The sequence below is a fragment of the Anguilla rostrata genome, chromosome 2 (assembly GCF_018555375.3).
Source record: "Anguilla rostrata isolate EN2019 chromosome 2, ASM1855537v3, whole genome shotgun sequence".
Lineage (NCBI taxonomy): Eukaryota > Metazoa > Chordata > Actinopteri > Anguilliformes > Anguillidae > Anguilla > Anguilla rostrata.
In genome coordinates this window covers 45206056-45310287 of record NC_057934.1, presented here as the reverse complement: position 1 = coordinate 45310287, position 104232 = coordinate 45206056, and the positions used below count along the sequence as shown (strand labels likewise).

The window sequence follows — 104232 nt, the reverse complement described above, 5'->3', positions numbered from 1 at the left end:
TTTAGATGCTTTTCTCATGCAATATGATACCAAGCTGATGCTACCAATACTGAAAATTCACTACAACAGTTTACAGTAAATAAACCTCCCAAATGAATTTTCACTTCATACAATGAGCTCAGCGAACAAGGCACTGAGCTGAATTTAGGAGCCGTTGAAGTGGACACTGGGTCGCAGTTAGAAATACTGCTCACACGTGGGAGTGGAAGCTCATTTTTTGAGTTTCTATCATGGAAAACTATGACCCGACTCTGAGAAAACTGGAACAGTGAGGACAGCAGTATGAAAGTGCGCAGGAACAGAAGAGACTGGGATGGAGAGAGATGGGAACTTGACCAGGGCCTGTCGTTGAATCCTGCACTCCGCGTGTCCTCTGATTATTGTTAACATATTTAAAAACAATCGTCCTCAGGGCCTGAGAGTGGCTTGCATTCCTGCGAGCCCCTTGCATGGGCTCAGTACTCGCAAACCACTTTAAATAAGCACGCAGCACACAGCCCAACCAGTAGACGCCTAGGCATGATGGCTATTTGAAAAGCAGGCTAAAAGCATTCAAATTATTTGCAGAACTTTTGGAATGAGCGTATTAAGTTGTATTTATGCTTTCAAAAAAGATGCAGTTTCATAAACAAGCTGTGTTCAGTTGTTAAGTGTCAATCAAAACTATTAGTGATTGTGATACGTTTGCCTTTATGTTAAGCTTTATGCTGTAATTCAAAGGGATGTTTTCTTCATTTGCCGTGTGTGTGTGTGTGTGTGTGTGTGTGTGAGTGTTAGTGTGTATGTGTATGTGTGCATGCGTGCATGTATGTGTGTGTACAGTACACATAAATGTGTGCTTGAGAGGGTTTTGAGTCCATGTGAGCCAAAACTGTTGACTTGGAGATTCTTTTCCAAACCCACAGCAATTTTTTGAATCAGTAGCAAGATCACATCTTCAAAAGCAAAATCCTCTTTCCAGCCTTCTGGAGGAAAGGAAGGAAAATGAGTGATAAAGAATAAACAGAAAAAGGATGGACAGGATTTACCCAAAGCAATTCATGTCCTTTTTGCCTTGAGTGTAAAATGAATCCAGACTCCATTCGCTCTGGCCTCATAGATAAAATCTCATAGATAAAATTTAAAGTCTTTTTTTCACCTGATGGGAATGACAAGTTCCATCTTTCTGTGAATGACAGCATGTGGAATGAGACATCATACGGAATGAAGATCAGTCAGCCTAAAACAATGAGTGCAGGTGGCCATATTCACAATGGCGAAAAACAAATTAAAAAAAAAAACTCAGTTTGATAACTGAGTTGTTTGCAATTTCATATTACAATGACATTAGAAATTACATTTCACAGACCAGATCAACACCCTCTAGGCCACTTAATGGCTTTGAGATGCCGACAAGAGGTAGATGAAATAAAGTGTTGCTAAATTTATTAGGGATTTCTGGTGACATTCTTCCTGGGAAATGGATTGCTGTCTGTCAGGCAGTCAGGAGTTCATGGGGATGGGGGTGGTGGGTGTGGGGGGGGGGGGGGGGAGGCGTTCATTTCAGAGGAATTCAGCAGTAATTTCAGAGGAGAACAATCCAAGAAGGGATTAAAAGAGGGCGGGCAGAGATTCCTTTTCTTTTTGTTTTTCTTGTCAGGGGGAGGAGGGAGGAGGGGAGGAGGAGGTGGGCAAAAAATTTGGAACACAAATGAAACTTCCAGCACATTATACATTTTATCCCGCCATTTTAACAAGGTCCATTGTCCCGGAGCTTTAAGGAACTGTCAGGCCCACGGCTTTGAGAAGACGGAGGAGCCTTGTGAATTGGAGGGAGAAGACCCCAGAAAAGGGCCAGATGATCCCACAAGAATATGGGCCAGGGGGACAGCCCATCGGGCCTGGTTTCTCATGCTTGTTTTTCTGCCTTTTTTGTGAACTGCTTCAAAAGCCAAACAAAGACCCCGACTTGTCTGCCCACAGCTATATATACAGCTCACTGTCACTCCTTCACTTATGTTCGGTAGTGAGTCTGATCATTTGCTTGCCTTTTTTACATGTTCAACCCAGAATGCAGCCCTTGTTTGACACATCAAACAAAAAACATAACATTAAATCATATCTATTTTTATTGAATGACCCGAGTCGCATTAATTCTTCTTCCGGCACTAAGTATATATTTTGCAGTTCACATACAGTACTTTCTCAAATGAACACAAATTGCTCTTCTGTAATGCATACATACTATATCGTGATTGTGTTTAGAGTATATATTTTTTTCTGTCTGACCGACATCAATTAAATTCAGTTATATGCTCATAGTTCAAAAGTGTGCGACTCCCTGTCCTTTGTCTTAATAATCCATTGGGCATTTTGTTCTTCTGTGGGATTTCTAACGCTGCTTGGTCAGCAGATGAACCAGCAGGCAACAAAACAGGCCTTTTTAAATTGGGAAATGAGACCATCATATTTCTTTTGTTTCTCCTGGCTTAGAATGCTCAGACTTAGGGTGACCACTGGTTGATTCTTAGATATGTATCCTGCCTGAGATCATTGGCTGGGGCAGAGGGGGGTCTGTGGGGGTTTCCAGACTGGCCACCGCCAGCTGTGCGACTGTCTGCAATGGGGCAGTGGAGTGCTGGCACGGGCGCCTGGGGGTCAGGTACCCTCCACCAGAGGAGCCTCAATCATCAAAAGCTGGAATTTCAATAACAACAAGTGTGGGAATTAGGAGGGAAACTGTTTAACCTTTGTGTTGTGCTTGGGTCAAAAATGACCCTTTTCTGAGTTTAACAGCAGCGAATACCCCCTAAAAAAAAAAAAAAATTCAAAATGAAATTTAATGCCTGTATGTCCTTTTTATATTTTTATAAAAGCAGTAAATCAGCAGGGTACGAAGTTTGCCTTATGAGTAATTTCTTGTCCCTTTTTAAAACCCTGCAGTAATTAAATCAGAAGACATAATCAAAGTGAAACACATCTATTTGAGAGAGAAAAAAAATAAATTATGTGTGTTTTGTAGCCTGAAAAAATGCCTTCTCTGTGGACTGTAAACAAGGAACAGTTATTCACCTATTTATTGATGAGTGACGGGTTGTTTGTACATGAGAAATGTTAATTTAGGATTTCAAATTCAATAAAGAAGCTTTATCACAGGGGGTCCAGTGAGAGTGGGTCATTTTTGATCCAGTGGACACGGGATGTATACAGTATATGAAGACAACACAAGGGTTAAAGGCTTTTGTTAGTGAGGAACGAATAGTGAGAAGGAAAAAAGATTGAAAATCTCTGAAAGTATTAAACATTCAAGGAGAACTCTGAACTGAATGGCCATGTTAAATAAAAGTTAAATTAAAAAAGGGTATGCATAAACAATGAAATTCCATTAGGTCAAGGAATCAAGTATAAAAACATATAATTTGCAGGTATGTTTTGGAAATATTAAATAGCATAATGATTTCACGAACCTTTGGGTTTGTGCAACAAATGTAAGCGACATCCAAAGGTTTTTGAACTTCTGAACAGCGCACCACAGATTAACTGACAACGCCGTTTTACCCTGAACGCTTTCGTCTGGTTTATCGGAATCCACTCCCCCTCTGCACTTTTAGACTATCTGTAGTAAAGACACCTGCTCCACAGAGCAACGAGAAAGAGGCACTCTTAAATGAGTAAGGCCGTTAGCTGTCATACATATTTGCCACCTGTCAGGGACAGACACTGCTGGTGTTTATCATCCAACTGTCAGCTCGAAACAAGACTGGATGAACCAACAACATGTTCACCTGTTGCATTGTTGGAAATGTTTCCCAAATTGTAGTCCCTGATCTTGATCTCTGGCATCCTAGCCACTTACATAGCGTGTGTGTGCGTGGGTGTGTGCCTGTGTTTGTGTGTGTGTGCGCGCGCGCGCGTGTGCGAGAGAGAGAGAGAGAGAGAGAGAGAGAGCGTTTCCAATATATGTCAATTAACATCACAGCGATTATGGTGTGGTTTCCATGGCGGAGATTTAGTAACTACGATCTTGAGAAGGTCTGTGACTACTCTTGATACGTACTAGTGGAATGTAGCACCACTGTGGCACTATTCAATCAGTGCTGCAGGGAGTTGAGCGATGTTACGGTTTACAGGTGCGTGCTGTAGGCTATAAAACAGACCCGAGTTCTTCCTTAGATAAATAGACCATCTTCTATTATTTGTCGGAAAATTAAAGACAATTTTTGCGCAGAATAATTTTGTTCAGCAATATTTATATCACGGCAAACGTTTGCGAATATTACTAATAATTTGTTTAGAGATAGCCTATGTCATCTTTCTCCACGAGCGTAATTATTTTATCAAAGTTGTTTTTTTTAATAGGCTATCCCGTCACTGTGTGGACCAAAGGATCAGGAAGCCCTAAGGAATTCAAAAGACGGGAATTTCTGGCATTCTTTGACAATCCTCTTGTCACTGTGATGTGGTCTTTTGAAAGATCCTTTTCTGAAAGCCCGAAAACAAGAGTTTTATTGTTGGTAAATCTGCATTCCCCAAACAGCTCGATTTGGCACCAAGAAATTGGCAGAGCTACACACGAACTGTCCAGACTCTTCAAACATCTGTCTGCAAGGATGGCTTAATCCAACATTCTTTAACTGACATCCAAGACACAAATGTTATCTCTCTCTAATGTAGCCCATCTACGGATGGCATATAGCGAGACCACATCCTTGGAAATTGAAAGGAGTTTTCTTTGAGATGTAATTAATGTTTCGATCTCACATTACAAAATGTAAAACAATAATATAAATCCTTACAATAATTATTTTTGAATTATGTGAGTCATCTTAAATGTGTAGCCTACTTATACATGTGTGTCTTTTTTCATTACGAAAGCGTAGCAGTTAGTTACAGCAAGCTAATTTTATTCACGAGCCAAATCAACCAGCAAGCAGTTATTTTCTTTTGAGTTTATCCGTAACGACTTTTGAGGTTATAAAACTAAAATGTTGACCAGAAACTCTATCAGTTGTGTTCCGTAAGTCTTCTCAACCAATGTTTCAACTAATTTTACTCTGATATAAATTAAGAAACACTTGTTTCGTCTCCAATATATCATCTCCTTTATACCATTGGTTGTAGTTTCACTTTTCTTTATACCCTCCCCTTTTGGGCGTTTCTTTGGTTTAGACCACGCCTGGCGGGGGTAGCCTTCAGAAGTTCAGCTTCGGTCTTTGAGCTGGAGTGACCGCCCATCTGGCGTGTCCTTTGTTGAGGGGCAGTTTATAAAAGTGTCCCAGTCCTAAGTAAGGGTTATTCTAACCTTCGTGTTATATAGGGACAGTGACCTGAAAAGCGAGAGCATCATCGATCCAAATTCAAACATCGTAAGAAACAAAATTGAAACATATATCTATGCAATTTTGAATCCGACCATTTTGTTTGTTATAAATATTAACGAAAATGTTAAAAAGCTGCGGTAAGAAATGTGCAGTCTCCACAGTAGCGGCAACTATATTCACCTGCCTTGTGGTGCTCCTGATAGCGGCACCGCACCAAAGAGTCCAGGTAGAAGAGAAGCAGATTGGAAGAGATGGGATGCGGTCACTGCAAAGCCTGGATAACTTTGGGGCAAATAATGGCGCGCAGGCGGACCAAAGCCAGCCTCGGGACAATTCAAAGACGGGGCAAGTGAACGGATTTTCGGCATATTTCACTAAGTTGACTCGAGGCAGGAGGGAAGTGGAGACACCATCGCAAGCCAAGGCAGCAGTGGAAGCGCCCCCCGCAGAAGACATCAACCCGAATGATATCTTCATCGCAGTCAAGACAACCAAGAAGTTCCATCAATCCCGACTGGATCTTCTTCTTGATACCTGGATCTCCAGAAACATGCAACAGGTAAGCAAATGGAGAGCTCGTTATTCACATATTTACTACTGGCTACTTAATTACACTCCCATGCTCATTCGTTATCTATGATAAGAGCAACCATGTTCTCCAGCGAACGGCATATAGGACACAATCATTTTCCTAATCAACAATGGTCCAATAAACGTCCGTTTTTTTTTTGTTGCGAGATACAAGATAAATAGTCATAGTGAGTTGTTATATTTTCTGCATCTGTAGCATAGCTGTCCTGATATGACTCCATTCCAAGTAACTCCAGGTACTTTTTCATCTTTTAAAATTGTTTTAATACTGATTCTTTGTAAATAGAGCACTGAACTACAGTATCCAGGGAACATTTGCTTGTTTTAATTGATCAACTACTTGGTAAGAATAAGGTTAGTTGATAGTTCTTTCTTTTATATAATTTGTCACTTTTTCCCAGGGGTGCCTCTCCATAAAACCATGCCACCCCCTCTCCTTAGTCTCCCAGCCCCCTGAGAGTTTGGGGGTATAGTCCATGAAACACGATTAGTGATGCTGATTCATTTTTTGTGACTTGACCAAGCTTGTCAGATGTAAAACAGAGCCAAGAGACCAGAGCTGTTTAGCATAGAGATCGGTCTCAGACACATAAAGGGGAATGGAGTGGCACATTATAAGGGGAGAGGGCTTTTCTCTTCAGCTCTCACAAGCTGGTGGGAAAGAAACTGTGAAACCAGGGGAAAATGGCATCATTTAGAGACAAGGCATAATTCATTCTGAGAGCCTCTCTCACATCACTATAGAAATTTCTCCCCGGACTTCAACTGGGCTTAAAACTCCTTTCAGCTCTTTCTCTGTTTAAGAATGCTGGAAGAAATAAATTCTGTGATTGGTTCCCAGAACCAGAGACGTGATAATGGCAGGAAGTCCTCTGCCACGCCGTGTTATCGTCAACACCGTGAGCGGGTACTATTTTGGCTTTTGTTTGGTCCGATTTTTTGGTCTGCGATGATTTTTGTGTTGGTCCAGGTCCATAAAGGCTATTCAGACGCGTAGCTCTGGTTATAGACGTGAGCCCTGTTTTGGGTTCCAGCACTGTGTCACGCCACTCCAGGAGAACACACTGTGACACCTACAGTTCCCTGCCTGGGGCCTCTCCCGCTCTCCCTGTCAGACCTTCTTCCCCACGGAGTGACACTTCTTAAGAGCGCACAGTGCGGTTCTCAGAGATCCCTCCACTTCCCCCTTTTCTCTCCTCTCCCCATTCTCCTTTTTGTGTAGGGTGTTTATGTGAATACCTTGGTGCTTGGGGATCTATGGCGGTGGCTTCAGTGCTGTCCCCTCTCCAGGGCTAACAAAGCGTCTTTCTGAAGAGGGAAGAAAGGCTTTCCCAGCCTCCCGCTTCACCCTCTCCATGGGAACGCCGAAGCTGAAGCCGGGGATTTTTTTTTTGTTGTTTGTGGAGAAGAGGGGGTCGGCCGTGTCTGGGTCAAGCTCCTGAGCGATGGGAAAATTGGGGGGCTTTGCCTTCATTAGGGGGGAACACCGGCGACAAAAAGTGTCCTCTGGACAGTTTGTGCTTTGAGGAGCGTGCTGGGCTCGGCGCAGTGTGAGAACGCAGCATTATGAAACGGCCGCTTTTTAGGCAAGCTCTGCCGTTCACAAAGGGATTCCCGGCCCTGTTCAGGGGGAAAGAAACAGCCCTGTCTCTTTAATGAGGCACATTCTCGCATTCCCAAGACTCTAATCTTGTCACGCATCATTTTCAGGGGTCACTTTAATTTGCTTCACAGTATCTGAGCCATGCTCATACATCAGCAGAGGGAAAAAATATTTTCTTCCAAGAGAGCTTTGCACCAATATGACAAAATATAGTAAAGAAATGTGCTTATCAATATGCTGATCTAAAGTATCGTGTGTAGGATGTAGTGTGCAGGGATAACTTGATTGCTGTGAAGGTCACGCAGTGACTGCCAGGCACTGATCCTCATCTTGCTACAATGGAGATGGAAAGGGGAGCAGATCAGCATCAGAGACACTGGCTAATAAGTTAATCTGTCAACACACTTTCCAGGTCTTGGGTTTATCTTTTCCCCATTGTTGAAATGATGTTAGTATTCCAGGCTAGATTTAGGCCACAGTTGGTAAACAAGGCAGTCTGTGCACATCTGCCAATCAGACAATGGTTGCCTTTTCCTTATCTCTGAAAGAAGACCCATTTCCTAAAATTTTAATAATCCTCTATCCACACCCACTAGTCAGGCATGATGGGCCTGACCAGGTTTATGGAGTGCTGTTTAAATTAGCATTGAATTTACTTACTAGTGGATAAAGTTAGTTAAACCATCACACAGGGGAGTTATCGGGGGGCTTAGCAGGCAGCTGGTGGGGCAGACTAGACATAAAAGAGACACCGGGCTTATAATGCAAGTGGGAGTTACAGGAAGAAGGGTGCCAGGTGGTAACTACAAAACAAAGGACACTTAATGCCTTCCATATGAATCACTGGGCCTGCATTCTCAGCTATGGACTGCAGAGATCCAGGGATAAATTATATGTGCGTTTGTGTCTGATGGGCATCCTCTCTGGTTTCTATTGCAGAAGCAGTCTGTCTGTTTGCGCTTTACTTATGGACTTTGCCTACCACAGAGTGCTTTATGACTATGGCCACTTGCCAAAATTGGACCCATTGAGGGGAGGCGGCGAATACTGAGAGTGTGCCGAATATCTTTATCTTTATCATAATCTTTACTCTATCATAACTATCCTGTGGCCACTAAAAGGTCACAGTGGAATAGAAAACTCTGAGCAGTGTCCCAAAGGCTGTTGGTTTCAGCATAGTGCCAGACCTCTGTAAATAGCTCCATTCATGACCCCTCTCTAGTGTCACCCAGACCGTTAAATTCATACCGGTCTCTCTGGTACTCCACATGTACACTCCCTAGGGTGCCACTCACTATCAGTCCCTGTTTACATGTAAACAGTGAGTGCTGAGCAGAGCTGTGTTTACTGTTGACACAACTGAGCCGGGCGCTTCGTGAATTTGGGGAAGTGAGCGGGGCCAGGTTTTACTCCCGTGCTGTTTTCAAGTGCCCTGCTCAGTCTAAATCAAGGTCCACGTTCACCTTACTTAAGGAGGAATGTGCAGCATATTGATGACTGTTACAAATTCCTCGGCATGTTCTCACGTGAAGGTTTATCGGAAGAGCTTTTCTGTTCGTTCCCATTGCGTAAGAAAGTGCTGCGTAAGGGAATACCAGCATTAGGCTTCACACTTTCTCACACTGCGAGGCTTTTCAAAGCATACCTGGAATTTTGCTTTGCTGCCTTTTTTTTTGTTTAGCATTTGCTAAAAGGGGCACTTTTGCGAGTGAAAGTATAAACAGAAACGAGTAGTTCTTCAACTTTGTGACCTTCAGAAAATTTCCTTAAGAAATCACTTAAATATAATCAAGACAAACTGTTAAGCACTGCAGCAGGACAGTTACAATGAGATTCTTTGTGTGGATGAATAAATGCTGGGAAAAAACTGACTGTTTGGGGATCACTTAGAATTACACTGTTTTTGCAGTAACTTGTACTACTACTTGTAGCAACAAAATAGATGCTCTTTCTAAAGCAGCAGTGTTTTATAATGATATATTTTCTGGTGGGTGTTACTGTTTTCCAGATTGTAGCTTCCTGTGTTTCTTATCCACCCCCTCCCCCTTCAAAACAATGTGGCTTCCCCAGTCAGGTCATAACAATAGGGGTGCAAGCCTCTCTCTAATCAGCCTGTGGTGGGCCACAGAGGAGGTCTTCAGCACTGCCACTCAGCCACTGTACTGAGTGAGCAGTACACGCTTGTTTGGCTTTTCCAGGAGTGCCTGACCACAACTTTTTCTGAACATTTTAAACAAACAACTGGAAATTAAACAACCAGGCTAATTACAGGAAATGTTAGATGTTACATATTAGACATAAGAATACAGGGATGGAAGAAACAAAGCCTGCACTCACATTTGGAAAAAAATTGCACTGTCAAAGTCTACGAAACATTCTATCAATATAGGAAGTGAATTATATGTTTCCAGAGATTGAGGGTGACATCATTGGAGCAGGGTCATTCCCAATTAAATGGGTCTTACTCTGTGCCCCCACGGTGCGATTCTGTATCACGCACAGCACCAGGTGACTGGTGCCCCTTGTGGGTTAATTGAATCAAAACTGCTTGATGGTGTGAGTCACAGGAATCCAGACAAGTGAGCACAGCTGGGGCAGCAGACGCCAAACTGGCAACATGTCCGTGCGCCGAGGGTAGCTGCACACAGAGGAAAGCCTCGCCGGTAACCTTACACGGCTCTGAAACAGGAACTTCATTCTCTAGGTGGCATTAAGCTGTGAAAATAGCTGTCTGTTAAACCCCGGCTACACGGAGTATAATTTATTTCACTGTAGAAAGAAAGCCGTCGGAGAGCGAGCTAGTTTAGAAGAAATCTTATGTTTTCGACAAAAGAGTGTGATTGAATTTCCTGGTGGGGATGGGGGACAGGAAGCTGGACCAGGCGTGTGTGGCTGAGGCAGAGATAGGCCCTGACAGAGAGGCCCTCTGCAGGCCGGGCCCTTCCTGCCCGGGGAGACGGAGGCAGCCAGCCAGGCTGCGGCCTTCCTGAGCGGCTCCCGGCTCCTGGGGGGGGGTGGAGGTGAGAGGGAGGGGGCCATGTGCCAGGACTTCCTGTGGGAGCAGAAGGCGAGGGCGAGCCATGGCATTATTACCCTGGACTATGTTGGAAAGCAACCAGCTCAAACAAGAAGTAGGAGCCATTCAAACTTATATCCTGGAGTCATAAGTTACTTTTTAGTCTTTACATAATGATGGCGTGTTTAATATCAATTTATGGTCCGTCAATATCAAATTAATATGTTTATATAGTAAGGAAAAACACATTTCATGTTCGCTTAATATTCCCTCAAAAACTAAATAATTCAGAAGTGCATTTCCCCTCTGGGAATGCTGGCTCACGAGACCTAGCATAAAGAGAGAGAGAGAGAGAGAGAGAGAGAGAGAGAGAGTGAACAAAGAATTTCCCTCTAGAGCGTTCTTTATCTTAACCACTGCAGCTGTATGCAAATGCAAGCAAACGTATTTAAACTTTACCCATCAGAGATTTAACCCAGCTTTAAAACACACTCCATTGTTGTATGGGAGGGAGGGGGGGTTGGAGTGTGTACGTGTGGGGGTGTGATTCACTACACATGCTGGAAATGGAAGAAACGGGCAGTATAGGCAACATGGGCTCCCCTCTCTTTCACAGTGATACGCTGGGTGAGCAGCTGCCTCGCTTATTAGGCTCTTATGTCTGTGAAAATTAAAGCAAACGTTGCCGTTGCTCTGGTCTTTACACCACTGCCACCCTCCCTTAAACAAACAGTGGCCCTGGGCCCGCTGCACGGTGCAACATCTGCTCAGAGTTTGTTCTGCAAACATATGCGCCGGGGGCTTGGCAGCTGGCTCAGGTACAGAGTGGGGGGGAGGGGGGAGGGGGGTGTGGGGCTCAGACAGTTACCTTTGGCTTAAAGTCAACCTGTCGACGTCGCTTGAGTCGACAATGGCGGCATCAGTTAGTACAAGTGCACGGCTGGTCCGCTGGTCGTCACAAAAGAGTACTTTACCTCACAGAAGGGGGGGGGGGGGGGACTGGGTTAGCGAGTTAGTGGCGGGTACAGTTACCTGGCTTGTTCTGAAATACTCCTAACAGACTGGTGGGGCCAAGCCAGGACACGTGCCAGAGATAAGGAAGAGTGTGGCAGGTGCTGTTTTACCTCAGGTGGAAAATAAACAAATGAACAACGGCAGACAGAAAGCCGGGTCAAGGTGCCTTTTTAACGATTCGCCTGTGCGCTGTGGCGTGTGTACCTGTATCCGCCATGGATGAATTCCTTTCTGCACCTGCTCAGACACATAAACGTGTTCGTTGCAACGTGCTCAGAGACTGCATTCCCTCTCTGCACAGTTCCTGCTAACAAAAGCACCAGAACTGTTAGCCTTCATGTGTGTTATCATATAGAAAATGCCATCTGCTGCTACTTTGTAAGTTTTGAGATATGAAACATGAGATATGAAGAGGAAGTCATTTTACTTGTAAAAAAAATAATAAAGCTCAGCATTAGCATCAAGTGTCCTCTCTCATCATGTTCGACTTGTGTGAAATGGGGAGGGGGGCTGTCCACTCCCCTCTTTGTCATGCTGCAGGCATGCTGTCTGGGATGCTGTGGGGCCCTGGGACAGTTGCCATGGAGAAAGCACAGCCTAGCATAAGAGGCTTTTATTCTTGAAGGAATTCTTTTGGGGGCATTGTACGCCTGTTTGACTTGCTTAACTCACTGAGTTCTTCAGCGAGTAATAGGAAGACAAAAGCCCCAAATGAGAAAACATTTCAAAGAGAGACCGGCAACACGGGACAGCCACTTCTGAGAAATGTTTCATACCGAGGGCTCATTGTGTGATTCCTTACGAGGCTGAATTTTGTTCACAACACTATCCCTCCTTTTCTTCAGGAAATTATAGAGAAGGGAACCAAGCAGTTCTTAACCTGATTTTTCCATTTGTGTCTTGCAGACATACATCTTCACTGACGGGGAGGATGAAGAGCTTAAGAAAAAGATTGGTGAGTACGGCATCCAATAGAAACACTCAATATTGCTCTGTTAGGATACTTGCCAAGTGAATAGTATAGATATAGTATAGATAACTTATTAACTCAGCTCATTTTCCATGTGGGTAACTCGGCATCTTTCCACATGTTTTTTAAGCCTGATGCACTGTAGTCTATTAAGATTTGGAGCTATTTATGGACTTGCTGCTTTTGGTCATTTTTGACAGGAAATTACAGCTGTGTGCTTTTTAGAGGAAGCTTTTTCTATTATTACCATAGCTTGCCAAGCAACTTTTTCAAACTGAAGAGAAAAAATAGCTTTTTATTGATACTCGGATCTGTCGCTTAAAATGGATGAATTCAGACTTCCCTTCTAAGAAAGGGGTGGACTTGCCATTCAACGCCCCTCCTGGCCTCAGGAGGACCCTCCACCCCCCAGACAGGGCTCCTTAGTCCCCATGCAAATCACTCCATTGAGTCCCCCTAGGCAGGCGTGCTAAGGGGACAACCTCCAAACAGGTGGCAGATGGTAAAAAGGCAGGCCGAGCAAGGCTGCAGAAAGGCCGAATAAAGGGGCTATTGATCAGCCCCATCCTTCAAAATCAATAACCATATTTCCCTCTTTGTCTCCCTAATGCAGGAAGTCACGCCATCAACACCAACTGCTCCGCTGCCCACAGCCGACAGGCGCTCTCCTGCAAGATGGCGGTGGAGTACGACAAATTCATAGAGTCCGGCAAAAAGTAAGAGGCTCTGCTCCTGCTGTAATTGAAGCCAGAATTGCAGCCCCGCTTGAAGTCATTACTCTGTTTAACTTGAGAGCCGGTGGACACGTTTACTTTGGGTTAAAAGCTTCTCTCACTTTGATTGTGTAATTCATGTGTAAATGCATGTTTCCCTTGTCATGTCAGTGTCAGAAATGTTGATCTTTCCTCTCGATTGCAGGCAGCCGCTTGCACAGGGCTGTTAACATGTCGGTAATGTGTTTTCCTAAGGTGGCTTGGATTTAACTGTGCTAATGGCTTTCAGGTGGTTTTGCCATGTGGATGATGATAACTACGTGAACATGCGGACTCTGGTGAAGCTGCTGTCCCACTACCCTCACACTCAGGACGTCTACATTGGCAAGCCCAGCCTAGACCGGCCCATCGAGGCCACTGAGAGACTCGGGGACAACAAGATGGTGCGTGGACAAACTTGTGCATTACAGGAACACTGACACTTACTTATAGAACAATCACAGAATGACTAAAAGCAATTTGGAAATGAATGGTCAAGTCATATTTTCCTGTGTGTTTCCAGAGACCCGTCAATTTCTGGTTTGCTACGGGAGGAGCAGGTTTCTGCGTGAGCCGTGGCTTGGCTCTGAAGATGAGTCCATGGGCAAGGTAAGAGGCTAAACTTGGATTTCTAAATGTGGAATTCAGTAACGATATTCTGGAACAAAGTTTCTCTCCTACATGGATTACGATCTCTAACCGGTCTCCGCACGTCTCCCTTTTCTTTGCAGTGGCGGCCATTTCATGAACACCGCTGAGAAGATCCGCCTGCCGGACGACTGCACCATCGGCTACATCATCGAGTCGGTGCTGGGGGTCAGGCTGATCCGCAGCAACCTGTTCCACTCTCACCTGGAGAACCTGCAGCAGGTGCCCAGGTCTGAGCTGCACAAACAGGTAAACACCTGCGCAACCGCACGCCCTCCGGCCGGGCTCAACGCGAGCCCGTCGTAAATCTGGCACTGCCTGAGCGCCGTTTAGCACGCCGTCGCGTAATGACGGGTTTCATTCAAGTTTAATTATGTGTCTGTGCTTCTGTGCGGTTTCATTTCAGGTTACACTGAGTTACGGAATGTTTGAGAACAAAAGGAATATCATACACATGAAGGGGGCTTTCACGGTGGAGGAGGACCCGTCCAGGTAAGAATGAGGCTGATATGTAGAGCAGGCCATCGCACACACTACTGATGCTATGGCTTTTGATGCTATCTTGAACAAAGGAAATCCTCTGGTCATTTCGAAACTCAAACCAGAGCCTAGAAGGCAATAAGGCCGAAGGTGCTCTTCCTGCCTTTGCTAATCTGCAGTTTCTGGCCTCTTCAGCTCTGTCCCCTCCCTGTAATCATTCTGTTTTAAGTCTGAGCTTTTTTTGGTCCCTGATGTAGAAAGAACATCATGTTCTTAAGCCAAAATCATCTGTTCTCAGCCAAGCTAAAGGACATCCGATAGATATGTTTCACAATCAACAATGCATTGTACAGAGGCCATGTGTGTGTGTGTGTTTGAGTGTGTGTATGTGTGTGTTTTCTTTTTTGATTGTTGGCTGATTTAACTCATTATGAGACTCACTTCCCCTTGTTTCCTGCTGTCTTTCTGCAGGTTCAGGTCTGTGCACTGTCTGCTGTACCCGGACACTCCCTGGTGCCCCTCCCACGTTGTCTATTAACGGCGACGGCCTCCTTCGTTGGTATCCTCGTCCCTGACGGCCTCGGTATCTGAAAGGCCTGCGGGACCCATGTGGTATTGGGCCGCTTGGTCGCTGTGTTTTTGCCACAGCGACGCACGGTCTCCATTCGTTTTATTGGGCTGCTGTGCGGTCCGCAGTTTCGGTTATGGACTCTCCCTTCCCGGTCAGCACGTGACCACCCCCCACCCCTCACCCCAACGCGCGGGGAGGCAGGGGCTGCATGCCTCTTGGGAAGGGGCTCCCAGCATTGCGCTGTACAGGCAATCTACCATGCTTCATACGTTGTAAATTTTGCTTGTGTTATTTGCAATTCTCATAGAATGTACTTTTATATTCGCATGCCCCTTTTGTGCCAGCTTTTACCCACTACTGTTCTTTCCATTTTCTTTATTGCCGGTATTATTCTTCTTATAATTACTATTGCTGATTTTATACATTCCATCACCAGAGTCATGGAAGCTGTTTAGTATTTTATCAGAGGACTCTGTAGCAATTATCAAAGATGATGTAGACAGAAATGGGGACTCAATGTATTTTAAAGTCTTTTATTGTAATGTTTTATTTTATTTTGTAGACTCCGGACAAAATTAATGAGGTGAAGTTTTTCTTTATTTGGTGCTATCTCAGTATTATGATTTGTGAGTTGCGCTGGTGAGAGGGAGTTTCCTGGATGTACTCTCAGGTGTTTTTCTCTGAGGTATGCCATGGTAGAGCACTTTTCCCCCCAAATGAATGTTTTGGCCTGTTATGAGGCAATTCTCTGCTAATTTCGAAAGAAAAGTTATCCCAGATATGAACCATTTCTGTAGACTTTATTATATTTAATGCCATTTATTGCAATATGAAACAATCTTGGGAAAAATGAGTAATATATTAGCAATGATCAAAATGAATCCTACAATCATCTTGTGTACTTCATAAAGATGTGGTAAAAATGATAATTGCACAGCTTCCTTTAAATAAATTGTTGCTTGCTCTTGTAAAGCCTCAAGTGCACAGAGGGATGTGACAATGTTGTGTTTTCCATTAAGTTGGACCTGTTTACACCTCCACCAACTAATGTGAGACATTGTCACATCCCTTTATAAACAATGCATGCCTTATGTGTAACACTGTGTATAGCAGATCAACATTTTGAATCAATGGCAGTTAAGAATATTGTTTGCCATTTTACAGGAACTCACTGGTAAATTTTTTTTTTAATTAAGCCATTGAAATTTTCTTGAAAGCACAATTTCCTCTTGAGGGTTTAGCCATTTTTTTAAACTGTTACTGTGAAACTCTGGGCCTGTTGTGCTACATGACAGCTTTACAAGAGCATTGCCAGTTTTCCAAATACACAGAGATTCTCTGTGAGAATGACCCATACTGGGTGTGTTTGTAAATCTATTTGAAGCAGTAGTTCTGTACTGTGACTTTTGTTTATAAATGTTTATATATGTATTTTTTCTGTGGATCAGAAATGCTTCTGATGTACTTCAAAGGATTGTTTCTGCTTTCTATTTGTTATTATTGTGTTCTTCTGTAATTTATACTCCAGTATCTGGATTGTTTAATTCTGTGTTGTAAATATATATACATAAAGAATGCTTCTCAGGGATCCTAAACCTGATATTGTTACCCTGGAGATTCTTGTGGTAACCATTCTTTGCTTTTAATAAAGCAGCATATTTCCTGCCTGACATGTCTTACTCTGATGTTTTTCTTCTTCTGTATTTTTATATGAGAGCATTTGGAAAGTGAAAGTCCAAACCAACCTTTTTCTTACTTCCAACATCGGTCCTGATATGTGGCACCTGAACAGCTGTATTCAGTAACTGTAACTGCAAACCACTCCATAAAGATCACATTTACCAATAACTACCCCAGGGGTCCTCAGTGTTATCCAGAAAGGGCTGGTGTGGGTACAGGCTTTTGTCTCCACCAAGCAGTAGCACACCTGATTCTAATAATCAAGGTCCTTAGCAAAGACTGTAGCAGTTGATTAGTAGAATCAGGTGTGTAACTGCCTGGTTGGAATGAAAGCCTGCACCCACACCGGCCCTTTCTGAATAAGATGGACCCCTGAACTACCCAGTGCCTACACCTCTGTCAGGGTTTACTTAAGGACACTATAGCATTTGGTGGATCTAAACCTTATCATTTCTACTTGTATCTGCTTAGAGGAGACATTTTAGGTGTCTCTGACCAGTCATAAAAGTATAACCGGCTGTGGGGGTGAAAGGATAACTGAAGAGCACAAGCCAGTAATCACCATGATCAGGGCCCTGTGCTGTGGCGTCCGTGACCTTTATGGATGTGTGTGTTCCGTGTGGCCAGGCCTGAGGCATGAGGAAAGAGAGCTACAGGGCTCCAGAGCCTCGGGCCTGCTGGTTACACTCATCTTCCTGATCTCTGATCCCACAGAAGCCCACCCTCTTAACTCCAGTACTGTTCATTCCCCATTGGCTGCAGAGGCTTTTTATATGCACAGCTGCTGGAGATGAGAACACTGAGCTCTGTGTGATTATCATTAGTGACACGAACATAGAAAATCTTCATTTTTGAGTGCACTGGTAACTGGCCTCTTTTGTACTGGATATACCTTCTATATTTGGCCCTTTATGATTTTGTATTGGACTGCTGGATTCAGTCATCATAAAACATATATGTTGATGCTAGCTACCAAAGATTGTCGAAATACAGGTGTATATTTTTGGTTGGTCAGCTATTAATGGCATATTGAATTCAGTCTGTATTATCCGGAGGCATGCAATTCAAAATTGTCTGGTCCAGCAAGTTAGCCCAAACAGGAAAGAGCTTGATTGGTCATGGCAAAGATATGGACACATCCCAACCAGAGTCAGCAGTGCAGTTTCCTGGTATGAATTCCCATAAGTGGGGCTGCATAACCTGGTGTGACAGCAATAGCTGAACCAATTTTTAATAGTGCTAAAACTTCCATTGGCTCCAATGTGCAGTGTTGGAGTGGAATAGTTTCATAAGAAGAAAGCTTCTTTTGAATCCAGTCACAGTGGTGCTTTTGTCCTTAACCTCAAGGTCGAATTAATTCAAGTGAATGAACTGAAGTAAGAGAAATGTTTGCAGTTCATTTGTTCCTTGTCACTAAAGAAAAATGTTTTGGAAGAAAATGAGAAATATAGCATTTGAAAAAGGTTAAAGACAAGGTTAAATTATGTTGCTGTGAGGAGCCCCAAGCATCACTGAGCACTTGAGCATGACTAGCATATGACTGCTGACCCACTGCAATACCTCAGCCATTCCAATGGAGTCCCTCCTAGGTCTCAAACACATGCAACTGACGCGTAATTTCATAAACATCATTTTACTTGCTTTTTTAATTTAGTCATTAACATTTTATTATTTTAAGTTTTTCCATTACTCCAAATTTTGACTATCCAATCACATTTAAAACCCTGTGTCACTGCTACAACATCTCAATCAATTTTGAGAGTCAGTTCCAGAACATGGGGCATGTCACTTCCTAAGGTGCTAGTGCTGTAGCTGGTGGCACCATCTGACAGTGCCACAGACATCCGTTTACAGGACAACGATGCCTCCCTCAGTCGCACACTCAGTCGATTCACCATTCAAAGACTCAGCTGTGAAGGCTCAGAGCCTTTGATATAAGCCGGTGTGACAGGAACTATTCTATTTTTACTGTAGTGCTGTGGATGTGAAGCTTGCTTATGAAAGCTCAAAGAGCAATGCCAGCTGGCTACAGAGATATATACAGCCTACCCAAATGGTATGGCCTGAGGACTAACATCTTCTCTGTCAAAGATGAATTGCTATGCGCTCTGTTGGAAAAAGCATGGAGGAAAAACAAATAGTCGGCATACGATTACCATATGTTGGTGATGGCCTGGGGTGGAAATGATTCCGTCATGGTGACCCTTTCAAAACTTAACTGAATATAAACTTGGTCACTGTAAAAGGGGTATGTTTATTATTTTATAATGAGGGTGTGGAGACTTGGGTATGGGAAAGGGCAACGCTGAAACAGAAGGAACGTCTGGAAAATAAATGGAAGGGCAGTGAAATTATATGACCACCAGGTTATATGCAAAAAGATGAGAGCACACAAAAACCAAGAGGGTTAAACAAACTGCATGTAAAACTAGGCTATAAAGTAGTCCCTTTGGGCAGTTGTTTAGGGCCACAACCGCTAGAGGGGCCACACGACGATGAGGGGGGGGCCATACGATCCAATGTGCATCTAAGGAAAATAATGTTATTTACGTCATTCACCCCCTATCGCGGAACTAGCGGTATAAGTTGAAAATGGAACGGCAACAGGACAGCTCTACAGACTTGATTAGGGCCACCAAAACCCTAGGGTAAACAGGATTCTAACTGAAGCAGGAAAGAGAATGGTTTTGGATTTGGTAATTGACATGATGTACAGTTTGTGTTGTATCCGAATCTTTTCCTTAGCACCGCGGAGTAAATTACATTGGAGCTGTTTTCCTTTGATAGACAGCTGTGTGGCAGTTTCTCTAGTCCACATTGATCTCTGAACTAAGATACACTTGCCAGTAGTCTTCAGACCCTCCATCCAAGCTGGTTATTACAGGCTATATCTCCATTCTGAACTCTTGTGTTTGGAGAAGCAGCAGGTGTAAGAAAGATGTTGGGGGAGGCAGAGAGCAGGCTCTCTGTGGGCTTCCTGCCATAAAAGGGTCTGACACTCCAGAGACAGGAAGTGGCCCCAGTGTCTGGCTTCATTCATCCTAATACAACAGGTTTGTTTTCAAACTCTCCTGGTCACCCAACTGTGACTCAGGAAGAGCAAACAAACGTCATTTCACCATTCTGAAGTAGCCATTCTTGGAAGGAATGTTTGTTTTTACAATGACTTTGGAGTTGACAAAGCAAGAGACGCACAAGAAACCACGGTTGCATAGCCTTGACCTAAGTAAGTATGCAGCTTATTTTTTTTGTAAGAAAGTTATTCACAGCTCTTATTTAAGTTACTTTCAATGGATGTTTAATTAATTCTAGTTGCCATAAAAATAATTTAAAAAAAAACTATTTTGGGACTATTTGTGGAAGGAGAAAACAAAAGGCAATGGAAAACATAAAGGCGATCAGAAGGCAAACGACAATTGAAAAAGAAACAGGAGCATCCTTAGAAGCAACTGCTTATTGAATTTTTAGGATTTATTGTTTTATTGAATGATTAACAGATATTAATACTGCTAAAAAAAGCACACAAAAAATCTAAGCAAAAACAAAGTGGAGCTACTTATATGTGGACTTGCATGGATATACTGTTCTGTTTGTCAAAATAAATAAACATTCACTTGTTGGAATTCCAAGGTTTCTCTTTCTTCTTTTTGAATTTATGAAAGCCACAAGCTAATCCAGCATTTAGTTCTGTCAACACAAGCCTGTGGTCAAGTTATTTTTGCCTGTAATCCTATGGTTACATAGCACAGTGGACACATCATTAATGTGACCATGTTCTATTACAAAACATCCCCTGCTTAGCCATTCATTAAAGTGAGGTTTTTATTGTCAGCTCTTTCCTCTTTCCCATGAGCGCAATATCAGTTAACCGATGTCTACATTCCCCAGGTTTACAGTCTGTGAAGGCTACTGACCAAGATCTCCTCTGACATTACTCACCAGCTAAGAGAGGAAAGGCTAGCTAGCAAATGGGTTTTGTTAAAGTGCCTCACACTTCAAACACATTTTAATCCTGTTTATGTTTTCAAGGATGTCTTTTGTTTATGACTGGAGATGACGTAAAGAAAGGAGCTCAAAACACACAATTTGGAACAGGACTTCAGAAACATGTAGTCATGTTCATAGTTAGGGTGCCCCTCCACTTTGGCTTCACCACAGAAGAAAATTCGTCCTGAGCCATATTATTGACACTACATTGTTGATTAAAGTTCAGCAATACTTCCCTGCCACCAAATCCTACTTCCATAGGCACTCATTCTGTTAAGAGGACTGGATCATTTTATGGGTGGAAGTACATAAACAAACAATGTAAGTTTGATACTCAGGTTTTATCTATTTTGAAAACAAAAATTTCTGACACATAGGAGGCATGTTTTACAGCAAATAATGCTAAAAAGATTAGATCAATTAGTGTCTAATGGACAGAGAATATGTCATGCGCTCATATCAGACTAAAGTGCATTGATGTGGATAGCAATTTATTAATCCATGAACAAATATTTGTTTTCCTCATATGCCAGAACTGATACAATACAGATCCTGCTATTTCTTAGATTCCAACATTATAGAGCACTAACATGATTATGTCCAATATTTTCTCAATGAATATTAGTTATGCACAAAAGAATGATCACAATCCAGAACTCAAAAGAAAATTATTTTAACGACTTGACTTGGTCTAAGTATTATATGAAGTTGCGCTATACTTCATTTGCTGTCAGTGTGGTTTTATGATATATAAAATGTCAGCTGTAATTCACCAATGAAACAGGAAACAGTTAACTTGCAAATACTGCGAAATTTCTGATTATCAGAAATAGGTTCTGAAAAATACAAGTGAAATATAACACATTTACAAATGCCCTGTTTATATAGTGCCGTTAAGATATAACAGTGAGGCCAGAGAAAACAAACAACTTGTCCTGTGCTGCGGTTGTGTCAGTTACTGCAGCCAACACATTAAGGCTGCCTATCAGCAACAATTCTGTAATAGCTGCACACGACAGCCCTGGGAAGTCCACTGAGAAAAATATCTGTTCCCATCCATAAATGGAAACTCAGATGTATAATTATGGCCTATTTGCATTTATTTTGACTGGTGTGCTGCAAACCTCAGAACGACCACACTGAAGTTTTACCCAGCGTGGGGGAGCACAGAACAGCTCAGCGTCAGTTCCCTGGGAAACCTGTGCTGCCGTTAGTCCTTATCTAGAATGAACCAAGGCTCCAGGCTGCTCATAATGATGGGATGCGAAGGAGTGACTCACAGCCCCTGAAGCCGAAAGACTCAAAAACTGGACTTTTGAAAAAAATTCCTGCGAACATGCCATTTATTCGTTTTGCATAATTGTGATGTGTCCCATAAATATGCAAATGATCAAGCAGCGTGCCAAGCTGCAAGTTCCTCATCTCCCCGTTGTGCTCCCCCTCATACTTGAAGAAGCATTAACAGCCTTTGGTGCTGTTTGCTTTAAAGAGCTCCCTCTCTTATACCTAATACCCTCCTGTGAAGAATCTTTGCCCTGTCTTTGTTTATGTAAGCACTCAAAGAGCACTTCTGGAAGACTAAATCTTATTCTAACGTCGGATCAGATCTATCCGTTTATTCCAGAGTGAGCTTTGGCGGATTCTCATACTGATGCGGGTGTTTTGGGTGTGGCATTCAAACGGTTTACAGGAGCATGCCATCTCTCACCTGTCCTACCGCATGTTTGTTTTACTGTAAACAGTACTTTGTAAGATAGCAGCTAGGCCTGCCCTTTATGATTAGTTAGAGAATATGTGGCTAACTGCTACACGTAGCACATTGGGAAGTCCAGAGCAGACCATTGTCAACAAATCAATGTTTTTAACTTCAAATGAACTCTCTTCAAATAATTAAGTGTGCTACTGATATGGGAACAAGTATGAAAAATGGACAGGTACCCAAGTTGAAAAAAAAGATTAATCCTCTAAGAAAAACACAGAACTCAGGTTGTGCTGTTATTGTGCAACAAATGTGATCACTATCCACATAATATTAATGACTGATTCAGTAAAGTATTGATACAAATCAAGTATCTGCACAATCACACCCAAATATTTAATGACCACAGATCAAAAATTTATCCAACTTGACATTTCTTTAAGCATTATAGGTTAGGCAGCATGTTCAAGGGTAAGCCAGTATTATAAATAGTTTCAATGCAATGTAATATTGTATTAATATACATTATCTCAACTAGTTGAAATAATTTTTTTGAAACATTGTTTCAAATGGTGCTTATTCAAAAAATAAAAAAATGCTGAAAATAATCTTCCCCTTCCTACTCCTTATTTTGGGTAAAATGTTATGCTTTAAAATGCATGCTTATATGAGCTGGAACTTTTTCAAACAAAAAAGACAACAGAAAGCACGAGAGCCTTATTAGAGTAGGGTGGCTGCCCTTTGATTGAAGTTGAGAAATTATACTTTTTTAAGCAGTTGCGCAGTACTTTGGTCCTGAAATAAACTATTTAAGATCAGATGCAGCACAGTGCTGTATTTAAAGCAAGCACAAGGAAGAACAAAGAGGCCATTTAGTGATCTTGCAGAGGGCCCAAACGTAGCAGAGAGAGTGCAGAACCCCTGGGGCTTGGATGGGTGCCCTTGGCAGGGAGATGAAAGGGGATTTGAAAAGGTAGCAGTTTGTCGATAAAGATTTCCAAAGACTTGATCCTAGTGCCGAACTCCCAGACACTATTCCCCTGCTGCTGTACAGGCAGTGGATTTGCATGAACTCTTCACTAAAATTGTTGATGATCAAAAGTCCTCTCAGACAGTTTGTGTGTGTGTGTGTGTGTGTGTCTGTGTGAAAGTGGGAGTGAGAGAGAGAGAGAGAGAGAGAGAGAGAGGGCTATTTACTAATACACTCTGCTCCTGAACTTTAGCTGTTTATATGATTCACTGTAAATTAAAATGAACTAACTTTAACTGCGCTTAACTCATTTTACAAATTATCTGCAATGTTATTGCTATATGGATTTTGAATTTGAATAATTATTTCAGTTGTATTTTGGTAGGTGTAATAAGCACTAATATGGCAATTATTCATGATAGCAGAATTCATTAATAAAACATATAGGGCATTTCTATTAGTCATAATGCAGGATTCAGTAGTAACCTCTAGCATGTAGACAAGGCTAATTAGTCCATGGCTCGTGTTATGATTTACAATCAAATAAGACTGCTTATCACACCTGCCATAGTGCTGAATAAACTGTTCTTAGTTATGAGGAGTCACAGGAAGATGATTGTTTCAGTGTCACAGAGATTGAAGCCAAGCTTCTGCAACATTTCGAAGCAGAGCCATCCAGACACGGGCATTTTGGGCTGTGGTCTTGATCGTGACAGCACTGGGGACAGCTGAACCAGAGTACAGCGCCCCACATTCCACAGCAGAGAGGAATTATGGGTACTCAGTTGTCTCACGCTCTGTCACCAGGGCTTTTCACACTACTCCAAGCAATCCCCAATTAACGGCAGAGAGAGTCTGGAGCAACATTCCAGATTAGAGAGGGCAGGCAGCACCGACAGCCTCACGCCAGATACAGTGACTTAGAGCAACTGGGCTGCTGCCCTAATCCCTGTGAACCATCCGCTGGCAGCCGCTCAAAGACCAAGATCAAGTGTTCACTGAGAACACCGCAGAGGCTCGTCACAGTGGCCATACCAAATGGATTTGCGGTGAGGCAGCTATCGGGTGCCATCGGAATGAGTTTGTGGTAAAGTACCTGAACTGAAAGAGGGAGGCAGAACTCCAGAGACAAACAGTGCTGTGATATATGAAAATCAATTTTCCCTTGGAGGACATTAATAGGAAGCAGATGAAGTAGATAAGTCTTCGTTTTTATTCAAGCTTTTAGCTGACCTTTGAAGTCTCTAAGAGAAGTCTCCACTGCAAAGATGTAGACCGATTAAGAGAGCATTTGCACCACAAAATATGCCTGAGATCTGATCTGTGCTAGCTGTCCTATAAGGCTGTGTGACATGCACAGGGTCACCTGTACAATAAGTGTATAAGAGGTAGGCAGTATAGTGATGACAATATGCCCAATACAATCGTCAATTACAAAAGGTTAAAAAATGGTCATAATTTTAAGGTTTAAGCTATTTATACTGCATATATCATACACAATGTTCTAATGTGCAAGTCTATTTTAATCATTGTTGGTTGTCATATATTCATTTAGTAATTTTACTATGTACTAGGAGCGACATAGCTCAGGAGGTAAGACCGATTGTCTGGCAGTCGGAGGGTTGCCGGTTCAAACCCCGCCCTGGGCATATCGAAGTGTCCTTGAGCAAGACACCTAACCCCTAACTGCTCTGGCGAATGAGAGGCATCAATTGTAAAGCGCTTTGGATAAAAGCGCTATATAAATGCAGTCCATTTACTATGTGTTATATTGTTTAATTATTTTCCTTTTTAGTGATTAATGAAAGACCCATACATAAATCTATTACATTTATACCAATCTATAAATTTATTGCATTTAATATTTTCTTGCTTTAACCAGTTAGCCATAGGGCTGAGACTCTATTCAGGAAAACCAGGCATTCCTCACAGTGGTTGTTTGATGGTGAACAGGCTACAAATGGGACATGAGTGACAGAAAGGCAACAGATCATCTGCTGTTATCTGATGTGATACAGTCCTTAAGCCATGTGGACAGAGGGCAGGAACTAGGAAACACAGACACGTATGGACCAGACGTCCTTCCTGCTGCCAAACTTACTATTTAAACTTGGTGCCCGATGACGAGCAGACCACAAACAAATGATGAAAACTATGCAAGTAGGAAGTCTAATTGTAATCAAAGTGAATTAGCCACCCCGTAAACCTGTAAATAAACATTTGTAAAAGAAACATGCGCAGGTACTCATGACGTGCTTTAGTACATTTAATAACACTTTTAAGGAAATGTATCTATAGCAAGCTAGCTGCGTAAAGTTCTTTTCAAATACATGGATCTCATTGGACATTGCTCAACGTCCTGCATGTAGTTGTGGGCAGTGATTGGTTATTTGTCATCTGAAAGTGATGGAACCAGAAATACCCAGGAAAAATAATATACTGGGAAGAATTATGCACTACACCGCCCACGGCCAAGGGGCTCCCTTGGATGTCACTTCTAATTTTCTCATGTCAATCAATTTTTCAGTTGGTTAATGACCTTACAGAATCTAGTCCACCAGCAACCCTTGATCATCAATTAAATAAATTCACAAAATTATGCAATTGGAGCTACGTTACTACAACAATGGTTCAAAATAAGTTTTCAGTAGTAAAGGGGGCTTCAGCTCTGGGGAAGTTGGACTTTGAAAGGACTATCATCAAGATCATACTTCAATCATCTTACATATTGTGCAGGGCACACTGTGCAGCATTTTCTGTTAACCTCCCTGGATAAGGGAATTTGGCAGGCAAATCAAAAATTGTCATTATTTGAAGGGCCAGTGATAAAACAGTGAAATGCAGTTGGATTTAATGTTTTTCACCAAAATAGAATTTAGGTATCTGCTAGATCTACAGGAAGCATTTAGAGTAAAAAAAGGAGGGCCTCAAAGATGGTTTGAGAACTAGACTTGCTTTTCAAAGGTTGTGGGTCTGATTCCCAGCTGCGGTACTGCTGTTGTACCTTTGGAAAAGGAACTTAACCAGAGCTGCTTCACTAAAAATATCCAGCTGTATTAATGGACAGTATATACAAAATGCAAGCTGTACACGTTCATGTACAAGAGCATCAGTAAAATGTAATGTGGAATGTATAACAGCATTTCATTTGGATGCAGATGATTCATTGCCAAGGAAAACCTGATGGCTGTAATTTTCTCCATCAGGAAGCTCTTTATCTACACCTGACTGGGTGTTGTTTGGTTGGAGGAAAATAATGAGTAAAGATCGTTTTCTACTTCATTAAACACATGCGCTTATCTCATGATAATGATCTTATTCAGCACCACACCCAGAAAATAACTTCTGCTTTCTCACAACAGCACCTATTATTTCCAGTCTTTTTCTGCTGCTCTGCTCTAGGGTGTGTCATGTGACTCACATCTTCCAGTATATTTTAGTTCTTCATAGGCCTCTGGGACATCTGAATAGAAATACAGTGTGCTAGACTATGAGATTTTTGGCTACATTTCATGATATTGTTGATTTTAGAGAAAGAAGCTCCTCTGATATCCATTTAAAAGCTCTTGTACACCAAGAAAGTTCTTTCTTTGGGGTCATCAGAGATAAATGGTGGAAGGCAGGATCCACCTTCCCAAGATTCTGAAAACAGAATTTAAAAATAATTTTGGGCATTCCTGAGCCAAAGCAAGATGCAAGCGATAAGCGGGGTACAATTTAACATTCACATTTGAGGGTGGGGCTCACCTCCACCGTGGGAAACATATTTAAACAGAATAATAACATTGCAATTATCACTTCACCCTGTCTTTAGTTTGACTCGTTTTTTTTTTTTTTAAATAAACGGTTAAAACAGAAGGAAGAGTAGTTTCAGTTGTAGTTGCAGGCCTGACTGAAACTCTGTGCGGAACACATATGGTTCACATACAGTATATGTGTAAAAGCATAAACAATAATAATATTAACAATACATTATTGTAATACTAAGAAATTAAACAGGACCAAAATTCCAATGATTGACTAAAATGAAGAACATCTTATAGTAATTGTGTTTCTTTGTCTACAGTTCAAAATAAAAGAAAACTGCTGAAACAGTCTAACAAAATCAATCCTATTGATAGTGTTCACTGAAAAGCCCACACAATTACATATGGTGAGGGCTTTTGCTTTTGATTCTAGCTTCAAATCTACATTGTCTGAACTGGGTACCTTCCCTTTCAATATAACTTGCAATTTTCTCTATCTGTCATTCTAAGGCTCCGATTGCCTCATTCTCACAGCTTGGGTTCCTCTGTGCTATTGTGTTGTCATGGAATTGACTGAGCTCACTTTAGCTGCACAGTATGCTGAGCTGAATCAAACACTGGAGACAGGCAGTATGGCAGTGCATGATGAAACTCCATGTGAGACACCGCATAGCCTCTGATTCAGCACTGTTATACATCCAGCTGAAGATTCTCCAGACACAGGTGCATAGAAACAAAGGGGCCAATATACATGGGTTCTTTAATAAATCAATAAACCAATTATAACGCGCTTGTCATACTATGATTTTACAAGGAAATGGACCTGAAACACTAAAGAAATTGTGTGGTCTAAAAGGAATAAGAACAAAGCCTAGAGCCAAAAGGGTAAAAATATTCTCTGACCCTGAGACAGGGCAGGTCAGAAATATTCCTTTAATACTCCTTTCCTGCTGTGGAGCTTGGGCCAGGCTGGCATGCTTAGCTTGGACGGATAAAAAAAAAATACTAAGCTGTGTCAGTGCAGCCCACTGGAGATGCTGATGTTGGCCTACTCACAAAAGCGGCTAATATAATAATAATAATATCTAGCAGAGTGGAGCACACTGTCATTGTTGACCATAGTAAACAGCCAGAAATACAGAATAAATATTGAGGCTTGGACTTCAAACAATGAGCAGTAAATCATTTAAACCTGAATGAGTTGCAGAAGTCAGTCTGAGATGTTGTGCCTAGGCTCTGGTTGAATTCAATACAAAGGGTAAGTAATCATGCTCTTAGCCAGCATGTTAGCTTCAGCTCATAGTACCCTTGTTTCAGCTCTACAGAGGACTGGGAGATGAGTAGGAGTTGAAAATATATGCATTCAGGATGTTTTTTCTTCCTAAATGGGCCTTCCCGATTGACAAGACTCACAGATGGGTTTTGCAGCTTTGTCTGCTTCTAGGGGCCTCAGTTCTGCTTTCTCCCCAGAGAGACACATCCATAGAGCTGTCCAGACTGAAGAAAGACTCCAAGCTCAGCTGGATGAGCATCACACAGTCAGCAGAATGGTGCTGGGTCCCCAAGCATCAGAGCACAGGTGTCAGAATGTGACCATCAGATAAAGGGTCAGAAGACTGCCATACAAACAAGCAGACCCCCAATAAATTATTAAATGAGAGGTCTGGTTTTGTTTTGTATAAATCTTTGCTTATAAACCAGTATGGCATGGTGTAGAAAACAACCAGATTGCCAGACAAAAACTAAACTGATGTGAAAACAAGAATTTACTACAAAATTCTACATAGCAAAATGCTACATCCTGTCCTTTAGCTAACAATAAAAGTGTCAGTCATTGCACAATTCAAAAATAGTTCCAACTTCTAAGATGGAAAATCAAGTGTTATTCACAAAATGATAGTAAAACTCTGGAGTTATCTGGAGTCAACCCTCAGAGAGAATCAGCTTTATTTATTTATTTATTTATTTTCACTTCTTTCTTGTGACAGTCTGGCACAAATAATGTTGCTGTTTCTGATTCTGAGGGAAGCACAGAATTCCAGCTGCCTACTATATAAAACTTCACACACTCCAAAAGATGCCTTTGTATCTTTTCAAGTGAATGCAAAAAGAGAGGGGGGTGGTTTCACTTTTAACCAGGCTGGGAATTTTTTGTTCTTTCTTTCCAGAATTTTGAATAAGAATAGGCAGACCAAGGGTCTTGGAGGAGGAGGGAGGGCTGTAGGGAAGTTAACCGATTTAGACCCCAAATCCACCATTCAACAAGCAAAAAAAATGACTGGTTTTCTACACAGCGTTGGAATAAAAGGTGGGGGAAGGGGGCGGGACCTGGTTTGTTAATGGGAGCTGAACATTAACAAAACCAAACCAAAGCCCCACAAAGCTTTTTCCCTGAGCCCCTGCTCGCCCCTATTGAATGTACGCTAGGTGCGTTAAAGAAGTCACTGGGGTGTGCTTAACAGGGACATGCACACTGAGCATACAGCTGCCTCCCTTTAGGGTCCCGCCTCCCGGGGGTCCGGGACCAGCGCCGTCTCCTTGACTCCCGTCCCCAGAGACCACCTCCAGCACAATCAGTCTGGCAGCTGCTAACTGTGGCACCGGAGGAACAAAGATGACCATATCTGCCATTAACCCCTCCTTCCTCACACTGAGACGCAGCATCTGTGATGGACTCACATCTGCTGGGAATGCACAGAGCCGGATCAGACACGGGGGAAATCCCCTCCCCGTATAACGTACCCTCAGAACCTTACGTGCAAAAAGAAGTCCATTCCTACTTAAATATAGTGTGTGGTCTAACGAATGGACAACATTTCTGTTTATTTAATACTTCATAGATGATTTATTTGCTGTTTGTTAGTCCCTGGTCCCTACAGGGAAGAAAATATCCCTATAAAAGTGTGGTTTCATAAATTTTGTTCCCAAACTCTGATTCCGCTGCCATCAAACTTTTCATATGCACAAACAATAAAACCAGACCGTGACTTGGTGGCCGCATCCGAAGACTGCAGACTGTTAAGCGGAGGGCTCAGTACATGCTCTAGTAAGAGTGAGCTACAGCCAAGTGGACAACAGGGAGCGATTTCCCAGTAACAGCTCCCGTTAGATACGTCTGGGGGAACATTCCCAGGATGCTTAAGGAGTCAATCATTTATGTCTTTATTTTGTTTGTTTAACACAGATTATGCAGGGATAATGGCTGACAAGTAAACAACTATTAACGGGAAAGGGGAAAAAACTTGCATAATGGGGAGTCTGAGATCATTAGTTTATCAAGTAAAAATGTATTTACTATTCGCTACAGACATTCTAGAAAAGGTATAAGAGTCACAAAGCGGACTGTTGATGTTTTATTATGAGACGGGCGAATCACATGGACGTGAACTCTGAACTCAGTGAATGGGCCAACGGCGTACGCACACACGCGCGCGCACACAAACACACACCAGGGGAAAGAAAGCAAAGGAAATCCCTGCCACAGGCCGGCCTGCCCAGCGGCTGGCAGCGCGCCCGGCCCACTACGCAGCGTTTCGGCAGGAGGTCCACGAGGCCTGGGCACCATCTCGCCCCGCCATTCAGCATTCCACTTCAGCGCATTAGCGATGCATTCCTACAGTCTCACCATCGGGCGTCCTTCCACTTCCTGCAGAATTAGGCTGTCTGAAATTTCATTAACACCCCCCCCCCACCACCACCCTTTTCTCTCAGAATAAATGGCGGCATTTGCAACATCCCACTCAGTGTGCAACCCAAATGATTCATAAATAAGCAAAAATCTCACTGTTCCTTTATGTCCCAGCCAGACTGTTATTTTAATAAATATTTGTAAATATCTTCTTTTCATTTGGTCCCAAAATCCCCCCCTAATGCAATAGAACAACAAACTGCTGTCTTAAGTGTCAGACTGCAGAGTGAGGGAGGAAGAGTTGGGGGTTGCCATTCCCAGTAAAGATGCTACTGCACTCTGTGGTACAAACTCCCCTGGCTGAATAGAAAACAAGAGCAGTCGTGCTCATACTAAAATAGATGACAGAGAAGGCACCCAACTACACCCCTTTGTTTCTGTGGGAGGGGCTCAATGTACCCCCCCCCCCAGACCACAGCACCCGTGCACAATGGTTCCCGGGGCAGCCCTGGAGCCCCTGCGAGGCTGTAAGAGAGGGGCATTGTTCTCTTGAGTTCTGCGGGGGAGTGACGTGCCTGCACACTGGACATAAGCCCCCTCCCTCCAGCCCACAGCTGCCGGGACAGAGCCCCGAAGACGATGGCCCAACTCCAGGAAGCGAGGCCCAGCGGTTCCGAGCCGTCCGCGGTCGATGGCTGCGCCCTGACCTCCCGCGGTCGCTCCGGCACGGTGACGTGCAGAACTCCACGCAGTCGCATCACGGGGACAGAGCACCGCACATCCCACTCAAACGCACAGTATGAATAGTCAGTCTACTGACCTATACACAATCTCACGTGGCAATATGATTCAATATAATTCTGACCAATTTCAAACAACTGATACAAACAATAAGCACAAGGGTATTGTTGGACTAAGTCACACAGCTCACAGGAATCAAGAGACTTATAATCCACCATGCTCCAGTTACAAGGGATCTCAACAACTGTGTGGTAGAGTTGGACTTGCCATGACAATGTGACAAAGTAGATCCAAAAGGCAAAAGTCTGAATTACTATTTTAATGTAAATTACTGCAATGCTGTGTATAGATTCAATAGGATCTCCAACAGTACTCATGGTACCTTATATTACAAAAAAGTGAACTTACGGACAAGGGGACACGTAGTCACACCCCCTAAATAGTGCCCGTTCTTGCCATCAATAAAAATCTCCTTGGGGGAGAAATTTCCCCACATTTTTCATCTGGGAAACACACAAGCCTTTGTTGATTAGATGGAAGGAGCTGGCTGCACATGAAATGAAAACCCAAAGGCAAATATTCAAACTGTGACTATTCAGAGACAGCAATGAGCTACTACCCCGCCCAACATAAATATTGACTGCTCGATGCATTTCCGGCTATCATACTTCCTGCAGATTCCCAAAACCATTCCAACTATGTAACCCCTATTGTGAAAATCAACATCACACAACAGTTAAGCCATTGACCTGGGAGGCATCTATGAAGTGTTTTTTAAATTTATTTATTTACATTTAATAATGTACCTTCATCTGGTCACACTTTACTTAATAGAGCATGCTATGAACAAATATTTAATCCACTGTGGTTAATCAAGCAAATACACCAATTTTGTAGGTGATAAGCCAATTAAAAAGTGACCTTACTTACAATAGAAATTGATAGGTGAACTTTAAAAATAAAAATTCAAGGACTGTACAGTCAGGTGATTGACCTTTGAATGACTCATGAACAGAAGGAGCATAGAAAATTTTCTGCTATCGTATTGGAATATAAATTGACTTTTTATTGTACTGTATGCTCTTGTAAATTATTAACACGCTTCAGTCATAATTTGTCAATTATGAGACGAAGTGTTAAAAGGATTTTCACATGAATTATATATGCATTTTATAGTGTGTTATAACTGTTCTATACACATTTCAATCACTTGATTGGTTTGGGTATATTTGTTATTACCTGAATAATAAAAACCGGCCAATAAAATATTAACCATCCTTTCAAATGGAGCATTTACAAGAATAGACAGAGATGCTTGAGGCTTTTCAAAGCTGTGTTTCCAGAGCAACAATATATGACAAGCCCTACACAGCTCACTCCTTCCAGATACTCACAACGGCATAATATACACAGCATAAATTCAGAAAAGGCCTTCAAAGGGCCTTGTAATCGGTTTTCTGAAGTGACAGCACCATCTGCTGTTCAACTGCTGTATTGTCGAGAGAAGGCCCTTGAGCATTGTGTATGTATTTTGTATTTCTGTGTTGGTTTGTATTTCTGTAAACTATACTGTTTATTTAACACATGCACATACATAAATAAAATGTTTGTGCATGTGTATCGGTTTCTTAACAGGTCATAACAAACCAACATACTGCAAAAGCCAGGAACTACCCCAAAGACTCAAACAACTCGATTAATCACAGTCAGAAAGGACACACATAACTGGTCATTAATATTCAAAATTCACTGTTGGTCTGTTAAAGTTACTTTAATTCCATTTTAGAACATTGACTTCAAGCTCAATGATTCCATATTTACATTTACAATATCTTAGTATTCACAAAATAATAAAAACAAAATCTACAGTAAGTTTTTTTTTATTTTTAAAAAATCAAAACAGAGCAATGCAAAGGTATTTATTCACAACTAATAGAGAAATAAATTGGCGGTGTTAATACTCCTAAAATATGCTATGGAAGGAAAAATAAGAAGGAAAAAAAATGTGTATGATATGAAAATGTAAGTTTAAAAATGTTTACAAAGGCATTTTGTATTTTACCAGATTTTTCTTCGTGCAAACATATTACATTGTAGATAAACTGTTCTAGCAATGATTAATAAAGAAATGACTACTTAAAACAGCAAGATTGTCTCACTATAACAAGAAATGGTCTCTCACAGGAAATAAAAATGAGTTTCTCTCTATTGAGAAAAGTTGGGCTCAGTTTTCACATTGGTCTTTTGGTTGTCTAAGCCTCCTAGTAATTAACATTTTCAAAACGCTAAAGTGAAGGAACTACATAAGATAACTTGCAGGTTCAAACTGAAAACCAAGGGAAAGGAAGGGCTTATATTTTTGGCGATTGGCACAGTTTGTTGAAAAAGCCTTCATGCCATGAAAAAAGACTTTTCCTAAAGGTACCAAAAGATGTTTCAGTCTTTAAAATCCACAAAACAAAAAAAAACATCCACAGCCAAAGCCTTGGTGGAATTTCCCTTTATTTTGTATCTCAAAGGCTGTTTGGCTTCTACTTTTCATTCTTAAATACCATCTCATTAAAGCAAGAGGTCCCACAGTGCACTCAGCATTTAGGTAAAATGACCACAGTTCTGTCTATTTGAGACCTGCATGGAGACCTTTGCCTAAATGTCCTGTATACGTAACAGCAGCAGTACTCCTTGTACTTTTCTAACAAAATGCAGGCCCATTCTCTGCCCGTGAAAAGGTGTTGTGAGAGACAATGTTTTGATGCAGAAGGACGTACATCTTTGTACAACTGTTGTGTGGATAAAGCCCCACAGTGGCATCTCTGCACAAGGCATTATTATACAGAGCAGAAGACATGTGGGCGAGAAGTGAACAGCCGAGCTGTGTGTGTGTGTGTGGGTGCGTGTGCATGAGGGCAAGGGGGTATTGGAGTGTGCGCGTGTGTGTGCCTGCAGTGTGTGTGTGAGAGTACTGGTGTACGTGTGTGTGTGTGTGTGTGTGTGTGTGTGTGTGTAAGGACAGCATAGTACAGCAGAAGCTGTGCTGGGATGAGGCTCTGAGGGCCTGCAGTAACCCGGAAAACTGAGCCCGTTTCCATTGGCAAGTAAACACACTGACAACTGCACACACAGGAAGACAACCACTAGCACTAGAAAACGGGCAGATTGGAATTCACAGCAAAATATCTTACAGTTTGATCTTAGTCTCATGAGAAAACTGTCCTTCCAGGTGTGCTTGTTTCTGTTGGGCCTCCATGACCAGGGTCCAAATCGAGAACCAGTCCAGGGCTGTCAGAACACCAATGCTTGTGCTTTCCAGTAGAGAAAAAAAATCCCAACTCCTGTGTGTCACAGTAGCAGCATGCCAATGTATTACTACTTCCTGGCTTGCTTAGTTCTTTATAAGACATTTCAAAAAATGTTGAGGACAAAAACCCAAAAGAAAACCAACAGCTACTGTAGTTAGTTCTGCCAGTCACATTATCACAATTAAACAGCACCAAAACTTTGATTCCATGTGAATTTTAAAATATATCTTTTCCCCCTGGTCTAAATTCCATTTGAGCCACTTGCATTTCTCAGGTTGAAAACGAGGGAGAAGTTGGAGGACACTTCCCCGTTTTGTGTATTTGGCACCAGTATCTGTGCCGTCCTGGACCGCCATTATGAGGTGACCGAAATCCTGGCCCGAGGTGTAGGCTTCACAGCATTCTGTGTCCAGTTCACATTTAACGTACACACAAGTGCTCACAATTCAATAGCAGTGAAGTCGATAGCACATTACCACAAAATTATCTCTGGCACAGTGGCAGTACACTCAGATGGCAAAACCCTACGGAGAGACACAGCCAGACGCATAAGACCAACACAATACACCACTGGTCCCAGGCGTTAAAGAGTTACCCTGCTGTAGCAAATTTGAATTATGGTAATTAGAACATCATCACATCAGTGTAATATTACACATATGACCAAGAGGAACAGAAATTCAAACAAAAAAACATGATGTCACACACACACACACACAAAAAAAAGTTCATTGGTTGTTGCCTGAGTGGCAATCTGGCCAGTTTCCTTACGTCTGTTACTCTACATCATAAACAGAACCCGTTAATCCATGCTGCACTCTACGCTGACGTCTTCCAGAAAAGAACTGTGCGATATATTTATTCTCTACCAGTGAGTTCAGTCAAGAAAAATCATTCAAAATTGACGTGGTTTCCTTCATCGTGTCAGAATATTAGGACATAATTTAAGAGAACTACAAGAACACTTCATATCTGAAAACAACAGTGGGTATTAACGGCACTGTCATTACCAGCCAAAGCAGTTCTTGGTTCCAGGCCACTGCAACCAAAGTGTCACTTTGTGTCAGCGTCTGCCTCATAGTTGCTTTTAGAATAAAACAAATGCAGAAATGTAAAAGGAATGGATGACAAATTTAAAAAAAAAAAAAAAATCTACAAGAATGACAACATGGTAAACTGTTGTTTTGGAGGGAAATGAAGTGCAAATTGAAATCCCAGCTTATTTTAAAGCTAGACACAGAAGAGTTAATTAAATTAATTAGATGTCATTTTTACCTTTAATGCTAACTGGCTTAATACCATTGTTATGCAAGGTTTACAGAAGAAAATGTATTGTTTTTAGCAGAGACTTCATCTTGCAGTCTGTACCCTGAACAGAAGATAAATACAAGGATCTTTCCGGTCTGCACTGAAGTCATACATTTTTAGGTCAGATGAAACCCAACTGAAAATCGCTGCAAAATCTGTCATTAGTAAACATAGTGGTCTGTTTCTTTAAAAATAAAATACTAAACACACTCTTATACACAATTTCACACTTTTAAAGAAGTGGTTGTCTCGAGTAAACATGAAGGTGCGTGAAACTTACAAAAATCTAATTCCATCAAAGGTCACTGGCCCGTTCCTCTCCATGTTCGGCCAGTAGCATCTTCGTAGTACATAAAACCTCTAGGGCCAGAATGCAAGAAGAAAGACATCCAGGAAGCCACAAACATTTAGGATAACTGTACAGTAAAATGAGGTTGCCCCCTGGTGGAGAGAACTGGCCATCCAATGCCTCAAATCCTCTTCTTCAAGATTCCCTTTCTGATTTAATATAGACCTGCCGTAACGAGGGGATTTAGGAACAGGGCACTGAATTATTTACAGTACATAAGCGTGTTCATTTTCACTCTTCCATTTCTGAAGTGATTTGTGCATCCACAATAAGATGGAAATGGCTCAAAGACTGGGTGTTTGAGTTAAAAACAGTCCAGAGGACGGCAGAAGCCTTACGAGGGCTTCGACAATACGACTGATGGATTGGGGAAGGGGTAGGGGTGGGGATATCCAGGAAGCTGGAGATGTCCAAACCGGTCTTTGAGGATGGGCACAAGTCAACGGCCTTTAGTGTACTTCTGAGTTGTTGGGTTCAGGCCGGTTGGTGGCAAGGTATTTCGCCCTCATGCTCGAGGTGTACTGCAGACGGGTAGAGAAAGAGACAAAACAAACAAAACACAAATGGGTGTACACCATCAAAACACCCTATATCAAAGGAGCTCCACCGTTACGTTTGACATTTGACCTTAAGCAATTTGATCAAGCTAAACTAGCCTAAGGAGGGCTAGATAATACTGGAAAATAGAGAATTTTGTTCCTGTGATTGTAATATTTAAATTCCAAGTTCAGAAAATTAACCACTCGGATCTTTGCAAAATAACTCCTTTTAATTGCCCAATTTGAATCCCTCTGCAGCACACCTGCCACTCCTACCTTCCGAACAGTGCTTATGGTGTGATTAACGGGCGCGGTGCCAACCAACTGGAGTCACTGGGCCGGAACCGTCTACATTTATCATTGGGCAGCTGGTGGACTGGTTATCACACGCTGACCACCGAAAAAGGACTAGTGCTTTAGTTGGACTTCCCATTCAGAAGACAGTAAACCCCTTATCAAAAGAAAATTGCATATAATACCATAAATTTACTACCTTTTAACTGTCAAGGTTCAGGCTAGGTCTTAACAGAAAAAACCGATATCAACATAAAAGGTCAGCCTGTGTCCAGTTCATTGCAGTGCCGGCACAACACCATATACTAAGTGCAGCAAAATAGGCAAACAGCAGTGGTGTGATATGTGCAAACCTTTGTCATCATGCAGGGTTCTTGTGCTTTAAATAATAAAGGTTAGTTTGTCATACATTATTCAAGCATTAACACAAAGCAGAATGCCCTCCAGTGACCGGCCATTAATAACAACATCAAAAAGAGGAGATTTGGCCTGGCGAAGGATGCACAAACTCCACAGGTTACAGATGGACACAAACACAGATAAAACACTCAGAGTCATTTGGACAGCCTGATATGAAAAACAGAGAAATCCACCAGAGAGATCAACTTTGATGTTTTTTTAACATGTTTGGTCTCACAACAGGAACAAAATCTCCAACGTTGTGATGGTGGCAAGATTCCTTTGACAGTGATTTGAAAGGTCTGCTCAATTCTGGTGTGGCATGCTGTTATTTAACGCGCTGTATTGGTAGACGTGAAGCACACCTTTTGTTTCCACACATTAAGGACCCACAGGAGTGACAGAGGTAGAGGGGTGAATGTACATACTCTGTGAAAGCAAAGGGCTGTTCAGCACAGCTAAAAGACAGTATGCCATCAGTATGCACTTCTTTCACACCCAACCCATAGTGTGCCACAGAAGCATCTGGCTTCCACAACCACCATTTTGCACTGGGAGGCCAACAGTGAAGACAGGTCAGTACATCATCCATTAGATGAAACAAAACACTTACATTGATGAGATAAGAGAAGGCTGTGCCCTTAAAGAAAGCAGTCTAGTGAAAAATCACAATATCATATTTCAATATATTGTTCTTGATTCTTTCACGCGTCAGACTAATTCCAACGACTGATTTATTTCCAAGTGTCCATCAGACACTGAGCTCTTTGTAGAGCTTCTTCCAAAATGATGCCAATGTTGGAGGTTTCTCTTGTAAAATTGGTCCAACTGGTTTTGCAGAGGAAACACCTCGTAACAGAAACACAAACCAAGTAGTAGTTACTCAAGGGGGAATCTCCATTACGAAAGCATTTGCACTTTAAATGAATCCAGACTTGACATAATATTCTCCCCCATATAATCAAATACATTTTAAAGGGTAATAGAATAGATTAAAAGACATAAAAAAGGAGGAATGCAGAAATATGTATCCCTGATATTTGTGGGGGACTGCCATTTATGTGGTTGTGTGGACTAGTGTGATTCAGAATTCATTCTGAGATATCCAGTCACACTCCCCTTGTCCCAGAATAAAGAACGGATTAAAGCTCACTCCCCAGTGTCCTTGGACACTGCTCAAGAGAACAAGGGCAAAAGAGAATAAGGACTGATGACCGTGTGAGCCAAGCAGAGGGGACCTAGTAGATCTGCACTGTAACTTCAGATATAAATATATCATCGTTTACGGCTGGGAATTATACTAGGCAAATTATGCGTCTGACGATTAAAGACTTCACTTTAAAGCACCGTGAAAATGTCCTTTCTGAAGGGGAATCTTTGAGAAGTCAGAAAATCGGTGCCATCTCCAGACTAAACGGTGTGAATGTTATTGTGCCTCAGGCCTTAAAGTTTAAAATATTTGCTGTTGCAAGCACCTTTGCGATTCAATACGGTTCACTTTCAGGTCAGTTAGAGAATTCCTGCCAGCATAACTGCAGGTTTATGAGTTCAGAGTTCACGAGGAGGACATCGAACAGAGTACGAAAAATGACCAATCAACAATATAATCTGCCGGCAGCCGGTATCTGTTTCCTGTCGAGTAGAACCACAAAAAAACCAGCAAAAGCCAAAGATGAAGAAAAACACAATGGGAGCAAGACAGGAACAACAAGGGAAAAAACACGCATGAAGAAAGCGGAAGCTGCTGACCCACAGTGAGAAAGGGTATTTACGTTAACCATCCACAGCTGTTGTCCGTTTACTCATTGTTTGTTTGTACTCATTGTTTGCAGTACAGGTCACACATTCAGCCATAACTTGCACCTGCATTACTGTAAGCACACAGTATTCTAACTGAACCAAAGAGAGGCTGCTTGCTTTTATGGCATTTTTCAAGAAGCCTATGCCTCCACCAGTTTGAGAACAATTATCCATCCACAGAGATCTACCACACAAAATAAAAGAATGCACAATATGTCGTAAGAAGAATCTTTCCAGAAAAAATACTTTCATATCTTTTTAAATTGCCCTTATGAGCAAGAATGTCAAAAGTATAGAGAGACTCAGAAATAGTTGCATCCACAGTTTAACTAAGCTGTGGGGTGTGTCAGCTGCAGAGAAACGGTGCACTTGAAGAACAATATTCATTAAAAACAAAAACAAAAAATAAAAATTAATTTGGAATGCCATGCCAATGGTTAGCGGGCTTTGAAAGAGCCTGTGGTCTCAGTTAATACAAATTAGGAAGTTAATACAATTACCTAAAGGTAATGAAACAAATCAACCACTAACATAAAGAATGGTACAAAATTGTTTTCTCTACTGTAGACCATTAAAAGATAAAAATAATAAGTAAAAATTATCATAATAAAACATGGAAATCATCAGTTATTTTTGATAAGTGTCAGCTGGATTTGCTTGCCTCAGCATCATGTTTGGCCAACAACAGAGAGAGAAAGACAGAGACAGAAAGACAGAGAGAAAGATACAAAGACAGAGAGAGAGAGAGAGAGAGGAACAGAAGGACACACCCTACAGCTGAAGAAGTGACTAGAGGAGAGCACATGCTGATGCTGCCCAAAGGTGAGAACGTAGCAGTGCTGGGGTGAGAGTAGGTGAGACATCAGCCAGAGACTGGGGTTAGGGCAGGACACTACCATTTAGTGAGGGGAGGGGTGCAGACTCTGACAGAGGAACAGTGGAAGAGAGGACGCAGTGGTGGTGGTGGTGGGGGGTGGGGTGTTTTCAGTACCTGTTAGAATAGCAGACGCTGTTACCAATACGCTCTTGGACTAGCCGAGGGCTTTGACTGCCAGCTGTGGTGGCTGTTACCGTCCATGGCAGTCAAAGACAACTGTGTGGGTTTGCAGAAAAGAAAACGACAGAAGTATAGAGAAGAAACACAGTGTAGCCTCCACGTGCAACATGGTACATAAACAAAGCGCAAGGAAGACTCTTTCTAGTTAAGTGTCTTCAAAAAAAAAGACAAGAGTGGAAAGGAGTCAGAGGAAAGAAGTCAACAGAAGAAAGGTGTACAGCTTTCAGAAAAGGTAAAGAGTGAAGCTGTTGGGCTTCAGAAAAAAAATGTACAACTAGCTTGGACCCAGTCACTTAGCTGCAGTATATAACACAATAAGTGGAGTAAAGAAAAATGCAGGCCTGTATCCCAGGCTGCCACCTGGCACGTTCATTACAAAAAATACTGAGAACATAAACAGTCTCCCAGACATACAGCCTGGTGCAGAGCATGCCTGTGTCTTCACTGATAAACTTTTAACACTGCAATAAGAAATAACACTTGCAATCTGCAAAGGCACGGATTGCTGCATTGAAACATCACTACAAAAATCAAAAATATTTTTCAAAAGAGAAGAGCAAACGGCATGGTAATGATTCCCTGCAGGGCTTATATGGCAGAATGAGGGTACACGTAGAGCAAAGCCCACAGCAGGATGGGTAAGGCTAGACATGACGAGACGTCGTCTCTAAATGGTGCCTCAACCAACCACTGTGCAGAGAGAAACGCATTTGCTTCATCAGAATTCAAAAGGGGAAATACTAAAGAGACCATTTCCTTTCAGCAAAAAACAGGCTTCTCGACATCCCTCTTTGTCACTCTTTGTGTGTGTCTGTGTGCTCGCATGTGTGTGTGTGTGTGTGTGTGTACTTGCGTACACATGCATTTGCTCAGAACCCTGGTAAAACGGGAAATAAAAAAAGAATACAGGGGGAAAAAATTGAGGATTTCTTTTGTTTCTTAAACCAAGGCTGCCAAAATGACCCTGGGGAGAGTGTAAATCAAAGAGCGAGCAAAGAGTGGAGACTTACAGAGGGCGGAGGGGACTCCCTGCCAATCAGAGGGGTGTTCTCACACCGGGGGTTCTGAAAGTTTGCATTCTGGCTCCTGCGTCACAATATAGAAACGAGAGACTCCGTTACGCCGGCCTGACCAGGGCCAGCCGTGGCAACAGGCCTTCCCGCCACGCCACGCCACGCCACGCTGCGACTGGGCACGCGAAGAGGCCCCGCCCAGCGGGCAGAGCCCGGCGTGCCCTTCAGCCCCCTGAGACACAGCTGTGAGGATTGGGCACAGCTGGAGAGGGGCAGCTGCCCCCCCGTCCAGCCGAGTATCGGTTCACTCTGCTACGGCACAGATTAGCACCTGCGCCTGTGGTCCTAGCCTAGCCTAGCCTAGCATGCCGTGTCTCCTCTTAAACGTTGGCCTGCACATTCAAAGCCTGGATTCTTTAAGTGTGAGCTCATATGTGACTATCACCATTAAAAAGGAGTGCATCTATCCACTAATTGAGCAGCGTAAAGTCCTACTGTATACTGAGTAGGTTGGCAGGCAAATGTCTTGGAGACAATCCAAGATCTCTCATGTGAAGGAACCAGTTAAGGCATTTCCCTGATTAAATGGATTTAACAACTGAGCCTTCAAGCAAAGAGTAAGGGGTTCATGCAAATGCTGTTTTGTATACGCTATTTTACCGTGCATGGCGGTGTTCCAAAAAGAATACATTAATAAAACATGCACTCATCAACTGTCAAGACGCCTTTTAAAATAACTCTTTCAAAGAATTCAAAGTGACTATTTTGTTCATTAAACTGCATTTCACAGCTCTTTCTGGAGGATCTGTAGAAAGCAATCAACTGCAGTGGGCAGTGGCTAATACTGTGTTTCTGGCACCGAAATGCTCTACGTCTTCACTTCACCCCCACCCAAGACAGCTGAATGAATTCTACATCACAACATAGTCACTTTAAGCTGGTGCGTGTGCCTGCTCGCTGGCGTGGCGTGTGCTGCATGTGCTGCGTGTGAGCCGAGCCCTGCGGGGGCTGGATGCGATGTCCCGTGTCTGAGGTCATGCAGGATGCGAGCGGGGTGGCAGCGGCAGGCTCCGTGTGGCTGACTCACATGTACTCTGTGACGGGGGCATTGCTGACAGTGTGCGCAGCCGCGGGGATGCTGGCCTCACTACCATAGCTGCTTCCACAGCTGTACAGACTAGGCATGTGAACGCGGTACAGGTTATCGTGAGTCTGCCGGTTGCCGTGAGCCACGGACTCCTCCTCTCCATCCTCCTCATTCCTTCAGGGCCAAGAAAACAGCAGAGTCAAACACAGCCAGCAGGGGGCGCCCTCCTTTCTCACATGAAAATATTCACATCATGCACAGACCGGGGCCACCCACCCCGGCACATGGCAAAGGAGATGCCAGGTTGTCTATGTACAGCATTCATCCTTCAGTTTCAATATTATAGAAAGTAAACAGAGAACAACATGCATTTATACTTTATTTCAGAGCTTGGACAAGCTTTTGCTATGCATCTAATGGCAAGAAGCAAAGGGTAGCTTGGCAATAGTAAAATATTTATTTTTTCTGAACAGGCAACCTGAGAATCTGAGGAATTAATTTAATAATTGCTGCTCTTAAGGTCTAGTTTCTTTCTATCCATGCGCTAATCTCTGAATGGTAGAGGAGAACGTCACTATGAAAAAAATAAACGATTTACAAAAAATGTTTCGGGCAAAAATGGTGTTTTATCCATTTTCCCCTCCAACAATGGTTAAATCAAAAATAAAATGGAAAAAGTCTTAGGATGAAAGTAGATTTGGAGGCCAGCTAGTACCAACAGGCTGAGTTGTCATGTACAGTAGTCACACGTGGCCACAATGGACCCAACCTCTCCAGAACAAACATCCTTATCACTGTCCAACTGCCATGCAATTCCAGCCAATGCATGTGTTTATTTAGGAAAACAGAGTGAAAACAGGGTCACTCAATCTGATTTTCAGCTTCAACTGGCACTCGCGTTTGTCATCTTTTATGTTTGTTTACATGAACTGTTGCTAGATGGTGGCTATACTTGCCTAATGTTTCTTCATTTATGGATTGTGATTGTGGTATTATATTGTGAAGTTTCCTAATGGTACAAAAATCATCCTAAGCCTTTTATGACAAAATCGAACGTACAATAAATCCACAAAATGTACAAGTATTTCAGAGGGGAAAAAGCCATGGTGTAACTTGGTGTTTCCTCTGTCATTTCTGCCTGAACAAATAGATTATATACCAATTACCGAGCATAACATAAACTTACAAGTAATTTGCAAAACATCAAAGTTAAAATTGAGAAATAAATAAAGGCACTTTAATTTACACAAGCAATTCCATAAGGCAACACATAAAACTCATTTGTTTTAGCCCATCCTCTCCTGCAGGAATCAATCTCTTCTGCCTGAAAATGATGAGTATCCAGGGAACTGACTCAAGCTATAATTTATGCCAGTTTCTGTAATAAATCTTATTCTGTTATAAGCCTTGTACAATTAGAAGACAAATGGTAGGAGATTACACACTTGAGCAGGCAGCTGTGTCTTATAAAAAAGTCCTTTCAATGGACGATTTGTTATGCAGTAAGATTGACTATATTTCATTTGGAGAGAAATGACTCCTTCAGTAGCAGTTGTGTACTTTATAAATTATATTTTGGGGGGGATTCTAAATATTGTAGAACACCTGATGGTATTCAACTTATTTGAAGCATCCAATGTCACAACACTAAAAATTGCAATTTAATCATCGCTCTTGTGCGCTCAGAATTGTTACTGCCTAAGAATTCACCAGGCAGTGCAATATTCAGCAAAAGCACAAAAAATAACAACAATAAAAAGTGTTCCGGTAACTACAGCAATGTTCCAGCAGAGGGCAGTGTGCCTTTTCAAAGATGCTTAAGAGTAAGGAGCCGCTGTGAGCTAGAGCGCTCAAACAAGAGCGAGCGATTGCATATGATGGGGAGAAGAAAGGCACTCGCATGCACAGACACACACACACACACACACACACACACACGCGCACGCCAGAAGCTTCCCTCCAGTGCTCAACAGCAGCCATCTTCTCCAGTGTGCGTCCGAGCGGAGACCCGTGTGGTTCTCCACACAGCAGTAGCGGTGCGGTCTGCACTGTGCGTTCCATGTGCTCCATGTCATGGACACGCTGCTGCGCTCTGTGCGTACTGGCAGAAGATGGCAGGGGCAGGACAGGCAGAAGCGGAATGCTAGCCTCGCGCCTGTGCGGCGGGAGCGCGGGGCACTGGAGTTCTGAGCGAGTAGCTGAGCCCAAGCTGCGTTCACAAAACCTTCCAACACTCTGTCTGGTCCTTCCAGAATCCAAACCCAAGATGACCGATTTAAATCACTGTGTAAGGAATCTTCCCTCGCCAAAACTGAACAGGCTCTGTATTTGCTCGCCCATCCAAATTATTCAGAAAGCATACAAGCGAATCCCACTCTATAAAGACCTCAACAATGGACCCACACTTCAGGAGGTCAGAACCCCAAAACATGTATTTTCGAATGTGATGAAGGAACACAGGGAGATGCTAGTCAGCGCTAGCGGCAGGGCTTTAGACCCGTCTCTCTCGAGCTTGGACGTTTCCATCGGTCTCAGGGGCTGGCAGAGGTGACACCGCATGCGATGAGCAGGAGGTCTGACTTTCCCAGCATCCTCTGCTTTCTGAAACCCCTCAGAAACAGCCTGCTGCCTACTTGACAGAGTTGACTGAAGTTGTGTGGACCGGGCGTTCCAAATCAGAGAGGAACAGAAACATGAGGTAACGAAAAAAAGAAAGAACCAAACGAAGCAAACCAAAAGCCGATGAAACAGAGAGAAAGATGCATGGGACCCAAGGAGGACGCGAGCGAGCTAGCAGCAGGGGCGGGCGTTTCGGCGGCGGCGGCCCTTACCTCTTGCTCTGCCAGGTGTGGGGCACGCTGCAGACGATGGAGCTGAACATGAGCGCCGTGACGAAGGAGAAGAGCACCAGGTAGATGAGACCTTCCACCCCGTCGTAGCACAGGCCCGTCACGGCCTGCACATAGTCCTGCGGGACACAGGGGGTTCCAGAACACCGTTACCCAGGTGGGATGTACATCCAGGTGGGGGCTGAGGACCAGCTTCCAGCATGTTGGGTCATGTAGGCTTTAGAGATACACACATCACTCCCTTACATCTGGAAGAACAGGTGGGAAGAATCCCTGTCTCCCTGTCTAAATAATGTCCTCAAAACAGGCTAAGGAAGTAGGAGAGCGCCCATCTATATATGCACTTCACATCCCCTAATCCCATTCTAAACCTTTTCATCACACCCAGTTCATCTGTAAACATAACCAGGAATTCTGGAGCCATGGATTCACCAAGGATGTTCCAGAGTCTTCTGAATGAATTACCCTGACCGTAAGCTCTAAGCTTGCTGTACAAGTGGTTTCACCTGCCTGCCCAACCCTCCCTTATTCCCTTGTCTGGCTGCCCACGGCACACTGAGCCATGCCTGTGCAGGGAATCTCCCGATGGACTGTCAGCCAGGCCTCAACACTGACTCAAACCGGGGACCAGACTTGCACATATTTATATCGCTTCAATGTTCTGTTTCTGTTGAAATGATATCAAACACTGGATAATGCCCAATCATTAAATGATGCCAAACTGTGGCTTCAACAACCATTATTTCTGATCTCATCACGACAGCGTTGTACATCTCTAGATAAGAGTTATTGCCTCTCTGTGTGTTTCCTCCTATAGTCCAAAGACTTGCAGCTTAGGCTAGTTGGAGACACTAAATTGCACCTAGGTATGAGTGTGTGAGTGAATGGTGTGTGTGCCCTGCGATGGACTGGCAAATTATCCAGGGTGAATTCCTGCCTCTCACCCACAGAATGCTGGGATACACTAATTTTTTACCAAAACTTCCTGGAGAAAGTACCAATGAAATCTGACCTTGGCAGTCTTTTCCAGTGTGATTATATCAGGAATGTCATAACATGCTTTATTCGTTTATTTGGATACTAGCTGCATGACTCCAGGATTTGTTTATGGTTCTAGGTGACATAAATTGACTTAAATTTAGTACGTTATTGATGTTGCACTTAAGCCTGCTTGCTTGGGAATGTTGTAAGACAGTTTGGCACTGTTGCTTACATAACTCACGGACATGCACTTAGGGTCAGTCAGTCTGGATAAGAGCTTGTGCTAAATTAAAATAATGTATGTAATGAAAAACAAACCAATGCGTAAATCACAACCATACAATACAACTGCCACTCATCTAGGTTTGGCTTGAGAGCCTTTTCTCTTCAAAGAGATGTGAATGCAGCAATTATTTATGACAAAAGTCATATTCACACATAACACATAAATAATAAAGACAACGTTTTAAGAGTGTAGCAGAGTTCCCAAGGCAGTCTTCGATTAAAATAAGGCCAAAACAAGGCTTCAGACACCTGCCATATTCCATTATTGTGAAGCAGAGTAATTAGATGTCACCCAAAAAACAAACCATGAATCCGTAACACCTCCCGTGACACACTACACATTTCACAGTGCTGGGGAGGATTTGGCTTTCATGCTCCTGAGAGAGTGATTACATAAATGGAGTCCAAGTCCAAGCAGGAAATCGATGCTTCACCTTCCTCTAATCGTGCTGCGGTAATGGTAATGTTATCATTCATTTTAGAGGGGTAACATCAAAAGCGATACAGGTGAACTCCTTTCATCAATCAAAAGAATACATTTGCTGAAATCCTTGTGTTTAAGATAAAATCCACCACCAAGGATGACATAATATGTCTTTTACAGAGCAGTTTCTGTCAGCACTTGGAAAATGGAGGAAAACATAAAGAGCCAAAGGCAGACTGCATTACTTCATTGCGATGAATCCTTCTTGAACTGATATCTCAAATGAGAGCTCCTTCCCATGAACTTGTGAGCTCCAACACTCGCCACTTGAATAAATATGCCTGAGACAGCTGGCCATGCATGGGTGTCAAACACATACGGAGACAGGAGAAGCCAGGACACTGCAGAGCAGGGATACTCTAATCAGGCCAGTAGTACTGCTGGTTTTCTTTTCTAACCGATGGTTAAATATTAGTTAATAATATAAGTTAATGACCACAGATTTAACCCGCCTGATGTCCTAGGTTTAAATCAGTCCCGATTACAGAGGAAGAATGAAAACCAGATTTGAGTATCTTTGCTGTAGAACTTCCTCTGGTATATGCATTTCAATTATACATCTACAGACATCAGCAGTTTTTCCACTTGAAGAACTGACGTTGACCCTCTGCTGAAGGTTCAGTGCAGTTTTTTGGGTGGGCAGGGCCCAGGAGTCACTGACTCACTGGGGTCAGAGGGTGAAGAGGGATTCAGTTCCTGACTCACTGTCAGGAGTGATACGGGAGAGCTGAGGAGCTCCAGGCAGTGGGAGCAGGACAGCAGGCTCTCTCCACAAACACATGGCGTAAGGCAAGGCATGTAGGAGGCTCGACAGGTTTACAGCCTCCTCCACAGTTGCGTGCACACACGCGCGCACACACACGCAAGCACACAAGCACACACACTTTAAGATTTCTCAGGCTGAGACACAGACTGTCAGTCCTCACACCACACTTTCATTTTAAGGTGCAATAACAATGCTATTATGAGAAAGGCAAATACTGGCAGCACACCTCTTTCTCTGATACTTTAAAAAGCTGCCACGACTGAAAGTACCAGACAGGGGATGAGGGTGCTACCTTTCTTAGAATTTAAGGGCTTCATGGAAACATGGCTAATGGCAACAAAATACATTTTAAGAGATGTTTTGATTGTTTTAATAAAAATAAATTTCTATTGAAATAAAAAAAACAGTGAAAGCCCGATGGTCAGTGAGGAACTGTCTATCTCATGGAGACCACAGACATGGCTGCAGCCTCAAGCAGAACGCAGCTGCTCCATCAGCTCTGACAAGAGACAGCCCACCCACTCATGTGTGACACACACTGCAGAGGTTCCCCAGACAGTTAGTGATCTGACCACAAGATCCAGCCTTCATGTCAAGATCCACGCCCCTCTCACCATCCCCATGGAGACAGGTCAGTCGTTTGAACTGACAACACGTCTGTAAGCCTGAAAATCCCTCACAGGGAAGTAAGTATAAGAGGCCCTCCCCACTGAAAAATTCCAACTATTATCGTGTCATTTTCCCCACTACACTTAAGCATTTTAAGGAATGAAATTAAGGAATGAAAACTGCAGGTTTAGCACGTAATCCAAGGTCAGTCAAATCGAAACTAATCCAAGTCAGTCAAATCGAATCTTGAAAGAGAGCCCAAGTTTTGAGGGTGGAGACTCTGCTCACTCACCATGTGCAGGCTGCGGCAGTCCACCAGGGCGGTGAGCTGGTGCAGGCCGATCTCTGTGGTGTTCAGCACCCCCTGCATCTGCTCCAGATTCCCCTGGAACCAACACACACACTCTTAACTGGACACATTTCAGACCCTTCTCCCTGCTTTATTCAACACCAACTTCATGGAAAAAATGTCACATAATTCAATGTTGAATATAAACAAGCATTTTGTTTCTTTTTAAAGCAAAAGAAAAAGACAATACTTGCTACTATGACAACAGCTCACAGAAGCATTCTGGTGAAAGTCGCACGCACACTGGCTGAATCAGTATCACTTTCAGTTCACTCCAGGTAACACTACGCTCCATTCTCCACTCTGAGCATTTCACAGGCCACCATTTTGAAAGGAGCAGAGGGGGAGACCAGGGGAGCTCCCGACACGGACAAACCAACCTGAGAATCAGAGAAGCGGACAAAAGCGCCGCATGGGAGCTTCCCATCAGAGAGACGAAACGGGTCTGAAAGAGCAGAAACCTGCAGAGCCCGGCTTTAAGAAAGCCGCTTGACCGAGAGCCAAGTCCCGCCGCCTAGCCGATGTAAATGGCGCTCTTGTGACGGCGTCTAAACGTATTGTTGGGCCCGTCGCTTTGTCTCTGTGGACGAGGAACCGGTGGGGTGGGATGTCCGTCTCTCTTCTGCTAGGTCCCACAGACAACAATGTCGTTCATTGGCCTGGACGGCTGAAGAGACCAGCGGGAGGACAAAAAACCTCTATTCAGCTCTTTAGGAAGCTGAGATGCACAGGGCCATAGAGGGCCCGTATAAAAGGACCGTATGCGCAGAACACAGCAGCAAGCTTTGGGCTCAGCGTGCTTTTGTCTCCAAATGGGCGTGCTTCTCCCCCTATTGGCATTCCACTGGTACTCACTGGACTGCGGGAAGTACAATAGTGATACTGAACTCTATTGACTCCTAATCAGCTGAACTGACATGACATATAATGGACGTGTGAACTAGCGTTAAAATGCTGAAGAGGTCTTCCATAATATCCTTCAGAAAGGGTGCACCAGGAAAGACATGAACCTCCTCTTCTCTCTCACACACACTCTCGCATACAAACACAAGCAGTCACCTTCACGCACACACGCGCACGCACACACACACACACCCGCACGCGCACCTTGGTCTCAGGATACTCCCGAATCGCAGAGCGCAGTAGCTCCGCCACGTCGTCCTGCATCTCCACCAGCGCTTTGTGACTCCCTGACAGCTTCTGAAAGATGTTTAGACCACATCCATCACGGTGGGGACAGCTATTAGGGACAGTCATTACAACAACTCAAGACATGCAAAAACGACAGCTTAACAAGTCATCACTCAACCCACTCAATACGAGGGGCAACCAAAAAACAGAAGAACATGCCCTTCCACTTAGTAAACAAACCGGCACATGCTAGAGTGGCTTGCTCATCCTCAGCCTGATGGACAGAGACAGCTCTTTTATCACTACCCGAGTGTAGACATGTCACCATTCTGTAGCCCGGAGGGAAATTTTGCATTATTCATTCAAAGAAGGTATAAAAATGTTCGAGTAAAAGCTGGCTTAGGCTTAGCCCAAGACTCAGCCAAGCTTAAATAAATAGAGGGTGGGGGAAGTCTAGTCCATTAAAAGTTAGCTGCTGCATGGTTTTATGATTTTTGAAACTCATTAATATTTTAGAAAAGGCCACTGGACTTATGCAACAGTCGAGTGCCCCCACTAAATATTTTTGAATAAAAATCTATGGAAAGCAGCAGATTTCTGTTATTTGTCCATTGTTACCCAGGCTAAAGAATGGAATGACTTCAATAGCTCTTTTTTGTCCACTTTGAGAGCATCAGAACCATGTGGAACCAGCTGAGTAGTGCTGAGAGCATTACAAAGTGCTGGTGTCATACTGTAATATATTTTGATTGAAATTACAGTATTATCCCCTTAAGAAGCACCAATGAATCAACAGCACTTGACAAAATGTCATTTAAGATTGCCAATGTGTCCATTTCATTGTACTTTGTTAGACCTACAACTAACAGCATGTGGCGTGACTGGGAACACTACAAATGCCCACCCAGGCTGTTATATACCACTGCGGGGAATTCAGAGCTAGTGTCTGTTCTCATCCAATGCACGCATGTAAGAATGCCAGCTTGCCCACATCTTCTTCGAATGAAAGGCTCACATGTGCGAGCCTTGAAGGTTTGAAAGAAAGAAAGAAAGCTGCAGCTAATTTTGTACTTTCTGGATGTGTCAGAATGTGCCCACGCTGCCGGGACGTGGACTGTAATTAGCATTAGTCCCCACACTCAGAGCGCAAGCCTCCGTGATGAAGCGTGTACACATTACACGTGGGACTGCCCTCTATTACCTCTGATCCATTTGGCAACCTCATCCACGGTCTAAAAATGCAATTCAATTACACCTCTAGTGGAATAATTACTACAGTAGGCGAGGGGCGCCACTGATTTACTATTCACTTCTAACATACAGTTGCTGCATGGGAAAGTGGACATATAAAATGCACTGTAAGAAAAAATGCACAAATTCCATTTAGATAACAATAAAACAAAAGTAACATTGCCCATATAACATTTTAGCACAGATTTAATTGCAGTAAACTGAGTCTATCCAAATGAGTGCCTCCACAGGTCACATAATATGCTGGGAGGGGCTGGAAGAGACCAACCTACCTGCTGAAATGGGTTAGTCTGTGTCACGCCGCACTTCAGATAGTACTGCAGGATAGCTGGGGAGCACAAAGCAGAACACATTAAGCTGTTTGACCCCACCAATCTTTTTAAACTGAACCTCCTCAGCAAATGAAAATGTTTTAGAACGAGCTAACCAGAACCACTTTCAGTAATAGTCTGGCAAACGTTGGTGTTAAAGAGTACTCGGTTGTCCACTTCATTTTGCTATTTTCACAGTGTTTGGTAAAGGGTGGCCTACCACGAGCCCACAAGCTCACCTCACATTGCAGCTGCGAACGTCAACAACGCTGGTTGTTTTGAATTCCTATGCGATCAATTCCCTTCTCCCACAGTTGGTTTTAATGTATTCAGCAGGCAAAGCGAATGTCAGAGCAAGGAGACCTCAGTGAGAAAGACCTGGAGCGTTGCCAGGCTTCAGGAAGGTTTTGCGCTGTTTGTCCTATTCTTTCCTCCTTCCCCCGACAGACCCTCCTTTAGAAGCACACTCAGGAGAAATGCAATCTGCAGGACTGCAGACACTGTGCACAGAGGAGCGTGCCCTGTGCAGTCTTCCATCAGAGACACTGCGTCCCTGAAACTCCTGCGTCCTTCTGCCATTCTGGGCAGCTACTCAATCATCTCAATCATCTGCAGGGCATGAGCACCTGGTATTATTTAATATGCAGGAATTAAAGTATAAACAGGCAAATAAAAGACAATTACATTACACTTATTTAGCAGACGCTGTCATCCAAAGCGACGTACAAAAGTGCATATCATGGTCATTGGAACAACTGCAAAACACAGGTTCGATAAGGTACAATTAGAGATAGCAGCACGGAATACGTTTAATAAACAATGAGGTAGACTCTGCTGTGACCTCTGTGTGCTCCATTCATGGAATCCTTCAGTTATATGAAATTAGAGAAATGCAACAGTTTGTTCTACTATGCATCCTCTTTGATAAAGAGCGTCCACATAACACGTCGCAACAACACGTCACAGAACGCAGATAGAACACGCAGCCTGAGCCCTGAACCGCAGGGCGGTGACGCGCGTTGACTTCTAAAACCTACTCTGAAGCACGTTTAACACCGCGCGGTTCCTTTGACCGAGGCAGAGCGACTGCTCTCGCTGGTACCACGCTGACCTGACGGAGGGCATCTATAATTCATTAACCTTGGGCTCGCCGACATCTGCCAGGGCTCTGCTCCCAGCAGCCCACAGCTCAGAGCCACGCCCAGCAGATGTCAGGCCCTGGATTTTGGTTAAGCAGACTGTGCAGTGTCACACAGTCTAGCTCAGGGGTGTTCCAATGAGCTGACGCCACCATCAATCCAGCCCTGGCTCTGCAGAGGGTGAATAATCATCATTAGAACTGATTAGGGTGCAATCGATGAATGCCAATTAGCTGGCACACTCAAAACCGAAGAGCTGACAGGCACACATGCATGCACAATAAAAAAAGACCACCCCGGTCCTCATTTCAGAAGAAACAAATGGTGCCTGAAGAGCAATCTTCTCCAATCCTAGCTAATGTGTAGCGTTATATTTCTCAGAGGAATCCCTGCACCGTCCCACCACACTAAATCACATCATTAAAAGAAGGGAACTAACCGCATACAGGCACTCACATGCGCCTATGCACAGGTGCGTGCACACACACACACACACACACACACACACACACACACACACGTACACACACACACACACACACACACGTACACACACACACGTACACGTACACACACCTCAATGCAAGCAAATACCCTGAGAGATATTTATGAGAACGACTTTGAAAGAAGTCAAAACGGCACATTAAACAGGCTTTACTGAGAGGCACCTTTTAACTCCACAAAGTCAGTCAGAGTAACACCACAGCGTGTGAAGGCCGTCTCCAATCGCTAATCACGTTGCCATTAAGAAGCAACCAGGAACTTAGCAGGTGAAACACACACACGCGCACGCACACACACCATGCAGCAGCCCTGTCTATGATAGCACGCAGCGAGAGAAGGCGTATTCCTTTCTAAATGCAGTCCGCTGCATGCCGCACCGCCTCAGCAGGCAAACGGAGCAGGACGGCAAACCCGCGCCGGAGCCCGAGCCCAAACGGCCGCTTGTGAAGCCCATTTACGGAGCGCGGTTCCCTCGGCCCGGCCCGGCTACAGAAGAGCCATTTCACGTGCCCCCCCCGTCCCCCACGCGCTCAATAGACAGGAGTAATTAAGCCGCTGACGAGGGGAAATGAACTGCCCGTTCGTTTACATCCGCGGACGGTTGTATACAATACGCCAGATCGGGGCTTATTATTTTACAGCTTGTATTAGCACTTAGCACATAACGCATGAAATGATAGGCTCATCACTGGCACTTGTGGGGGCTAATTAGCAGCGGTATTCAGGGGGCTCGGAACACCCGCAATAAAAAAGGAAGGGCCAGGGACGAGCCTCGGCAGCAGCGGGGGGAGATAAATAAATCCATAACGGTTACCGTGGGATCCTGAGCGGGCCGGGGGGGATAAGGACCGTGACAAATGCTGCGGTCGTTCAGCCCTGGAGAGGTGATTACGATCGCGCTGGAGAACTAGGCCATTTAAAATAATTTACAGAGCGGCTGACACAGCCATGGTACAGAGCGGCAGCGTAAAAATATGCAAGCTTTGCCTTCTGCAGGAAAAGAAAAAAAAAAAGGGGGGGGAGGGAGGGAGAAGAGAGGCTTCAATAAAATCTTTTCAAGATCAATAATCTCTTGAAGAGGGGCCTGTCCTGTGACTCCTCTCAGGCAGCGCTGCACTCAGTGCTGACGGGAGGGCCCGGACCGAGACTGACAGAGATAAAAGCCATGAAAGAGGTGACCTTTCATGAGCTCCCGTGTGCAGAAAGGGACCCGGCTCAAAAGGGAGAGGAGGGACGGCCCCCATTTTGTCTTTTCAGAAAGGATGACATTCCATGTTACACATACTAATTCCATCAGGGACAGGACCACACTCAATTCCCCATGCCGCTTCCTGGTCAAGCCGTGACACCACCGTTGTGCGTGACCATCCGTAAGAACGCAGCGGTGGCTATGCCCTCACGTTCTCGGTACCCATAGACTGCCATCTTTAAGCATTTGTTCCTGTGTAATGGGACATTTATACATTGCTCTTTTCTGAATAGAGTCCTAATAAACAGCGTAGGAACATATTCTACTGGGTACATGTTCAGAGGACAGTGGAGAGCTTTACAATCTCACAAACACAAACACGCTTACAGTCATTCGCTGGCAGCTCCGCCTCCCACTGCTGCCTCTCCGCCCACCAGCGAGAGATGCGGAGCAGAGCACACATGCACATATTGTGTGGGGGGAACTGAAGGCACTGTGAAGACGTGAAAATGCTCATAGTTCAAATGACTCATGCTGTTAGAGCTGAACTGCCTCTGATTGAAGGCTTGAAAGAAAATGGCTGAGGACCACCTCGTTTCCTCAACAGTCATTTCCTCAGCAGTGTGAAATTCTGCTAGTGCTGTAGATCTCTGACATGCTTTAGCTCTGACATCTCCCATAAGAATCCCAAACTATAAACCAGAGCCACAAGCTCTCTGGGTTGGCATTTAATGACCATGGAACAAAATAATAAAATGCCATTTGAGAGCACATAAATACATCAGATAATATCCTACCCCATGAAGGCCATTTACCCAAAAAAAATTTTTGGCAAATTTTTTTAATTATTCATTTTCCCATGAGCACTATTTACCACCTCTGTGAACATGGCGCCAAGCCTTAAAAAGTAAAATAAATAAATTAATTAATTTAAAAAATAAAATAAAAAAAATAAAAAATCTAATCCAGATAAATAATCCATGAGATTTTGGGTAATGGAATGATCCTGTAAAAACTGTTTCCATAAAGCCTCTAATCTAAATTAAAAAAGCAAAGAAAAACACACACACACAAACAAACAGGAATATTACATACTAATAATAACATCAGATAATAAGATTGGATTAAGACGCATTAGACATTGGTTCCAGTTGTTAGGTTAAGGACAATAAAAGTGCCAGAGTTATATATATGTGTGTATGAGAGGTGAAGACCAATGACTAACAGGAGGGAAACAGCAAAGAAAGAGAGGTCAAAGGCTACAACACCTCCAACCTCCAGCTCCTGACCTTTACAATGATTCAGTACAATAACACCTCCTGCTTCTTTTCTAGCAAAGACATCTAGTAGCGCTGCGGTTTGAAACAAGAACCAATGTGTATTTTCTCCTCAGTGAACAACTGAAGGGCAAAGGCCACAAAAGCGTCGAACCGGTTTAAACCAGTCTGAGACCCAGTGAATTTCACCAGAGGGGAAGTGGATGGTATGAGAACAGTTTCCTACAGCCAGACGGAGTGAAGGTCACAGAGTGATGGGCATTAAGCAAGAGCACCGCAGAGCGCCGCTCGAGTTCCGCCCCCTTCCCCTGCCCTGCCCCGCCCCGCCCCTCCCCCCCTCTCATCCGTGGGTTTTACGTGCATTATGTGTTCTGCCCCCTGGGCTCTGTCTTCTCCAATCTTTCAGCCCATAACAGGAGCAGATTGTCCAATTACCCCCGAGGCGAGTCAGGGCAACCTCCAGTGCCGCATAAACGCACGCACGCGCGCCTGCCCGGCTCCCGCCCGGCTCGAACCTCGGCAGCGGCAGGTGAACTTTAAAGAGCCGCGTGAGGAGCCGAGAGCGAGCCGTGGCCTTGCGCGAAAACGATTCGCTGCGTTTTACGGGCAGCAAAATGGCTCCTCTGGGTCAGACACAGGGATGACTGCGTGGAGCTCCAGCTTCCTTCCCCTCGCTTTCTGCTTCATTAGGGTCAATGTGCTTCTCTGTCCGAGGCCAACAGCAGCAGGAAAGGGATACATCACGGGGTATAATCGAAACAAAATGCACCGTCTGGGTGGAATATTACCTCTGGCCATAAAAGCCCAGTCGTTTTATCTTAAGAATCCATTTTCCAGCCGTTTCGAGCCAAGGAGATAACTGCAGCCTTTCGATATTAATTAAATGCCACATAAGAATGCGTTTCTAAGGATTATCCAGGGCTTCACAAGCGACCGCAAGCCATGAAAGTCAGGAAATTCAAAGCTCAAGTAATGGTAATTTTTTCCAAAAGACGTGATTCTTTTCTTCAGTTCCCCTTTTTTCCGCAAGCGTGTGTCGGATGTTGCAAAACAAAATTCCAGGCAGCAGAGGGCTGACCCTATTCCCGTATGTGGAGCCAGCGCATGCCCCTGGGCCTGGAGAGAAAAGCAGACGGTGCTGGCCATCTGCAGGGCCCATTCAGACAGACATCGCCTGTCAAGGCCTTATCGTTTCTCAGACAGCCAATGCCCACTGGACAAAAATATAAGGCTTTTCAAGCACTGGCCTACTGTGAACAAAGCATCCTGCACAAACAGCTGGATTCAGAACATCACAAAGAAAGTCTCAAAGAAGTGCACTGGCCAACAGAGGGCAGGGATTGAGATGCCTACGGGGACAGAGTCCGATGAGTCGTGAAGGCTGTTGGTCAATACTCGCTAATCGACGGGGGCCGCTCTGGCAAATGGGCTCCTTACCTTTATCGATCACGCCGTTCTCCTCCGTCACTTTGGCGATGTACACTTCAGGGGTGATGCAGAAGTCACTGGAGGTCTGCAGGATGAACACAAGGAACGCCCACATTGGTTAAAAGCTTTCAGAGCTAACTGCACTAACCAATTAAAACAACGGAAAGCCCGTGCAGAGCAGAAACACAGCTGTGAAACGGGTCCAGACTGAGATCGCTGATAAACCGTAACGGCGACGGTGAAGAGCGTCCTCGAGGTCAAAGTGGGCAGAGAGGACTTATGCTAAGAGCTGGCTGTGGTGGGAGGGGGGCAGGGGAGAGGGCGTCCATCTGGAATTCAGACACGAATAATGAACTCTGACAGAGAGCAGGCAGTGGATTTACATTAACGAAAGGAAGAGAAAATCTGAGAGAGAGAGAGAGAATAACAAGCCTGACAGCTCTTTCGGACTGACATAACATTACAGTCTCCTTCAGAAGCCAGCACGGGGAAGGAGAACTGAACCGAACGCTGGAAATAAACCCAAGCCTGCAGTATTTACTTCAAGCGCTTCGCACAGGCAAAGCGCCGAGCATCTTATTATGGAAGGCATTACATCACTCTTGGCTCGCTGGAGCAGCAGTGAGAGAGAGCACACTGCCTGTTATCTCCTGTGGTGCGTCACCTGACGGCTGCTGCTGGCTGCATTCGCACAGAGCCCAGATATCACCACAGGTCCTTCAGGACAGCAGAACAAACCCCACCCCGCAGTCTGCTTGCACAGGCAGGCCTCTCTTCCACACCTCACCCTGCCCCCTAACTGAGCTAGCCTGCTCACTGCTCCTAGTCAGTGGAGCTCACCTCACATTCTGCACTTCCAAAGTAAATGTGTGTCAGAATTTAAGGTCTGCTGACATAATCCAGGAAATTTCATAGATGGAAAGAAATGTTCGTAATTTTTTAAAATTAAACAAGCCTTTAGTCCACTTAAAGAATCAAAAACAATTCAGCCGTCTGCACATTACTATGCATTTAAATGCCTTCAATATGTGATATGAAATATTAAATAGATATTAAATCCCATACTTATGTGTTGTTTACAATACAAGTCTTATTGTACAATACCCCATTGCTCAGAGACCATTGTTTTATGTAGCTAGAGAAAAAAATGATGCAGCACAATCAATTGTTATCCTTGTAAACACGAGTAAGCCATTAAATATCTGACACAGACAGGGGATGCATAAAAATAGTTGCCAGTGTTTCTGCAATGATCAGAACATAAACGGTCGATTCTGGTAATTGTGCATGCGTGTGTTTAGGGGGGGGGGGCGGAGGTGGCGGGTGGACTGAATAGCAGCATGGTCAGGATTTAATTACATTTTAAAACGGTGGCCATTACAAAACCTGATTAATTTTGCAAAACATTTGAATGTTTACATGGTATGAGTCACTAATAGCCCTAATGTGTACATACACATGACTGGCACACTAACAGGGGTAACATTTTGCTCAACAGTGACGAACCAGAGCCAGCATTCAATCCTTAACATTCGGTCTGATACGGGCAGGCAGAATGACAAGTAGTTTCTTGTCTGTCATAATGAAGAATGGCTTTCATTTTTATCTCCTTAGCAGTTCCCAGAATGCCCTGCTCCTCCTTTTCCAGATTCACCATTTGAGCGGCGCCACACCTGCCAGCGATGATCTGCATGAACATCAACGCTCTACCCGTCAGAATGCAAATGACCCTTAATGACAGCCATGAAATGACTCAGAAGGCAGACTGAGTACCTAATGGCACATAAACCAGGGGGAAAGGCACTGAGAGAAGAGCGGGAATGACCCGGTGCTGGCGTGTTCATTACCATCAGGCTGGCTAGGCTACGCCGAGCCAGAGAGCAGACAGGTAGAGTCTGTGGCTGCTCCGGCTCTCCAGTAAATCTTTCTCCGGGGTCCTGGAGCTCAGACAGGAGTGAATTGAGGGGGCCTTGCTCTGCTGCCCATTAGGCCGTATCCCAGCTGCCCGTTCCCTCACAAATTGGGCCACCTGGACAGCTACCAGGGAGGCACAACTTGGCGCCATAAATTCCAGTGACATAGCACTCTGGCTCTGCTCTGCCCCGGTTATCTGGGCAATGGGCTATTTATAATTTTTTGGCCAGTAAATTCCTGGCTGCCGAGCGAGAGGTCCAGAGAGTCTGCTACACAACAGCTGATATAACAACGATGCACACCTGCAGTGCCTGGGCAGGCTCTCTCAGTGGATCGCTGAACACAAGTCTGCGCCAAAGGATCAGGGGTAAGGAGTCAATTACGGAGGTACTGATCTGTCTGAGGACGTGCCTACTGTTACGCATCCTAACCCAAAACAAAACGGCTAAAAGCAGTTTGAAGAGCACCTCCCGTAAGCAAGGCGTTTCCGTGGAGATACTCACCGCGGCAACAGCCAGCTCCAGGCCCAGGGACCCCCAGCTGATGATGAGCGTGAAGACGCCCAGTAAACAGACGCTGCAGAGGAGGAAAGAAAGAGAAGAGAACGAAGGGGTCAGGAGACTGGGGACAGAGAGACCTTCTCACATGGGCAGAAGCTGCTGCTTGTGCATGATGGCTGGGAGACGGGTCGGCAGTGGAGGGGAATTCACTCAGAGAAGTCCGTGATGAAGTGAAGGACTGCGCCCTCCACACAGAAAGCAATTACTGCTCTTCAGCCCACGGGCACCTGCAGCAAACCTTTCCTCTCATCCAAAGGAAACAGGATTTTTACGGCTAAAATAAAAACACTGTAAAGGTCCCACCGATCCAGAAAGCCTGACCCATTAAGACAATAACAATTTAAAACTAATGAGCAGATGATGTGCCTTCTACCTAACAACAATAATGTTTCTTCTACCCAAAAACCTGTGTGTCCTCGACAGTAATGATGCACAATTCCCAAGACCAGTTTCTGGCTGAAAGAGAATCACAGAAGCCATCATCAGTTATTCTCCACCAATGAGCTGTGAAGCTGGGACAGCTGGGACTAGCCTACCAATATCAAAGTGCCTGCAGCACCTTCACATTTCCTCCAGAAAGGAGCTTGTTGGGTTTTTATACCGAAATATCTGGTTCCGTTTTTACTCTATTATTACTCATGCCTTTTTCTTAAACTGATTATGCAAGAAGAAAACAGCACTTGCAGGCTTAACGGCTGCTAAAAAAGTCTTTTTATGGGTCACCCCAAATCATGGTTTGCTTACTACAGGAATACTACTCATACATACTCAGAGGCCAAAAGCTCTACTGTTACTTCTTGGGACACCATACACCATGTATGTGCATCTCATTAAGCCTAAGACAATGCGACAAGGCACTCATGAGTTCATACCAATACTGCAGCTACATACAATTGTATTTCTATTATAATAACTCTATGAAGAGGTAATAGTTGAAGAAAGTGAACCTGTGAAGGATGTCTAGTCTATTTTCGTAATGTTTCGATAAATACATGCTGACAGCTTAAACGATATTTTTGTGCACTTTTGTTTTGTTCTTTTGTTCCCCCTGGATTATTGATGCTTTGGTTCTGTGTTCTTGAAAATGTTAAATAAAAAACCGATCACGAAAAGAAAGGAGCTTCTTGCTTATAAATTCTGAGATGCCATCCGCATTCCTGTTTAGACAACTGCCCACACAAGCTCCAGACATTTGCCACATGCTGGCAGCTGTAAAAACAGAGAGGTAGGCTGCTGAGTAGCTCACTCGGTAAAAGCGGCTGCTTGCGGCGCATGAGCGAGCCCCACAGTCTCGGATCGAACCCAACACGTGCCAGTGACTGAGGCCAGCAGCTCTGCAGGGGCAGTTCACAGTTGGCTTCATGTTGGGATATATGGGAGGGATTCAGACAGTGAGCATAGCAGTGTTCGTTGCTCGAGCGTGCCCTGTGGCCATCTGGGCGGCTGTGGCTTTCTCCCTATGCATGCTAGGGTTGTCACAATATCCATATCCTGTGTTCATATGGTCAATATTCTTTTAAGAAGTATGGCGATAATCAATATTATAGTTTTTCATTTTTAATTATGATAACGTGAGCAGAAGTAATTGCCACGTGTGGTCAGGTAGCATCATTGATCTTGAATTGCACTAGTCTTAGTTGGTTACAATATGATCAACTGCAAACAATGAATCAGACCGGAATCTTGAGTTAAATAAGCCATTTCTTTTAAATAACAATCCTTTTAAAAAAAGATTCCTACAAAATAAGCTTAAATAAATAAAAACCAAAATGAACAAATAAATCTGAACAAAAAAAAACCAAGTCAGACAATTAAAACACATTATTAAGAGCATAATTAAGAGCATTTAAATGAGATCACATTAAATCTAATCAAATAAATTACACTCTCAAATTAGAATTTCTCCAGGCTTAAGGCTAACTACTTTGATATTTTCTGTGTTGCATCTTGTTTTATGCATTGTTAGCAAATAAAATTAGCATATTAACCCTCTCCGGTTTTAGGAGGTTATGAAAAGAAGTGGCAATGTTCCCTGTGGTGCTGAACACTCACTCCGATGGTGTACTAGTGGCACAAATGGGCCTACTAAAGTAGGCTACTTCCTTTCACCGTCTTGCTACTTTGCCACCAAATGAGAAGATCCTCTTCTCCAACAATTACCAAGGATAAGATTGCTCTTTAGATAGGCTAATTAGCACCGTTAATAAATTAACCAGCTTATTAAAAAGAGAAGCAACAACTGAATATTAAAAACAAACCATCTGTCTTTTCAAATCAGGTGGAACACAGCACCCGTGGTAATGCAGATATTCAGATTTTGAAATATTAACTCACCTATTAAAAAGCATTTATGTATTTATTTTATCCTAATAATAATATTAATAATTTAAAATATCATAGCTATAGACAATCATATCTCAATATCTTCAAATAATATATGATATTACTTGATATCGTGACAACCCTTGCGCACGTGTATGATTGGGTCTCCACAAACCCGTAATAGCCCACTGAGCTATAAGTTCCATTTGTGGAGTCTCCAGAGAATCTCTGTCCCCCCCCCCCCACCCCCAGACAAATTAGGATAATAGGGCTACAAACCCAGGATGGCTCAGCCCTCCATCTGTCTCCTGAGCAAGACTGAATTATGACTGCTATCGGAACAGTGGATTAGTGAAAAGAGCTATGTTTCAAAGCATGCAGGATTTCCCTGACATCACTTTCCCTAGATTATGCGGAAAACAATGATCTCATAAGCAACACGATAACAAACAAGGGTGCTAAATAGACGCCAAAAAGACGTCAGCTTGCCTGTCTTGGGACAACTGCCCATCAGATAATATACTTTTCTGTTGCAGTCTCTCTAAACACCAGATTGGAGGACCTTGGGAAGCTTACCGCAGGTTTAAGCCCACTGCGAGGAGCTGTGAGGAAGAAGCGCTTGATGAAGTACGACAAGCCTTGCGTAACTGCCTCAACAGCAGGGCACCGTGCATCATAGACACAATTTGAGAAGGAAGAACAAAGCCATTCATGGAAAGAACTGTAGCAGGCACAGATAATGCAAACTTAGGCAGGCAAACAGAAGCATGCTCACATTTAACTCTATTTTTAGTGTAACCTAAGCAGCAGCTGCACTGGAGATTCAGGCTCAGTGATAAGCAAAGATAGCGCAGTGATTAGCGTATTGCTCAAGATGCTCCAGTTCCAACTGGCAGTCTGTAGCCCCTCATCACTCCCCACTGCAGAGTGGGGGTCAAAAAGCCTCATCTCTGAGGTAATACAGCCAAGCTGAAATTAAACATCTTGTGAACACCCACACCCATGCACCAAATGTGCTGTGAAAAGAGATTAGGCAAATCTGATTCACAACAAACTTTATGCTAAACATGAGTCACCAAGCTGAGCTTCTGTGACTACTTCTCATTTGTCATCTGTCACGAAGAGAGTAATGAGTCTCCCGTCTCCTACATGTCCACAGCGTTAGAGTGTGCAAACACAGTCTCACTCTCTCTAGTCAATCTACAATGTATGTTTTATACATACCACATTACATATTATATTCACATGTACACCATATATGCATGCATACACATGCAGAAGCAGTGAGAAATCCAAGAGAGAAATGTTGACCTGCCTGTCTCTTGCTCTCATATGCACCCACACAGATACACCCACACAGATACATCCACACAAACACACCCACACACACCACACAAACATGCATCTAAACACACCCACACACCATATAAACATGCATCTGCGCACACACCCACACACACGCCCATGCTTACAAACACAAAGACCCACAATGCATACACACACAAACTCCCATTTTGCTCTCTTCACCCACAACCTCAGTATTAAAAAAAATGAATAATAAAGGCATATATCGAAATTTCAAATACCAACTTTGATCACCCAGAACTATATTACTATACTGGCCAAGGACTTGCAAGGGACTGTGAGTTTGTGACAGAATTTTAATTTCAAAAGCTTTAAAAACATGCCTGTGCACATACAGAACCCAAGGGAGACTGAAGTCTGAAATTAGGACTCACTCAGGGACTACGAGACACTGCACTCTAATCCACAAGCTCCAAACTACTCTTCCTTATTTGTTAAACTGACTTTTACCATCATGTGCACATGACAAATGTGGGGGGCGGGGGATTCTCGCGACATAAAAGCACATATTAACTTGATAGTTGCACCTAGTTCTGGAGAGTGGAGACTGTCCCACTTGCACAGAATGACATGTGAACTCACCCAATGAGGGTTCCCTTGGAGTTGCGAATGAGGCCAAAAAGCACCAGCAGGCAGATGAGGACGTCGAACAGCAGGAGGCCCAAATATGCCAGCCACCTGAGGGGACACATCAACAAAACTGAAGTCTCTTCTGCGCACTCCACTCCACCGCTACGCTGCAGGCCCATGTTCAGTGCACTTCAACACATCAGCATTTGTTATGCACACGCTTAAAGGGTTAAAGTTTAAACAAGCTCAAGAAGCAATGAAAAAGCTCCATTTATTCAACAAAGCTCATCTGTAATCTGTTAACACTGGCTTGTCATTCATTGGCTGACACATGACACACATTGTACACATGACCTTATTACCTAACATAACACGTTTTAACAAATTGAACTTGCTACAGGAACCACCTGCAGAGAGAGCACTTCCATCATTCAGATTCTCCTTTAAATGTCTAACATTTCCATTACCGCCCAGCACTGGGGAATTGAGGAACTTTCCTGAGAAAACAGACTTGGCTCTCAAAACTTTAAATCGCCCCTTCACCCCTTGACCCCCAACATTGCATTCCTGGTATAACATTTCTGAAATTTTAAAGGAAACAGTGGAATAGTTCAACCTTTAAAGGATGCCAATTTAGGCCCAGATAACTGCAATGAGCATCATATTTAACCTTTATTATTACATTTTTAAAAGGTTATGCATTCTAAATAACGACATAACATAATGAGCGAAACCATTAACATATCAGCTTAAGTGAAAAAGAACAATGCTTAAGAAAAGAATACAGTGCAGAATTTATGTTAATAGTTTCAGATTAAGTGGTTTCATTTTACTTGGCTTTTAATTGTCAAATTACAAACATTGTCCATTATTTTAAGTTTAGATTATTCTTGCCCAACTCTCTCCTGAGCTAGGCTGGGTTGAAATATCAGTTCCAATATGAAATACATGTAGGTAATTTCTCTTAAAACAAAACTAACATTTAAATAAAGTAAAACTCACTTGTGAAATTGTGTATGATATCATAGTTAAATATACTTTTTTAAGGTTTTACATGGAGGCTTCACCAAACAGTGCCACATGGCAGTACAAAAAACACATTTACAAAATCCACAAATTTTAAAAATAACGTGTTTACAAACGACACACTACACAATGCAGTTTCCTGTAGAAATGCATGACTGCCAGACATCACAGAACAGGTGGATAAACATCTCCCCTAGAACAGTTACACGCAGCTGCTCAATGAGAGGAAAATTTTTTCACAGAGAACAAAACACAATCCAGCCAAAGCGGTTTCTCACATGAAGTGACTCATTCTGGGGAGTGAATTTCAATGAGGCAGCAGAGCATCTCTTAACCTTCCAACCCAACAAGCAGACGCCTGCAACCCAACACCTGAGACAAACACGCATGAATACGTACGCAAACACTCGTTGTGCATCCCACTTCAAAACCTGAACAGAACCTGAACACTCACAACCTGAATGACATAAACGCTGTTTGATGCGAGAAACGTCCCCGTTTTGCCTACAATCTGCATTTGCACAAACAGATAACAATTTGAAAAACATTTGATATTAAGTTACTCCTTTTGAACAAACAAAACACCGTGTGGGAAGCAAGCTGTACAGCTATTGTTTATTTTATTACACCTGAAGGAACTCTACATTTTCCAATTTCAAAAACTGTGCAAGTTTTAACCCACTCATTTTCCCACCCATCTATCACTCTGTTCAGAGATGACAAACTATCATTCCATATCATCTCACATATACCACCTATGACGGCACAGTAAGTTACCTGTGCAATTTCAGCCTCTACTCCACAGACTCACCTGAGCCATCTACTGAATTCACATAACCTGACCTGAACCATTCTCTCATTATCCCATGCCAATGGTGACAAGTTCCAGTCCAGGAGCGCTGCAGTGTATGCAGGTTCAGTGTGTTTCAGCATGAGTGATTCATTTAAGTCATTAATTGGTTAAAGAGTCCACACACCTTGTTATCAGGGCCTTAACTGGCTGCTGATTGAAAGGATACTACAAATACCAGCAGATACTGCGGCCCTCCAGGACAGGAGTCTGACTCCCATGCTCCATACCATCTCACCCCAATATTCAATAAATACCCAATATTCTCATCTGCATCCATCCCTCAGTACACAACACTCCCCCATTCCAGTGACCTACTGCTGCACATCAACTCACCTGTACCAGTCAAAGAGCTCAGCCTTCACAGCCAGATCTTCCATGGACATGTCACTGTTACTCCAGAAGGGGATTTCTGTCATCTGGCGAACCAGCTCATCCAGCTGCCCCTGCAGCTTCTGTACAATGGACAGGTAATCTGCGTGCTCGGTGTACTGGCTCTCCAGCTGCTGCAGGCCATCCTCAACAGTCTGGTTCAGAGAGGACGTGCTGTCTGACACCTGCATGTACACAGAAGCACAGGCAGAGACAGAGAAAAGCTTCAAAAAGGTTCTGGATGGCCAGAGTTACAGTACCTACAGACTATATCACACATAGCATAAAGCATTCCCTTTTATGGGTGCAGGCAATTAATTAACTTCAGTACTACCAAGGCTATAGTACTGCCCTGTCTAAAGCTTTACACGATGCCACAATTTGTGTAAAAGCCTCAACGCACTTATTTAGGCGTGACACTATCTGCCTGTAAATGCGATTCAGAATAAGTGCATTTTCATTGTTTCCATAAAAGTTCTGTCTTATTTATAGTTATTCTGCTGCATTTCCGGCCATGCTAGTAAAAGTTAATAGGAATGCAATATACTCAAGTAGACCTCCTGAATGGTCCTGATAGTGGCTCAATTATAATGCAGTGCTCATTCCCCAGTTCCCCAAGTCCGTTATTCGAGCTGTGCACTGCTCCAGTCAGCTAAAATCCCCTGCCTTCCCTTTTCCGTATCTGCATGTTGATTTAGGATTCAGCATGAAAACGGGGGAGCCAGGATGGAAGGGTGCTCCAATTGGGTCGGTTATCTGCACTCAGAATAACTAAGCAATTATGGGGAGAACCTCTAATCCCGAGCTACTTCTAATGGCCAATTTAAAAAAGTGTGCTTATCCTTCAGTGCTGGAAATAAACAACTCCTGCTTCCTAAATTTTGGAGGCTCACAGATGCGTTGAGGGGGGACCATGGGATGTGTTAGGAAGGGACTTATAGCGAAGGGCAAGAGGAATGTTGCAGGGTGGCTATGGGACTTGCTAGGGCGGGGCTAATTGTTGAGTAGGGGCTGAGGTTTGTGTTGGGGAGGGGCTTATTGGTGGGGAGGGGCTACAGAGTTGAGGAACATGCTACAGAGGGAATAGGGGACTTTCAGGGGAGGGACTAAGGGGCATGTTGGGGAGGAGCTTATTGTTGATGGATACGTTGAGAGATGTGTTTAGGAGGGGAAGGGACGTGGATGTGGAGGTTCTGGGGACTCACCAGTTTCTGCACCCCTGCCACCGTGCGGTTGGCGTGCCTGAGAGAGTATGTGAGCCGGTTGACCCCATCACACGTCTCGCCGTTCCCATAGAAACCCACAGCAATGCCAGCACTGCAGGAAAACAAAGAGAAAGAAAGGGGAGTTAGAGGGGTGTAAGTGAGACACTTCTTACACCCTGAAACCCCCCCCGCCCCTCTACCCCAATCCCAACCCCAAACCACATGAACACCACATCTTCACAAAAAACATTCACAAAAAGCAGGCCGGGCAGATTAGGCTGAACAGGGCCCCATTGAGTCCCAGCAGAAAGCAGGCAAACAGAACCGGGGCAACCCCAAGGGAAGGGTCAGCAATGCTCCGAGCCTCGCGCTCCAGCGCACAATGGCGGCACTGAGACAGCAGCGCTGCCGACGGCAACAGGAAGCCCAGCGTATGGGAAAGCGATCGGAGCCAAGGCGTGTCCCCTGCGCTGCACTCCACGGAGAAGCCATGAGAAACTCAGAGTCGGGGAGAGAACCTGCTGCGCTTTATTCGCTGCTCCTGATTCTGAGACTCCCGGTAACCGCCTCACGCCGTGAGAAATATCGCTTTCCATTTTTCACATTGCTTACATCAATAAACCTGCAGCCTCTGTGAATTTGTACAAGTCGACACCTACTCGCAGCAGAGAACAGATGTGAGCGTTAGACGTGTCTGTATGACTCCCCCCTTACACCCCCCCTCTCTAATGTTGCCAAGTGTTGAAAGAAGGACACGATGCATCTCAATTTAGCAAAAACTGACAACTGGTTCTTTTGTCCCTTGAGCGGAAGATGGAAGACCATCTAACTTCTTGCATTTTACATAATCTCAGTAACATCTACTATATATGCACACATCTCATACAAACATAGTAAAATTTAAAAGAACACTTTTACAGTACTGTCAATTTACATGCACAAGAGCTTGTTTAGTAGGTACATTTATCACCAGATCACAGTGGGACAGATCCTAACTTGAGGAACTTAAGTGTTTTTTTTAAACATACTCTCAACTACATGGGATTAAGCACATCTAAAATAGGTGCATCTGAGATATGCACATCCTCACTTCAGAAATGCAATCACTCAACTACATAATGGGTGCTCCATGCAGAGGTGCATTGAATATTAATTTGTTTGTCCCAGAAAGCTTACAGACGGTAAATGTGAATTTGCCTGGAGGTGTCATTCAAATACTGTTTTCCAAAAGAAAAGAAGAAAAAAAAATTATTCAGTGCTGCAGGGTATTGGTGATTTTAATTATGAACTGTCAGCATTATACACTTCAAGTAGCTTTGTTTCCATTTCTCAGCTTCCCCCATATGAAAATTTGACTTGCAATAAACAAGAAACCCAGGCACACACTTCATACATCTTACCGGTCACATTTTCATTTTGGCACTCGGAATACAGAAATGAAACTAAAACAAGAGGCATTCGCTTGAGTTTGCAGCTAATCACGCAATTTACAGGAAATGTGAGAAAGGATTGTCTTTGTAATAACAAAATTTATTTGATTCAGTACAGGCTAATTGAAAATTTGACTTCAACAAAGAAAGGTATTGTATGAGACAAAAATGAATTACCTGCTAGTGATCACTGATAACATTTGTTAATCAAGAAAATGAAACATTTTTAGAACATTTTGAGTCCCTGCCATTACTTGAAAGCTTTGCGTTTATCAGTATGTACTGTACGCAAGACGTCGGCAGAATTAAGCAATGAAACTTGCCCGTACACAGATGCTATACACAACATGGCCAAAAGTATATAGACACCTGACATCAAACATCTCAACCAAAATTATGAGCATTACTATAGAGTTGATCCACCCCTTGCTGCTATAACAACCTCCACTCATCTGGGAAGGCTTTATACTAGATTGAAGCGGCAGGGATTTGGTTCTATTCAGCCAGAAGAGCAGTAGTGAGGTCGAGCACTGATTGGGCGATTAGGCCTGTTTCAAAGTTGGATTTCCTATTGATCCCAAAGGGGATGGATGGGGTTGAGGTCAGGGTTCTGTGCAGGCCAGTCAAGTTCTTCCACACCGTTCTCAAAAAAACCACTCCGATATGGACCTCACTGTGTGCCCGGGATCACTGTCATGCTGAAACAATAAAGGGCCTTCACCAAACTGTCAGGGAAGCACAGAATGGTCTAGAATGTTATTGTATGCTGTAGCATTAAGATTTGCCTTCACTGAAACTAAGGGACCAAGTCCAAAACCATAAAAAACATCCCCAGACCAAGGGGTGCCCAGATACATTTGGTCATATGGCGCATATCCCAATAAGAAGTAAAATCAGGATTCTGTTCCAGGTAATATAATTCTGACAGAGGATGAGGCGAAAGTTGCGGAAGAGCTGTAGGTGCTAACAGTAACTAGCCGCAGCACTCTTTTGGGCCTGATTTACAAAAGGGTGGCCATTTCCTTTTAAAAGGGGGAATGCAGGTGCTGACTGAATTGTACTTTAATGACATAGGCATACGATATTTACTATTTATTAGTAATGGGCCACCTACATATTTATTCAAACAAACATGCCATTTTGAGCTTGCAGTCGCAACAAAGTTACAACAAGCATCACAGAGCAAACACAAAGCCAACAGAATGTGTATGCTGGAAATTCGCAGGTCATTGTACAGTAAACACCACATACTGTAATATTCATGCTGAAATACACAGTAAACAGGACTGAGCCTCCACTCCCTTCTCACCCACACTCACAGCTATTCTCATTAATTCTGTGATAGTTGAGTATTAGTACTTTAGGATCTCTTGTTGTATTTACAATTGTGTCATGGTTCTAGGTTGGCATAGTGACCTACATCAGCGCTTTAGTGATGTTGCATGCTCTCTCAAGTCTGGGAGTGTTCTTAGGGGCACATAATTCAAGTGGATGCACTCATGTTCTCTCACATTTGTAAGTTGTTCTGGGTTACAGAGTCTGGTACATTAATGTGATGTACTGTAAAATCTTCCAGGACCCCAGGCACAAGAATGGTGATACACCATTAATCTTCAGAGAAGATGAGCAGGTTCAAATGAGCTGCCAGTGTTTCATATCCACCGCTCCTACACAAATGCAATAAGAGCTGAAATTGGTGAGGCATTGTTTTCTCCCTGGGATGGCAGCTCACATCTGTGGGTAAAAGCAAATTCTCCCCCCCATGAAAATCGATTGAGCCAACAGGACCCTCCAGCCACTGGCAGTATCAGGTCACACAGCAGTGACTCGTTCCACAAAGTAACCCTGATGGAGTGTTCACATACACAGAGCTCAGTCTATAGGCCATGGCATGAACCCCCCCCCCACCACCACAGCAAACACACACCACGCACAGACACACACGGCTCTGTGAGCTTAATGACTGTCTGTCTGAACGCAAAAGTCAATATCATTAGACCGGAGGGGGGTTTTCCCCATTATCGCTTCCCTATGGACTGAAGTCCCTCTCCCGCCAGTAGGTGTCACTGTGGCCCAACATCAGTCCGTGAGTCTCTCTCTGCTCCAGGGAAATCTTTGGCCATCACAAAGGTTTCATTACCCACAGACAATCACTCCTGACTGGGCCTGTCCAGACAGTGACACATTCCCCAGTCAGTAACTTCTACTGCTGCCCTCATGGTGCAGCTCGAACTCCCAAATAAAGGGGTGTACAATGAGTGAGCACCTCCTGAAGTGATGATTAACCCATCTGAGACATCGCGGTCACATGCACTCATACACTGAGACAATGAAACTCCAGACATTGGAGTCAAATATTCCCACACTTTCCTGAAGGAGAAAAATAGCGCTTAGGGATGTTATTGCTGAGGTGGCATTAACTCACATTGAATCACTGCCTTAAAACTGTGGCTCTTGCCATTTACTATAAATATTCTTTAGAAGACAAAGAATGCACTCTTGCAGTAGATAAAGTGTTATTGACATACAGCAAAAGTCTTGGTGAATCTTATCGGTCTTTGTGAATTCTAGAGAATTGAAGCACAGCAGTTTTCAATACTATGAAACATTTCAGCCCAGTCCCCCTGAGTATCCAATAAGAAGCCAACACTGTGGTCATAAGGGAGTTGGAGTGTCACTCCCATCCAGCCAAATCTACAGAGACAGTCTTTGTGCATTAATTACGTACGTTTATACCCTCTTAAGTATTAGAGTGCTTTGTTTCACTGCTTTAATCCCCCACTGTAACAAGAGGATTTGAGATCTTACAGTCCATCAGCTTAGTGTGCTACGGCAGACTGGCTGAGGTTAACAGGCAGAGGTCACCTACTGTCACACCCCTCAGGCCACAGTCACATGACATGAGCAGGAGTTCTCCATTCAGGCTGAAGGGGGAGGGGCTTTCCCCCGCTATATCCCAGAAGCACTGCAGTTACAATCATTCCTGTCCCAGATATCCATCTGGATAACCTGCAGGGACCTGAGGAGGCACTTGAAGCATTCCTCAAGATGACTGGGCACCTTTTAACATAGTGACTTTGCCATTATTTGTTCAATTAGCTCTGTGTTGTCTTTCTTATACATCCCTGTGTGTTTTTGAGCCCAGCAGCTGAGGGAGGGTTTCAGATTCCCTGGGACACTGGCTCTGGCAAACAGAACCTGGATCCTCTCTCCCTCTGGAAAAAACTGCATCAGCAAATGGCTGCCACACTAGCAGTCAGAGCCACGACTGCACTGGCTTTCCAGTCACACACATTCTTCAGCACCATCACAACAGCACAGACCATAATAGAACTTGAACTAGACTTTGGACTGTCCTTCATATGGTGATAAAAAGTTAGGAGTATGAATTTAAAAAAAGCTCAGTGCTTTGAGCAGAGAGGAGTAGAAAACGCCTCCACAAGGAGAAAATAGCCCAGATTAATCAGAGAACAGCGTGTTGTGGGACCCCACCGTGTTCCAAACCGAGGACACCAAACCACAGAACAGCATAAGAACCGTAGAATCTACAGTACTCACACAGTTGCCTTGCAAGAGAAGGGATGTATGTCTGTATGACAGAGGAAAGTGAAACGGGGACATAGCAACATTGTAACAGGCAGCACTGATAATACAAATGGATTCTATGCGTGTTGATGTCTTAAACAATGTCTTCCACAGACAGAGACGTAGCAAAAGACATAACTACTGTATAGTTTCAGAGATTATTTTGCATTCAAGGTTTAGGCAAAATTTCACATGTAGTCAAAAAGAAAAAGGAATTTGTGTTGATAAGTCCAGACTTTATTATGTACAGATGGTCACAGGGGGTCAGCCATTTTGTTTTAAAACACTGTATTTGTTATCCCTGTCACACTATTTCACTCACTACTAAAGGAGGAGCCCTGTGAGTAAAATGGCTATAATACGGTAAGGGGCTCTTGGATGCATGTCATTCTTCATCCACTATTTTGCTTAAAAACATCTGCTGAAATTTACCACTTCCTGCCTTTTCAAGTGCAGTATCAGATATTATAAGGACATTTGCGGAACGCTTTCCACTGAATTTTCCATGCTGCAACCGTGTCTGTGTTATCTTTTCTTCCACATTAAATCTGATTCTGTTTCCATGGAAACATTTCTGGGCCAAAGTTGAGGCTGCATGAGAACCGTACTTTGAAAAAATCAGGTGCAGAACACTGCGCACGGTTAGATGAGTCAACGGTGACACACCAAATTTTCTGTTATAACATATACAGTACATAAAACAGAGAGTGAACACAGGGACAGAAATAATATGATAGCAATCACAACGTAATCCTATGGCAAGAGTTCAATCTGGGTAAACACCTGAAGGGGAATTCCATTTAGCTAATAGTCAAGTAGGCTAATTACGATTCTCAGAGTCATTTCACCTGCCATTCAATTTTTTTATCTGATTTCCGAGCAATCATCAAACGTAAATCCTATGGGCCAAAGAGTTTCAATCTGGCTAGAACACCTTGAAGGGGGATATTCCATTTAGCTAATAGTTCAAGGTAGGCTAATTATCGATTCTGCAGAGTCATTTTCACCTGCCCATTTCAATTTTTTTTTTTCTCTGCGCTTCCGGAGCACATGCAATACATCTGACCTGGAGCAGTATGAGAGAAGAGGCAGTCTGACAGCTCTGTTTTACTCCTCCTCTCAGGGCTGCGCTGATCATGTCTGCTGAGAGTAATGGCTGTACTGCTGGACAGCAGACTGAATAACCCTGTGACAGGGGTCAGGGGCGTCCGGCAGGCAGCTCACGCTCTTACAGCTGTGACAGCTCCTCCTGTCCCGGGGGAAACGGCCTGCTTTCCACGACCCACAGACGATTGCGGAGGAGGGCCGCTTTCCAATGCACACCTCTGCCGGGGGACACCGATCAGTCGTGCGGAGTCCTTCTGCAGTGTGGCATCTCTGACATAGCAGGTTGCGCTGCTTGTCCGTATTAGCTTCCCTACGCATGGAACCTGGGTGAATGGCAGCAGGCTGGCTGTGCTCTAAGGTTTTGGTGTGAATGGCCACAACACACCCATGCATGCAGGCATGCACACCTGCTCATGCACTCCAGAGGTGCAGCATGACTCAGCTCCAGTCAGAAGCTCTAAATTCCTTCAGATGGACATACCCTCATGAAGGATTGGCTGCCACAGCGCATTCCCTCCCGCCTCCCCACCCCCGCCCTTCCTGAAGAGGGCGCTAACTCTCCCGACCACGCCCCCGCAGGTTAACGAGGCGAGAGGGATCCGCAGAAGACACGGCTGCCATCGGCGCGGCTGCCATCACTGCACCCACCCCCCAGGGCGTGAGGGGTACCCCTGGGGGAGAGAGAGGGACGCGGGCCCAGTCTCCAGCCACGAACGGCCTACAGTGCGCGCCTCGCGGGCTCACAGGCACTGGATTTACCAAGCCTTCCTCCTTCGCATACTCACAGAAGCCACCAAGATATTTATGCACCCGCTTGGCACAATTTCTGTATATCTGCAGCGAGTGGGGGAGACAGAGAGAGAGAGAGAGAGATAGAGAGAGTGCAAAAAAACAAAAACTACCCGAATCGATCTGCTGTCGACACCAGCAGAAAAATCCGCTTGAGCCCGGAGAAGACGGGGCAGCGTGAGCGCGGAATGGAGCGCGTTCAGCGGCTGAATTAATCACACCAGCAGGGTCCGTTTCAGGCGCCTCGCAGCGCTCACGGCCGAACGACTGCAGGGCACAGCCGGCCTGGGGAAAGCTCATTATTACTTTAGAAAATGGAGTCCAGGCCAAGGTTAAAACTGACTACCGCAAATGCAGGTACGCTCTGGTTTTTCGCCCCATAACGTTTAATTGCGTAATGATGTAGCTAATTAAGGGACATATGCTGCATAATTTTACTGATTAATAACCAGCCCCTGCCCCCGCCCCCGCTGCCTCTCCCGCAGCCAAAAGACCTTGCCAGCCGGATAAGGGCGCCCCACTCATATCGCTAACTGACACAGGCAGCCGCCAATGAAAACGCCTGACAATCCGCTCGGCAATTCATATTCTCCCTGCGTTAATATTTAAAAGCTGTGTCATGGGGAAATCGCAGCGACCGTTAAGATTCCATTTCATCTGAGCGGCGGAATATAAATATTCCACACTGCAGTCACTATTCACGTTTCCAGAGCAATCATTTATCCAGCGCTACCTTCATGGGAATGTGGCGTGTGGCGTGGTGGAACGCGGACGTGAGGATGCAGAAGCCTGCCCCCCCACCCTCATCTCCACCCCTCAGAGGGGAATGCACTCACCACAAAAGTATAACAGGACAGGACTTGTTCCTTTATCTCTAATGGAGGCACAACAACACCATACAATAGCCCTTTCCCTCTCTTAAGATGATGGGGGAGGACTGAATATTGCATTTGCTCTGTCTCGGTGTGGGGGATTGTGGGGGATTTTGGGTCAGGGGGGTGGGGTTGGTGTGAGACCCAAGCCTTCACAGCATGCTGTGCTTCTCCCACTCAATAAATGATGCCTGTACTGCAGTGCTTTGCCCCTCCCAGACACTCTACCTGGCCACCCGAAAACCTCATGCTTCTGTCAGTCTCCTTTTGCTTTTCTTTCCTTCAAAAATCCAGCAAGGACCCTCCACTGTGATGGGCTCTCCCTCAAACTCCCCACCCCACACACACACTACTGCACTCCCTGTGTGGATTAGGCTGAGAGTGCAGTCTGCTCCACCCCACACACCCTACTGCACTCCCTGTGTGGATTAGGCTGAGAGTGGTCTGCTTTGGTGCTCCAGACCCATGAACCCTCCTGCCAAAATTCAAGTGGATGAGAACTTCCTGTCAGAAGCAGGGAATAACAGGAAGCAGCCGAGCCCCCATATGAATCGCCATGACAATGAAAGGAAGATTCAACAATACAGGCAGCTGCCCGAGCGCTTTCCAGTACAGATGCACCAGTACAGCCAGGATGAATAAATGATGGAACTATAAAGTGCTTTTAGTGGAGGTGCCCATCACAACTGCTCTCCTGTGCTCTACTGTCAGGATGCTTTGTGCGTCTTTGTTGGTTTGTTTTTGTTTTGTATGTTGTCGTCTCCTTAGGGATTGTATGTACTGCACTCATTTCCGATGCGTGACCACTTTCACATGGGAAAATCATAGGGGCTTAAAAAAGTACAGGACTTCAGATTCGGCTCAATCCATGACGGCTATACACAAAAACACTGTTACTTTCCCCGTTCTGGAACTACACAGACAAGCAGGGCTGCCTGAAGTCAGTCCTAAAAATTCCCCAAAGGTGATTGGTAAAAGATAATCAAAAGAGGCAGAACAGTTTCATAAAGTAACATATAACATGTATCGGACTCTGAATGCGCTCGATGCAGTGCGATGTGACAGAACAGGTCAACAGTCACTGCTCCAAACACCGAGCCAGAGCTGTTGTTTTTGTGTCTGCCTCTGTACGTATGAGACGGTTCAGTCCCATGCATATTGCAGGAGAGCAGTAGCAGCAGACACAGCTGAGGAAGATCAGGGGCGTGTCCAAAGCCCGATTCCCAGCTGTGTTGGAGGAGATAACGGCAGCATAACCTCAGGAGCTCAGTCTAATCGAAGAAACAACACGGGGAGATTTCGAGCAGGGGGTCGGCAGGAGCTAAAATCTATGACGGGAAAGAAAAAAATCAAAATGGAGCAAGCTGTCAGGCTATTTCACAAGCACCACTAAGCCCCAGGATGAGAAGCGTCAGCGTTATCGAGGCCGAGGCAAACAAACAAACAAAAAAACACCTTTTCACAGCTGCACTGATGTACGCGCATGTATCCACACCTAAAGACACGGACATTCCGTTTTACAAAGATGGCATCTCACCGAAATCGCTTTTGTGAAAAAACACACAGCTACATTTTGATGCATTTAATCACTCTCCACAGACAAGCCTCTGCAAAAATTGTGATTTAGAAAAACAGCATTAAACGTTAAACTCATTATTTAGACTTTCTTTAAATAGAAAAAAAAACAATGTTGCCATGCAGCTCTGTGCTGACCTCATTTTCCCACACCCGAATCCACACTCCTACAGCCGGTGCCATCACAGCTGCTACAACAGCCACCTACCTTCACTCACACATCAGCTTCCTGAAGAAACTCCCACACAGTGACCTCAGCTCACACAAAGCTCCTCCCACACAACTCTTACCTTTTTTTTTTCCACTTTCTCACTAAATAACAACATTGGTGGGGCATGGACGTTTTTGCATGTCACCAGAGCTTAGTGTCCTCCCTTGAATATTCTCTACTGCACTGATAACCAACCTTGTTTCTTGTGATCTACCATCCTGTAGGTTTTTACTCTAACCCTAAGAAAGCACACTTCATTCAACAGTGAGATAACTTCTTGAGGTGCTAATTAGTAGAGTCAGGTGCGCCAAATTAGAGTTGAAATGAAAACCTACAGGACAGCAGATCTCCAGGAATAGCGTTGGTTGCCACTGCTCTAGTGTGAGAACGTATCTCATCCTAGCCTGCAACTTCCATGAATGCCCTTACACTAGGTGTTGGCCAGTGAGGAGAGACTCCCCCATTAGTCTGAAAAACCCCCTCGAAATTAAAGAACGTTATCTCGATGACAGCCACTTGCATGAACTGAAAGAGACGGGACTTTCATCTCTCTGCATCAGGAGAAACTCAACTGCAGCTCACTTAGTGCCAGGCCTCGGTCTCCAGTCTGATTAACTGCACCTCTGGGAATGGGTAAAGCGGACTTGTTCCCGCAGTACCCTGATAATGAGGCTGCAGACAGCTGGCCAGCTGCGTATGACGAGACCCTTCGTTCCTCAGAAAAAGAGGCACGTCAGCGACGTGGCGCTCGCCGCAAGCTACATGCGCTAAACACGACAATGAATAACAGTGTAAAAATACTTTAGCATTGCACAATTAAACTCGATGAAATTCTAACTCGATGATATTCCAAAATTTGAAAAAAAAACAGAAAAAAAAAAAAAAACATAAATGGCAACCAGCACTTACAGTAGAACCCATATATGCTGCAGGGGAGACAAAACATCTCACAGGCAGCAGAAAAATTGTGGAACATTTCTACTTACAAAAACAAAAAGCCCAAAACGCTCAAAAATAAACAGTGTTCTGGAGGGCACTGTGCCAGCAGCAGGACTGTCAGCATTGCACATGTATAACTGTACGAGGTGCTGACAGCTACCACCCAGAGATACTCTGGAATCAATATGCATGTGCTGGAGAGTGCCTGTGCATGGAACTGTGCATAAAAAACAGCTCATCAACAGCAAGGGAATACAGTTCAGTTAATGCAAATCTACATCCTTGTATGTTACAAACAGCTGGAGTAGGAGCATTACTGGATGCTGTAGCCTTAGGTTTATGGATTTTCAGCATTAACCACTTCAAAATACTCTGCACAATTCACGCAGCCTACAGCCTTATAATTACTGCACGGAAAAAATGCATGAATGTATGCATGTCTTTAAATACTGATGTTCAAAAAATAGATTGTACTCATAACCTCTTAGTATAATGGTGAAAGAAAGTGTGAAAAATCGATTGGACATCTCCCTGACCCTCTGCACATGAATACTTCATGAGATCTGCGAAGGATGATTCTTATTTACAACCCTTTCACAAATGACTCCATTTACTGGGTCAAACGAAGAGTAACACCGCCCTGGACTAGTCTGCTGTATCGCTCTCACATACATATTCCCTCATCGGTTCTTGATGAAATTGTGTGTCTGAGATGCTGAGACACTGAGACACAGGAGAAGTGTGACAGGACAGCCAAGCCCCTCCCACTTTTCTTCTGCTCCCAGCAGCTCAAGCGAAGAGATGCTGCATTTATTTGTGTTGGAGGCGGGGCCAAGCCAACGTGGTTGGAAGGAGCCCGTTCCTCGCGGGACATGACTGGGCCTTTCAGCTGCTCTTCATACAGCCCGGCCCCCTCTGTTTACGTTATCGCCCTTTCTGATTAAATGGGGATTTTTAACTAGGAACCCATTTGCGTGGAAGAGCTCGGCGAACACAGAGAGCAGCAGGGCCGGATGAAACCGCTAAGTGGGTGCGGGAAAATAATGATTTCAGCACTCTAATGTCAAGGGTCGCAGTGTGCTCCAGATGCAATCTATTTATGCCACCCACCACATTTGTACATTTTGTCCTAGTTTTCCCCCCATTTATTAATTGGGACAAATTAGGTTTCGCACTGCAAGAATGCAGGGTTATATGAAATGTACATAACATTTCACCATCTTCAAAAGATTACTTTTTCAGTACATATTGTGGTCGTAACCGTAGTTACTCAAAAAAGTACAGGCCTAATTCGTACCCGATGCTTGAAATACAACAGGATATTAAATACATAGTTGGTCCCACACAGAATGCTTTTTCCCAGTACGTTACAAAAACGAGGTGTGAAAGTGCTTAATGTAGCTGATGTCACAGCCCCCATTTTGCAAATCGGATGTTAGTTCTTCAAAGTAGGCTGAATTAAATTACACTCGGTCACTTACACAGCTAAGCTCAAACCGCAGTTCATTTAATATTTAAAAACAAATGTGTTTATATTCAAATCGCTTTTTAACGCAGATCGTTCCTCATTCAGTGTATTAACATTCAGCCATGGGAATCATTAACTGGTCATAAACCTGTCACTGAGAGGAGGACAGTATTCAATTATACTTAGGAGTTTATTTTACATTATTGATAGGAGTCGGGGAGAATGAGGAAAGAAATACTATTCCACAGAAAGTATGAAAATGTGCAGACATGTTAAACACAAACCCTTAGTGGTAAGGAATATTCAATGTTACTTAAATCCTGACTTAAACTCAGGACTTCCAGCTGTGGTATCAATAAGTGAGGTACTTAATCTGCACATCTTCATGAAATATCCATCTGTGCAAATGGATAACATATAAAATATGCAGCCCACCCTGGATATGAGCATGTGCCAAGCAACTGAATGTATATGATCCTAATGGCATACTGTAACACACCAAATGGTCAGTTACTGTCATCAACACATCCATTGGCAAATCCCAAGAACCCAGGGGCGGAAAAAGAGGCGGTGCCTCTTCCCATTGCTAAGAACACAGTCGGTTATGTGGACACAGACCTGCTAATACTTCTGGAATAAACTTGTGAAACCAATTAAACTAGCCCTCACTACCGGCATCATCTGACTGCTGGCAAAAGCCCGAGCACTCTGCTGCTCCCAGGCAAATCTAAACGACCCTTCTCACAGAGCCGGAACTCCTTCGCCCTAATTAACTCTCCACTTACCACAGGCCGCAGTGTGCATCCAATTAAAGGAAAAAACCTGGCGCCCTTCGTAACTGACAAGGTCTGCTAACCACTCTCCAATCTCTCACATCTTCACCATTCCCCTAAAACCACCTCCTCTGGAGCCTTCCCCTCCCCCTGGCCCACAGCCTGGTCATTTTCATTACAGGCCCTGCGGTGGTGACACCGCCTACATCAGTCAGAATGGAACAGCCTCTGAACAGCTTGAGTTCAAGTTGCCTAAAGGCACAGCTGTTTAGAACTGTGTGTAACCCAAAGATATGCACTGCACACTATGTATCTACCATGAGAAAGTTTTTCTGTAAACCCAACCTGATACTGTGGCTTCTCATACATTACTGCTCACTGTGCCACATGCAATGTTGGCAACTGCTTATCAAGGGAGATAAGGCTAGGAAATTATTTTTCCCACAGGGAATGGACTGAACCATCGGCATCTCATACAGGAGCGAAAAGCTGACAATTGCTGCAGTTCCCTACAACTGCAGTACATTAGTCCTATAATTAAAATCTTCCAGACAAATTTTTAAAAATGCAATGATACTTCCCTCAGAAATTCACATATGTAAAAGAATGGCTGCTCTGCTAAAACAAATCCCTGGGAAAGTTAGCGTGGGCTTCGTGCATCCAACCATCCCTCCCTAAATAACAGAGCAGTCCTTGGCATCCTTTCAAAAGAGCCAGAGAATATGCTCTGGACTCTGATACGGATAGGTTCTCATAATCTGTTATCATCATGTTGTCACCATGAAAAAAAAGACCTTGCAAAAGAAAGAAAAAAAAAAGATAGAAAAGCCATTTTAAGTCGGTCTCGTTTTGCCTCTTGATCCTGAGGGGAACAGCAGCCTTCAGAGCTGAAAATAATGCCCTGAGGATGTTTTCAAACCCAGCCAATAAGACGATCGCATTGTTTGACGCACACGTCTGGCTGACTGCTGTTTAAATCCAAATCATATACACGATGACTGACCACTGAAAACAAGATTGTTATTCGGTCTCAGGTTCCGTATGACAGCAGAAGGCCTTATCCAAACACCACAATTAAACAAAACAAATGCCAGGAGTTTAGTGAGGCCATCTGGTGCGGCCTGCTCTGTTTCCCATTCTGTTTCTCCTTTGTTGACGTACATTTTCCCCCCCACTGTCCTTCCTTCCTGATAGGCCTCGCTGTCCCCCTCCCCACAAGATCAGAACAATGGCTCCGCAGAATAGTCATCACACTATTCAAGAAATTATGTCTGCCACATTGCGGAGGATTTTGAATTAAATGCAAAATGGCATCAGTCAATAAAAAAGGCTGATGTCACAAGCTGGAATAATAAGCCTGTCTATACAAGAGCCTCCCCTCTAATTCTCTCCAGTTACTTTCCAATATTAAAAACCCAGAGCAACCTCAGGTAAGATTAGAAGTTATAAGGAAAGTGAAGGAAGTGATTCATTCAGTCCTAATGTGCACTATACGCTGCATGGCAGGTTACTGGTGACAGAACATCCTGTGCCTGGTTAATTATTACTCTGAGCCTTAGAAAGCAATATCCAGGACACAATATCTGAAAACCATATATTCTGTTGGGTGAAGGCACAAAACCAGCAAGGGGCACTAGAATGCTTTTAAATTAATATTTGTCACAGTCAATATGATGCAATCACAGGGGCTTTAAAAATAACCTGCGGCCACATATCAGAGGATACCAATCCATCTCAGGGATCGGAAAGCTGCTGAGGCACTGGCAGGGGGAGAACACAGAGATGATCCTTACTGCACACACATTCAAAAACACTCAGCTGATCTTTGTCGCTTTTAACCACCCTGCAGTAGCTTCAGATCGGAGTGGGCATCGCCACCATCTCCACGGTGGCGAGTTTAAGAACAAAGATCTCCGTCAAGAAGGAGTTAATACAATAAACCGGGCTGCCTGCACAACGGCTCCAATGGAGCAGAAAGGGGATTATTTCTAAAAATACCCGTCTACGGCGGTTTCATACTGAGGCTGTGCTTGCTGGCTTGTTTTTCAATGATGTAACACCCGACAGTGCCTTCTAGAACGCACTGCAGTCCTTCTCAAAAGACCTTCACGTACAAATTCAAACCGAACAAAGAACTGAGGATTTGGGAGGCTGAGAATGGAAGATAACGGCGAGCTAACCAGTTAAAGACAAATGAAGCTCGGGCATAATCACAGGGGATGAGAACCGTTACATGTTTTGCCTCTGAACCGGTCCTGTCAGAAATGTTTAAAGACGAAGAACAATCTAAATAAATAAAAAATTACAAAATGATTTTGCATTTGAGAATTAGTGTCTGCCGTAGTGACTGGCTGGAAAATGACAGCAGGAAATTCAGAAATCCCCATGTTCAGTCAAAGAGCTAAATAAGATAACGGAGCAACTTTTAATTCCCACTGTACGGGCCCGTCTGAGACAAAGCCAGTATGTGAGGATGTCTGTCGTTCCCCGTGCCACAGCTATCTGCTATCTGCTGAGAAGATTAATGACCACAGCTTAGCATTCCACAGCCGGGCTCCTGGTGATCTGATTTGGCAGATACTGGCTTGTGTCTCAGTCAAATGGCCATAGATTTGCCAGAGATGCACTGTCGGGCCTCAGCCTTGGCCTCCTCCGACACCGTCGGCGGCCTCTCGATTTAGCGGCCTGAAGCTCGACAAAATTCTAATATTTGTCGCCGACGGTCAAGGCTTTATTTAATTTCACTATAAACCACTGCCCGTAGGACTGAAAACCCCTGGAAGAATCCAGCCATCGTACACAGAGGGATCAAGTACAATGATAACGCGCGCATTGAACGCCCTTCTGAGGTCTAGCAGGGTCCACGCTTTGTAAGAGCGTGTCAGGTATGGGATGAACGTCGTCGGCCAGAGGGGTGAGGGGATCTCCGGACTCGCGCGGGTGACTCACCTGCAGACCAGCGTGGCCACGATGACGCACCAGGCCGTGCAGCAGCAGTCGGCGTTGGGCTGGTCGTCGTTCTTCCTGCGGCGGCAGCACAGCCAGAAGGAGTAGAAGAGCAGGAAGAGGAGGTCCAGGGCCAGGCAGGCCAGGGCCACGCCCCCCAGCAGCAGGATGGACTGGAAGAGAAAATATTACAGGACATGACATCAAACAGTTCACACTACACTTCAGGAAGATCAATGAGCCTACCTAAATTTAAATGTCCAAGCTGGGTTTTTTCAGCTACCCCTGGCTTTGTGACAAACAACCTGGAAGTGCAGACGTTAAACCCCTCATGAATTAACCCAGCTGGCTTTCAAGCGGAGGGACGGTGAGCCAAAAATAATTTAATGATTCTGCTTTAGGGTTCTCTCATTAGCACTGTTGTTTGGTGCTCCACACATAATTTGCAAGGTTAGAGTGATCAAAGCAGCAGGCGACCAGAATACTCCTTAATCAAGGGACCCACGGTAAGATGAAAGATAAGCGAACCTCTGTCTTTCATTAAAGAAACCTACCACATTACTAAATTGTGAAGTACATGGACACTCCTGGCATTCACAGACAGAAGTTAACAACAAATTCATTATGAAGCAGTCTAAGAAATGAACTTGTATTCCAATGGTGTTTTCAATGGGATATGGGCCTTTTATAAAAACAATTTGTTGGCCATTTGGCAAATGAAGCTTCCATTTTGATCTGGCCTCCGTGAAGGTGATGTATTGTCCTCTTTCACACAAATATATCTGCATTTTCACAAAAATTTCCAAACCTGATCTCAAAGATTTTAACACTAGAGTAGGCTATTTCATTTGACACAAAGCTCCCTTCTCCACCCTTCAGTCAGGGAGTGGCGCTTTGTAAAGGATAAGAAAATGACAGGGCCCTGTGAAGAGGTGGCCTGGGCTATTGAGAACCCAACTATCAGCAGTGAAACTGCTTCGAAACCTCTCACTCTCTATGGCACTTGCATCTTATATCCAGGGGTTAAAAAGACCAGCCTCTTTTGACAAATTGGGAGGCAATAAACATGAGAAATATAGGTTACTGCACAGAATGACTCCAATCAACACTTGCTGGCAAATATGCTGATATCATCTCAGGGATTTCCCATTTCTATGCACGTCAAAACTAGAGAAACCCAATACCCAAGAGTCACAGTTTACCCCTTTAAACATGCCAAGTGGCCTCTTTCCCACTCAGTGTGATAATCTGGGAACTAAGGAGCCCATTGTTCTACTTCAGAGTAGCCAAAGGACTATTCAGAGAGTGCAAATGTCAATCCAAGAAGCGCCCTGACGGATGTGCAAAGCAGATCCATATTGCGGAGCGCAGGGAAGTGCTTGCTGATTGGTTACCAGCGTCAACGTTCTCAGGCCAGGTGATGAAAAAGTTTTAATGAGGGACGATCTCAGATCACTGCCTGTCTCTCAAAGCTCTAAAACAGGGGAAGTCAACGGAGAAGGGCCAGCTGGTTTCCGTTTTCACCAAAAAAACAGTTTATAATTTAGACCTGAGAACCAGGTAATGCAAGTTAACTATCCAATCAACATTTTTATGATTAAGTAAGTGCTGAGTAACAACTAAAATAAGGCCCTGTGGCTCTCCAGGATGTGGGGTTGTCCCACCTGCAACAGAACATCAAGTCTCCTCCTCCAAACATCAGAGACATCTGAACAGGTGTAACAGGAGAGTTTGAAATGAAAGTGATTTGTTAAGATTCTACAAGCAGATTCTAGTATTGCACCAATGACCAGTTACACTTGAATGACAACAAAGTTAATGACTATTTGTCCAAACTTGCAGAATGTAGAGATTTCATTAGTCAGTCTGACGTACAAGAGCTAATGTTTTTTTGGCAGACAAGAAAGCTTACCCATATAATGGGATCCCCTCAAAAGATTATAAAACTCCCTTGAAGGTTATAAGCACATTCATGGAAGTTTCCACTACAAAGCACATTCAAACCAACTTAGACCAGACATCTGCATCACAGAAGACCTGAGGCAGCATTTTAAAATACCATAAGACAAGCAAAATGTGCTGGAGCTAGCACTTGTGGTCATGTTTTCCACATGTCATTTCCTGCTGTCTTGTCTTGCTCCTACCCCAGCACCAGCAGATGGCCACTTCATGAATATTCAAAATTTTTAAAAATAAATATAAAACGAAAAAGGAAGTGTAATTTTCACAACAAAAAAAAAACGATAAATTCACATAAACAGCATGGTATTATCGATTTCAGGGAGATGCCTACAGAATTAATAGATACACTGGCCTCACACTGAATTTAGTGGTTATGAACTTGGCAAACCGCTTTCAACAAAACCATTTACTTGCACCCCCCCTCCTACCTCCCGCCTTTTCCCGTTGTGGCAGAGATTTCATACCGATGCGCCATTATTACATTTCTCTGCAGCCCTGGCTGGAAACCATTTTGAAACCCCATGCAAAACAAATGACTCCCAAAATATAGGATGGCACATTTCCTCCAGGCTAATGCCAACTAAGGAGCTAATTTCGAAGATTAGGCAAAAAGAAAACAGCTTCTGTACGTCTGTAAATAACTGAACAAAAAATGAAGCCAAAAATGAGACAAGAATGCATATTAGTAGAAAATTGTCAGAGAAATACACAGCCCAGCGTTATTTACTAATAGAAAAGAAACTCTCCTTTTTCCAGTGGATGGAAATTGCACTGCAATTACATTGCATCGTTACTACACCCGTTCTGACAGACACAAGTCACAAGCAAGGTTATGGAAAACAGAAAAGAGCAGAATCCAATCAAATATTTTACATTAGGCTACATACTGGGTACCCTTGGCATTACCTCCATATTTAAATCTGCAAAGAGAATATTTCATATGACAAGGATAATTAATTTTGTGAAGTCAAACGCATTCCCCTTTCAGGATACCAATTTGCACGAGGTCTATGCGAGGCAGTTTGAGATCTCAAGCAAGATTTCAGGAAATTATAACAAAGGAAACTGAATCAGCGCCTTTGTTCTCCCCTATTCTATAAATGAGATACGCAATCTCTCGCAGGAAAGGAGTCCTATGTTCCAAATGACAACATTCATTGATTTTATCTTCAACTATTGTTAGGAGCTTTTGTGATTCCAGATAATTGAATATCTTCTGTCAACTATTCAGTGACAGACTCGTGGATGTTTTGAATCTTTGAACAGTGAATGTTAACTTTTTAATCGTCGCACAGCTCCACGGGCTTTAATTGTTGGTACTAATAATAACGCAGATCTCAAATAATATGAATTTTAATTGCTTTTTCAATTTCAATGTGGACAAGTAAACTTAACTTTATTAAATTCCGCGATTAAAGGGAGGTAGCAGAGATGGCTCTCCCCAGCCCAGAGTATTTATTATTTATTAATCCAAAGTACTTCAGTTTCCAGATAGAAATCCCCTCTCCTAATTAATCCAATTTAAAAATTGGATTTGCTGTAAAATGCCTGCTGCAATGTATTGGGCAACTATGTGTGGTCTGTGGTGGTATAAAGGAACAAATACTTCTTTATTCGTCAAACTTTCCATGAGGTTGCGAGGATTTCTAGCAGAGATGGCCTCATTCTCCATGGAGGCCTAGACAACAGCTGGACCAAGGTGTCTGGGAGCGCAGAACTATGGGGAAGTGATTCGAGTGCAAAGGCACCACTGTGTGTTCCGTTTCATGAACGGTATTGAGATCTGAGGAGCGGAAACACAGCTATCAAGGAGGAAACGCAGACCAGACCCACCACATAGATCAGAGGGGCTCAGGGCTATGAGGTCCCAGCAAACGTATTCCAGGCTCAGACGGTGCGTCTGAGGGGAAACGTTCCCAGCAGCGTAGAGAGAGAGGCAGACTGACACCACACACTGAGCAGGCTCATCGTGGGTCTGGAAGTGATACGGGACCGTTTCCAGCTTCCCTTTGAGATACAATTACTCGCTGTAGCTTTAATGACCTGGTTTCTAAAGCAAAATGGTTCCTACAGAACATGAACAGCTGATGCTTCTGCAGTCAAACAGATGTGTGCAAAAAAAAAACAACACGGGGGAAATGGCAATTGCTCAGCATTAGAGTGAGTTAGCAGGCAAACTACAATAGATATCCAAGCGCCATGACCATACAGTACCAAGAAAGAACAGGACATTCAGAAAACAAACAGGACTCTCCGTCTGAAAAGTACTGGTACTTGAGCACCATAGAATATATAAATCAAGGGGAGTGGGCAGGGCAGGGCATGAGGGTCTGTGTGTAAACTGACACAGTGTATTGGGGACATGTCCATCATCAGACTGCATATTTACTGTGCTGTGAAAGAAGCCCTCATCTGTGCTGCACATGGAGCCCATGGGCTAAGTGAGCTTGTGCACTATACGCGTGCCCCAGTGCATCGGGCTGCGCTGCGGAGGGTTAGCGCGACTCGCGGCGCACATCAGCCGCTACAGTGAACCCGATGGGCAGTTCACTTAGCGGAATACAGGCCATGAAGCGCACATCACACTCATCAGCAAAAATCACATTCGGATGGCCTCCTCGTAAAGCGGACATCGCGGAGCTTAACGGCGGCGCAGCTACCCGGCTACGGCCGCCACGCTCAGTGAAGTCATTAGAGCTCGGGCAGAGCGATGCGCAGGAACACCTGGCGTTTCGCATGAAAATGTAGGTCACACATGAGAGAAAAAAACAATGCCACCTCCTAGGCACATTTTCATTCTAGGGAAAATAGTTGGGGGGGGGGGGGGGGGTTTCTATGGCAGTTAACCAAATTTCATTCCTGCAGATCGCTCAAACTTCCCACCTTGTTTAAGATAAGGAGTGAGGGCTAGCCTGCGACTGCATGTCGTTAAACAGGAAAAGGGCCAGGGCCCATTTTGCGATAACGCACTGTAATCACTGCCCCATTATCTTAATGGGCCTCCCTCCATCCATTTCTTGGCGAATTGTGAGGTACTCCATAAAAATTCATTGCCGCTTCCTCAGCCATTTCCAGGAGCGAAACGCGACCCCAATTACAGCTCCTCATTGCAGTTTTCGCTCAAATGACCCTTCCCTAGCATACTGCCTTCTTGTCTTTGTATGAGCGTAATGGCTCTCCATTCATACTGAAACATCCCCAAGGCAAAGGAATAGAAAGGGCAGAGGCAATCTACAGGCAAACAGGTGGACATTTGCATGCATTGCCTTTTTCACAGCTTTACACCTGCATGTGAGGTACCAATAACATCTGCATTCTGAAAGCAACGCTTTCACTAACCAACACGGCAAATATATGAATATACACTATATATATATATATATACACACACGTACGTGTGTGTGTGCATGTGTGTTCATGTGTATTTATTTTATATGCATGCATGCACATCATATATTCCTGATTATAACCCATCCATTGGCCCACTTCCTAAAAGCTCTCTTGTTCATTCAGTAGGGAAGAGCCTTCTTCTGTTTTCTGCCAAATTGCGCTTCACTTGTGCCTCCACACAACAGTCCATTATTAAATGAATCCTCAGGACTGAGGGCAAGTGGAACAAGCAGAAGCAAGATACCCCCAGGGAAGACTGGCCAGGCCCTAGCTCCTTTCACTTGGTAAAATATGAAGCATCCACAGAAGTAAGAGTTTCCAAGTCCTCTATCGTTTTATTTTTCCTTAGACAAGATAACTCAAACTATCAGCACGTCAATAGTGCTTTCATCACTGAAATAAATGATGAATGGATGCATGATTGCAAAATAAGGGTAATTCTGGTTCAAATCCCCCGTTCAACGTTGCACATGAAGGGTTTAAGCAGTTCAAGTGCCTGCCTTTTTGCGTGTCACATGAACAGCAGTGAATGGAAATACCACTTTAACTTTAAAACGGCTCATTCAATGTAGAAGCAACTTTGCCAATTACTGCGTGCTGCAGAGCAGAGCAATGCACTCGAGAGGAGGCCTTCAGTGGCCCTGATGCTCCCTCTGGCCACATCCAATCAGGGCATCTGCGGCATTCGCTTCCCGTTGTGCTGCATTGTTCAATCCATCTTTCCCTGCCCCGGGAGATCATCAGACACCCAGCAGGAGCAGAGGGAAGAGCACTCGCCCGCGTGCTGCACGGAATCACAGCGGAAAACGCGGGACGCTCAGGACAGCGGCCGTGTTGGCGGGAAATGACAGGCCGAGACACGCTGAGCAAACGGCCTTTAACTGCCTGACAACAGCGCGCTCAGGAGAGTTCAGGTTTCCAGGCACTCTGCGGCAGGCTAGCGCCACCGTTCAATATTACCAGAAACCAGGTTGGGAAAGCTGGGGAAAGAAGTAGCCTATATTCAGGTTATTTGCATAAATATTAGCCTACATTTAAATATGAAGCAAAGTAATCTAGGTACTCATTTATAATTACTGAATATAGCCTACTGTTTTTTAGGTTCAGTCTCATCCAAATTTGTTTTGATGCAGCTTCAAAATCACTTAAGCTAAACTATTATAGCTACTTTAAATAGCCATTTTAAAAAGCATAAAAAGTTAATAGTTCCAAGTGCAAGTATTTTTTTGGCTAATTCACATTAGAATGCAATGCCTTTGAACAAGGATACATTACTCTGCCTACATCCGTTAACGTACAATCAAAAAACAGAAAGGGCCAACTGGCATATCTGCAATTCATAATTTCTATCGCAAATCTTAAGATGGACATATTTCAAGGAAATACTGACTGACTGGGACTTGTAAAATTATGTTAAACAACATAGACTGCATTGTTTATAGTCAGATATTGCTCAACTCAATATTTCCCAGTATAACTTCACAAATTGTTTCCCAGTAATCAATTGTGAACTTCTTCCCTAACAATATTTTCACTGAAGGACTTCCAGAGAAATGCAGTGTGAGAACAGGAAACACTGCGGAATTCATTGTTTTCCTTTGTGATAAATATTCCCTAAGAAATCCCATCTTTCCATTATCAGAGAACGATCACTTAAAAAACAGAAAAGGAAAGGCAATAGAGCACATCAGTCAGCTTGAGGGACTCCGACACGGCAGAGCGAACACACTCTCGCCTCTACACCCTTATCTTAATCCCACCAGTTACCTCAGATAGCCCGCAAAGGGCAGAGGAGAGTTCACGTCTGAGACAGCCAGACACCGCACCAAATGACATTTACAGAGAGGACGGGCTAACTGCTGTCTAGGTCCTTTCTTCAACATGACTTAACCAAGGCAAAGGCCTTTACGCAATTCTGACAACTTTACCCTCAAGAAATCCTATTTAATGCATACAGTTAAATATAATGTAAACTTTTAATGTTATATTGTAAATCTTTCTTTCAGATTGTTTCATTCAAAACCACCAGCACACCACAGAAAGAAACTGCTTCCACTTCTTGACTTGTGTACATGACAACGAGCGCCTGTCATTTAGTGCCAAGCAAGGCGCTAAGAGGCTGGCAGTTGACACACATTACCAACATCACTGCTGACTTCCTGTGTGAAGCGCTCTTAAATGCTCAGAAATGGTAAAGGAAGGGGAGAGAGGAGAAGAAGAAAGAAAAAAAAAAAAACACTTCAGCCACGACGCTGCCAAGCTCCGCTTCAGACCGGCGTTTCTCACGACTCTCCCGCTCTGTATGCATGAGGCAGCTGTGGATGCGTCACGCCTCCCCCACACAGAGCGCAGTGGGCCGGGGAGACGAGCCAAACACGCAGAACGCCACACTTGAAAAGCGCCTCTTTCATCCTCGCAAATTACACGCCGAGCAACAGCCCGACCCGTCCAATAGGATGGCGAGAAGGGTTTCTCAGGAAGATGGCGAGAAGGGTTTCTCAGGAAGACGACGCGGCGTCTTGGTGCCGATGCGGGGGGAAAGATGCAGAGTGGGCGCGGCGGGAAGGCGGTTACCCAGAGTGATTTATCAGGCGTCATGAGCTTTGGCGGTATGGGTGTGGATTTAGCGCCCTGCCATTAGCCTGTGGCGGGGGTGGCGGCGGGGGAGAGGGTCGTCGCTACCGAATGTAATTATTTAATTACAGCCCATCGGAGGTTGCGGATGAGCGCCTCTCGGTGTGTGAGGGGGCCGGGGTTGGCCCCCTGTCAAAGCGTTTCTGGGAAAAGGAGCCGTGGTAATGGTGAAATACATCTGCAGCAACATTCATCCACAGTGGGGAAGGGCAGGGGTGCACGGAGGGGAGCCCTCAAACCCCACTCCCGGGGTCACGTGTCTGATTTACTGGAGTTAACCGAAAAGGCCAGGATGCAGTGCTTTTGAGGCTCCTGCTTTCAAACTCCTGCTGACTTGAGTAGAAATGTACACAGCTGAAAATGACTCCAAGTCTTTGCTCACAAAATCTATCAATCGAAAGTTGTAGGAGGCACAGTCACAGCGATGCTTAGGTCTACCTGTCAAACAAACCTACACTACCTTTTACTGTTATAATTTGTCAGATTAAATGAAAGAACAAAAAAAAAAAGGCAGATTCCACACCATAAACAGAATTTACCAAGCCAATCTTTTCCAGACCATTAATACAACTTAATGAAAACTATCACTTCTGCAAGTCAACTTGAACCGGTGCCAGTCTGACTTGTGTGTGTGTGTGTGTGTGTAGCAGGGTGGAGGGGGAAAGGATAGGTTGTTAAACATGTCTGGGGTCTCTCTTTGGTATTGTTACAAGTTAGAGACCACGAAAAGTTGTAGCCTCTCAGCTATCTCTAGGGACCCCTTTATAAGCTTTATTGATTTTAAAAGCAGCTCGTGTGAAATGGCTGAAGAGGTGTTCTCTCCCATCTGACCAACAAGACGAGACTTACTGTAGAGGCAGAGGGAGAAGTGAAAGTGCGACACTGCTGGTACTGTACACTGCACTGCTTCCTGTTTATCATTACTGCTGTCAGCAGACAAGCTGAATTATCAGAGAGCCAAAATGGTAATTTCAACTCTAAACACCAATGACCCAAGACCCAAGCCCTGTCTCAGATACACTTCAAAATGTTTATTCCACAGTCGCGCTGCCTCTCCAATTGTTTTAGAGCCAATTTTAGTTCCAAGATGACAGCTGTCATCTGTTGCAATTTCTCTTAACTCATTTATTTCCAGAAATATTGTACATAGAATGCTGGAATCTGTGGCAGCTACGATGAACTGTTACTTAGCACAATATAAATTTAATGTGGGCTGACTGCTTGAATCTTAAAATGTTCATTATTTATATGCAGCTATTATGCCAACAAAACTTTCTCACGCAAGCCATTCACAATAAGTTACATACATTGGTCTATAAGACCAGTTTTATTTAGACTACGCTAATGATAAAGAGAAGATTTTACAGACTGCTAACAAGAAGGTTACAGGATGATAAAAATATACAAGCAGATTTTACTATTTTCAATTTGTTCATTCTATTAATTCTACAATACCATGTTTGTGCCACTTCGAACTGCAGTTATTTTCGCCAGAACAAGTGTTAACAAAATAAACAAAAATAACAGCTATGCATTTTGCATTCTGACTGTGCTGCGTCCACAAATAATAAAGTATTTAAATGGCTCATATTGTAATTATAGCCAATCACTCTCTCGATATCCTGTATATATCCAATGTCATATGCTTAAAAATTTTGCATGCCAAGAAAAACACTTTTGAACCTCACTTTTCTTTTTCTTTGTGTTTGCATGTGTTTGCATATGTGTGCATGCATGCTTGCGTGTGTGTGTGCGTGTGCGCATGCGTGCGTGTATAGGGCGTTTTCCAGTCTACTTCTGCTGTGGGCAGCAGTGACTTTGTTCCCTCATCCATGATCACCGGCATGGTTTTGATTTATGATGCATTGCTTGCCAACTTCTACTGGAGGGGAAATCTATTCCTACTCAAGGACCGGAGACACAGACCTCACTAAAACTGCATGCTAATGTATGATTTTGTTCTGGGCACAGAATAGGTCAATGGTAAGTATCACATAAGCAGTGCAGGCAGGTCTGTCCCTCTGACTGAGGGAATTCTAGCGGACCGCTCCCAGCCTCACTGCACTGACCGCCATTAAGGCGCTGGCCAGACCCCTCCCTCCAGACCGGGGGTTTGAGTCTGGATCCAATTCACAGGGCCGCAGTCACTGCACAGGCTGCCTCTCCTGACTCACTGACCTGCTGAGCTGCAGGAGACCTGCTGGCCCTGTCTGCTCTCATCTTCCTGTCTGCCAAATCCAAAACAAACCCGCTGCTGCCACCCAGCATCAATTCATTAGTAACACAGGAGCTGCTTGAGTGCACAGATTAAGGACCCCCTGCCTCTAACCCTAAAGCTTTCCCCATTGTCCACACCTCCTCAGACAGCTCTATTGTCCTGCCCCTGTAGCCCCGGCCCTGTCCCCCACCCCCACCCGTGAATCCGGGCTGTAGCCGGCTCCTTGGGCCTCTCAGTTTCCCACAGGGAGGGAGTCCGTCTGCTACAGCAGCTTCATGAGGCGAGTACAGAAAAAACAGATCGCTTGGATAACAAGCAGAGATAAATAAGATGGATGTCATCATAAGAAGAATTTTTAGAGGTTAGCAGTGATCAAAGGTAGAAATGACTGCGCTCCAGACTTGAGTACAAATCCGGTACTTGCTGCTAATAGCTCAATCAGTTCCATTCACCTGACTGTGGCAGACGTGCCCTACAGTAACCTGCAGACCACGGTTCCCCCCCCCTCCAATCTGTCATCATACCGCACGTGAAGAGACAAGCAGGAACCCATGGAAGCAGGTCTAGTGCAGCTGACCCATTTCAGCTCTACATTAAAGTAATGGATGCTGTGTGCAGGAAGAGGCGACTGTACAACACAATGGGATGTGCAGAGGGGGCCCGGTCAGGTGAGAGTAACACACTGTGACACATCACCTCTTGGCCTGGAGTACAACAGGGCTGTGGGGGGGGGGGGAGGGGGGGGGGGTGACTCCCAAGGAAGAGAGGAGGAGTCAAAATTTAAAGAGGGTGAGAGGGGAGAGGGAATTGGAGAGAGAAAAAAAAGGGGAAGGGGGGGGAAGAGAGAGAACACGACTGGATATTTATTGTGACCTAAGCTACATGTGTACAAGTCCTTTTAAATTTTGATTAAAACCATTCCTATTGTTCTGACACTGCATTTAATGAAAATGCTCAGATATTATGGTTTGAAGATAAGTTTCCAATTATAAGACCAACTGTTCCCCATCTTCCAGTTCCACATCAACAGGCCACATCCACATTTTCTGACTGGATTTCTCTCTCTCACTCTTCCTTTATGTGCATGCATATATATGTGGTACACACGATGAGTGAACATAAATATGTAACGAAGTATTCATAAAACATACATCATAGATTATACTCAACATAATCACCATATGCTATTAATACAATATACTACCAGCTGCCACCACTCTCTACCCGCTTTAGTGGCTTTGTCTGAAGGCTCCACCATCACCCCGTTTTGGTCCATATTGACATTTGATTCAGACTGCAGTGCTGCTGAACAGACAAAACACTTTCTGTAATTAAAAACATTTTTGTCCCATAGTCATATTGGAAACAATTAGAATAATGAACATACAATTTCCGCCAAATTATTAATTGATGAGATGTTACAAACTTTAATTTACATGCCGCAATGTAGCGCTCAGTTAGTGTACTATAAATTAGTAAGTCTACAAATTCTCTTTGAAGCTCTCCAGGTCAGGAAGGCAGGAAAAGCACTTTGATGAAGAGACGTGTAACATGGCCACAGCGAGGAACCGGGGCACCAGCGGGGTGAAGCAGCTCTCTGAGGGAGAGTCCTGAGGGTTAACCAATCTGAAAAATGTAACGCATGCTGGTTCAAACCAGCCACAAACACCAGCGTCGCAAGGAATAAAAATACCAGGTTCACACTGCCAGGGTGATAATGAAGTGAACTCAACTGCCAAAAAAATTATCTTTCCTTTGAATTTGCTTGCATATTTTACTCCATTCTAACAGCATTTTAAGCACGATAGTGACATAAAGCCCCACTCAGAACTCAGTGTGGGGAACAAAAGTTATTTTCTGACTCCATGACATACCCCGTTATTGAATTTCCTCCCAACTCGGATGACAACACAATAAAGCCCCCTCCAGCATGAAATGGCTGCTGTAAACGTAGCAGCTCACCAGCTGGACTCTCCCCTTTCTAAATGTGTTTCTAATTATTCTACCATACACGGTTTGCCAAAATCAGTTATTTACGCTCAAGATCGAAGGCAGATTACAACATGACATCTGCTCAAGTAATCGGCTCCACGGCTGGGTCAATGGTCCCAAGTTTTGGTCACCGCGGAAGGACACCCTACGTGACCCGTTTTTTTTTTTTTGTCTGACTGGACTGAAGTCATCCCTGAGGAGGAACCCAGGGGGTTATTAAAGCAGAGCCAGTTTGCTTGAGGTTTCTGCATGACCCTGAATAATATGCAGTATGGGACTCCAGTCACAGACAGACTGCCAAATGAGGAAGCCAATCAGGCCGGCTGAAGAATGACAGCAAATTTAGGTCAGATTGTCGAGAACGATCAACTAACTGTAGAAGGAAATATCACTGTGGTCGCGGTATTGGAAGCGGCCATCTGCAGTGACCGAGATGCAGTGGAAGATGCAGTAAAGGCTTACAGGCCGGGCCCATTCCCCCAGCATCCCTCATCCAGTGGTCTGAGTTGACAGCACATGACGAGCGGAACGACTGAAAGCCAAGGATTCTGACGGGCCTGCCACACAGCCGGGAGAGAGATGCTCATTTCCTGCAGGAAGAGGGGAGTGGGGGGTGGGGGGCAACCGGGTCGCTGGGCGCGGCGACAGTGCTTCCGCGCGTGTTTGAGTCACAAATCCGGGACTTGATTCAAGGCACAAGCTTCACCTCGTGTCTTTCGCTTGACCTCTTCAAGTCAGGCACCCACGAGCTACAGACACTACATATCAAGCAGTGCCTCCAAAACAACCAAGTACACCCAAGTGTTTGAAACACTGTAGAAAAGACTGCGGCAGGCAAGTTTAGACACATCAGCTGAAGGACTTTTCACGCTCAAACAAAAGAGAGCGAGAGAGGACCGTGGTAACAGGGCTGAAGATGAAGCCATCTCCACTCCCCCACACACTGAGGCAAAGGTGCACTGCTAAACAGGAGCTGTGCAGGAGGCTTCAGCACGCAGTACCATCTGTGAATGAGCCGCGCGGCGCTCTCACGCGGAGCGGGGGAGGGCGCTCCTACACGGACAGCCTGCGTCAGGCAGCCGGGTGACACACGTTTTCCCTTTAAGCCCCGGAGCGGAGAGAGCCTTCAATACCACACAATTCACTGCAATGAATCCTCACCTTAATGTTACAGCGCGCACTTATGTTAAAGGACGCCTGCCGGAACCTTCTCTCAGCAGCAGCTAATCAATGAAGGGGGAAAGTGAGGAACGACTGCGCGCCACCGCCATCGACCCAAAAGCGCTTTTTCCTCCGCCAGAGGAACCAATAGAAGGCCGACGTGTCACACAGCGAAAAACTATAGCCTAGGGAAACAGCGGGACGGGTGCTGGATGCAAGCAGGGCTTAATGGTCCTTATAGTGCGAGAAGCCACACAGCTCCCGAACAGCTCCGACAGGAAGGACGTGTGACGGATTGCGGTTATCTTAGTCCTTGCTGCTGGGAATGAGCAGCGCTGGCAGGCTCGCCCCACCGCTTCCCAGCAGCATCTGTTGCCAAGGAGCCGGAGAATAATCCCCTCCTATTTTTGTGCCTGTCGTGTCAACTCGAGTCGTGACAGCCCAGCGGGCCCTCGGCTACGGGGCCGACGGCCAAGTGGGCGGGTCTCGCCAGGGAAAGTCACCGCCCCCACGCCTGAGTAAGGAGGCGGGCCGCTGTCCTCCACAACAGTTCAGCAGGAGCGCGTTCTCGTGGGAGCAGTCGGATGACATACCCCAGAAACAGGAAAGTTTTGGAGTTTTGGAGAGAAAGTCCAGCTCTGGCAATCGCCCTGCTGCTGATTACCTGCCCACCTAAGTGCTGTTTTAAAAGGCCAGAATGTGCTCACTGTTGCTTATGACAGAAGGAAAACTGGGGGTGGTGTACAATGAAGAGAGCCGGCTTTGCTGTTGCAAACTTATAGGAAGGAAATGCCACACAACCACCGAAGAGGACAAACCAGGACAAAATCTCAGAGCCTCTTATCATTTCTGGAATAGGAGCCAGGCAATTCCTGATGCCCAGGTTCTGTCAGCCATTCAAGCCCACTCGAGTTTCTCATGCATTTATTCCTCTTCAGAGAATGCCTGACTACACTAATGAAATGCACGTGTGGTCCCCGGTTGTTTTTGGCCCGACTCTCCCCATTGTGTCGGCTCGCTTGTGCAATCAGCCTTTTGAGTTGCGCTGGCTTGAAGGACGACCCTAGACATCCTCACCAGCTTTAAAAATGACTGACCATCCCCCACAGAGCACGTTCCACTTCCTCAATGCCAACGGCATGACAGCTCTCCTGAATTCCTGAATGGAAAAAAAAAAGAGAGCCGAGTCTTTGTCTGTGTCCGTCTATCCCGCTCCCGGCGATTTCCTCCGCATACAGATCAGCCGTTTCAGGGGCCCGGCGGCGCGGTGCGGACCGGAGTCCGCCGCGTCAGCCCCGCGGATACGAGCGTGAAAAGCGCGGTGACGGACAGGAGATTAAATCCACGCTAAGAGCCTCTTGAATCCAACATTCCTTCGGCTGCAACAGCGCACAATACCGCGACCCCCTTTCCTCCATAAACTCAGTCCCTGAGGCCTTCTCCTGACCTCTGACAGCCGGGCCGGGGTCTGAACGCGCAATGGCCAGGGCACGTCAGGCAGCGCTCGAACGACCTCTTGACGCTTTCCCACAGCGGCGAATTCCAGCGACGCAGAAAACAAATCCATTAGGAGCTCTGGATCAGAAGGGCGAGGCTCTAAACATGTCACCTCACAATTAGACTAAATTACAGCCCGCCGAACAGGGCCTCCCGCGCGCGGACAGCTTTACGCGCCACTCTAACGCCGCTTGTCAGGCCGCACGCCGGAATGGAAAAAGTGAATGACTGACGATGCGTTTCACCATTAACACCAATACGGCAAATTAATCATAAACCCAAGACGCTGCAGGGAAATACCTCAACGGCCTCAGGGTCACTGAATGAAAAAACACGATGAGCTTCCACCCAAACACAAACAGAGTCAAACACAAACACACACTGAGCATGCTAGCTGCCAATACATGGGTTTAACCGCATAATGGGTTTCACTGATAAATTTCCTATTTCCATCTCCCACTTAAGTACATAGCCTACATTTACCTTATCCAGCTGAGGCCCAGCTCTGATCACTGCATGAGGAGGCAGAAACGACTCCAATGAAAAGGAAAATAATTCAACATCAAAGACTTTCACAGCATTTACAAAGCCAATTAGGAAGGCTGCAGTGACCACATCCTTAAGTCAACAGTGGCAAAGCTACTACAGACATGCTGCCTGGGGAAGCCATTTGTGTAGACAAGGGTAGCCACTTGTGTCAGCAACAGCTGCCTGTCGCACATGCATAATGTCAGCTGACAGACAGAGCTTGTCTAGGAAGTCACAATTCAGCTGAATACATTCCATGCCAATCCTGAATATGTTCATTTATGGACAGGAGTTTTTTTTTTTTTTTTTTTTTTTTAAATAAATGGAACCTTGACTATTTTATTTTCGGTACAGTCAAAAGACACTGAGTATTAGCAAGTCTTCTATTTCCAAAATATCTTTGATTAGACCTAGTGGTGAAGTTGAATGGTGCAAATTTGCCAAAAATGATCAATATTCCCACAGGGGGATATTTTTCTTGCCACTGCTCGAGTGTTTTTTCTTTCCACTGGAGAATTTTTATCTCACAACTTGTTTGGGGGTTCAGGCTCAGCCTTTCCCAGATTTCATATTTCTAGTAAATGGCCTTTGTGACAGAGTCTCTGTAAAAAAGCTCTATGCAAATAAAAATGTAATTGAACTGAAGTGTCATGGTATAAACAATCACTCACATAACGGATACTGCAAAATATAATTGCAAAAAAATAGAACATCCTGGCATAAATGTCCAATCTTTTTGCTGAGAAATCAGCCTAGTTCATTTATACCACTAGCAGTAAGCTTACAGCTTTTTCCTCAGAGTTTCATCAGAACAAGCCATTACAGCCTAAGTAGATATGATTTCTGTTTATTACTTTATGAAGTACCCAAGATAAAATTTTGATATCAACATATTGATCCTAGTCAGGGACAAAAAATAGAAGCAATGTTAAACTACAGCACTCCTAGTAAGACTGCAGCAAGGGTTACTACAAAGTGCATTGTGGCAACAACAGAAGTAATAGCCATGTCACAGATACCATTATAAGACCATGACAACAGTGGCGGACTCCCTTGGATTGTGTGAAGGCCCGGTCCTCCCTCCCTGTGCACAGTGTCATAATGATCCATCCGGCACAAAGACATATACTCAGACGCTATTTAATTTAGCCTCCATTAGCATTGGGCAGAGACATCATCACACATCAATTTGTCACCATTATGATAGTGTGCTTTGGCACCGTGCTGCAGGTCCCGCAGCAGGGAGTGGTGGATAATCTCCCTAACAGCATCAAAGAGTCCCGGGGGACAGGGCAGGAGTGCAGGCCTAAATGGAATTTCAACTGAGCGTATGGGATCGATAGCCAAAAGGCCTCCCTCAGTTTGCCCCTTTCGTTTGATGGGACCACAAGCCTTTGGCAAAGTGATGAAATTTGTAAATACACATTAGTGGTGAGTCCACAATCGGAAGCCTAAATCAGTGAGGCCCCAGCCACGCAGCCATTTACCTCCTCATTGCAGTGACACTGGGGAAAGCATGCTGAGCACGATCAAGTTGGCGGCCGACAGGCAGTGGATATGAATTAGTGGAGCATCATCTACGATACATCATACTCAGTGTAGCTACATATCATAGTACACAGGGCTCTACAGTGCTCCATTTTAGGAACATTTGCTCCTGAAAATAGATGTGTGTAAAATTATTTAAGAGCACATCTAATAACTGTGATTTATTAATGTACTCCTAAATTTTTCAATTTAGGAGCACATGCCCCTCCTTGAAAACAAATGTTACTGAAGAGCCCTGGTACACAGTAAAATATGGAGTAGTACAACAGATAATAAAACAAGTAAGGCAGCAGAATGGTTTAAAAATACAAAGAAGTCAGTGAAGTACAGCAATAAAGAGGGGGAAAATGTTAGCGTGAAAAGCCAAATTAAAGCCAAACATGAAGATGGTATTGAAATAGGGCAGTGATTTTGTTTCCTTAATATTTTTAGGTGGGAGTTCCACAGAAAGATGCAGTACTAGAACTGACATCAGTTCAGTGGGCAGGAGTGAGCTTCTGCAGATCAGGCAGACACAGTGGGGCTGGCCGTTCAGAGTGCTGTAAGTCAGGCCTTTGTCTGCAGTAATCAGCCTGACCCACAGTTGGACTCTCCCCTGCTGGCTAGTTGAGCAATCCTCTGTGCCTTCTCTACTGACACCAGAGCACAACAAACAGATAAAACCCTTACAAATCTATAGACCTTGTACATTGTACTATTTCAGTTCCCCGTTTTGGTCCTAAAATAAGCATCCTGAAATTAATTAAATTCTTACTGGCATGGCAGTATCCTACAAAGGGTAAAAGAGCCATGGGCTGTATGGGGTATCATTAGTACTGCTTGAGCAGTAGATTTTTTGTTCCTTTAAAGCCACATACTGAGTCTAGATTACTCATGCCAACCAATGAGTTCATGAACCCAAACCACTGGGGTCCAATGAAATATCCACCAAGCACCACAGTAACAGCAGAACCTAATTTTTTCCCTGTATCATGAACAGCTTATACTGAAAACCCTTGTTTGTTCCTCCACAGTATCTGGGAAGGCTCAGGAAAAGATCATCACACACCATAAAGAAACATTCAACTGACCACAGGTTAGTCAGAAATGTCAAAAAATGTACCTACGTTCTGACAGATTGTTTACTTTTAGCCAAACAATACAATGACAGGATTACAAAAATGCATGTCAGTTTAGACAAATTACAGTAGTAATGGTGTGGACAGTAACAGCTGTGTAGAGCTGGAAAAAATGAAAAGTTTAACAAAACTGAGAGAATGAAATACACACTAAGCTTTTAAATAACCATTTGGCCTTTAAATGGCCTTAGTCATGGCCTTACCTCATCTGTGACCTCCTTTTTCTCTCATAAAATAAATAAAAACATGGTCACCTAAAAGACCATTTGCTTGCCATAGCCTTGTCTTCACTTTTCAGGTCTTTCCTTTATCAGGCATGTGTACAACAGGCAAATAATAACCTGGAAAAATACAAAACCCTTGAACTTATTAACTGCAGGGCCCAAGTCAGTCACCAAACCCCAAGCAAAACAATTTACACTGAATAGGCCTAATGGAATGAGAGTGACAGGATCTTATAAACCTCTGGTAAAGCTTGATACCACTGCAAAGAGAATGAATATGTCATTTGGACAGGAGAAAAACAGGAGTGAATAAACATCCCGGAAGCTCTTTCCTCCTCACAAGTGGATTGTCCTTCTCAAGGTCAGATCTGAGCACAATTTGATACCACACATATGAGGACTTGAGAGACACAGTATATAGCATGTCTCATCCCACCTTGGATAGAGGGAGATGTGTGTGCGTTTCTGCTAAGACAGGTTTGGATGTTAAAGTCCCTCCATTCATAGAGGCTGCAGCACACACTCACAGGGGTTACAGGGACTGGTGGGTTCTCCATTATAATCTTATCATGGCAGTTCACATCTCTTAACCTATTCACAGACTGGGTAAACACTGAGTAAACACTGGTAAATGTACACTAACCTCAGGTAAAATACTGTAAATGTGATATTTGCAACCCATTGTGTTATTTATATTAATACCCCCTCACATCTCACTGGACTAAATTGATAGCAATATTGTTCTGATTTCTACATGAAAGATGGCAGGAGAAGTAACCATAAAGCAAACATTCGTAAATTAAGTGTACAATTTAGAATTGCCTAGAATTTCACCAAAGCCGCTGGATTACATATTTGGTAAAATGAACAAGAAACTGTATTATTTAATATAACGACGTCATATAAGAGGGAGATCACGTGAACCCAAACAAGCACTTCAACATTGCATAGTAAATTTTAGACAGCCGAAGAACATACACCATGCAAATTCGAAATAAATATATAATTAAACGCAATTCAAGTTATAATGTTGCACGGGTCCTCGTATGGATTGTTTAGAAAATACATTTTAAACGCATGCATCATTCTATTTATGTATCATTTATGACGCTCTGAAGCGAGAACATTCATGCATGTAGTACTGGCTCAACCTACCTTTTGGTATTCCGAGTTTTCGGGGTGAAAATCACTGCTTATTTGTTCGAACTGTAAATTGAAGTGGGGTAGTCGGTGCAGTAGGTTCACCCACCAAGGAGGCGAGTAATTTACCACCGCTGCCATAGTTATCTTGTGGTCGTATGATTTTCCAAATCTCGTAAATAAAATTACACTGAACTTCGGTAATGGCTGTAGGATGCGCGAAGTCCAAATGCTTCTCTTGTATCAGGTTGATTGGTCACACTTGCAACTGAGCTCGCAAAAATCTTGTGTGGCATCGAATCTTGGAATCTCTTCTGTAATTTGTTCTGATAAATCAATGATAGGTCTGATGAGTCACAGTCTACAAAAATGTTTCCAGTTTCTCCATTTCAGTGCAGCAAGTAAACGTTACTGGCTAGTCGCAAGACCTGGCTTAGCAGTAACGGTAGAACAGCAACACATTGATAATGGATTGTAATGTTTGTTAACGTTGCCGGTTCAAGTTATTCGTTCAAGATGCGAGCCAAAAATAACACTTCTAGATAGCAACCGTGACAACAAGAATATAACGAGATCTTTCTTCCGTCTCTGGTTTTCCTTTCCTCGATCATCACCAATAGAATGGATTTCTCTTTACTTTAGCTAGTATCCGTGTATCCAGCAAAGCTTGGATAGCTAACAGACAGTTATCTAGAATCGAAGGGGTTAAAAAGCTTTAAATCACTCTTCCCTTTCCATCCGCAACATGATGTTAATTTCCCAATGATTAGTTACAAAAAAATAATGCTATTTCAGGAGCATACTTAAATAGCTAACTAGGTAGATAGCAAAAACAACTTTCTCCACTTTCTCAGTTATCATCACATTAACAATCAACTTGGCAAGTTAAAAAATGTAACCGAATTTCAAATTGGCGTGCTAGCTCGCTAGCGTGCTAGATATTTGCCCTTAGAGATTTCGAATTTAGCCAACATTGACAAATACCTCGCTAACTACATACACCATAAACACTCGGAGCATAGCTACCCTTCTCTGGCGAAATCATGAGGATGTTTAAACCACGGAATGTTTGTCTTAGTCCTGGCGTTTTGGATCTTTCCTGTTAATCCAACCATTCCTTGAGCTCTGAAGAGCAAGACTGAGTTTTTGCACGTTGCCGTCTTGTTGACAACGTTCCGTTCTCAAGAAATCCTGTAGCTAGTTAGTTAACTATTTTGAGATTAAGTATTTCAGAGTCCATTAATGTTATTAGTTTTCTTACATATGAACGACTGTCAATATCTGGGTATTGTCTAATAATGAGAATGAACCGGTCCTGAGCACCGTCGCCGAACAACCACAGTTAAGGACAGAGGTAGCTCTGATCCCTCGCTGAACCGTTTCATCCCACTCAGTTAAATGGACATTTGGTGATGATCATCGGAGCGAAATTGTTGAATGCACTGACCCCTGGTGGGGTAAATCAGGTAATAGTCTGAAATGGTAGAGCAGTGGTAACTCGGTTCCTGGAAATTATCATCATGTAGGTTTTCATTTCAACCCTAATTTGGCACACCTGATTCTACTAATCATCAGCTCACCAAGATGTCTAACTATTGAATGAGATGTACTTTGTTAGAGGGAGTTAAAACCTACAGTAGGGTAGATGTCCAGGAACAGGGCTGGTTACCATTGTGGTAGAGGGTTGAACACTATTTTTATACAGTCTATGGTCGGACAACTATTACGCTTGCAGTCCTGGGAGGTGAATTTTTTTTCCTGAGAGGCTCCAATATTCGTTGGCTTGACCTCAGTGCATTTTAATCGGCGATTACAGAAAGAACTGGTGAGGATACGAGGACAATGTT

The 104232-nt window shown here is 44.0% G+C and overlaps 2 protein-coding genes across 4 annotated transcripts; one reads left to right on the top strand and one right to left on the bottom strand.

The window, feature by feature from the left end:
* The first annotated feature begins 5263 nt into the window (after positions 1 to 5263).
* LOC135248183 (beta-1,3-N-acetylglucosaminyltransferase lunatic fringe-like) lies at positions 5264 to 16615 on the top strand. The gene is made up of 8 exons (XM_064322515.1): positions 5264 to 5859; positions 12431 to 12479; positions 13108 to 13210; positions 13497 to 13650; positions 13770 to 13855; positions 13978 to 14143; positions 14301 to 14386; positions 14846 to 16615. The coding sequence occupies exons 1-8, from the start codon at positions 5422 to 5424 to the stop codon at positions 14910 to 14912; spliced, it is 1149 nt and encodes a 382-aa protein (XP_064178585.1). The 5' UTR covers positions 5264 to 5421; the 3' UTR covers positions 14913 to 16615.
* Positions 16616 to 33152: 16537 nt separating this feature from the next.
* On the bottom strand, positions 33153 to 103778 carry ttyh3b (tweety family member 3b). Of its 3 annotated transcripts, XM_064322513.1 has the most exons (15): positions 103412 to 103778; positions 102401 to 102711; positions 82977 to 83146; positions 67279 to 67390; positions 66038 to 66258; positions 63838 to 63933; positions 59512 to 59584; positions 57104 to 57179; positions 51519 to 51574; positions 49972 to 50064; positions 48808 to 48900; positions 45373 to 45509; positions 42542 to 42715; positions 41452 to 41527; positions 33153 to 36873 (listed from the first exon to the last, which is right to left on the bottom strand). In XM_064322513.1, the coding sequence occupies exons 2-15, from the start codon at positions 102524 to 102526 to the stop codon at positions 36802 to 36804; spliced, it is 1575 nt and encodes a 524-aa protein (XP_064178583.1). In that variant the 5' UTR covers positions 102527 to 102711; positions 103412 to 103778; the 3' UTR covers positions 33153 to 36801. The 3 variants fall into 3 exon arrangements, with proteins under 3 accessions (XP_064178583.1, XP_064178582.1, XP_064178584.1); XM_064322512.1 differs by having other exon boundaries at positions 102401 to 103778; XM_064322514.1 differs by lacking the exons at positions 41452 to 41527; positions 42542 to 42715 and having other exon boundaries at positions 102401 to 103776.
* Between the last annotated feature and the right edge of the window lie 454 nt (positions 103779 to 104232).

Excerpts from the sequence above, each read along its gene's own strand:
- ttyh3b (XM_064322512.1), bottom strand. The coding sequence starts at position 102,526 with ATGGCAGCGGTGGTAAATTACTCGCCTCCTTGGTGGGTGAACCTACTG. Across the intron at positions 83,147-102,400 it reads AAAACTCGGAATACCAAAAG|TCCATCCTGCTGCTGGGGGG; the intron begins GTAGGTTGAGCC and ends TTTCTCTTCCAG. Across the intron at positions 50,065-51,518 it reads AGACTAACCCATTTCAGCAG|AAGCTGTCAGGGAGTCACAA; the intron begins GTAGGTTGGTCT and ends AACATCTTTCAG.
- LOC135248183 (XM_064322515.1), top strand. The coding sequence starts at position 5,422 with ATGTTAAAAAGCTGCGGTAAGAAATGTGCAGTCTCCACAGTAGCGGCA. Across the intron at positions 5,860-12,430 it reads TCTCCAGAAACATGCAACAG|ACATACATCTTCACTGACGG; the intron begins GTAAGCAAATGG and ends TGTGTCTTGCAG. Across the intron at positions 14,387-14,845 it reads GTGGAGGAGGACCCGTCCAG|GTTCAGGTCTGTGCACTGTC; the intron begins GTAAGAATGAGG and ends GTCTTTCTGCAG.